The sequence below is a fragment of the Cydia strobilella genome, chromosome 8, assembly GCF_947568885.1.
Source record: "Cydia strobilella chromosome 8, ilCydStro3.1, whole genome shotgun sequence".
Lineage (NCBI taxonomy): Eukaryota > Metazoa > Arthropoda > Insecta > Lepidoptera > Tortricidae > Cydia > Cydia strobilella.
Window position 1 is genome coordinate 20422104 of NC_086048.1, and position 140890 is coordinate 20562993.

Here is a 140890-nt window from a genome sequence, read left to right on the forward strand (position 1 = left end):
CCGAATTGGCAAGATTGGAGGATATTGGTGGAAAAGCGGTGATACCACAATATTATTATATTTTTGTTTATGTCGATATGACTCACGAGAGTTTAAAAGTAATTTAATCACTCCGAAAACTGTCGGCCTCACGCGTAAACTGCCAAGCTTATAGTGGTAATATCCAATTATGGAGAGGTCAGGATGCAAAAAATGATTCAGGTGTTAATCATTTGATAAGAATCTTTTAAACTGGGCACTCGTGATATGTGGAGCACATCCCGACGGGCCGACGGTAAAGGGGGAGGTAATGGCGTAGGAGGGGAGTAATAAATGTGGTCCGGTAATTGAAGAGAAGGCTTCGCGGCGCGGGAGCAGTCAGGGTGGAGACGTTTGTCTCTAAAGGCAATAAAAATTAATCAAACGCCACTTAAATTATAATCTTATACGGAGTCTTTATATTAAAATATTTACAAATTAGAACAAATCTCGCACCAGCTCTTACTAGGCGATCTGTCGCAGCACTTGCAGCATTTGACCTTTACAAATTGATATTTATTTGGTTTGATTTTAACATTATTAACAGCGCATTAGTCAAAGTGAGATAAATCACTACATAGTATAAAACAAAGTCGCTTTCCGCTGTCTGTATGTCTGTCCTTATGTATGCTTAGATCTATAAAAGTACGCAACTGATTTTGATGCAGTTTATTTTAATAGATAGTGATTCAAGAGGAAGGTTTGTATGTGCAAAGCCGGGGCGAGTCGCTAGTTTTTGATAAAATTTGATTGCTGCTTCAATACCTTAGAAGTTCAAAATGTGTTTATTGGAAATCGTGTACACAATTTAATTTCATATAAATAGGAAGAGCCCAGGAGTCGTAGCACGGTACGCTTATCACCATACCTGTCACGTTCTAACAAGTAAGTGAGTGCGAAAGTGACGGACTTAGTGATAGGGGAAACCATGCTGCGCGGGCTGGTGTGTCGAAACCTTTGCACAGTCCCACACCCTATGAGGTACAGAACATTACGGCTCAAAGAATCTGGAATTTTCTGGACTCAACGGGCATTAGTAATGAACTTTAAGGGGCCGTCACAATAGATCACTGTTTGGTCGACGTGACACTCACAGGCCCATAACACCCCAACAATAACAGTCCCACATTCAGGAGACCCGTGGGGCCGGCGCTGCGGCTGACCAGCCCTTGAGGGCCAGGGTTAAGACTGTTAGAAGGGGTATTCTCTTTGTAATTGGTTTTGTTTTTGTAGGTAAGTATATTTTATAGTTTGTGTTTTTATTTTATTTCTAGGTTAAAGTTTAGTTTTAATATTGTAATATTATAATTTAATTTAATTTAATTTAATTTAATTTAATTTAATTAGTAAGGTTATTTCATAATGGTAATTACATAGAGTAACTTATACTAGAGCGGTACTGTCATAGTAAATTTTGTAACCCCAGTAAATTCACTGCCATCTGTCGACGCACTTTGAAACTAAAAATGAAGATTTATAAAAATACGATAGAATGTATTTAAATATAGATAAATGATTTTTTTTATTTGCATTAATTATTTTTATGATTTTGACCCATGTTCTTTCACTGATATGCGTTAAAATTGTTAAATAACAAACGAAACCGTCAACGCCATCTATACGACTGTAGGCCAAAACTAGTAGCGCCCTCTGAACGAGAATCAAATTTTCTTGATTTTCGAGGCACGTTTTTTCCTTAGACTGTATCCATCTATTACGGAGTTATATCTATCTTTGGTAATTATTAACGATTCAGTACTTCAAGGAAAACATCGTGAGGTTATTCCTAAATAGAAAGCACTTAAGTGAGGAAAGAACATTACTTTGAATATGATTTCAGAACGCGCTGTGAAGCTATAATCGACGCTACACGAGAGTATAATATCTACTGAAATCTCATCTCAAGTTAACAACCGATCACACAAGTAACGAGCCTCAAATCGAGTCGCATTACGATTGTTCTGCAATCGTAAAAGAATCGGCAATAACGCGAATATGAGCGGCTATAAAACACGCGGGATCCGTCAGCTCAGCGCGTGCCGTATCGGCGCCGTGAAACAACTAATGATGTGTCGTTCCTTGGAATATTACACTTAAATATATTGTACGTACAATCTATCAATCAATAATTTTATTGCAAGAACATGGTTACATTACATAAGGTGATAACAATTTAAAAAAGCGTGTCTTGTGTTCTACCAGAGAAGGCATGCAATATTTACAATACTACCTAGTGTAGTATTCAGTAATTGTGCTTGGGTCTTAAACAGTATAGAAATACGTAGCGTGTATTTTAATACAACCGCGAAACGAAACGAGAAAAACGATTTCGAAAGAAATTTTTAATAAGAATTTAATTAAAAAGCGGAGTAATTTTTGCTATATTTCAAGCGGAAATGTATTGCGTAGTCATCACTCGTGAGTCGTGACAGTTATGAGATCATGAGTATATATACCAGCAGCAGCAGTTACTAAAATTACTAACCATAAGTAGGCCTTATATGTATTTGAAATAAGGTTGACGAATTGTCAATCAGCTGTATGGACGATATGGTACTTACCGTCCTAGCTACTCGTGCGGTCCTCTAAGAGCAGAGGTCAGAGGCCATCTCGCACTTGATCAAGGCTACTAAAATTGTTTAAGTTACTTATAAATGCACCTTACAAAAATTTTTGGAAGTTACTTAAACCTTAATGAGTATTTACATAATTCCAAAGTCCTTAGTCCCGGATGTTCGTACAATGTTCTGCTATTTTGTTTAACTTTTACTGATGATAAAAAAAAGTTGCCTCCAGAGTCTCGTGAACTAAATTGACAAGTCAATGCGTATAAACGATACCACAGTTTGGCCAGTGATGTTCATATCGATATTTTCAAAAAAGTTTGAATTAAAGAATATCGCGATAATTCACCGCTAGGGGCGCTACTGTTGTGCGGTCAGTTCGAAACTAAGTAATTTTGTTGTTATTTTACAAATGTTACTTGGTATTTCGAAAATTGTGCATTTTTATAGCAATAGAGACAACGATATTGGATAAATATATTGTAATTAAATAAATATTTTATTTCGTTTTATTTGTTAGGAAAACTTACAGCTAGAGTAATAAGCTATGTGATAACATAGAAATAGTGATTTAGGTTCAAAATACAAATAAAACCAGCCCAGACAGGGAATCATTTCGTACAATCTGATTAATTTATCATTTACATTGTATGGTGTGGATCCCTATTGCTTCGATTGCTGCGATTGCGATTGCAAAGACCATGCAGTCCCCAAACTAAACATTCAAGTTGACAATTAGGTCAGAATTTAAATAATTATGAATCAATCCCATCTACCGGCCACATCACCAATTTTAGATTGATGGCTACAATCGAGCTCTTGAAATAATCAACTTGCCCCCAAAGCTACATACTAACATCGAAATTTGTCAATTTCGCATCCACACGATTTGATCGGTAACGTCACAATCTTACAATCGAATTAACCACTTTTCTCGTCACATTCATATAAATCAAAATCGTTTGTGACCCCTTTATAATTATCACATGGATAGTAAGTGCCATATCTTACTTATCGATATCATTTTATCGACATATACTCGTGACTATTTTTTCTTTGCTATTCCTGGTATCATTTTATTTGTCAATCTCATGTCAAGTTTAGTTCGCGAGATTCTGGAGGCGACCTTAGTTTCCTGGGAAAGAGCGGCAAATAAACATCACATAAAACGATACCGTATAGAATATTTTATTGGAAGCCTTTACGAGCTGTAAGGACTCGTCAGAGGTACCTACCTATTGTATATGTATTGGAGATGAGATAGCTCTAAATCGCTTTAGTGTGCACTTTAATATTCAGCGTGACATCGCGACAGCACCGATAAATTTTCGGTATTTTAGATTTAAGCCGAGCGGGAATTGGGTTACTACGAGTACTATAATAATCCCAGCTCCCTAGAAATTAGGTCAAAAACTATATAAGGCCGCATATGAGCTGTTCGTTTTTTACCAGCTGATTTAAAAAAACTGTTTGTTTCATATTAATGTTAGACGTACAGTTAAAACTTGGTTAGAACTCATGCAGTTACAATCTCTATATTTGGATAACATAACTCATAACTTAGTGGTCTAGTTATACTAACCACAAACCAATTGACTTTGTGTGTGTGTGTGTGTGTGTGTGTGTGTGTATTGTAATGCCTTTTATTAGGAAGCACTCCCATTAACTACTATAATGAACGTGATTTTGATTTCGGGCTTTCTTAAAATGCTACCACAATATCTAAAACATTTAGCCGCCGGCCATTTGAAAACCAGCCGCCCTTATTATCACCTCATTTTATAGTCTGAAGTTCCATCAGCAGATTGCGCGCCCTAAATGTCTGTCCACGGGGGCCTGGACTTCGTTGGCGTTGCCTAATCCGCTAATGTTTTTCAATTATAAACCACTCTCTAAATACGTATTTGTGTTTTGATAAACTAATTTTTTACTGCTAAGCTATGTTCCAACAAAAATATATTTACGTAAGAGCTTTCAAACATCTTAATCCCGATTAAACTAGATGTTTATTGAATGAGGTGTTTCATTCAATAAACATCTAGTTTAAACGGGATTAAGATCGTTTGAAAGCTCTTACGTAAATATATTTTTGATATGGTGTGAAGTGTATACATAAATGACAATTTATTTATTTATAAATACGTTTACACGACTTTACAGTAAACCAATACGTCATGAAACTAACACATAACAACATAGAATCATTACAATAAGTATTACATTACATTTCACGCACGGATAACAAACATTACGTTACACTTGGGGGCCTCGTATCCATCATCATCATATGACTATGTTATGTGTTACTGAATAAATGATATGATATTATGGTTTTGAACTGGTTCTGGCACGATCTTGACAATCGTCTTGACGCAAATCCCGCTGGACTTTCACTTAATTTCGCATGCACCAATCAGCGTGTGACTTTCACGGTCGTATTAAAACCAGTTCAAAAACATAACTAATGGCTAAATGTGAATCGGGCTCCTTCTCATATATTATAACCAGAAATAATCATATCAGATGCATAAAAATTACCGAAAGGAATATAAAATTTATGTAATGTTATAAATAAATATATCGAAAGAAAATGATAAATATTTTTTACGTAGATAAACATGTAGAGAAAATCCCAATTTATCATTTCATTTTAAATATATTAATAACGGGTCACTCACGTGTTTTAAGTCGAAAACGCACGTGGTTGGTCAGTGCCTCCGAGCTGGAAAACTGTTTTGGGTACTACGTCGGTGGACAGTGTGAACGAACCATTAGCGAATGACGTAGTGAGTGTTGTGTGCAACCCATCATTTGACAATAATGCCGTAAACGAGGGTAGTTTCTCGCCCCCCCTGCCGCCACCGGCGCCCGCGCCGAGTCATCGGGCGCGGAGGGCTGCGGCCCGCAGTCTGCGTCGGTCCGTCACCGTCGACGCAAGCTCCTGATGACGCTCCTCGGTACGGAGTGAAACATGTCGAGCGTTTTCGACTTAAAACACGTGAGTGACCCGTTATTAATATATTTAATATGTCTATGTCTCACGGAAGTTTTGTTATTATCATTTCATTCATTTATTTATTGTATTGTCATGTACATAATAGGTGTTATATTATATAAAGTCAGATCATGACACCCTGTAAGGGCACACAATAGTAATATTATTCTATTCTAGTCTAGGTTCTAGTCACGGGCTAACATTTACTTATTAGTAATCAATTTAAATTAAAATAAAATAAATGACGGCAATTTAAGTAAAGCAGTTTCAGGTATCATCATATCTTCTTATTTTTCTTTACGATCATTTACGTTGATAATATTTATTTAATTCTTTGCATTGCATATTGATGATTGTTTTTAATTTAAGATTCTACATAATAGATGTTTTATAATTTCTAACGGTGCCAAACTTTACAAACATCAGCATCACATCAGTGTTTTTGATATGCAACGCGTCGGCTAGTTCAGGTATTCCTCGTTTGTAGAGAGAATAGAGCGTCGTGTGAACCGGGACGTGAAAGTGAGCGAGACGTGACCGAGACGTGGGCGGGACGTGGCCGCTAATACTATGATAATGCCCCACGTGCCGACTCGTGGTGACGAGGTACTATCGTATTAGGTGCGAAGATTAGAAGAATAGTTTAAACGATGTGCTGAGGCTCAGAAACAGTTTTAATGTAGGACTACAATGAGCACGCAAAGGTAGGTGGCTCTGTAAGCTGTAGACCTCGCAAACATTACTGTATCAGTCTTTGATACAGGAATTCAAACAATTGAAAATTTGAAACTACCCATCCGGTACCTAAAACTAACAGTATGTTGAAACCCTCTATGTTATTGAAGTACACCCTCCATCAGTTGTTGACGCTTGCTTCATCTTGAACGCCGACACGGAGTAATATAACTGTGACGCGGGTAATGTCGTGTCACGGCACAGATCGCCTCCACTACTAGATACAGCATATCAAACTAACACTATCTCCAACCAAACCCTTTATATTATTGAAGCATTTTATTGATTGATTAAACATTAAAAATAGCATACCATCAGATCTACAGCGCAGGCTTCGTCACCTTATGTTTCGTCAAGTCGTCAGTTAGGTCGTTAGGTTTAGGGGTCGTTAGGTTTAGGGGTCGTTAGGGCTTGTTTTTGAAGTACTCCTCCATCAGTTGTTGACACTTGATTTATCTAGAACTCCGACACAGAGTAATATAACAGTGACGTGGGTAATGCCGTGTCGTGTCACAGCACAGATCGCCTCCACTACTACTAGATACAGCATATAAAACTAACACAACCCTCTATATTATTGAAGTACACCTCCATCAGTTGTTGACACTTGCTTCATCTAGAACGCCGACACGGAGTAATATAACAGTGACGCGGGTAATATCGTGTCGTGTCACGGCACAGATCGCCTCCACTACTACTAGATACAGCATATAAAACTAACACAACCCTCTATATTATTGAAGTATACCTCCATCAGCTGTTGACACTTACTTCATGTTGAACGCCGACACGGAGTAATACACGTTGGCTAAAAAATAAGTGTATTCCCGTTGCCAGGGAGATTTTTGGGATTATACTGAGCAACTTTTACTATAGGACCAACCCCAAAATCGCGAAAAAAAATTTGCCTGTTTCATACATTTTGGCTAGTCCATTTTCTATGGAGGATACATTTTTTTTCGCGATTTCGTGGTTGGTCCCATAGTAAAAGTTGCTCAGTATAATCCCAAAACCTCCCTGGCAATAGGAATGCACTTATTTTATATCCACCTGTATAACAGGGATGCAGGTAATGTCTTCTTACGGGCACACCTCACCTCTACTAATGGATACAGCATAATATAGGTTACATTCAGATTGCGGCCGGCGACGGAAACAATTTCTAATAATTCTATATAATTAGACTTTTTTTTTTGATAGCACTACTTAACACGTTGTTGTGGCAACCCATGATGACTGTTCAACTTCGTCTCGCTCATTTTGTCATTTAGATTGACAGTAATATCCCGTTGCTACAACTATGCAGTTCTACCGAAGCTGCAGTTGCAATCCGAATGTCACCCGTACAAATTTAGCTTAGAAGGCCGCTTATTTCAGTTGCATCCACGTTTGTGATATTTTCTAATGTAAATTAAAAATATCAACAGCAAACAGCAACTCGTACTTTACGGGTGAACATGGGTTGTTTCAGTATATAACGTTATAGCAAGCAGTTGCATTCTAAAGCATCATCCCACAACAACGTGAGTTCAGTAGTGCTACTCACGTTCGTGGCATTTTACGCGTACAATTGCCCCTACGTGCGGTGACCTGATGCTCTTCGTAAACGGTCCATAATGCTGTGTCTGTACAGCCTGTGTTGTGACTATCGTGGCACGATCAAACGCTTTGTTTGCGTCTCCGGGGGGGTAGGGGGAGGGTGTACAGCCTTCCAATAAAGGAGCGATTCGCTTTATCTTCACGTTTCGTCGCGCAGCACACATATGCTGCGTCTCAGGTAATGTAGCAGATGTTTGAAGTCATTACATAAGTACATACTAGCTTATTCTGTCCTCAAACAATCTCCAGACCAAATTTCATCTAAATTGTTTCAACAGATTAAAGAGGTAACATACAGAGTTACTCACAATATACAGCAGGATTATTTACGCCACACTCTTTTCCAACCGTTGTTCAAGCATGCTAGGTACAATAGTTATATTAACCCAGAGCTTGGTCTTGATATGCTCATAAATTTAAAACCACGGCATTATAGACACAAATGTTTTACAAAACCCTGATTCGAACAGACATTTGTATTATTATCACATCATTTATAGCAGTTTTAAGTTCGAATGCCCCTCCAAAACGAATTCCAAATGGTACTCCCGCTGAGCTAGAATCATTAATTTTGCATTAGGTACTATTTTTCAGTTACCGTGTATGTTGCAAGCGATAAGTGAATCGATTTCAACGTCAAAGATCTTTATTTTTCAATTCTAGCATATTACAATGCACTTATGTGAACAAACTGCATTCATTCCCCGCAGCTGGTCTTCGATTCACAATGATTTAAAGTAGCACGTGCTTGTCACTCGCAACTGTTCGCATTTCGAAGTTCGCAGCTCTGAATGGATCGTAACGACGCTCACGCTTCGAGCTTCGCAGTGATTTGGCAAAATCATCGCGCCGATTGACTCTAATAGCTCGAATCATCCTTAATTACTACTACCATACCTAGCAGAATTTCTACCCAATTTAACCTGTAAATAGTATGCAATAAGGTTCACAGTTGAGTGCATGTGCAGCGCACAGTGAATCAATTTGTAGTCGTTATCAGAGGCGTCCGAGGACGGGCGCCGGCAAAGTGGCGCATCACACACGCCGGCGAGCGGGAAATTTCGTTATCCTACAAAAGACAGAGAAAATCATAATGTAGCTACTCCCTTAGCTGTAGGAATAATTTGTTTGTGAGCAAAATAAAGTTAAGATTCTTGGAGAAGTTAGTTTCAGACAAAATGTTTTGTTGTAATATAAAGAGCTAGGGTACGATAAGTCGGGCGGGACCCGCGGTTATTATTGAGTTTGCGAGTGCGGCCTATCCGTGATCGATACAGATTTGCTAAAATTGGCTCCCATGCGAGCAAATTCACTTTGGTTTCTTCAAATAAATCTGTCATCTGCGCACTTTAGCAACAAACGTTGTTATTTACGAGTAATTATTAAGGTCCCGTTTAGAAAACGTTTGTTTTGTTATAATTGCGGCCCATTCACATGCGGTCTGTAGTCACTTGAAATAAATGTTTTTTTTTTTTTTTTATTAGCCGTAATAGCAAAACAATTTAAAAATTAGAGCTAGTATAAATGACGAAACCTATACTCCTTGTAATGTTACGAAACACTCCATTGTACATAACCCATTCTATTGAAGATGGGAAGAAAGTAATTTACTAAGAACCGATTACTGAGTAAATATGCAGTCATATTATATTAGGTATTAGGTACTTGCATGAAGTATCTGTTAATGTGTGTTCACAGTTAAACTCATACAAAACATTATTCCTTGATAATTGAAACATCACCCAGCGTTAACGGTCCCGGCAGAAGTCCTGAAGCACCGAGCATTTCATTTGCTAGTGTGTTACGAGGCGCCGAGGGCCGGCACCTGTTCGCTCTTCATAAATAGTTTAGTATTCGACAATAAGATCCTTAAATGTACCTAAACTCTTCTGAAACTTTTAAATCGAGAGTCCGAAAGTTCTGCGTTCTGCTGACCGCTGACCGCTTGATTTACAAAAAAAAGAGTTCTAATGCACCGCACACAGAGTGGCGGCTAAAATCTTGCGTTCTATTTTTTTATGCTGTCGTATGCTACGTCTTTAGAAAAATACGTGGTCTGTGGATATGCGCAACCGACCGATTACTGACCAGTGACCACCATTAGATTATAATGCAAAAGTTACAGGATTTCAATTTGAAAAAAAAATTAACGCGCGGGAACCCGTTTTAGAATAGTTGAGGTAAGAGTATACTAAAAACAGAATAAAATAAATATTAAAGTGGGGCTCACATACAACAAACGTGATTTTTTTGCCGTTTTTTTGCGTAATGGTACGAAACCCTTCGTGCGCGAGACCGACTCGCACTTGGCCGGTTTCTTTTATACTCTACTAATAATATAATGACTAATACCCACGCCTGTTCGCTCTCACCAACTAGTTCACTAAACTCATCGAACATCAGCTCGGAGCCTTAATGTTATTTATGTGTTATCATTAATCCTTAGTAATCCGATAAATACCTACGTAACTAACTCGCAAACATTGAAATAAGTGACTCTTGTATTTACATATAGTTTAATACAATACGAGCACAAGATAGTTAAAACTAAATGAACTACAGTGAAATAAAAAAACTCCGGAGCAATTTGGACCGTATTGAACCCAAATAACTAAGTATATTCTGCATGGAGACTATATAAAGGAGCCAAATCTCTATGTATGAAAAGTGTCCATCAAAAAACAGTAATTAGGCGGCGCCACCATACACCGAAATACTACCAAAAACAACCTACGTTAATTTGGTCGGGTTATTTGTTGCCTTATATGGCTTATGTCCCAGAGCCTAACTAGCGCCACCGGAGAGATTAGGAACTATTATTTAAAGCTGAAAGCGGTCACTTTTGCAACATTTCTGCCATAAGAGATGTGCATCCTTTCTATACCATCCATAATATTCTGCTTTTTTATTCCGTAGACTAAAATGACATTTCATGTGGTAGTATAAGAAATGTCATGTCTTACACATGAAACGTCATTTTAGTCTACGGAATAAAAAAACAGACTCAGATAGTTATTAAAACAATAACACTAAAGCGCGTAGGTAGGTATTAGTAGACTTCAGAATTGCTAGCACCAATTAAATAAATTGTTTGCAAAATGCTCATTGTATTTCTTGATTTATCAGAGAGCCGATGATGCGATGAAAATAAAACGAATGGTCATTTGATTTTCGATCGGAGCCGGAATTATAGACGCGGCCCGCGGGGCGTGGCGGGGCGGGGCGGGGCGGGGCGGGGACGGAAATAAACTGATCTCACAGATCTGCACCAGTGCATACATACATACATACATACATAAACTCACTAACAGCAACACTCTGAACTAACCATCGGTTTACCTTATGTGTTTGCAATAAGATTTACGAATTGTCATCGATACTTATAGTATATAGCAGTATAATATTAAAATTATAGTGAAATTATTTATTGTTAGTATGTCTCACAACAGTTTAAATTCGATTAGTATAATATAATTTTGCCTTATCTCTAGTTAAAACTACTTTTCCAAAACGTCTCGATGAAATCGGGTTTCACTAGTTAAAACTAGTTTTCCGTAAGGATTTGGTGAAAACTATTATAGTTATAGTATACGATATAACCGTGAAACGTGCAACCCTATATTGGTAAATATAGATAGAAGATAGAATAACTCTTTATGGGCATACCTCAGTTAAAGATACCACTTAAGAGTGCCCGGCAAGCTCGGTTCTCCATACAAACGTAGTTACGCTCTCATTTTAAAACGACTAGCTAGATTGCTCTGAAACTTAGTACTTACAATAGGATGAAGTATATCTAGGTCTGAAATTAGTTTAATGTATCTTCAGATACCATAGTAAAATAAAATACAGCGAATTTAAGTTTTTCATACAAAACTTGCTTTTGCTCTATTTCGATTGTTTTATATACTAGAGCTATATAAACTAATTTCAGACCCAGATATACCTCATATCATTGTATGTGCAAAGTTTTATTACAATCCAACTCGTAGTTTTAAAATGAGAACGGAACTCCGTTTGTATGGGAAGGTGAAATTCGGCCGAGCTTGCCGGGGACTTAAGAAAAAATATTTCATTAAAGATAGAGACAGACAACTGACGTTCTTATCGCTAAACAGCGATCTCTTGCAGGCAACTCTTGTGTAGCGGAGACAGAATTTAATCAAAAAGAGTAGGTGTTACCAAATAGAAGTATAGCATTCGTTAAAAACAAAAACTTTGTATTGCCTTGGTTTGGTTGGTTTGGTTTTTCTTAAATATGTACTTAAATTGAACTTCATTACTTTCTTATGAAAATATTTTAATATTTTTTTTTTCGTTTAAATTGAACTTTCCCAAACTACAATCAAAAGCAATGAATGCGGGTTGCTTTGTACAGAAATTATCTATGCATTTGTAGTGTAGTGTTTGGAATGTGGCAGTCTTCTTTAAATATGTAAAATAAATAAATTTTCTACATTAACATATTAAGATTAATTTTATTGTATTACTAACAAATACTATGGGTTTATTATGTCTGAAATAAATGATTGAAATTGAAATTGAAAAAAATCTGTCGGTGCTCTCTCTCGTTTATCATATAACATCATTATTCATTTGAAGTATTTGAACATAGTTGTAGGTATATAATTATATATGTATGCTCATAAGCGGCCTTAACATTCCCGGTAAAGGCGAGGTAGCCACAGGTGTCCGCTCGAGTAGATGCCCCGAACCTCACAAGTTCCGTAAACCGACCGACAAAGACTATACTTTTAGTATTTACTAAGTACTGGAGTCTTCGACACGTCCAGTACACTGGTAACGTATAGTACGTACTGAAGTGCTAGAGATTCAATGTTCAGACAGAAGAGGCATAAGCATCGTCCACGAGATATCGCGGGTTGGCACATGGCACTTTTATCGTTGAAGAGGATCTCGTAGAGTGCTACGCGAATCGTAGAGCTTGCTACGAACTTTATAGTGTGCGATGGGTTTCGCCAGCTTTTATAATGACACCAAAATATTATACGACATAAAAAAAATGATTTGTTAGATATAGGTACTTGTATTTTGTATGTTTAATTTTTTGCTAAATTATCGCATTGGGTTCATCCCGTAATGATAATTGTATGTGTGGAAATAAAAAAATAAAAATAAAATAAAAATAAATATTGTGTATATTGATGATGATGATGATACGCCAATGCCATTGAAATATGAGTCATGAGTTTTTTTTATACATATGTTGCGAACGCAACTGTTTATCAATCAAATATTGCAAATCACTTTCATCATCCTCCACACACACGATCAACAACCACTGCATTTCTGCATTTAACCGTTTTGGCAAGAACCCTTGTAAACCCTTGTAGTACCCTTTGGAAGATTATAATAGGTTACATACAAATCGAACTTTATTATTTGAGTCGTCGAGCTCCTGACCTGCACGGCGGCTACAACATATAATAATACACACACAACATACATTATAACACTCTATGATTATAACCAAAGATAAATATAACTCCGTAATAGATGGATACAGTAAGGAAAAAACGTGCCTTGAAAATCAAGAAAATTTGATTCTCGTTCAGAGGGCGCTACTAGTTTTGCCCTACAGTCGTATAGATGGCGTTGACGGTTTCGTTTGTTATTTAACAATTTTAACGCATATCAGTGAAAGAACATGGGTCAAAATCATAAAAATAATTAATGCAAATAAAAAAAGTCATTTATCTATATTTAAATACATTCTATCGTATTTTTATAAATCTTCATTTTTAGTTTTAAAGTGTGTCGACAGATGGCAGTGAATTTGCTGGGGTTACAAAATTTACTATGACAGTACCGCTCTAGTATAAGTTACTCTATGATTATAACATATATAATGTTTTAGAATTTTTATTTCAGATCTGAAACTTTTATTTCAGATCAGCACACAGCGAATCGCAATTGACATCGGAAGAACATTTCGCAATAAGCCCCGCGTCAATAATTTGGCAGGTGTGGTTATAAAAAGCTTGATCCCTCATGACGAGGGCACGCGTAATGAGGGCGTGAACTGCTTCAAATTCACGGGCCGCGCGGCTGAGCCCCGCGCGACGTGGAGTTTAATCATAGCCATCATAGCCATGTGCTCATGTATTTATGACAGGTCGCTGATATTAGCCCACCAAGGTTTTATTACTCAGAATCATAGAACTGAAAGTTTTGTTTTAATTTGAATGGTCGATTGCCTCTTGTCTTTTTTCTATTGCATAGAATTTAGGCAAACTTAATTAAGATTAAATTTAATCCTCTCAAAATCCAAGGTTTTGAAGAGTGACATCGTAAAGTCCGCCAAGACGGGCATAGTAATTAGTGGACCCATCCACACGGCACTTCCCATTGTTATTTTTATAATACACCTACTCGTACAATGTCAATCAGCAAACTAAGTACTTCGAAATTGTAACAATGCCTACATAGGTACATGTCACGAACACGTCTGAACAGCTCGTTGTGCTCAAACGTTTCTGGTTGAAGAAATATCACTTTTGACGCTGACAGATTATATTTATAACAAATCCAGATCAAATTCATAGCCTGAATTCGCACTTTCATGTCACGCCTAGATTGGACGAACGAAGGTCATGCCATAACGCCACTATATACCCACCTAATAAATAACATTTGCGGATATAAAATTATGGTCCCTGAATAAATAAGACTATATAAATAACATCACGTTTTAAATGTCGAATTGAGCTCCAGCCCAACGACGGACCACAGGGAGGCCGGGAATTAGGCGGCCGATTATGACGTCACCGCTGTTACGTTTTTATCCGCGGTCGCTAATTGGGAGTTATATTATTCAACGCCCGGGTCCCGAGTTTCGGGTATCACGTTACTGTTGTTTACGCGTTCTTTTCTGCGATATTTTCACGTTTCTCACGGCTTAACGCGATCGTACGCGAGATTCAAAGTAGGTACTCTTAACTTAAAAATACGTTAAGTTATTGTTGTTTTCCCAGATAAACTGTGTGTAATTAATTATCGAGAAACCACGTGTCGGTATTAAACATATACTTAAAATTCAAAAGCAAGTAAAATGGTACAACCAACAAATATGGAGCTAGAAGTTAATGAGTTATACCTAATTATATTTGGGGAAAAGAATATTATACCTACTATTAGGTTATAACTAATTGACTAATTGTTAATATTATACACTTACCTGAGCCGGACGAGTGTGTCCCGTCGCAGGCGCCGGAGTCGCGGCGCGCGGGGTGGTAGCGGGAGCGGGAGCGGGAGCGGGGGTGTACACGGGCGTGGCCGCGGGCGCGGAAGCGGGCGAGGACACTGGCGCTGGCGCTGAAGCGGAGGCGGAGACGCGAGCGCACGGCGTGCGGCTACGCCGCGGCGGCGTTGGCTCTGTGCACCAGACAGTCGCTCTTTGAATTGCATATTAAATTAGAAAGAAAGTATTAGTTAGATTAGATATTAATTTGGTATGGAATAGGCTGGCGGGTAAGTCCCAAGAGTCTGACCTCAGATTTGTAGCAGCAGAGAAATTCATTTGTCCTATTAGTTCATGGAATTTATTGTTTAGTATTTGGTCTGCGGTTGCTCCATAACGCTACAATGATCAGCGTAATGTAAAGACAGCAATATTTCTATATAGGACCTGACGCTTTACGCTTTACGTAGCATACGATGTCAACCGGAGACCAAAGTCTTATTACGGATTACCTACGACATAAAGGTATCAGGAAGTTACCTGGGCTCTTAGTGGGCCTGGGATCCGGCGTGCGCGCACGTCTCGGCTCAGCAGGCAGCGCCAGCAGCTGCCGATACAGTTCCAGCTCGTGGTAGAACTCCAGCGAGTCTGGCGACTGCCCCTCACCCCCCACCACCACGCCCACCCCCTCGCCCTCCACCTCCGCCGTGAGCCCGTTGAGCACGAGCCGGCGCGCCGCCATCGCCGCTTGCGCCGCATAAACTCACACACATAAACACTGCACCACACAGCACGATTCAAGACGTCCTTATAACGCTCATGGTGAATTTACCGGACTGTGGCCGGTCTAACACTGTCTGACAGTTTCCCAGTGGGATCACAGCTGGGGATTGTTGGCTAACAGTTAATCGTACCTTAATGTGTAATAAAATTTGTAATTAACTTACTTTCGCTATCTTACAATATCACTTTACTATAATGTGAGCTAAAAACTAGGCTTTGCCATTGCCACGTATTTCCTAATAAGATCCTAAGTCAATTCACTACCCTAAAGTGAAAAGGGTCGACCTTGTTTACTCTGCCTATTTTCAAAATGTTTACTCTTATGGCATACTGATCTGGGGAAAAGTGTATTTCTAAATCTAGTTACAATTTACGGCCTACGGTATACAATTAGTTTAGCTAACTCAGGCTTGATTGACGCGAGCTAATTATGCATGTTCATTAGTATGATTGTATATACATAGGTATCTCACTGTACTGTACTACACTGTAACTGCGTTATCTGTCACTGTCGTATTGTAAGTTAGACCCCACAAAGTCGTATAAATCCTATTGTTTAGCCGCCACCTAATCGACCATCAAAACAAACATATAAACCTTTAATCTTTCGTTCACTCCACTCGCGAACTTTACAAAAGTCGTCGTAACACCCTAGCCACGCTTCAACGCGGACCGGTATAGTCGTTGAGAAGTTTATGAAAGTTTAGCGACGAGTTAGCGTGTAGGGTATGGGCACTGGGCGGGCGTGAGGCGTGAGACGAGGAGACGACCGCCGCGCGACGCCGCGCCGACAGACTGGCGAGAGACGGGCCGGCGGCGGCGGCGGCGGCGGCGGCGGCTTCGGCGGCGGACCCGCTTCAGGATACTACTCCATCAAGCTTATTATTTTCATTTCTCTACAGATGCACTCGTGTAGGATCGGCATTAGAACTTTGGAGATCTGTTATATTATTGTTATTACTTGCATGTAGCTCGCACCGGTAGATATAATATGTGCCTGCGAGATCAAACATATAGAGCTATACTTAATTAACTTAAATTTGGTACGTAAGTGTCCCATTTTAAATATTGTTATTTAGTTTCACAGGAGTTTTATAGTTAAGAAACATTGAAACTTGGCAGTTAGATGAACCTAGGTAAAATAAATATAATAAATGTTTGGGGACAATCTTAATACACAAATCGACCTAGCCCCAAACTAAGCAAAGCTTGTACTATGGGTAATACGAGTAGGCGACGATATACCCGTACTACATACTTACTTATATAGACAAATACATACTTACATATTATACATAAAAAACATCCATGACTCGAGAACAAATATCCGTGCTCATTAATAAGTTTTTAAATAAAACACAACTTAGGGAAAATGCTTACTTTTACTCCATAATCATTCTAATGACAGATGACATAAAATCGAGCGGTGGTAACAGTGACAACCAGTATATTGCCATGTATATAATAGAATATATCACATTCGTCCCCTTTTTCAAAAGTTTACTTAATTACAAAAGAAGTTTATATGAAAACTTAATTACAAATTTAACCTGATCCTTTTGTTGTCTGTTTATTACCGTGTTTGCTTTTTGTACATAAGTGTACAAAGTGTGTATATAAATGCTTTCAAATAAAAAATTGGCCCAAAATCTGTGCCGTCCGGTAGGAAGGATGCCCAGAAGGCTGGATGCGTTGCCTCGCTGGACGGCGGACGGCATCGCCAATGCGCTGGGCGAGGTAATGGCCCAGCCTTCCGGTCACCCATCGCGTCTATATATTAGGCTCTTTAAAATTCCGTGCGCGCCTTGATCAAACGGCTCAAACATGCAGTCGGTGTCAATGGCGGTGGCAATTTGCGCCGCTTATGCTCGGCCGCATCGGCAGCAGCGCCAGCCCTAGCTAATGTCGTGGAAGATGGGACGGCGCGAGGTATTCACGCAGGTGGCGTGGCGTCCCAGACGAGGGGTCGACCCCGCCTCCAGGGAACCAGGGTCATGCCATCTTTCGGGCCTTTGCCCATCGTCACGCGCTAGACCCGTCTCGGTTACAGAACCGACGGCGCCCGGCGCGGCGGCGCGGCGGCGACGAGCGCCCGGCGCAGAATGTCATAAGACTGGCGCCGCGTGCAGGAAGCCGTGGATGACAAAATTCGTCATAACATAAACCACCAACTTCGCACCTTGCCTAATACATTGTATATTTGTTTTCTATTCCAGACTTTTTTTCGACGGCCGTCAAGGGCCATTTTGGGACAAGGGAAAATGTAAATAACATATACATACACTGAACATGTTTATTTATTAAAATTGGCATTACAAGATAATTACATATCAAATCGAATAGGTATAATACCGTAAACTCACTAAAATACTTTTCAGATCTTAGTTTTGTACATCTAACGATTTCACAGTGAATACACAGTTTCATTGTAATATTTAAAAACTGCAATTAATAAATAAACTACATACTAATGATACTAACAATTATATCTAAAACTTAGATTATATAATATACAAACTAATTGAAAGGGAAGGTGGCTCAGCTGATGTCTGTGCCAAAAAGGCTATACAATGACTTTAACACTTTAACTGTCCGTCTTTCCGGCGAATTCATGTCTAAAGTAAGGACGCTAACAACGAACAATTCCGTACATTGACCCACCATTTCCTATCCCTCTCGCACGCGCATTATTATTTCGCTGTCCCGCTAGAACCACCAATACGTATAATAGGGTATTCTAAATTTTTTTATGAATGGTATCAGTCGATCAGGTTTGTTTTGAGGATCAAATGTCTGTATGGGACCCATTGTCTTACAGTAATACAAAAGTCACAAATGATGGTCAAAGTCTGGCACCCGCTTTTTACTGACGAAACGTTTCAAACAAAATGACATTACACCGTGACGTCAGCATGTAACGTCGCTATCGCTTAGAAGAGTTAGAAGCCGTGGAAAACAAGGAAATTGCGATTTTGTCGGTGAAACATTGCGTTTATGTATATTGTTGCCATACAATTTTTTTTTATATAAAATGTAAGAAATCGAATGGTGGAATATATTTTTTTCCTATTTGGAAGTTAATATTGTTATTATTTTAAACTTTGATGTCTTATATTTATTTATTAAACCCATATATTTTTTTAAGTATCCAATTTATTGCGATAAATTGCTCATTTTCTATCTATTTAACTAGATTTAGTTAGAAAATTCAACATGTGGAAAATACCCTATTATGTGCGAGCGATAGATAGGAAATGGTGGGTCAATGTTTAAATAAATAAATATAAAATGTACGGAATTCTTCCTTACTTTACTTTATACAGGATTCTTTTGTTATCAACTTATCACTGACTAAACTCTGAGGAGTGAATATGTAGGTCATACTAAACAACTTTTACTATGGGGTCAACCCCGAAATCGCGAACAAAATTAGCTGTTCTATAGAAAACATTGACTCGGATTCACCGAAATATATGACGGCAGTTTTTTTTTCGACCCAGTTTGGTCAGTGATAACAAAAGCACCCTGTATATTGTGTCCTCAGGGTATTCGGCAGGAGGATCTTAAGTAACTAAAAAGAATTTAAGTTATACAATTCATTTAAAGGGGCTACTCACTTTTTTGAAGACGAAAATGGCTCAGCTGATGTTCGACGTAACTGAGCAATATTCCACTTGAAAATGACTAATTCACATTGAGCTATTCTCTACTTAAAAAACGTGACGTGAGTGACCCGTTTAAATAATATATTAAATACGTTTGAGTGTCACGGGTCACGGGGCTTACGGATAAAAAAGAGTCATACGCGCTTAATACTAGATACGTCATCAATGTTTATGTAAAGGCGATTAATTTATGAATAGGGCTTTATTTTCCCTTATTTTGTAGTAATGATTCTATGTGAATTTATACACAAATACAATTAAATAAACATATCCATGTCACACTTGATAAAATTATAATTAATCAGTAAAATAAAAATCAAACAGTATGCACAAATATAATATATACACTAGATACGGCAAATGCATTTACTACGCGTGTCCGAACCCCAACCAAGCGTCGTGGTTGGCCGTCGCTACTGACAGTCCACGCGCGTCACTTGTTGCAGCCGGACGTCAGTGAAAACTTGAGAAATGCCTCGTTATAAATAAATAATAGCCCATAATCAGTCCATAAATTGCGAGCACCCAAGGGCAAGAACATATTTCCTATCACAACTAAGTAATTTTAAATTATATTATGCGTAAATTCATTTTAAAACTATTTTTAAGTAGTCCAAGTTATGATTCCAATAATGTACTTAAGTAAATTTAGTTTAACGTTACAAAACTATATTTACATTACATGCCGCGTTTGCGTTTGATCTGACGTTAAGAGACGAGATTAAAAGAAGAATATCGGAACAAGCGATACTGTCGCGCATCGCTTCCACTTCGTGGTACAAGCCATTTATCATTCGTCTGTCAAATTTAGCGACTAGTGTTGTTCATTCTACCGATCTCTTCTAATAATCGATTTTAATCGATATCGAACAGATGAATGATAAAAAATATATAATTTAGTAGTTATTGATAAATACAAATTCATGTCCTAATTTTACAGTAATTTAAACATATACGACTATAATTATGTTTATACCTTTAGTATGTTTATAAATTTCTATTGTGTTAAAAAAAATAACATTATTTTAGCTTCCCACATGATCCAGTCGTAAAAAAAAGTCGATTGCAGCCACGGGACGGAAAGACTGGTTCCCGACTAAACACAGTACTATTTGTTCGATACATTTGGAAAATACCAGTTTCATTGAAGGGAAAAGTTGGGAAAAAGATCATTCGTCTGTCTTTATCATTCGTCTGTCAGAAAATCGATGTCATTCATGTTAATCTATTTGTCATTTTTGGTGTGGTTTGCGGGGAGTGAGCGAGCGAGACCGCAGATATAAAATCTATGAGTATGAGCAAGACGGTTGAATCGTAGCGGGGCGGAGGGACATCGCTGTCTTTGAATCTGTTTGGATTTCCCATCACTATAGTTCGTTTTTTGTTAGCATTAGAAAAAAGGTAAACAATCTTGACGTGTCTTTTTTTTTTGAAAAATATTTAAAAACGCTTTAAAAAAATTAGATAAGATTTTTTTCTTAAAAGTTATTTAATAAAAAGACACGTTAAGATTGCTTACCTTTTTTCTAATACTAAAAAACGAACTATAAATTTTTGCTTTGAAGTCACAGTAGGTGGTAAAAAGTCGGCACGCTGGGTTTTAACACAAATCGTGATATTTGCTTTATCTAGTGTATCAATATCTGTGAGAGTATGTATTTAATATGTTGGAAAGAGATCATAGCATTACAACAGTAGATTTATGAGTTACAGTAGGTACTTAATTTATTAAGATACTTTTGAATGTTAGCAGTAAATGCATTTTTTTTACTATTTGGTAGTTAAATTTAGTTTTCTAGTTAAACAGCACGTTGCAATAACTGCACTCATTTGTCAGATAAAAATAATATTTTCACTTCTCATGCTCGTAAAGTTCGGATTTTGAGTCGTGCGTAAACGACATAAAATCGCTTTGTAGATTCAGATTCAGATTATTTATTGGTAAAAATAATTCAATTTTTTACACGTCATATTTCCAAGTGCTTTAAGATTAGACTTAAATGTACGATAGATATAATTAAATACAATTTCAATATGTCAGTTATTGGTTCGAGTTAATAATCATAGAATAATGTTATAAATTAATAATTAAATTACAAAATGTCAGTGTCATCGATTCGATTAAATTACAAACAAAAGATGCATGCAACAAATATCCACTACTACTAATACTACTAAAATCATCTATTACGACCCTTATCGACATAGCAATCGTAGTTCCGCATCTGCCATACAAACTGCCAGCCCGGCCGGCTCCCGGCCGGCGCGGCCATATGTGTTTACACGTACCGAGTACAGTACAGGGGCGAGAGGGCAAATCGGTACTCGGTCGAGAGAGTAGGGTTGGTGAGCAGGTTTTTACACGCATTTTGCTTTTCCTGACGAGTCAGGTCACTTTCAAAAGACTCGCTAGGGCGTCAACATGAATAGCAAAAAGAAAAAAAATGTGGTCGCGGTCATCATACCTGTAGAGGGGCGAGCGAGGCGTCGCGGGGTGTGCCGAGACGAGGGGAGGGCGGGGCTCTTGCCGGGCCTCGTACTCGTCACAGTCGTCACAAAGTACAAGTGTACAACACGCGAACCTCGCACTCGGCCTCGGTATGTACTCGGGACGGGTGATCGCGGCGTCACGTACGGTGTACGGTGTACGGTGTACGGTGTATGGTGTACGGCGAGCGGAGGAGCGTATGGAAGCGATAGTGAGGCGCGCCCCGCTCCCGCCCCCGCTCCCGACGCATGCGAAGCCAACTGTACGGGCGTCGGAAGGGCGCGTACATATAACACCGGCCATGTGCGAGTCGGACTCGCGCACGCAAAAAACGGCAAAAAAATCACTTTTGTCGTATGGGACGATGGAAGCCCCACTTAATTATTTATTTTATTCTGTTTTTAGTATTCGTCGGTACGGCGGCAACAGAAATACATCATCCGTGAAAATTTCGACCGTCTAGCTGTCACGGTCGATGAGAATCAGCCCGATGACAGACGGAGAGACGGACGGACACACAGACGGCGGAGTCTCAGTAATAGGGTCCCGTTTTTACTCTTCGGGTACGGAACCCTAATAAATCGATGTTCAGACGTCGGTGTGAGGGTGCGCAACAGACGGTTCTCGGTTAGTGAACGGCAGGCGGGTGGTTCAGTCGGTGTGGTGATGGGGGGCGGGGGGTGGGGGAGGGGGGTCAGACGTTGTGCAGCAGGCGCAGCAGCCGGTCGGGCGCCAGCGCGGCGGCGGCGCGGGGCCAGCGCGCGGCCGCGAGCGCGAGCAGCGCCGCCGCCGCCGCGCACACCGCGCCCAGCAGCGGGACCAGGGGGGGGCGGCGACGCGCGGTGAGGGGGGAGGAGGGGGAGGGGGAGGGGGGAGCCGCGCCCCAGCCCGCGTGGTGCGCCGGCAGCAGCTCGCGGTCCAGGCACAGCGAGCACAACGGCGCCGGGGGACCTGACGTAGAGAGTAGCGACTTATCAACATCTATTGTAACAACGAAAGAGTGTGATATTGACGTTTTTAATAGTAACATCACAACTATAAGACGAATTCTGGCAAACAAATTACCTAAGTGAGCGAGTCGTATGCGATAGCATACTCATAATAATATCATTGTATCGATTGATGTATTTTATTAATAAGTTTTGTTTTTCTTAGCTCAGTATATTAAGAGTATTGAATTGTGGGTATTTAATAAGTAGGTATTCACATTTTGAAATTAGTATTAGTTGAATACGTTGTAAAAAGATTTAGTGCTAACCACCAATTATGTGTTAACTTGTTGCTATTGGTGGGAACCTATAATTGGCTTTTTGTTATTTACTTATATAACTATTGTATAATTGATAGCTGTTGGTTCTCCGAAAATAAATAAATAAATAAATTATGACCAAAACGAAACGACTACCTCCGACCCCGTCGAAAAGAATTAAACTCTCTGGGTGCCCGTATAGACCGCGGGCCAGGAATAGATTTCCATGGACGACCGCCTCCTGAGCGAAAACTCGTATAGTGTTTAGCGGCTATGTATGATGAACCCTCGTGAACGTCAGCTGCCGCTCCATTGGTGGGTTGAGGAGTAGCAGCAAATAAAGTCTATAAAAAAAATTTAGTCGTCGCCTCCCGTTTGATACTTAAGGTGGTTCGATTTTCATACAAAATTCAATCTGCTTTAATTAAGGCACTACACACTATTACTACACAAATATTTGCTCATTTATCTACTTTTGAATATTCGTTTGCGCTAAATTAATAGAAAAACTTTGTTTCATACAGAAATCATACATAAATCAACGTAATTTTTTCATCAATTTTACGTATGTGTGTGTCACAAATGTCCTGTACAAATACGTTGCGTGCGGCGTTGCCTCTCTATGACGTTGGCGACGTTGCCTGGCCGACCTGGCAGGATTTGCAGTGCCGTCATGTTTAGTGCATTTTTATTTGACAGTGTTGACACTGACACATAGGGTCATGTTTATTGTGACATCAATTTGTTTGTATAAACTGAAAATGATAGCAACGTCTAAATCAAGTTACAAAAATCATCGGTGTTCTGGTCCGCGAAAATCCAGAAAAATTCAGACTCAATTGAAGCGGAATTCATGATGGTAAAGTTTCGTAAGGTAGGTACAGTTTCATTCCTTCATTGTACATTGTAATTTTCTCGTGCCGATCTTTTTAGAAAATAATTCTCACTTCTTCCGTAATATAAGCAGTGAACAATACCTATATAATGTAATTATTACTGTTTTGGTTGCCGAATAGTCAATGTGTCACTAACTCTAGGTTTTTTTAGGTATTGTGCAAAATGAAGAGGCATTCTTGGAAATAAAATGTTTTCCTTCATTAGCCAGAAAAAATCAGGACATCCTCACTGCAATAAAGGAAAATAAAACATTTCCTGGGGATGAAAATTATGGAATTTTGTCTATGAATGAAAAACACAATTATTACTAGGTAAGTAAATGATAACTTTATTAGAATCCATATTGTTGCATCATCTTTCTTCCTATAACATTAGAGATTTTGTGCTATCATGATATTATTTTTCTTTCAGGTACAGGGACAACTACGGATAACAAATATGAAAAAATGTTATTTCATTTGTTGTGTGAATCCATCTACACCAACAAGACATCCACTGCTGGACATAGGCCTCCCCAGGGATCTCCACAACGACTGGTCTTGCAAGACCGGCCAAAATATCGAGAAATAAATAATATAAATAAACATGATAAATATCCCGTTTTCTACAATAGTTATAATTAGAAGGCCATGCAATGTTGTTACTCACTGTACCTACTTGAATCCAAAAAAAATATATAAAAAAAGTTTTAATTTTATTTTACAATTACTACTTTATTATTAGTACATTACGATACAAGTGCGAAAAGTAGGAAATTGGCAACGAGTGGCGATAAATTGAAACACGACCGAAGGAAGTGTTTTAATCGACACGAGTTGCGAATTACCTTTTCGCACGTGTATTGTACAACGTTTTACAGTACATAATTATGGCCCTTTACATTTTCGACATATGCACGTATTGTACTAATTACCGCACTAGGGCGGTAACGTATATGTAGCACCATATGTACTAAAAAGTATTTTACAGTACATATGGTGCAACTTTCTCGCCCTAGTGCGTAAAGAGCACTTTTCATGCATATGTCGAAAGTTTAAAGGGCCATATGTACTGTAAAACGTTGTACGATACACGTGCGAATAGGTAATTCGCAACTCGTGTCGATTTAAAACACTCTCTGCGGTCGTGTTTTAATCTGTCGCCACTCGTTTCGAATTTTCTCTTTTCCGCACTTGTATCGTAAATAACTATTTCAAACTGCAAGGGTACGATGATAGATCTCAATTCAATATAATTTTGCAACATTTGGCATTATTAGGTTATAAATTGTATGGAGATGAAATCTATCATCGTACCCTTCAATTTGAAAAATACTATAGAGGCTGGGCAGTAAGGGATTGCTTTACTTGTAGAACTATATTTAGCGCTTTAAAAAAAAACTGATACCTGACACTTACAAACCTGGACTTCCTTGGGCTAGTGCTACTAAGAATCGTCAGTATTCTCCATCCTTTCTGAGTTGGAAGAACCCAAAAAGGTGAGATTTGTGAAAGTCAGGTTTTCAATATATGTGGCGTTTTCAACCAAACGGGTACCTACTTATTGTTGTCATATTTCCATAAAGCTTCAAAATGAAATCAACCTAATCGACAACCGACAATGTGGTACCTTTTAGTTCAAAACGTCACATATTTTTATAAAACGTTATAAACTAATTTATGAATAATACTGAATATCTGGGAGAAAAAGAAAACATAAGTAAAAACTCAAAAATGCTCGTTTTCCCAGAGATAAGACCTAGCTAGATCGAACCCCTTACAGCAAATTTCATCGAAATCGTTAGAGCCGTTTCCGATATCACTGAAATATATTTCGGTTATATCGGAATCGGACAAGAATTCGAAGAATAAAAGGTATAAGATAACACAAAAAGGACAAAAAAAAGTACCCCTGACGTACCAGTCTCGAACCCGAATCCTCTTGCACGTATTTCCACGAACATACCGCAACGCCATTGCAGCATAGTTACACTGCATGAAATTGTCTACTACAAGCATCACGGAAACACTGTTTGCATGTGTGAGTAATAGTAGGAAATAGCATGACAGAAACACTCTGTCGACTTTAAAAGTGTTTTTTGCACTAATGAAGTATTCAATGTTTATAATAATAGTTCAATATTTATGTAAAGAGTGCGCTAAACATACTTTTAAGTATACAGATACCAACACTATTCCACAAAAAAATAAAACCTAAAAATTTGCGAAAGTGACGCCATCTAGCGGGGTTTAAGCTTTGGGTAACCTAGTCGAACCACCTTAAATCACTGCTAATTCAAAAATGTTATTATAGTGTTCAGCAGTTCTTGAACGATAATAATTTATAGCGTATTTTAATATTGACATTATTTAATTGTATTATGCCCTCTTTAAAATGTACGTTGTTGACATCATTTAATATTTATTGATTTTTAATTATTTGCATGCGTAATTAAGTAATTTATATGTAAAAATTCGTACGCCTACCGGCAAAACATAGTGATCGCAACGCTTTATTTTTTAAGACCAATATTATGTACCTATGTTAAACGAATAAATGATTCTGATTCTGATTCAGATTCGTCAGATGATAGTTTAGATGCTATTGTGAATAAACAAAACCGTCAACCGATTGTATCGCTGTGGAAAGACCGACAGCTGATTACATGAACATGTAAAAAAGAAAATTCTTTTCAGTCATCGGCGTCATCGCCTCTCGTTTCATACTTTATTTATTTATTATAAACTGATCGGCGATTGGCCCTAGTCACACCTGATGGAAAGTGAAGACAGGGCCTAAGATGGAGCTCACCGATTCAGTAACAGCCTATTCACTCTTGTTTTAAAGAGACCGAGGTCATATTGATCAGGGAATACAGAAGGCGGGAGCGCATTCCATTTCTTAGCCGTCCGTACCAAAAAGGAAGAGGCAAAACGTTTCGTCCGAACGAATGGAATGTGGACCACGAACGGGTGCATTCGCTCCACGCGCCTGGATGTCCGATGATGGAAAGGAGAAGGTGGGATCAGGTCGTGTAGTTCCTGTGCGCACTCCCCGAAATGTATCCGATAGAACACCGATAGGCAAGCGACTCGACGGCGATGCTCAAGGCTCTGTATCCTTGACTTGACAGATGGGTCATCGCCAAAGAGTCTATGAGCCCGGCGCTCTATCGAGTCCAGGGCCGCCGGCTGATATTTGGCAGAACCGTCCCATAGGTGGGAGCAGTATTCCATGCACGAGCGTACCTGTGCTTGGTATAGGGAGAGAAGCTGATTCGGCGTGAAATACCGCTTCACCTTAACTAGAACACCAAGTTTTTTGGCAGCAGTTTTAGCCCTAGACTCAATAGTCGACCCGAAGTTTAAGTTTGATTTTAAACTTAGACCGAGAAGCTCCAGGAAGGGACACATTTCGGAAAGTGGGAAATACTTTGTCAGATGATAGTTTAGATGCTATTGTTAATAAAACAAACGGTCGTATCGCGGTTGAAAGACCGCGTTACGCGTTTCGGTGGCTGCCATTCGTCCACGAGGGTTCATCATACATAGCCGTTAACCGTTATACGAGTTTTAGCCCGGAAGGCGATGACTGACGAAGTTTGCGCCCGGCTCGCGGTCCAGTAGAATAAGCCCCCCTAGGGGGGGGGAGGGGGAGGGGGAGGGGGAGGGGGAGGGGGAGGGTCGAGCTCTCCGTACCTGTAGAGTGCGCCCCGTGGAGGAGCTTGAGCGCGCCCTCGCAGTTCCGCCAGTGCCGGAGATGGCAGAAGGCGTAGGCGAGGGCCTCGCTGTCCCCCCTCCGGAGCACGTGCTCGGGGGGGAGGGTGAGCGGCCGCAGCTCGAGCAGGTAGGCGGGCACGTGCGGGTTGAACTCTATGGCGCGCCGGATCGCCTGCGACAAATTAACGAGGAGCGTGAGCGTCGTGATTAAACCTCGGCCCAATAGTATATCAGATGCAGTTACCTCGACAGCCTGCAGCTCCGCGTGGGGCCGCGGCGCTAGCATGGCGGCGCGCGCGCGCAGCAGCGCCGCCGTGTACAGATGCAGTTACCTCGACAGCCTGCAGCTCCGCGTGGGGCCGCGGCGCTAGCATGGCGGCGCGCGCGCGCAGCAGCGCCGCCGTGTACAGATGCAGTTACCTCGACAGCCTGCAGCTCCGCGTGGGGCCGCGGCGCTAGCATGGCGGCGCGCGCGCGCAGCAGCGCCGCCGTGTACAGATGCAGTTACCTCGACAGCCTGCAGCTCCGCGTGGGGCCGCGGCGCTAGCATGGCGGCGCGCGCGCGCAGCAGCGCCGCCGTGTACAGATGCAGTTACCTCGACAGCCTGCAGCTCCGCGTGGGGCCGCGGCGCTAGCATGGCGGCGCGCGCGCGCAGCAGCGCCGCCGTGTACAGATGCAGTTACCTCGACAGCCTGCAGCTCCGCGTGGGGCCGCGGCGCTAGCATGGCGGCGCGCGCGCGCAGCAGCGCCGCCGTGTACAGATGCAGTTACCTCGACAGCCTGCAGCTCCGCGTGGGGCCGCGGCGCTAGCATGGCGGCGCGCGCGCGCAGCAGCGCCGCCGTGTACAGATGCAGTTACCTCGACAGCCTGCAGCTCCGCGTGGGGCCGCGGCGCTAGCATGGCGGCGCGCGCGCGCAGCAGCGCCGCTGTGTACAGATGCAGTTACCTCGACAGCCTGCAGCTCCGCGTGGGGCCGCGGCGCTAGCATGGCGGCGCGCGCGCGCAGCAGCGCCGCCGTGTACAGATGCAGTTACCTCGACAGCCTGCAGCTCCGCGTGGGGCCGCGGCGCTAGCATGGCGGCGCGCGCGCGCAGCAGCGCCGCCGTGTACAGATGCAGTTACCTCGACAGCCTGCAGCTCCGCGTGGGGCCGCGGCGCTAGCATGGCGGCGCGCGCGCGCAGCAGCGCCGCCGTGTACAGATGCAGTTACCTCGACAGCCTGCAGCTCCGCGTGGGGCCGCGGCGCTAGCATGGCGGCGCGCGCGCGCAGCAGCGCCGCCGTGTACAGATGCAGTTACCTCGACAGCCTGCAGCTCCGCGTGGGGCCGCGGCGCTAGCATGGCGGCGCGCGCGCGCAGCAGCGCCGCCGTGTACAGATGCAGTTACCTCGACAGCCTGCAGCTCCGCGTGGGGCCGCGGCGCTAGCATGGCGGCGCGCGCGCGCAGCAGCGCCGCCGTGTACAGATGCAGTTACCTCGACAGCCTGCAGCTCCGCGTGGGGCCGCGGCGCTAGCATGGCGGCGCGCGCGCGCAGCAGCGCCGCGGTGTAGAGGACGGCGGCCGACGGCGGCAGCGAGGGGTCGTCGTAGCGCGCCACCACCGCCTGCAAATATTCATCATTACAAGTTTTCATTTAACTTGCGATGTACCTATGTCATCATCATCATCATCATCATCATCATCATCATAGCCTTTCAGTCTATTGCAGACTATATACAAACAGTGTCAGTTAGGGTGACAACGTTTCACATGGCCGTGTAAGCCGATACGGGAGCGGCAACCACGGTCGCAAGGTTAGGATGCCAAGGGCTTTGAAGTGCGGTTTCGCCGATTCGGTTTGAGCGATTTCGACTATAGCCCGTCCGTCGCGCTTTTGCGACCGAAACACACGCTCCAACCTGCGGCTCGGGCCCCCAGCTCGGCTCGGCAGCAAGAAATCTGGCGGCTCAGAGGGAAAACCCAGGGAAGAAGGGCAACAAGCAATGGACCACTGATGCCAGCACGTCCAACGCAATCTCACTGGGAGGTCCTACAGTGCAACATCAACCACTGTGTCCCCGCCCAGGACCTGCTCATGCAGAACCTGGCGGAATGGGGTGTTGCACTGGCTGCGGTAGCGGAGCCCTACGCTATCCCTCCTAGGCCCAACTGGGTAGGGTCTAGCGACGGCCGGGTGGCGCTCGTGGCCCCGGCGCTGGGGGAGGTCCTAATGGGCGTGGAGAGAGGGGAGGGATTCGTGGCGGCTAAATGGGGGGGAATCATAGTAGTCGCGGTGTACTTTTCCCCCAACCTGCCGCTGAATGCCTTCCAGGGCTTCCTTGGCGACCTGGAGGGGGTGGTGAGAAGGGCCGGCCACGCGCCCGTCCTGGTGTTGGGGGACTTTAACGCCAAGAGCCGAGCGTGGGGGTCCCCAAACACCGAACCGAGAGGGGCTGAGGTTGAGGTTTGGGCGGCGGCGGCGGGCTTGGTTCTTCTCAACCGCGGCGACGCGCAGACATGCGTCCGCTGGAATGGGGGGTCTATAGTTGACCTATCCTTCGCGACCCCAAATCTGGCAGCGCGCGTTGCCGAGTGGCGAGTTTTGGAGAACGAAGAGACCCTCTCGGATCATTTATATATCCGCATGAGGGTATCTCCACTGCAGAGGGCCGCGCCGACCAGTCCTTATGGCCGACGGGACGGGAGAGGGGGGTTCCAAAGATGGTCGTTGGCCCGCCTCGACAGGGAAATGGCGGAAGAGGCCGCCATCATCGAGGCGTGGAACGCTCCCCAGGCGGCCCCAAGAGCTGTAGAAGAGAGCGCCGTCCACCTCAGAAGGTCCCTGGAGACGGTTTGTGACGCCTCCATGCCCCGGGCCCGGCCTGCCCGGGGCAAAAAACAAGTCTACTGGTGGACCCCGGAGATCGCAGCTCTCCGCACGGCCTCCAATAACGCCCGGCGGGCCTACACGCGGTGCAGGAGGAGGAGGCACACCGCTGAGGAGGAGGAGCTTCTCCGCACCACATTGGTAGAAAAGAAACGGGCCCTCCAGCAGGCGATTAAGAAGGCGAAGAACGAGGGGTGGGAGGAGTTCTTGGCAACCCTCAATAGGGACCCATGGGGCCGCCCTTACAGAATGGTACGCAACAAACTGCAGAGCGCCCCCTCCATGGAGTCCATGGAGCCAGAACTCCTCCGGAGAGTGGTGGAGGGCCTGTTTCCGGAGGCACCGCCGGACTTCGTCCCGCCAGCGATGGCCCCCCCAGCAGCGGACCCGGAGGAACTTCTTCTCGCCTTCCCCCCCGTTACCGATGACGAGTTGGAGTGGGCCATGGAACGGCTCAGGGCCATGCGCAAAGCGCCGGGACCGGACGGAGTGCCAGGGAAAGTACTTTTCCTGGCACTCAAGCACCTCGGGAACCGTCTCAGATCCCTCCTGAACGACTGCCTCGAGGAGGGGCGCTTCCCGGGATGCTGGAAGGAAGGGCGACTGTGCCTACTGAGGAAGGAGGGGCGCCCACCAGACTCCCCCGCTGGCTACCGCCCCATCGTGCTGCTGGATGAGGTCGGGAAGCTCTTCGAGAGAATCCTGGCCTCCCGTATACAGCGGCACCTAGTGGAAACGGGCCCAAACTTGCATGACAGCCAGTTCGGGTTCCGTAGGGGGCGGTCTACTATAGACGCGGTGGGCGCGCTGAGGGATTTCGGGGTGCTTGCGGCAGGCCAGGGGGAGGGAGTGGTGGCAGTGTCACTGGACATCGCCAACGCGTTCGGGTCCCTCCCCTATACGGTCATTGGGGAGGCACTCCGTTACCATGGAGTGCCTCATTACCTGAGGCGCGTTGTAGAGCATTACCTGACGGGGCGGGTAGTGCTCTATGAGCGGAGGGGTGTCCGGGGCGCGAGGGCCATGGCGTGCGGGGTCCCGCAGGGGTCTGTCCTGGGCCCCCTTCTGTGGAACCTCGGTTACGACTGGGTGATCCGGGGGGTGCAACTTCCACGCACGGTCACCGTGTGTTATGCGGACGACACACTGGTGGCCGTGCGGGGAAAGGAGCTGGAAGAGGTGCTCAGGAGGGCAGCGGTGGCGACCGAGCTCACGGTGCACCGCATAGGACTCCTGGGGCTTCGGGTCGCACTGCCCAAGACCGAGGCCGTTGTCTTCGGGCGAACGAGGGCATGGGGGCAGCTGCCGGTGGGCACTGCAGTGAGGGTGGGGGGCGAAGATGTCCAGGTCAAGCCCCACATCAAGTACTTGGGACTTGTCCTGGACAGAAGATGGTCCTTTAAGGAGCACTTCACGAGAATGGCTCCTCGTCTCGTGGGTGCTGCCTCGGCTCTGGGCCGCCTACTACCCAACCTAGGGGGGCCGAATGCCCCATGCAGACGGCTGTATGCGGGGGTCGTCCGGAGTATGGCGCTCTACGGAGCCCCAATCTGGGCCGGACGACTCACGGAGGCCACGAAGGCGCTGCTCCGCCGGCCGCAGAGGGTGGTGGCCCAGAGGATGGTGAGGGCCTACCGCACCACCTCTCACGCAGCGACATGCCTCCTTGCCGGCACCCCGCCTTGGGAGCTGGACGCGGGGGTGCTGGCCGAAAGATACTGGCAGAGGGCTGAGGCCAGGAGGCGCGTGGCGCCCATGGATGCGGAGGAGGAGGAGAGGTTGGCCCGAGCAGCCGCAGAGCGCCTGAAAGAAAGGTGGAGGGATGCCTTGGAGGACGGCCGTTATGGAACCCGAACCATAGAGGCTATCCTCCCAGTAATGGATGAGTGGGTAGGGAGAAGGAAGGGGGCCCTGACATTTAGGGTGACGCAGGTGGTGTCCGGACACGGCTGTTTCGGACACTACCTGCACAAGATACAGAGAGAGCCGGGGCCTCAGTGCCATGAATGTGGCGCGGTGGACGACACGGCCCAGCACACTCTGGAGGTGTGCAGTCGCTGGGCCGTGGAAAGAGCTGCCCTCAGGGCAGCGACGGGGGTGGCGGACCTCTCGCTACACATCATAATAGCGGCGATGCTGTGTAGCGAGAGGAAATGGGAAGCGGTGGCCTCCTTCTGCGAGGAGGTCATGTCACAGAAGGAGGAGGCGGAGAGGGAGCGAGAAGCGGCTGCTGACGCGCTTCCTCTCCGACGCAGGCGGCAGGGTCGAAGGCTGAGAGCATATGCTCGCCTCGAGCCCTAGGAGGGCCAGCGGGTGTCGAACCCGCATTGTACGTCTGGGGGGGACCAAGCGTTTCTGATCCCCCCTCCATTGTGAGGGTACTCTGGCGACAAGCCGGGGATGCCGGAGGGCGCCGTGGTGGAATGTTATCGATCCCACTGCGCCCTCACGAACGGCCAAGAGGTTGAAACGCCGTAAAAAAAAAAAAAGGTGCGCGTGCACCTAAATGGTCGCGTACCGTGCGGTTTAAGAGGAATTTCCTCCCGCGTACGCTTCCGCTGTGGAATGAGCTCCCTGCCGCGGTTTTCCCGAGGGACTACAGTATGGGGTTCTTCAAAAAAAGGAGTGTACAGGTTTTTAAAGCGTCGGCAACGCTCATGTAATATCTCTGGTGTTGCAGGCGTCCATAGGCTACGGTGACTGCTTACCATCAAGCTGGCCCTATGCTTGTTTGCCACCGTCGTGGTATTAAAAAAAAAGGTGTGCATATATAGTGATACAATGATTATGTGAGACCTGTACCTATGTACCTTACCTATGTTGAACAAATAAATGCTTTTGACTTTTGTGCGTGCAAAATAACACGCTCTCGGCATATCGCGAGGCGATAACCGAGCCAGACGTTTTAGTGCGAAGCGGGCCGCTGACATTTTATTACGCACCTTATCAATATGGGCCGCCCACCATGCAAAAGGCATGCATTGCAATAAGGGCAGTCCTCTGTTCGGTTCGAAGCCCAGAAAAGTAGAGCGCGCGGCGCTCACGTGACACTCACCTGAGCATCAAGGTAGAGCCGCTGCTCTAACAACACCTCGAGCAGGTTCTCGTGCGCGTGTAAGGGGGCGGGGCCGTCTCGGGCTAGTTCCCGGAACACCCTGGCGGCGCTCACGTGACACTCACCTGAGCATCAAGGTAGAGCCGCTGCTCTAACAACACCTCGAGCAGGTTCTCGTGCGCGTGTAAGGGGGCGGGGCCGTCTCGGGCTAGTTCCCGGAACACCCTGGCGGCGCTCACGTGACACTCACCTGAGCATCAAGGTAGAGCCGCTGCTCTAACAACACCTCGAGCAGGTTCTCGTGCGCGTGTAAGGGGGCGGGGCCGTCTCGGGCTAGTTCCCGGAACACCCTGGCGGCGCTCACGTGACACTCACCTGAGCATCAAGGTAGAGCCGCTGCTCTAACAACACCTCGAGCAGGTTCTCGTGCGCGTGTAAGGGGGCGGGGCCGTCTCGGGCTAGTTCCCGGAACACCCTGGCGGCGCTCACGTGACACTCACCTGAGCATCAAGGTAGAGCCGCTGCTCTAACAACACCTCGAGCAGGTTCTCGTGCGCGTGTAAGGGGGCGGGGCCGTCTCGGGCTAGTTCCCGGAACACCCTGGCGGCGCTCACGTGACACTCACCTGAGCATCAAGGTAGAGCCGCTGCTCTAACAACACCTCGAGCAGGTTCTCGTGCGCGTGTAAGGGGGCGGGGCCGTCTCGGGCTAGTTCCCGGAACACCCTGGCGGCGCTCACGTGACACTCACCTGAGCATCAAGGTAGAGCCGCTGCTCTAACAACACCTCGAGCAGGTTCTCGTGCGCGTGTAAGGGGGCGGGGCCGTCTCGGGCTAGTTCCCGGAACACCCTGGCGGCGCTCACGTGACACTCACCTGAGCATCAAGGTAGAGCCGCTGCTCTAACAACACCTCGAGCAGGTTCTCGTGCGCGTGTAAGGGGGCGGGGCCGTCTCGGGCTAGTTCCCGGAACACCCTGGCGGCGCTCACGTGACACTCACCTGAGCATCAAGGTAGAGCCGCTGCTCTAACAACACCTCGAGCAGGTTCTCGTGCGCGTGTAAGGGGGCGGGGCCGTCTCGGGCTAGTTCCCGGAACACCCTGGCGGCGCTCACGTGACACTCACCTGAGCATCAAGGTAGAGCCGCTGCTCTAACAACACCTCGAGCAGGTTCTCGTGCGCGTGTAAGGGGGCGGGGCCGTCTCGGGCTAGTTCCCGGAACACCCTGGCGGCGCTCACGTGACACTCACCTGAGCATCAAGGTAGAGCCGCTGCTCTAACAACACCTCGAGCAGGTTCTCGTGCGCGTGTAAGGGGGCGGGGCCGTCTCGGGCTAGTTCCCGGAACACCCTGGCGGCGCTCACGTGACACTCACCTGAGCATCAAGGTAGAGCCGCTGCTCTAACAACACCTCGAGCAGGTTCTCGTGCGCGTGTAAGGGGGCGGGGCCGTCTCGGGCTAGTTCCCGGAACACCCTGGCGGCGCTCACGTGACACTCACCTGAGCATCAAGGTAGAGCCGCTGCTCTAACAACACCTCGAGCAGGTTCTCGTGCGCGTGTAAGGGGGCGGGGCCGTCTCGGGCTAGTTCCCGGAACACCCTGGCGGCGCTCACGTGACACTCACCTGAGCATCAAGGTAGAGCCGCTGCTCTAACAACACCTCGAGCAGGTTCTCGTGCGCGTGTAAGGGGGCGGGGCCGTCTCGGGCTAGTTCCCGGAACACCCTGGCGGCGCTCACGTGACACTCACCTGAGCATCAAGGTAGAGCCGCTGCTCTAACAACACCTCGAGCAGGTTCTCGTGCGCGTGTAAGGGGGCGGGGCCGTCTCGGGCTAGTTCCCGGAACACCCTGGCGGCGCTCACGTGACACTCACCTGAGCATCAAGGTAGAGCCGCTGCTCTAACAACACCTCGAGCAGGTTCTCGTGCGCGTGTAAGGGGGCGGGGCCGTCTCGGGCTAGTTCCCGGAACACCCTGGCGGCGCTCACGTGACACTCACCTGAGCATCAAGGTAGAGCCGCTGCTCTAACAACACCTCGAGCAGGTTCTCGTGCGCGTGTAAGGGGGCGGGGCCGTCTCGGGCTAGTTCCCGGAACACCCTGGCGGCGCTCACGTGACACTCACCTGAGCATCAAGGTAGAGCCGCTGCTCTAACAACACCTCGAGCAGGTTCTCGTGCGCGTGTAAGGGGGCGGGGCCGTCTCGGGCTAGTTCCCGGAACACCCTGGCGGCGCTCACGTGACACTCACCTGAGCATCAAGGTAGAGCCGCTGCTCTAACAACACCTCGAGCAGGTTCTCGTGCGCGTGTAAGGGGGCGGGGCCGTCTCGGGCTAGTTCCCGGAACACCCTGGCGGCGCTCACGTGACACTCACCTGAGCATCAAGGTAGAGCCGCTGCTCTAACAACACCTCGAGCAGGTTCTCGTGCGCGTGTAAGGGGGCGGGGCCGTCTCGGGCTAGTTCCCGGAACACCCTGGCGGCGCTCACGTGACACTCACCTGAGCATCAAGGTAGAGCCGCTGCTCTAACAACACCTCGAGCAGGTTCTCGTGCGCGTGTAAGGGGGCGGGGCCGTCTCGGGCTAGTTCCCGGAACACCCTGGCGGCGCTCACGTGACACTCACCTGAGCATCAAGGTAGAGCCGCTGCTCTAACAACACCTCGAGCAGGTTCTCGTGCGCGTGTAAGGGGGCGGGGCCGTCTCGGGCTAGTTCCCGGAACACCCTGGCGGCGCTCACGTGACACTCACCTGAGCATCAAGGTAGAGCCGCTGCTCTAACAACACCTCGAGCAGGTTCTCGTGCGCGTGTAAGGGGGCGGGGCCGTCTCGGGCTAGTTCCCGGAACACCCTGGCGGCGCTCACGTGACACTCACCTGAGCATCAAGGTAGAGCCGCTGCTCTAACAACACCTCGAGCAGGTTCTCGTGCGCGTGTAAGGGGGCGGGGCCGTCTCGGGCTAGTTCCCGGAACACCCTGGCGGCGCTCACGTGACACTCACCTGAGCATCAAGGTAGAGCCGCTGCTCTAACAACACCTCGAGCAGGTTCTCGTGCGCGTGTAAGGGGGCGGGGCCGTCTCGGGCTAGTTCCCGGAACACCCTGGCGGCGCTCACGTGACACTCACCTGAGCATCAAGGTAGAGCCGCTGCTCTAACAACACCTCGAGCAGGTTCTCGTGCGCGTGTAAGGGGGCGGGGCCGTCTCGGGCTAGTTCCCGGAACACCCTGGCGGCGCTCACGTGACACTCACCTGAGCATCAAGGTAGAGCCGCTGCTCTAACAACACCTCGAGCAGGTTCTCGTGCGCGTGTAAGGGGGCGGGGCCGTCTCGGGCTAGTTCCCGGAACACCCTGGCGGCGCTCACGTGACACTCACCTGAGCATCAAGGTAGAGCCGCTGCTCTAACAACACCTCGAGCAGGTTCTCGTGCGCGTGTAAGGGGGCGGGGCCGTCTCGGGCTAGTTCCCGGAACACCCTGGCGGCGCTCACGTGACACTCACCTGAGCATCAAGGTAGAGCCGCTGCTCTAACAACACCTCGAGCAGGTTCTCGTGCGCGTGTAAGGGGGCGGGGCCGTCTCGGGCTAGTTCCCGGAACACCCTGGCGGCGCTCACGTGACACTCACCTGAGCATCAAGGTAGAGCCGCTGCTCTAACAACACCTCGAGCAGGTTCTCGTGCGCGTGTAAGGGGGCGGGGCCGTCTCGGGCTAGTTCCCGGAACACCCTGGCGGCGCTCACGTGACACTCACCTGAGCATCAAGGTAGAGCCGCTGCTCTAACAACACCTCGAGCAGGTTCTCGTGCGCGTGTAAGGGGGCGGGGCCGTCTCGGGCTAGTTCCCGGAACACCCTGGCGGCGCTCACGTGACACTCACCTGAGCATCAAGGTAGAGCCGCTGCTCTAACAACACCTCGAGCAGGTTCTCGTGCGCGTGTAAGGGGGCGGGGCCGTCTCGGGCTAGTTCCCGGAACACCCTGGCGGCGCTCACGTGACACTCACCTGAGCATCAAGGTAGAGCCGCTGCTCTAACAACACCTCGAGCAGGTTCTCGTGCGCGTGTAAGGGGGCGGGGCCGTCTCGGGCTAGTTCCCGGAACACCCTGGCGGCGCTCACGTGACACTCACCTGAGCATCAAGGTAGAGCCGCTGCTCTAACAACACCTCGAGCAGGTTCTCGTGCGCGTGTAAGGGGGCGGGGCCGTCTCGGGCTAGTTCCCGGAACACCCTGGCGGCGCTCACGTGACACTCACCTGAGCATCAAGGTAGAGCCGCTGCTCTAACAACACCTCGAGCAGGTTCTCGTGCGCGTGTAAGGGGGCGGGGCCGTCTCGGGCTAGTTCCCGGAACACCCTGGCGGCGCTCACGTGACACTCACCTGAGCATCAAGGTAGAGCCGCTGCTCTAACAACACCTCGAGCAGGTTCTCGTGCGCGTGTAAGGGGGCGGGGCCGTCTCGGGCTAGTTCCCGGAACACCCTGGCGGCGCTCACGTGACACTCACCTGAGCATCAAGGTAGAGCCGCTGCTCTAACAACACCTCGAGCAGGTTCTCGTGCGCGTGTAAGGGGGCGGGGCCGTCTCGGGCTAGTTCCCGGAACACCCTGGCGGCGCTCACGTGACACTCACCTGAGCATCAAGGTAGAGCCGCTGCTCTAACAACACCTCGAGCAGGTTCTCGTGCGCGTGTAAGGGGGCGGGGCCGTCTCGGGCTAGTTCCCGGAACACCCTGGCGGCGCTCACGTGACACTCACCTGAGCATCAAGGTAGAGCCGCTGCTCTAACAACACCTCGAGCAGGTTCTCGTGCGCGTGTAAGGGGGCGGGGCCGTCTCGGGCTAGTTCCCGGAACACCCTGGCGGCGCTCACGTGACACTCACCTGAGCATCAAGGTAGAGCCGCTGCTCTAACAACACCTCGAGCAGGTTCTCGTGCGCGTGTAAGGGGGCGGGGCCGTCTCGGGCTAGTTCCCGGAACACCCTGGCGGCGCTCACGTGACACTCACCTGAGCATCAAGGTAGAGCCGCTGCTCTAACAACACCTCGAGCAGGTTCTCGTGCGCGTGTAAGGGGGCGGGGCCGTCTCGGGCTAGTTCCCGGAACACCCTGGCGGCGCTCACGTGACACTCACCTGAGCATCAAGGTAGAGCCGCTGCTCTAACAACACCTCGAGCAGGTTCTCGTGCGCGTGTAAGGGGGCGGGGCCGTCTCGGGCTAGTTCCCGGAACACCCTGGCGGCGCTCACGTGACACTCACCTGAGCATCAAGGTAGAGCCGCTGCTCTAACAACACCTCGAGCAGGTTCTCGTGCGCGTGTAAGGGGGCGGGGCCGTCTCGGGCTAGTTCCCGGAACACCCTGGCGGCGCTCACGTGACACTCACCTGAGCATCAAGGTAGAGCCGCTGCTCTAACAACACCTCGAGCAGGTTCTCGTGCGCGTGTAAGGGGGCGGGGCCGTCTCGGGCTAGTTCCCGGAACACCCTGGCGGCGCTCACGTGACACTCACCTGAGCATCAAGGTAGAGCCGCTGCTCTAACAACACCTCGAGCAGGTTCTCGTGCGCGTGTAAGGGGGCGGGGCCGTCTCGGGCTAGTTCCCGGAACACCCTGGCGGCGCTCACGTGACACTCACCTGAGCATCAAGGTAGAGCCGCTGCTCTAACAACACCTCGAGCAGGTTCTCGTGCGCGTGTAAGGGGGCGGGGCCGTCTCGGGCTAGTTCCCGGAACACCCTGGCGGCGCTCACGTGACACTCACCTGAGCATCAAGGTAGAGCCGCTGCTCTAACAACACCTCGAGCAGGTTCTCGTGCGCGTGTAAGGGGGCGGGGCCGTCTCGGGCTAGTTCCCGGAACACCCTGGCGGCGCTCACGTGACACTCACCTGAGCATCAAGGTAGAGCCGCTGCTCTAACAACACCTCGAGCAGGTTCTCGTGCGCGTGTAAGGGGGCGGGGCCGTCTCGGGCTAGTTCCCGGAACACCCTGGCGGCGCTCACGTGACACTCACCTGAGCATCAAGGTAGAGCCGCTGCTCTAACAACACCTCGAGCAGGTTCTCGTGCGCGTGTAAGGGGGCGGGGCCGTCTCGGGCTAGTTCCCGGAACACCCTGGCGGCGCTCACGTGACACTCACCTGAGCATCAAGGTAGAGCCGCTGCTCTAACAACACCTCGAGCAGGTTCTCGTGCGCGTGTAAGGGGGCGGGGCCGTCTCGGGCTAGTTCCCGGAACACCCTGGCGGCGCTCACGTGACACTCACCTGAGCATCAAGGTAGAGCCGCTGCTCTAACAACACCTCGAGCAGGTTCTCGTGCGCGTGTAAGGGGGCGGGGCCGTCTCGGGCTAGTTCCCGGAACACCCTGGCGGCGCTCACGTGACACTCACCTGAGCATCAAGGTAGAGCCGCTGCTCTAACAACACCTCGAGCAGGTTCTCGTGCGCGTGTAAGGGGGCGGGGCCGTCTCGGGCTAGTTCCCGGAACACCCTGGCGGCGCTCACGTGACACTCACCTGAGCATCAAGGTAGAGCCGCTGCTCTAACAACACCTCGAGCAGGTTCTCGTGCGCGTGTAAGGGGGCGGGGCCGTCTCGGGCTAGTTCCCGGAACACCCTGGCGGCGCTCACGTGACACTCACCTGAGCATCAAGGTAGAGCCGCTGCTCTAACAACACCTCGAGCAGGTTCTCGTGCGCGTGTAAGGGGGCGGGGCCGTCTCGGGCTAGTTCCCGGAACACCCTGGCGGCGCTCACGTGACACTCACCTGAGCATCAAGGTAGAGCCGCTGCTCTAACAACACCTCGAGCAGGTTCTCGTGCGCGTGTAAGGGGGCGGGGCCGTCTCGGGCTAGTTCCCGGAACACCCTGGCGGCGCTCACGTGACACTCACCTGAGCATCAAGGTAGAGCCGCTGCTCTAACAACACCTCGAGCAGGTTCTCGTGCGCGTGTAAGGGGGCGGGGCCGTCTCGGGCTAGTTCCCGGAACACCCTGGCGGCGCTCACGTGACACTCACCTGAGCATCAAGGTAGAGCCGCTGCTCTAACAACACCTCGAGCAGGTTCTCGTGCGCGTGTAAGGGGGCGGGGCCGTCTCGGGCTAGTTCCCGGAACACCCTGGCGGCGCTCACGTGACACTCACCTGAGCATCAAGGTAGAGCCGCTGCTCTAACAACACCTCGAGCAGGTTCTCGTGCGCGTGTAAGGGGGCGGGGCCGTCTCGGGCTAGTTCCCGGAACACCCTGGCGGCGCTCACGTGACACTCACCTGAGCATCAAGGTAGAGCCGCTGCTCTAACAACACCTCGAGCAGGTTCTCGTGCGCGTGTAAGGGGGCGGGGCCGTCTCGGGCTAGTTCCCGGAACACCCTGGCGGCGCTCACGTGACACTCACCTGAGCATCAAGGTAGAGCCGCTGCTCTAACAACACCTCGAGCAGGTTCTCGTGCGCGTGTAAGGGGGCGGGGCCGTCTCGGGCTAGTTCCCGGAACACCCTGGCGGCGCTCACGTGACACTCACCTGAGCATCAAGGTAGAGCCGCTGCTCTAACAACACCTCGAGCAGGTTCTCGTGCGCGTGTAAGGGGGCGGGGCCGTCTCGGGCTAGTTCCCGGAACACCCTGGCGGCGCTCACGTGACACTCACCTGAGCATCAAGGTAGAGCCGCTGCTCTAACAACACCTCGAGCAGGTTCTCGTGCGCGTGTAAGGGGGCGGGGCCGTCTCGGGCTAGTTCCCGGAACACCCTGGCGGCGCTCACGTGACACTCACCTGAGCATCAAGGTAGAGCCGCTGCTCTAACAACACCTCGAGCAGGTTCTCGTGCGCGTGTAAGGGGGCGGGGCCGTCTCGGGCTAGTTCCCGGAACACCCTGGCGGCGCTCACGTGACACTCACCTGAGCATCAAGGTAGAGCCGCTGCTCTAACAACACCTCGAGCAGGTTCTCGTGCGCGTGTAAGGGGGCGGGGCCGTCTCGGGCTAGTTCCCGGAACACCCTGGCGGCGCTCACGTGACACTCACCTGAGCATCAAGGTAGAGCCGCTGCTCTAACAACACCTCGAGCAGGTTCTCGTGCGCGTGTAAGGGGGCGGGGCCGTCTCGGGCTAGTTCCCGGAACACCCTGGCGGCGCTCACGTGACACTCACCTGAGCATCAAGGTAGAGCCGCTGCTCTAACAACACCTCGAGCAGGTTCTCGTGCGCGTGTAAGGGGGCGGGGCCGTCTCGGGCTAGTTCCCGGAACACCCTGGCGGCGCTCACGTGACACTCACCTGAGCATCAAGGTAGAGCCGCTGCTCTAACAACACCTCGAGCAGGTTCTCGTGCGCGTGTAAGGGGGCGGGGCCGTCTCGGGCTAGTTCCCGGAACACCCTGGCGGCGCTCACGTGACACTCACCTGAGCATCAAGGTAGAGCCGCTGCTCTAACAACACCTCGAGCAGGTTCTCGTGCGCGTGTAAGGGGGCGGGGCCGTCTCGGGCTAGTTCCCGGAACACCCTGGCGGCGCTCACGTGACACTCACCTGAGCATCAAGGTAGAGCCGCTGCTCTAACAACACCTCGAGCAGGTTCTCGTGCGCGTGTAAGGGGGCGGGGCCGTCTCGGGCTAGTTCCCGGAACACCCTGGCGGCGCTCACGTGACACTCACCTGAGCATCAAGGTAGAGCCGCTGCTCTAACAACACCTCGAGCAGGTTCTCGTGCGCGTGTAAGGGGGCGGGGCCGTCTCGGGCTAGTTCCCGGAACACCCTGGCGGCGCTCACGTGACACTCACCTGAGCATCAAGGTAGAGCCGCTGCTCTAACAACACCTCGAGCAGGTTCTCGTGCGCGTGTAAGGGGGCGGGGCCGTCTCGGGCTAGTTCCCGGAACACCCTGGCGGCGCTCACGTGACACTCACCTGAGCATCAAGGTAGAGCCGCTGCTCTAACAACACCTCGAGCAGGTTCTCGTGCGCGTGTAAGGGGGCGGGGCCGTCTCGGGCTAGTTCCCGGAACACCCTGGCGGCGCTCACGTGACACTCACCTGAGCATCAAGGTAGAGCCGCTGCTCTAACAACACCTCGAGCAGGTTCTCGTGCGCGTGTAAGGGGGCGGGGCCGTCTCGGGCTAGTTCCCGGAACACCCTGGCGGCGCTCACGTGACACTCACCTGAGCATCAAGGTAGAGCCGCTGCTCTAACAACACCTCGAGCAGGTTCTCGTGCGCGTGTAAGGGGGCGGGGCCGTCTCGGGCTAGTTCCCGGAACACCCTGGCGGCGCTCACGTGACACTCACCTGAGCATCAAGGTAGAGCCGCTGCTCTAACAACACCTCGAGCAGGTTCTCGTGCGCGTGTAAGGGGGCGGGGCCGTCTCGGGCTAGTTCCCGGAACACCCTGGCGGCGCTCACGTGACACTCACCTGAGCATCAAGGTAGAGCCGCTGCTCTAACAACACCTCGAGCAGGTTCTCGTGCGCGTGTAAGGGGGCGGGGCCGTCTCGGGCTAGTTCCCGGAACACCCTGGCGGCGCTCACGTGACACTCACCTGAGCATCAAGGTAGAGCCGCTGCTCTAACAACACCTCGAGCAGGTTCTCGTGCGCGTGTAAGGGGGCGGGGCCGTCTCGGGCTAGTTCCCGGAACACCCTGGCGGCGCTCACGTGACACTCACCTGAGCATCAAGGTAGAGCCGCTGCTCTAACAACACCTCGAGCAGGTTCTCGTGCGCGTGTAAGGGGGCGGGGCCGTCTCGGGCTAGTTCCCGGAACACCCTGGCGGCGCTCACGTGACACTCACCTGAGCATCAAGGTAGAGCCGCTGCTCTAACAACACCTCGAGCAGGTTCTCGTGCGCGTGTAAGGGGGCGGGGCCGTCTCGGGCTAGTTCCCGGAACACCCTGGCGGCGCTCACGTGACACTCACCTGAGCATCAAGGTAGAGCCGCTGCTCTAACAACACCTCGAGCAGGTTCTCGTGCGCGTGTAAGGGGGCGGGGCCGTCTCGGGCTAGTTCCCGGAACACCCTGGCGGCGCTCACGTGACACTCACCTGAGCATCAAGGTAGAGCCGCTGCTCTAACAACACCTCGAGCAGGTTCTCGTGCGCGTGTAAGGGGGCGGGGCCGTCTCGGGCTAGTTCCCGGAACACCCTGGCGGCGCTCACGTGACACTCACCTGAGCATCAAGGTAGAGCCGCTGCTCTAACAACACCTCGAGCAGGTTCTCGTGCGCGTGTAAGGGGGCGGGGCCGTCTCGGGCTAGTTCCCGGAACACCCTGGCGGCGCTCACGTGACACTCACCTGAGCATCAAGGTAGAGCCGCTGCTCTAACAACACCTCGAGCAGGTTCTCGTGCGCGTGTAAGGGGGCGGGGCCGTCTCGGGCTAGTTCCCGGAACACCCTGGCGGCGCTCACGTGACACTCACCTGAGCATCAAGGTAGAGCCGCTGCTCTAACAACACCTCGAGCAGGTTCTCGTGCGCGTGTAAGGGGGCGGGGCCGTCTCGGGCTAGTTCCCGGAACACCCTGGCGGCGCTCACGTGACACTCACCTGAGCATCAAGGTAGAGCCGCTGCTCTAACAACACCTCGAGCAGGTTCTCGTGCGCGTGTAAGGGGGCGGGGCCGTCTCGGGCTAGTTCCCGGAACACCCTGGCGGCGCTCACGTGACACTCACCTGAGCATCAAGGTAGAGCCGCTGCTCTAACAACACCTCGAGCAGGTTCTCGTGCGCGTGTAAGGGGGCGGGGCCGTCTCGGGCTAGTTCCCGGAACACCCTGGCGGCGCTCACGTGACACTCACCTGAGCATCAAGGTAGAGCCGCTGCTCTAACAACACCTCGAGCAGGTTCTCGTGCGCGTGTAAGGGGGCGGGGCCGTCTCGGGCTAGTTCCCGGAACACCCTGGCGGCGCTCACGTGACACTCACCTGAGCATCAAGGTAGAGCCGCTGCTCTAACAACACCTCGAGCAGGTTCTCGTGCGCGTGTAAGGGGGCGGGGCCGTCTCGGGCTAGTTCCCGGAACACCCTGGCGGCGCTCACGTGACACTCACCTGAGCATCAAGGTAGAGCCGCTGCTCTAACAACACCTCGAGCAGGTTCTCGTGCGCGTGTAAGGGGGCGGGGCCGTCTCGGGCTAGTTCCCGGAACACCCTGGCGGCGCTCACGTGACACTCACCTGAGCATCAAGGTAGAGCCGCTGCTCTAACAACACCTCGAGCAGGTTCTCGTGCGCGTGTAAGGGGGCGGGGCCGTCTCGGGCTAGTTCCCGGAACACCCTGGCGGCGCTCACGTGACACTCACCTGAGCATCAAGGTAGAGCCGCTGCTCTAACAACACCTCGAGCAGGTTCTCGTGCGCGTGTAAGGGGGCGGGGCCGTCTCGGGCTAGTTCCCGGAACACCCTGGCGGCGCTCACGTGACACTCACCTGAGCATCAAGGTAGAGCCGCTGCTCTAACAACACCTCGAGCAGGTTCTCGTGCGCGTGTAAGGGGGCGGGGCCGTCTCGGGCTAGTTCCCGGAACACCCTGGCGGCGCTCACGTGACACTCACCTGAGCATCAAGGTAGAGCCGCTGCTCTAACAACACCTCGAGCAGGTTCTCGTGCGCGTGTAAGGGGGCGGGGCCGTCTCGGGCTAGTTCCCGGAACACCCTGGCGGCGCTCACGTGACACTCACCTGAGCATCAAGGTAGAGCCGCTGCTCTAACAACACCTCGAGCAGGTTCTCGTGCGCGTGTAAGGGGGCGGGGCCGTCTCGGGCTAGTTCCCGGAACACCCTGGCGGCGCTCACGTGACACTCACCTGAGCATCAAGGTAGAGCCGCTGCTCTAACAACACCTCGAGCAGGTTCTCGTGCGCGTGTAAGGGGGCGGGGCCGTCTCGGGCTAGTTCCCGGAACACCCTGGCGGCGCTCACGTGACACTCACCTGAGCATCAAGGTAGAGCCGCTGCTCTAACAACACCTCGAGCAGGTTCTCGTGCGCGTGTAAGGGGGCGGGGCCGTCTCGGGCTAGTTCCCGGAACACCCTGGCGGCGCTCACGTGACACTCACCTGAGCATCAAGGTAGAGCCGCTGCTCTAACAACACCTCGAGCAGGTTCTCGTGCGCGTGTAAGGGGGCGGGGCCGTCTCGGGCTAGTTCCCGGAACACCCTGGCGGCGTCGCGCAGGCGGCCGAGGCGCCGCGCGCACATCCCCGCGCGGCGCTTCACGTGCGCCAGCACCGCCGCGTCCCTGCAACATTCACCAATTTCGATTTCAAAACTTCGTATGAATGTTCACCGATTTCTCAATGTCTGGGATGATTTAAAATTTTTATTTGAAAGGGTATAAATCACCATCGGTTCTAAATACTAATGTCATCAAACGGTGGAGGCATTTATCGACAGAATCTTCGACGAAAAAAGGCAATTTCTTAAGCTGTAGAATTAGATACCTACACTTTTAACCCCTCGTATACTTAAACACGGATCCGTGCGTGTAGTTGAAATCTATTGGATTATTTTCAACATCCGCATCCGCATAAAATCGATGCGGAGCTTAATGTGGAACAAGTAGGCAGGGTTTGCAATCCGGATATCTGAATTATCCGGATATTCGTCGAATCTAGGATCCGGATCCAACGTCTCATTGGATCCGGATAATCCGGATAATTCGGATCTCACGGATCCGTTAAATATTGGTCATCAAACTCATCTACCTATAGCACAAACAATTTTCGAATAAAATTAAAAAATGATTTCGTACATTTTCTTTTTTTTTATTGTACATTTATTTTATTTAAATTCAAATACCATCATTCTGGTCAAATACCATCGAGCGTGACGTCACGATGTAATTTTTCATATCAATTCCATATTAGCAAATCGTTGTGACAGTTCTAAAAAAAACATTGTAAAAAAATTTTGTCTATAAAGACTGATTGTTATTATTTAATTATTTTTTTGCGAATAAATGTTTAATTTTTGTCATACGATAGTACGTTAATTTCAAATAAACCCTACTATCTATGAAAATAGCCTTTTTTTTACCGAATCCTTACGTCACTTATTTTTATACAGATCTGTATTATCCGAAATATCCGGATCCGTCAAATTTTAATATCCTAGGGGCACCTAATATTCTTATACAGATACTGTTTCGTATTTTTTATAATAAAAATTACTAGTGTAATATTTGACGTTTTTAGGGTTCCTTAGCCAAATGGCAAAAACCGGAACCCTTATAGATTCGCCATGTAAGAAATAAGAATAAGAAAAGAATAAGAAATATTTGTTATGTCTGTCTATCTGTCTGTCTGTCTGTCCGTCCGTATGTCACAGCCACTTGTCTCTAAAACTATAAGAACTATACTGTTGAAACTTGGTAAGTAGATGTATTCTGTGACCCAACCGCATTAAGATTTTCACACAAAAATAGAAAAAAAAACAATAAATTTTGGGGGTTCCCCATACTTGGAATTGAAACTCAAAAACATTTTTTTCATCAAACCCATACGTGTGGGGTATCTATGGATAGGTCTTCATGATATTGAGGTTTCTAATATAATTTTTTTCTAAACTAAATAGTTTGCGCGAGAGACACTTCCAAAGTGGTAAAATGTGTGGGAGACACACATTTTACCAATACCCCCCCTGTAACTTCTAAAATAAGAGAATGTTTTTTTTTTCATCATTTTAAAGGACCTTTATACTATTGTACATATCGGCCCCATAAGAGAATGATAAAACTGAAAAACATATATGATGTACATTACCATGCAAACTTCCACCGAAAATTGGTTTGAACGAGATCTAGTAAGTAGTTTTTTTTTAATACGTCATAAATCGTAAACCGCAAATTACCTTTCATGCATGCTGATCCCCGATGATGACGTTCCGTTTTGTGACTTCCGATTATTTTTTTATTAAAAATTACAACAATTAATAAACTTCAATCAACAATCCGACGGCAACGAAAAAAAACTACGAGTGATGATCTGATGATATCGATACCGTTTGCCTCTTTTTCCTTAGTTAAACACTCGCCTGCGAGCCCTAGCCGCCGAGCCGGCCACGTTGGCCACGCCGGCCCCACTAGACACCCGCCACGCGGCCTCCGCGCAGCGTTAGTTAAGCACTCACCTGCGAGCCCTAGCCGCCGAGCCGGCCACGTTGGCCACGCCGGCCCCACTAGACACCCGCCACGCGGCCTCCGCGCAGCGTTAGTTAAGCACTCACCTGCGAGCCCTAGCCGCCGAGCCGGCCACGTTGGCCACGCCGGCCCCACTAGACACCCGCCACGCGGCCTCCGCGCAGCGTTAGTTAAGCACTCACCTGCGAGCCCTAGCCGCCGAGCCGGCCACGTTGGCCACGCCGGCCCCACTAGACACCCGCCACGCGGCCTCCGCGCAGCGTTAGTTAAGCACTCACCTGCGAGCCCTAGCCGCCGAGCCGGCCACGTTGGCCACGCCGGCCCCACTAGACACCCGCCACGCGGCCTCCGCGCAGCGCCACGCGCGCTTCAACACCCTCTCCGCCTCGGCGACCGTGGGCGCGTCCTCCTCGGCTAACAGCAGCAACGCCGCGGCGCAGTCGGGCCGGATGGCGAGCGCGGCGCGGGCGGCGGCGACTCGAGCTGCCGGTTCACGTTCTCGCCAGGCACGGGCTAGCGCCGCCTTTTAATCGGAACGAAACATTCTGGTCCAGATAAAATAGAATAGAATACAAAATCTTAGATATTAAAATGTATACAGTAATCTCAGAACTAAAATAAATCTAGTACAGTCTGCAGCCTAACCGGCAGAGCAGTTCAAATTATACCAGGTTTAACAGATTTCTTTAAAAACAGCATAGCTAATAACTAATGCCATGGAACATTTACGGCCTGGCCACAACTTTGCGCGACTGGCTTCGGTTAAAGCGACAACCATAGATGAGAACGAAAGGTCCGCTCGCTGTGTCTCGCTCCAACCAATGATTGTCGCCTTAGCCGAAGCCAGTCGCGCAATGTCGTGGCCAGCGCGTTAGCCAGCAGGGCTGGTCTGAACTCTGGGGTAGTCTTTGTAACTTGGTTTTTAATTTGTGATTAAGATAAACCTGTTGCGGATTTTATCTTTGTGCCATTTTCAACCAAAAGGGTACTTATTGTCGCTTGTCAGTAAGGCGCTATTTCCATATAGCTTCAATTAGAAATCAACCTTATCGACAAGCGACAATGTGGTACCTTTTGGTTGAAAATGTCACCTTCGGTTTTGTATGTTTGTATAAACTATTGTACAAAACGCAGAACACAAATATGGCACAGAATAGGCAGTACAAAGGCGAACTTATCCTCCCTTAACTTATCCCTTTAAGGGATTTCTTCCAGTTGACCTTTTTTGGGGGCTAATGTTTCTTTTATATATGGATCTAGTGGTAATAAAGTAAGCACTTAACAAATGGCATACATACATACCTCGCAGGGTGAGTCAGCCCCGGCCACACCAAACCAAGCCTGATGCTCTTGGGCGGACAGATTCATGTCGTAGTACGTGAGCGGGGCGCGCCGCGCGGCCGCCCACAGGCGCGCGTACTCCGCGCCGCGGAGCAATGCCATAGGGTTCCGCCACACCTACCACACATTCAATTATGGTTATGGTTACTAGATCATCCTGAACTGGGCTTTACCCATCAAACATATTTCATCAGCTAAAGTACCTACTCGACCTGCAGCTTACTGGATAAAGTGACTGTAGATTCTCAAGTTTCTGGGTTCTATCTGGATGGCAATGTCAACCGTAACTTCAAGTGATGTTTCTGCTACTCAATTAGTCGGGAAGCCTCCATTCTGAAGGTTACCATTGCACAGTGTTGGCCAAACAATAATTGCAATTAACCATTAACCAATACAAATTGAACTGTAAACTGTAACTGTCCGTTACTGTTTATGGTTCAATTTGTACTGGTTATTGGTTAATTGCAATTAACGTTCAGCCAACACTGCCATTGCATCCTGATTTCATCCCCAATACACTCAGCTCTTGCTCCACAGAACGACGCCAAGTAGATCTAGGGCGACCATGTTTCCGCTTGCCGGGCATCTTCCAGGTCAGGGCCACTTTGGATAGGTGGGTGTCAGGTTTCTTGAGGATATGCCCAAACACTTTTTATTTTATTTTCTTTATTGGGGAAAAAAAACAGATACAGGCCAATAAGATTTACAATCCAGGCAAAGTTAAAACAGTACATATAGCCTACATCCTAAGACAATTCCCACTAGGAGGTCCGACAATAGTTTTAGGATAGCATTGTGATCGGAACTAAATACACAGACATACACTATATACTTAAACTTAACAATAACGACATTTAACACTTCTAAAGTATATAAACACATGCATAGGTTTATCATAAAAATAAATCATTGCTAATGAACACTACAAGATATACAAAAGAAACAAAATTACACAATATATAGAGGCTTAAAATTAAACTTGCACTTGCAGTTTCGTCATTAGATCTTTGCGAACAAACCAGGTTTTGAATCCTACAGTAGCACGGCCTTTACATTGGAATTGAAGATACTCACTTTAGTTCTTCTCGTCAGGGTAGAGGAGTTCCCCACAGGTTTAAGCTGGTCGAATGCAGCTCAGGCTTTGTTTATTTGTGCTTCAATGTCAGCTACAACAATGTGCTACCCCATACTAAACTATTTTTTATCGAGCAGACATGTCTGCGAGCATTACTACAATTATGCTATACACCACCCAAAGGCGTTTAAGTATTGAGGGAAGGAAGGAAAAAATTCGCACACATCTAGTAGGCCTCCATAGCTCAGTTGGCAGTAGCGATTGGGCTGGTGTTCCAATGGTCGCAGATTCGAGTCCTGCCGAAGTTAATTTAAAAATTTGTAGTAACGCTCGCAGACGTTTCTGCTTGATAAAAAATAGCATACATAATATGGTAACAAAAATTCACTGCCTAATCTATATCTGTATTGGTAAACAAGCGTCCCAGCAACGAAAGTGACGTCTCTTTCTCATAGTAGATGTGGGCAGTGTACCTTGCACTCCTGCGGCATGGGCGGCGGCGCACCAGGCGGTTCTTCGGCCGCGAACCACGGGCCCAGGTGCGCCAGCGACACCTGCTCGATGAACGACGCGCCGTACTTGCGGTAGTACCACCACTCGAAGATCAGGATCAGTCCCGAGATCAGCGACGACGTGCCCGTCAGCGCTACGTAGAACTTCGGCGTCAGCGCCGACAGAAACGTCGACGAGTCCCACATCTTGATGTAACACAGACTCCGTCGGTCAGTGGAACACCACGAAACACCCGCGACACTTGGCCAATGATCACCCACTGATATATTAACTTGACACTAGCAACTTAATTTATCCGTCACATATTTTCATGAATTTCATGTTATTCATAAAAATCATTAAAAAAACAAATACACAACAAATACAATACACTCTTCAGAGCTTGTCAATTATTGAACTAGTATTTTCCTTGTTGCAGTCAGCCAGTCAATGTAACATCCTCAGGTAACATCCAACCGCAAGCGCGTATTCCTGAAGTGATTCAATTTGCTCGACGGCGATTGGTCAATGTTATAGTTTTTTCGATAGAGAAAAATACTCTTTTCAAATGTCAAATTTGACATTTTATTTCTAATTTTAAATGGTGCTAAGTTGGTGCTAAGACTATATTTATTCTTCCTATGATACCTTTGGGTTTTCTATTTCATTTAAGATTATTATTGTTTTTTCTTCTTATGCATTTAAATACGATATATTACCTAGCACCCATAGTACAATCATTATTTGTCTTGCCACATATGAGTCAAAATAGTGTGTAATGTGGAGTCTTGCCAGTTCGCGCTTCGCGCCTCCTTTGACGCGGGCTAATAAACCGGCAAAAAACGGGGAACTAGGCGCGAAGGCGTGAACAATCTGCGAAATCGACGCCACACTTACGTTCGCGGCTTCGCGCCGTGATTCGCGCATGAGTGTGGAGGGCCCTAACTATAAATAAATATTAGGGGACATCTTAAGCTCGCTCCAGACTACGCGGCGCGAAGCCGCAAACGCGAGTGTGGAGTCGATTTCGCTGATTAGCGAACTAGACTCCACACTCACGTTCGCGGCTTCGCGCCGCAATTCGCGCACGAGTGTGGAGGGCCCTTTACACAGATCAACCTAGCTCCAAACTAAACAAAGCTTGTACAGTTAGCTGCAGGAAAGGCACCCCCCCCCCCCCCTGCATACAAAGTTTTGTAAATTGGTATGGACGTGGGGTACCTTTTCTCTGCAGTTGACTGTACAAGCTTTGCTTAGTTTGGAGCTAGATTAAGGCCGCGAACGTGAGTGTGGAGTCTAGTTCGCTAATCAACCAAATCGACTCCACACTCGCGTTCGTGGCTTCGCGCCGCGTAGTCTGGAGCGCGCTTAAGATGTCCCCTAATATTTATTTATAGTTAGGGCCCTCCACACTCATGCGCGAATCACGGCGCGAAGCCGCGAACGTAAGTGTGGCGTCGATTTCGCAGATTGTTCACGCCTTCGCGCCTAGTTCCCCGTTTTTTGCCGGTTTATTAGCCCGCGTCAAAGGAGGCGCGAAGCGCGAACTGGCAAGACTCCACATTACACACTATTTTTATTAAAGTCAGAGACGCGTTATTATATTTTGGAAGCAATGGAGACTACCAGTATGGAAATTAATACGTATTATAAATTAAACGAATGCTCTAAAGAAAATGTACAACATATATATTGAATCGAAATAGTTAGGTAATCTGACACAACTGTTAGAAAAACATTGTTGCTTAGCAACCATCATTCTGTGTGAAGAATGAGGTTTTAATACTTTCCCTCAACAATGTGTGTAAGGCCGATTCTTTTTCTCAGCAGAACAAGCCTTGGTCTTGGCATTGGTTTTGTAAACATGTCTGCCAGTTGGTCCGTTGTGGATATCCTTTCCACAGTTAATTGTCCATCGAGAACCTTTTCTCTTACGAAGAAGTGTCTAATCCGTATGTGTTTGGTTCTTTTGTGGAACTCGGGATTATAGGCAAGGCGAACAGCAGCCTCGTTATCAACGAAGAGAGTCGGAATCTCCTTGATCTGTGTTAGTTGGCTGAATATTCTCTGGAGCCAAATTAATTCTTTTGTAGCTTCACTGGCTGCAACAACCTCAGCTTCAGTTGTAGAGATTGAGACTGATGGTTGTCTTTGACTCAGCCACGAAACAGCGCCTCTCGCGTATAAACAAGTCACACCAGTAGTCGATCGTCCTGTTGTCTGATCTCCTCCATGGTCAGCATCACTGTACCCAACAATAAAGTCTTCGGGATGGTTTGATTTGTACTTTATACCGAAACCGCTTGTTCCCTTTAAGTATCTAAAAATCTTTTTGACCATGAGCCAATCCGACTCCTCAGGGTTCTCAAGTTTTCTAGATGCGATCCCAACCGCATATGCTATATCTGGACGAGTTCCTACCATCAGGTACGTCAGAGCACCTACTGCTTCTCGATATGGAAAGTCCTTTTTCCGTTCTACTACTTTCCCTGTTTCAGTAGTCAGTGTCACTGATTCCTTTTGAATGGGAGTTGATAGGGGATTACAGTCAGCCATATGAAACCTCTCTAGAATTTTCTTAGTGTAAAATTCCTGTTTTATGCTGATAGATCCATCGTCATCTTGTATAATTTCTAAACCTAAGTAGTAGGATGCAGGTTTTGTAGTTATCTTCAACCTTTTTTGCAAGTCTTTTAGAAATTCGTTAGTAACTTCTGCATCTGTAGCAGCAGCTAGCCCATCATCCACATACAAAGTTATAAGAAGCTTCTTTCCATTAATCTTCTTAACAAATAGGCAACTGTCTGCATCACTCTGTGTGAAGCCTAAATCTAAAAGAATTTCAGCGAAGCATGAGTTCCAACAGCGTGGTGCTTGTTTCAGACCATATAAACTTCGTTTTAGCTTCCAGACTTTCTTTGAGCTATCATTGAAGCCATCTGGCTGATCCATGTATATGTCTTCTTGAAGTTTTCCATACAGGAATGCTGTTGAGACGTCGAATTGCGTGAGTACCAGTCTTTCCTTAGCCGCAACGCTTATGAGCGCTCTTATTGTTGCCATCCTTGCGACAGGACTGAAAGTTTGGTCATTATCAACACCTTTTCGCTGCTTAAAGCCTTTTACCACAAGGCGCGCTTTAAATTTATCTACAGAGCCATCAGGGTTTCTCTTGATTCTATACACCCATTTTGAAGAGAGCGCCTTTCTATTTGATGGTAGTTCACTGAGCGTCCACACATCGTTTTCTTTTAAAGATGCTAACTCCTTTTTCATGGCATCCTCCCATTTTTCTCTCAGAGGGCTCTTTATAGCCTCTCTGTAGGACTGAGGATCTGTAAAAGTGTCAATATTACATACATAGTCGTCGAATTTCTCTGGAGGTCGAAGGGTCGATCTTCGTCTTAAGTCGTATCTGGGCTGTACCGTATCAGAGTTTACGGAGTCAAAGAATGCTTCTCCCTCTGGTTCTTCTTCAACAGGAACAGACGCAGACGCGATTGGATTCATCTCCTCAGCTGATGCTTCGTCGTCAGCTGTCATGGATCCTTCTGGTCTTTCCTCATAAAGCTCTCGATGTTCACCAGCGCTTAGCGAATCTTCGACTTCTTGTCTTTCATCGTTTAGACATGGAATTTCACCGACGCTAATCGAATCTTCGACTTCATTTTCCTCCCTAAATTCGAACGGCGATATATTTTCTTGGCGATATATTGGTAAGTCGTTTGGTACTGGTACACCAAAGTTTAATGTTGGACGGTATTCTGGTGATACTATCTTTATCTCCAGTTCATTGGATTTCAAATCTCTAGATTTCTGTTGAACTTTAATCTCAGAGTTTTCTCTGTTGAGCGGCTTTTCCTCAAATATGACATCGCGAGATCGTATAAGCCTATATTTGTTGTTTTCTATTGCTGCCCATATACGATAACCGTCATCATTATCGTATCCGACGAGTCTTCCTTTAAGTGCTTTCTTCGAAAGTTTCTGTCTCTTTTGTTTTGGAATGTGAGCATAACACATGCTGCCAATTATCTTTAAGTGGGATATTTTTGGCTTCTTACCATTCCATATTTCAAACGGCGACTTATTTTCGACTTTGGAGGGGCCTGTTCTATTAATGACGTATGTCACCGTGTTCACGATCTCTGCCCAAAGCGCTTGAGGGAAACCTTCGCCGCTGTACATGATCGTTCTTGCTGCTTCGACTAAAGTACGATTGTCGCGTTCACAGCAAGCGTTTTGCTCCGGCGTGTATGGCATTGTCAGCCTCTGTTTGATTCCATTCTTAGCAAGAATCTCTCTGACATCTTTATTGTCATATTCACCGCCATTGTCACTTAAAAGCGTCTTTATTGCGTGACCAGCATTGCGTGCTTCTAAAATCATTTGTTCAAGTTTCTGTTTTACTTCAGACTTGGCTTTCATAAAGTATATCAGACGATATCCAGAGTAATCGTCACGAAACAGAACGAAATAACGTAAATTTGTGATAGAGTTGGGAAATGGTCCGCACACGTCGCTATGAATTAGCTCACCTGGCTGTGATGCTCTAGTTCTCGTACCAAATTTCTGTCTGTGCGATTTACCAAATATGCAGCTTTCACATAAAGTATCATCTATGGGAAGCTCTATCCCTAATTCTCGTTTCACAAACGTTCTAATATGCCGCTTATTCTGGTGGGCAAATCTCTCATGGTAAAGTTGAGTCTCTGTTGTTAGATAGGCCACCATCTTCTTTGGTATGATATTTTTGACATCTAATTTATAGAGACCACCACATTTTTGTCGTCTTCCGATAGCCTTGACATTTCCATTGATAGATATACTGCAATTTTGAGTTGTAGATATAAACTTGCTATCGGGATTCTTATCGTGAGCCGCTAGGACCGAGAATAGATTTTTCTGGATACCTGGAACATACCATACATCTTGTAATGTGACAGTAGAGACTTTATCATTGACATTTGCTTCTAAGTCTACCGATCCTTTTCCTTTGGCTTGTAAAACATGACCATTGGCTGTTGTAACGGTATGCGTGTCATCAAAGTTATGAAAAGTTGTGAACAAGTCACCTCTATTAGTAATATGGCTGGTGGCACCATTATCTACGTACCAATTGTCCTTATCGTGCTCAACGGCTGATACTTCTTCCTGCACCAGCATAACTGTCATATTTACTACTGACGCTTGGGAAGTAGATGGCGTACTTTCGCCCTTCTGTGCATTGCTGTTCTTCGGAGGTTTGCCATCTCGTATCCATTTTTGACAGTTCTTTACGCGATGACCGATTTTTGAACAGTAATTGCATTTAATCTTCTTATCTTTGTTCTTCTTATCAATTACTCGTACATTATTTGAGTGAGCAACTAATGCTTCTTGTTCAGGTACGGAATTACCTTTGATTGATCTTTCGTAAGCACAAAGATGATTTGTTAAACTCTCTATTGTTCTATCTGCTTTCGGAACCAAGAGCCAGCTACTTTTAAATGATGAATATTCCTCGCTTAGTGTGTCAAGAATTTTACAGATCAAGAGGAGTTCTGTTAACTCATTTTCATCTTTTTTCAAATCTTGATTAAGTTCGGACCAAATATTCTTTAATTTACTCATATGCGTCGCTATGTCATCTTTTGAGTTCCGTTTGAATCCGAAGAAGCTCATGCATAAATTATAGCTTTTATCTTCACTAGTCCCGTCAAACAATCTGTGGAGTTCTAACCAGACTTCTCGAGCAGTGTTGTACCGCATGACTTTTTGAAGAGTATCATCAGTCATGTTGCTTGTTAAGAGGAGCAAAGCACTACAGTCAGCCTTCGTATAGGTAGCAAGCTGGTCTCCTGCCCCCGCTGCCGCTGCTGCTTCCTCTACATGAGCGGGCTTCGTTAATTTACCTTCGACAACATCCAACGCATTTGGAATGCTCCTTAAGGTGGTTCGACTAGGTTACCCAAAGCTTAAACCCCGCTAGATGGCGTCACTTTCGCAAATTTTCAGGTTTAATTTTTTTGTGGAATAGTGTTGGTATCTGTATACTTAAAAGTATGTTTAGCGCACTCTTTACATAAATATTGAACTATTATAATAAACATTGAATACTTCATTAGTGCAAAAAACACTTTTAAAGTCGACAGAGTGTTTCTGTCATGCTATTTCCTACTATTACTCACACATGCAAACAGTGTTTCCGTGATGCTTGTAGTAGACAATTTCATGCAGTGTAAGTATGCTGCAATGGCGTTGCGGTATGTTCGTGGAAATACGTGCAAGAGGATTCGGGTTCGAGACTGGTACGTCAGGGGTACTTTTTTTGTCCATTTTGTGTTATCTTATGTTTCTTATACCTTTTATTCTTCGAATTCTTGTCCGATTCCGATATAACCGAAATATATTTCAGTGATATCGGAAACGGCTCTAACGATTTCGATGAAATTTGCTGTAAGGGGTTCGATCTAATCTAGCTAGGTCTTATCTCTGGGAAAACGAGCGTTTTTGAGTTTTTACTTATGTTTCCTTTTTCTCCCAGATATTCAGTATTATTAATAAATTAGTTTATAACGTTTTATAAAAATATGTGACGTTTTGAACTAAAAGGTACCACATTGTCGGTTGTCGATTAGGTTGATTTCATTTTGAAGCTTTATGGAAATATGACAACAATAAGTAGGTACCCGTTTGGTTGAAAACGCCACATATATTGAAAACCTGACTTTCACAAATCTCACCTTTTTGGGTTCTTCCAACTCAGAAAGGATGGAGAATACTGACGATTCTTAGTAGCACTAGCCCAAGGAAGTCCAGGTTTGTAAGTAGGTATCAGTTTTTTTTTAAAGCGCTAAATATAGTTCTCCAAGTAAAGCAATCCCTTACTGCCCAGCCTCTATAGTATTTTTCAAACTGGAAGGGTACGATGATAGATTTCATCTCCATACAATTTATAACCTAATAATGCCAAATGTTGCAAAATTATATTGAATTGAGATCTATCATCGTACCCTTGCAGTTTGAAATATTTATTTACGATACAAGTGCGGAAAAGAGAAAATTCGAAACGAGTGCGACAGATTAAAACACGACCGCAGAGAGTGTTTTAAATCGACACGAGTTGCGAATTACCTATTCGCACGTGTATCGTACAACGTTTTACAGTACATATGGCCCTTTAAACTTTCGACATATGCATGAAAAGTGCTCTTTACGCACTAGGGCGAGAAAGTTGCACCATATGTACTGTAAAATACTTTTTAGTACATATGGTGCTACATATACGTTACCGCCCTAGTGCGGTAATTAGTACAATACGTGCATATGTCGAAAATGTAAAGGGCCATAATTATGTACTGTAAAACGTTGTACAATACACGTGCGAAAAGGTAATTCGCAACTCGTGTCGATTAAAACACTTCCTTCGGTCGTGTTTCAATTTATCGCCACTCGTTGCCAATTTCCTACTTTTCGCACTTGTATCGTAATGTACTAATAATAAAGTAGTAATTGTAAAATAAAATTAAAACTTTTTTATATATTTTTTTTGGATTCAAGTAGGTACAGTGAGTAACAACATTGCATGGCCTTCTAATTATAACTATTATAGAAAACGGGATATTTATCATGTTTATTTATATTATTTATTTCTCGATATTTTGGCCGGTCTTGCAAGACCAGTCGTTGTGGAGATCCCTGGGGAGGCCTACGTCTTGTTGGTGTAGATGGATTCACACAACAAATGAAATAACATTTTTTCATATTTGTTATCCGTAGTTGTCCCTGTACCTGAAAGAAAAATAATATCATGATAGCACAAAATCTCTAATGTTATAGGAAGAAAGATGATGCAACAATATGGATTCTAATAAAGTTATCATTTACTTACCTAGTAATAATTGTGTTTTTCATTCATAGACAAAATTCCATAATTTTCATCCCCACGAAAAGTTTTATTTTCCTTTATTGCAGTGAGGATGTCCTGATTTTTTCTGGCTAATGAAGGAAAACATTTTATTTCCAAGAATGTCTTCATTTTGCACAATACCTAAAAAAACCTAGAGTTAGTGACACATTGACTATTCGGCAACCAAAACAGTAATAACTACATTATATAGGTATTGTTCACTGCTTATATCTACCATTACGGAAGAAGTGAGAATTATTTTCTAAAAAGATCGGCACGAGAAAATTACAATGTACAATGAAGGAATGAAACTGTACCTACCTTACGAAACTTCACCATCATGAATTCCGCTTCAATTGAGTCTGAATTTTTCTGGAAAACGAAAACGCAGACCAGAACACCGATGATTTTTGTAACTTGATTTAGACGTTGCTATCATTTTCAATTTATACAAACAAATTGATAAGCATAGATGTAGGTATCCATGTTGATAAGTCACAATAAACATGACCCGATGTGTCAGTGTCAACACTGTCAAATAAAAATGCACTAAACATGACGGCACTGCAAATCCTGCCAGGTCGGCCAGGCAACGTCGCCAACGTCATAGAGTGGCAACGCCGCACGCAACGTATTTGTACACGACATTTGTGACACACACATACGTAAAATTGATGAAAAAATTACGTTGATTTATGTATGATTTCTGTATGAAACAAAGTTTTTCTATTAATTTAGCGCAAACGAATATTCGAAAGTAGATAAATGAGCAAATATTTGTGTAGTAATAGTGTGTAGTGCCTTAATTAAAGCAGATTGAATTTTGTATGAAAATCGAACCACCTTAAGGCGATACATATTTTATATTTCCAAGTTGACCAATTACTTTTGCCTTCGAGACTTCCGATCAACAATTTTGTAGTCGTTAAATTATGATCCATTATGCTTGGCACATCACCTATTAAAGTCAGAGACGCGTTATTATATTTTGGAAGCAATGGAGACTACCAGTATGGAAATTAATACGTATTATAAATTAAACGAATGCTCTAAAGAAAATGTACAACATATATATTGAATCGAAATAGTTAGGTAATCTGACACAACTGTTAGAAAAACATTGTTGCTTAGCAACCATCATTCTGTGTGAAGAATGAGGTTTTAATAATTTTGACTCATATGTGGCAAGACAAATAATGATTATAATTATATTATATAAAGCGGCTATATTTTACGGTTTTACAACAAAACAAAATGGAAAAATAGCTAAATCACGTATGATGCCATAGATAGATAACTAGCAGTTAAACTCGATCAGCTGATGCTGTTCCGCCATCTTGACGCGAACCAAACTGTGAAATAGCTGTGAAGTTTGCGAGTGTGGAGTCATACGTCAACGTCAGTCAACGTCGCGACAGGTTCTCTCCGCGAAGTCGCGCCGCGATTCGCGCACATAGTCTGGAGGGGCCTGTTGGTTGGTCAAGCAAATCTTGTCAGTAGAAAAAAGCGGCAAATTTAAAAAATGTATGCGCGAAAATTTGTCGTGCCAATAAAAAATTGTAATTTCGTGCCTTTTTCTACTGACACGATTTAAATAAAATAAAAAAAAACTATATTTAAAAAAACTATATTTAAATAGATTTTCTTGACCAATTATATTGATTATTTATAAATATGTTTTACCAAGCCCTTAAATTCTGCCATAACTGACTAAAAAATACTAAAAATCATAAGCTCGCTCCAGACTACGCGGCGCGAATGCGAACGCGCCGCGGTTCGCGCACGAGTGTGGAGGGAGCTTTATAATGCAGTTGCTCAAAACACTAGCGTTCAGGGTAACATACAAATGCCATCTGATTTTTGAAAAAAAAAAAACAGTGACATTGACATTTGACGTTTACGTAACACACTTCTCAATCTTCTCATCCCTCGTATCGAGGTCTCCCTAAATCCTTTGGAAAAAAGCAAAAAGATGCTGGGACGGCTGGGCAAGAGGCACGCCGAGATGGCGGCGTCGTTCGCAACGTCGGGCGCGGGCTTCGGCGGCGCAGCGTTCCTCGGGCTGCTCTACATGACGGATTGGCGCGTGTTCGTCACCTACATCCCCTTCTACGGCGGCAAGTTCGCGAACGAGAAGCAGGAGTAACCTTAACCTTACGATCCTAATTTATTGTCTAGTGTCCTGTAACTTGTAATTATAAGAATTAGCAGTCGCTTACTCCTTTGTTTCATTTACAGACCTTATGTAAGTAGTAGCTTTAATTGAACTTGAAGGTAGCGCAAGGCGCAGTTTTACAATATCGAACTTTGCGTATAAGACACTGCTGCTACATTTTGTTCTACTATTGTGTAAGTACTTTTCTTTCACCAGCCTTAGCTGTTAGCTGTAATTAGGATTTGCATTCCGAATCCGAAATTATGAAATTATCCGGATCCGCGGATCTTCCCAATCTTCCCATACATTTTGGTTTTTGAGGAGTAGCGCGTTAAGTGAGTGGTTCGTTTTTATATATTCCCATAAATAAAACAACTTTCCTTATTTACTAATCAGGTGGTGGTATATTTAAATATAATATTTACTTACTGCCGTGGCGCGACAACCCGAAGTGGATCTTGGCCTCCGACACCAAAGACCGCCATGCTACTCTGTCCAAATATAATACAATATGTTATAATCCTATAGCCATTTAGATGGACGGTAACAAGAAGAAGCCTCCAGATGAGGCTGATGATAATGACATGAACTGGGAGACAGTCTCACGTAAACATAACTTGGATTTATCACCCACCAAGCTGGACCCTTCCCCTAAAAAAATTGTAATTGACCCGACAGAGGCAGACAAGCAGTCGGGTAATACAAATAATACAGTCAGGCCTAATAATAGTCATGTGGTCCAGGGTCCTGAAAATAAAAATAATTAAATCAATAGGCCAAGCAATAAGAAGGTATAGAGGGAAATGCTAGGAACACAATTTTAAACTTTGTAGCTTTGTTTGAACTAGTTAGGAGATGAACATATAAAAAGTCCCCGGCCGTAACCCTGGTGCTGGGGGGGAGGGGGGTTTGAAGGTTCCATTTTTCGGTTTTTCGATTATATCTCGGAAACTATGCGTCTGAGCGACTTGGCCACTTATACCAAATGAAAAGAGATTTAATTTGTTACAAGTTTCTTAAGTTTTTCGATATCATCACCATACCATACCATAAATGAATTCAGCACCCCCGATTTATACGAAAACGATCCCAAACCCGGCCTAGCAGCTTCACTGATGTAGATAATAATATAATCAAGATAAAAATGAAAGCCCTAAATAAACCTTCAAGAGCGGATATCTCAAAAACTATACAAGATATCGAAAAACTTGACTGACTAAAACTTGTAACAAATTAAATCTCTTTTCACAATCACTTTTCCTGGCCTACAAGGTAAGTCAAAATAATACAGTCAATTTAAACAAAAATAATTCATATTAAAATTATTTTAAAACGGGTCACTCACGATTATTATGTCAAATAGCTCGTCATGTTTGATCCAATGAGGGCTATCGTTTTTTTGCTCACCAGTTGGCGCCTCTGTTGATGGTGGTCCAAAAGACTAAAGAACAGCTGTCAGTCATTAAAGTGACAAGTGACATTTGACATTTCGAACTATGGAAAAGACCACCATCTACACTAGCGCCGCTAGCGGCGAATTCATACGCGTTAGCCCTCATTTACGAGGATCCTCTTCACGGAGCAACGACACGTCTTCACTGGTCGAGGGCGCCGTGCACTGCGGGCCAAAGCCCGACTCGCACGGCCGCTCGAAACATGTCGAGCTATTCGACTTAATAATACGTGTAACCCGTTTAAAAATAATTTTAAAATGTTTGAGTCTCACGGAGTTATAGTCAACTATAACTTAAGGTTACCTACTTGCTAACCTTAATTAAGGTGCTGACCAAGTATATATATATATATACATTTTGGCTGACCAAATATATATCTTTGTTCATCACCATAAGAATATTTTGCAGATCGTTTAAATTATATCGTTTTCTACTCTTCCATCCACTTCCTTCATGTTGGCGCTTTTTTGCTAATTTTTGTATTTGTCATGTCATGTGTTTGCTTAGAGGATATAACCAAATGGAGACGCCTTGCCTGTACTTTTCTGTACAAAAAAGTCTGCCGATTTTTGCGGGGGAGGGGAAAGTCAAATGTATACGTAACGTAAAAATAGCCATGTCAGATAAACGTCAGTCCATACATGGTGTATGACCATTGGCCGACTATTTTCGACAGAGGGTAACACCCGTTAATAGCTACTCCATTTGGTTATATCCTCTAAGTGTGTTTGTCTGTGATTTGTTTTTAGATTTTCCCAACCACATCCTCCCAAAAATACAAAAGTACTATACCAAACATTCTCCTCACGTGTGAAAGTCAACACCGACATTGGCAAATTCATCCTGTGCCAAATTGCAGAGAGTAAAAGCCAGAGGAAAAAAAAAAAAAAAAAACACCTCATCCCTCGTACTGAGACTATTGAGATCTCCCTAAATCCTTCGAAAAAAAGCAAAAAGATGCTGGGACGGCTGGGCAAGAGGCACGCCGAGATGGCGGCGTCGTTCGCAAGGTCAGGAGCCGGCTTCGGCGGTGCGGCGTTCCTCGGGCTACTCTACATGACTGATTGGCGCGTGTTCGTCACATACATCCCCTTCTACGGCAGCAAGTTCGCGAACGAATCACAGGAACGAGAACCACAAGCGACCACCACACGATCCTAAGTTGTCTAGTGTCCTGTAAATTATAATTATAAGAATTAGCAGTCGCTAACTGCTTTGTTTCATTTATGACCTTGAACTTGAAGGCAGCGTAATGCGCAGTTTTACAATATCGAACTGCGTATTAGACAACTGCTGCTACATTTTGTCCTACTATTGTGGAAGTAGGTACTTTTCTTTCACCAGCCTCAGCTGTAATTTAAGGTAAAGGTGAGCCTCAGTCATACAGGGTGGATTTTCTTACTACCAGATTCCGTGCTGCTACGCGAAAATGGTCTTAGTAGACCTTCCCTCAATTTCAAATTAATGAAGATTGGCCTTTACAGATTTTGGAAAAAACATACAGGATGCGCGGAAAAGGTCATTTTTGGCAAGCTTTTTTTTTATGCGAATCGATCCCATTCCTATCAAGGATCAAAAGATTGTATTGGACCAAAAAAAAGTTTACGGCTAGAAAAGCCACAAATCGAGGAAAACTTCCCATACAATTTGTATGAAAATTAAAACTTTTAATTATCACATGCTTTTTTATGCCAATTGATTCCATTCCTATCCAGTATCAATAGTTTCCTTCCTATATTTACGGTAATGTACTAAAAAGCCACAAATAAAAAAAAACTTTCCATACATTTACTATGTTGAAAACGTGAAATTTTATTCACATTTTTCTATCTCGCTGATAATGATGATGATATTTCAAAAATTATTTGTTCATCATTGTTCAATCTTTCTTTTTTATGTAAGCAATATTTAGTACTTTTGTCAAAATACTGTGTATAATATACAATTATACATAGTCCACTTCTAAAGTTGAAATAATAATTATGATGTTGCATAATAGGGTATTACACACTATTTAAAATTAATTACCTATTTCGCACCATGCATGAAATAAAGCCCCAGATCATTATTAGAAAATAGTTATTTGTTATACAAGGGTGCAAAGTTGTATTTTACCCGCGAGTGTTTCTAACACGAACAAGCGACGAAGTGTGTTTGAACCACGAGCGAAGCGAGTGGTTCTAAAATAGAATCCTGAGCGTAGCGAGTGTTTCAACACACGAGACGTAAAATATATTTGCGCCCGTGTATAACATAAAACTTTTCACCTCACTATAGCGAGAAAAATGCAACATCCACAGGCGTTAATAACACAAATTTAATAACTGATTAATGTGTATAGATAAGTTGAGTAAGTATCACAAATTATACAAGTCTTTTGCCCTAACCGATTCAGGGTTGTTAAATGCAGGTATGTCCATACTAATGAAACAATTTTTTTGTAAATAGTGTATTTTTGTACTATTTTTAGCACATAGACCGAGCTTATAGGATGTCTCGCGGTCACCGCCCGTATGGTGTATAGGTCTTATATAAGATTGCTCGCGCGCCGCTCCGATCAGTCGCGCCCAAGAATACGACAGAGTATATTGAAATGATATCGCATAATTTTAGTCAGATAATTTATAACTTATAAGACATTAAGTTTTATCCAAAATCCTGGTTTTGATTCCGTAAACAACCGAAGAAAATAATATTTTAGCAAATGAATGCTTGTTTGTGGGACGACCAAAATCGGGTACCACAGATGCGCAAAAGTGGCCATGTTCATTCTGCGATGAGAGCAAGAGGTTATTAGGGTTGACAGTTGACACTGTGTGAACTTGACATCCCTTTGCGTGTACGACCACAGATAAGATAATGACTTGAATTTTAAATACAAATGAATTTATTTCATTACTTTTTAGCATTAATTTTGACAATCCATAGTGCCATACTTTAGAAAGGGACAGCATCATTCGTCCCTGAATCACTGTCAAACTTCAGTTTTGTAGGAAGTGTCCTTTCTGTAAGTGTTACTAGTAAGTACTATTATTTATTCTGTGGCTATACAAAGTTTATTATGGGGAGATGGAATATGGGAAAAGCAAACAAGCATTTTGTTATTAAGTACCATACACATTAAATTTTATTTATATTGTTACATTACATACAGTGAGATTTAAAAAAGTGCAAATAATTGTCTACCTAATGTGACTTGTTACCGACTTTACCGAGGTCCTTCTCGTCCCGGCCTCGGAGCACGGAGCAGGGCTTCACTATAGTAATATCAAACATTTATAGGCTTATTCTATCTTTATTACTATTACCTACAAGTTTACACAGACCCTCTAGTCTGACACTTCACACTCCAAAACATTTAATGGTTCAACATTAACATATCCTATAAATATATTTTATTAAGTACATAGCCCGTTACGTAGCTTGAATCAGCCTGTTAATACAACATTTAAATTTGACACTATTCTATGAAAGCTTCCTACACGGAAACGAAAGAGATACTTTAGCTAAATGAAACAAAAATTAACAATACCTATCTCAGAAGAGTAGCTAAGTACTTAACAACCTTTTGCTAATTTATATTGATCCATTGTGTTTGTTCTTTGGACGGTAAATATTTCAAAAGAGCAAACGGTTTAGGCCAGATACAGGTCCCTTTAGACTTTGGACCTGCTATCATTTTAGTTGACAAGGTCATTCATTCAACCGGACCGGAGTCATATCCTCGACTAATCTGAACCTAATTAGAATATCTAGTGTTTACGTAATCTATCCGCTGAGGCTACTCATGGTCCGCTTTGTCAGGTAGCATGCGGCGAAATCCTACATAGTTTAAGTAAGTTTTAGTAAGTATAAATAGTAAATTGAAATGACATTCGTCGAAAACATATTAAGCATTTCAAAGACAGTTTCATCGTATTGTACCGTTTCATGAAATTTTTTTTGTCGCGAGCTGAAGATTGTTCATGTACTTTTGCCGCCGACCGTACATCGTCTCAAAGGCATCAGTCGGACTCATCAGGAACAGTGCCCATATTTCCAAACAGAGAAAGAACAAATCAAGAGGACGTATATACATGTAGATTTTTTACAGCTTTAGTAAATTGTTAAAATTGTATTTTGTTTTCCCAGTATAAACTGCATCTACCGTCGCCATCAAAAATATCCGGGCCTAGAAATGTACGTCGTCCACCATGTCGTTCGGTAACACCCGAACATGACACCTAACTATTAACCTACTTCTACACCCTTATTTAAGCACGTCGATACATGTGGGGGCGACGTCGCTCATCTGTCGGCTCCTTATCATATTATAATCGTATCCTCAAATAGGAAGAGCAATAATATAACAACGGTCCTGGTGTGGTGGGTGGGGTAGTGTGTACGGTGTCGGTCGCGCTTGGTGTTGAGTGTTCAGAAGCGCAGCTCGGCGTCGCCGCTGCCGGCGCCGAGCGCGAGCGCGTCCTCGTCCTCGTCGTCGGCGGGCGCGAGGCGGGGGCGAGGGGGGCGGGGGCAATAATATAACAACGGTCCCGGTGTGGTGGGGTAGTGTGTACGGGTCGGTCGCGCTTGGTGTTGAGTGTTCAGAAGCGCAGCTCGGCGTCGCCGCTGCCGGCGCCGAGCGCGAGCGCGTCCTCGTCCTCGTCGTCGGCGGGCGCGAGGCGGGGGCGAGGGGGCGGGGGCAATAATATAACAACGGTCCCGGTGTGGTGGGGTAGTGTGTGGTGTCGGTCGCGCTTGGTGTTGAGTGTTCAGAAGCGCAGCTCGGCGTCGCCGCTGCCGGCGCCGAGCGCGAGCGCGTCCTCGTCCTCGTCGTCGGCGGGCGCGAGGCGGGGGCGAGGGGGCGGGGGCAATAATATAACAACGGTCCCGGTGTGGTGGGGTAGTGTGTGGTGTCGGTCGCGCTTGGTGTTGAGTGTTCAGAAGCGCAGCTCGGCGTCGCCGCTGCCGGCGCCGAGCGCGAGCGCGTCCTCGTCCTCGTCGTCGGCGGGCGCGAGGCGGGGGCGAGGGGGCGGGGGCAATAATATAACAACGGTCCCGGTGTGGTGGGGTAGTGTGTGGTGTCGGTCGCGCTTGGTGTTGAGTGTTCAGAAGCGCAGCTCGGCGTCGCCGCTGCCGGCGCCGAGCGCGAGCGCGTCCTCGTCCTCGTCGTCGGCGGGCGCGAGGCGGGGGCGAGGGGGCGGGGGCAATAATATAACAACGGTCCCGGTGTGGTGGGGTAGTGTGTGGTGTCGGTCGCGCTTGGTGTTGAGTGTTCAGAAGCGCAGCTCGGCGTCGCCGCTGCCGGCGCCGAGCGCGAGCGCGTCCTCGTCCTCGTCGTCGGCGGGCGCGAGGCGGGGGCGAGGGGGGCGGGGGCAATAATATAATAATAATAATAATATCCCGTAATGATAATTGTATGTGTGGAAATAAAATAAAATAAAAAAAAAAAAAATATAACAACGGTCCCGGTGTGGTGGGGTAGTGTGTACGGTGTCGGTCGCGCTTGGTGTTGAGTGTTCACGTTCAGAAGCGCAGCTCGGCGTCGCCGCTGCCGGCGCCAAGCGCGAGCGCGTCCTCGTCCTCGTCGTCGGCGGGCGCGAGGCGGGGGCGAGGGGGGCGGGGGCAATAATATAACAACGGTCCCGGTGTGGTGGGGTAGTGTGTACGGTGTCGGTCGCGCTTGGTGTTGAGTGTTCACGTTCAGAAGCGCAGCTCGGCGTCGCCGCTGCCGGCGCCAAGCGCGAGCGCGTCCTCGTCCTCGTCGTCGGCGGGCGCGCCGCGCGAGGCGGGGGCGGGGGCGGGGGCCGCGTCGAGGGGGGCGGGGTCCAGCGCTCGCTCCTGCGCTTCTTGCGCGTCTTCGCCCGTCTCGTTGCTCAAGCTGATAGCGTTCGCTGACAGCTTTTCGCCTGCAATTATTATTGTTTATTATACTAAAACGTTGTAATTACAGCGTTCGCCGATACGTTACAATCTTTAATACTACGGAAGTGAGAATAATTAATGACGTAAGGTTTTATTTATCGTGTGATACGGGAAGTTGGTAGAGCAATGAAACAACGTGAATTTATTAGGAAGCGCGGGTATTATAAAAGCTAGTGAATCGTTGACTGACCGGGACACTGCGGCGCGCCCTTGCCCCTCGAGCCGGACAGCTCCTGCCCGTGCGCGTCCACGCACCAGCACACGCCCAGCGCGGCGTGGCACTGCCTGCAATATATACATATAAAAATAGGTATTACTAATATATTTATTGCTATAGGTACGGTACATAACAGTCGCCATAAGATATATCGGAGCGGCCGAGGTGCTCACGACTATCTGAAAACGCCACACGAGTTCGACATTTACAGCTCAAAGACGATAGTGTTACCTGACAGTAGTGGCGCAGACAGCCGCACCAGCCTGTATAGTATGTTACCTGGGCCGGTAGTAGCCGCCCGCGTCGCAGGCGGGCACGTATCCCCCCGCCGCCCTGGCCGCGTGTGCTCTAGCCAGGGCGAGGCAGGGTCGCGTGGCTCGGCGCAGACAGCCGCACCAGCCTGTATAGTATGTTACCTGGGCCGGTAGTAGCCGGCCGCGTCGCAGGCGGGCACGTATCCCCCCGCCGCCCTGGCCGCGTGTGCTCTAGCCAGGGCGAGGCAGGGTCGCGTGGCTCGGCGCAGACAGCCGCACCAGCCTGTATAGTATGTTACCTGGGCCGGTAGTAGCCGGCCGCGTCGCAGGCGGGCACGTATCCCCCCGCCGCCCTGGCCGCGTGTGCTCTAGCCAGGGCGAGGCAGGGTCGCGTGGCTCGGCGCAGACAGCCGCACCAGCCTGTATAGTATGTTACCTGGGCCGGTAGTAGCCGGCCGCGTCGCAGGCGGGCACGTATCCCCCCGCCGCCCTGGCCGCGTGTGCTCTAGCCAGGGCGAGGCAGGGTCGCGTGGCTCGGCGCAGACAGCCGCACCAGCCTGTATAGTATGTTACCTGGGCCGGTAGTAGCCGGCCGCGTCGCAGGCGGGCACGTATCCCCCCGCCGCCCTGGCCGCGTGTGCTCTAGCCAGGGCGAGGCAGGGTCGCGTGGCTCGGCGCAGACAGCCGCACCAGCCTGTATAGTATGTTACCTGGGCCGGTAGTAGCCGGCCGCGTCGCAGGCGGGCACGTATCCCCCCGCCGCCCTGGCCGCGTGTGCTCTAGCCAGGGCGAGGCAGGGTCGCGTGGCTCGGCGCAGACAGCCGCACCAGCCTGTATAGTATGTTACCTGGGCCGGTAGTAGCCGGCCGCGTCGCAGGCGGGCACGTATCCCCCCGCCGCCCTGGCCGCGTGTGCTCTAGCCAGGGCGAGGCAGGGTCGCGTGGCTCGGCGCAGACAGCCGCACCAGCCTGTATAGTATGTTACCTGGGCCGGTAGTAGCCGGCCGCGTCGCAGGCGGGCACGTATCCCCCCGCCGCCCTGGCCGCGTGTGCTCTAGCCAGGGCGAGGCAGGGTCGCGTGGCTCGGCGCAGACAGCCGCACCAGCCTGTATAGTATGTTACCTGGGCCGGTAGTAGCCGGCCGCGTCGCAGGCGGGCACGTATCCCCCCGCCGCCCTGGCCGCGTGTGCTCTAGCCAGGGCGAGGCAGGGTCGCGTGGCTCGGCGCAGACAGCCGCACCAGCCTGTATAGTATGTTACCTGGGCCGGTAGTAGCCGGCCGCGTCGCAGGCGGGCACGTATCCCCCCGCCGCCCTGGCCGCGTGTGCTCTAGCCAGGGCGAGGCAGGGTCGCGTGGCTCGGCGCAGACAGCCGCACCAGCCTGTATAGTATGTTACCTGGGCCGGTAGTAGCCGGCCGCGTCGCAGGCGGGCACGTATCCCCCCGCCGCCCTGGCCGCGTGTGCTCTAGCCAGGGCGAGGCAGGGTCGCGTGGCTCGGCGCAGACAGCCGCACCAGCCTGTATAGTATGTTACCTGGGCCGGTAGTAGCCGGCCGCGTCGCAGGCGGGCACGTATCCCCCCGCCGCCCTGGCCGCGTGTGCTCTAGCCAGGGCGAGGCAGGGTCGCGTGGCTCGGCGCAGACAGCCGCACCAGCCTGTATAGTATGTTACCTGGGCCGGTAGTAGCCGGCCGCGTCGCAGGCGGGCACGTATCCCCCCGCCGCCCTGGCCGCGTGTGCTCTAGCCAGGGCGAGGCAGGGTCGCGTGGCTCGGCGCAGACAGCCGCACCAGCCTGTATAGTATGTTACCTGGGCCGGTAGTAGCCGGCCGCGTCGCAGGCGGGCACGTATCCCCCCGCCGCCCTGGCCGCGTGTGCTCTAGCCAGGGCGAGGCAGGGTCGCGTGGCTCGGCGCAGACAGCCGCACCAGCCTGTATAGTATGTTACCTGGGCCGGTAGTAGCCGGCCGCGTCGCAGGCGGGCACGTATCCCCCCGCCGCCCTGGCCGCGTGTGCTCTAGCCAGGGCGAGGCAGGGTCGCGTGGCTCGGCGCAGACAGCCGCACCAGCCCGCCCGGCCGGCGCCGCAGCCCGACAGGAACGGCCGCAGGCAGCGCTCGCGCGAGTCGTGCCCTGGAAACATTGGTACCAGATTTCGTCGAGATTTTACCTACAAATACCCGCAACAACCCGCTAATAAAGAGCCGCCGAAACCCTATGATTCTATGCGCCAAAGCAAAATGGCGTCAGGCCGCGAGCGATTTTAAGTGAAATTTCTAAATAATCTAAACAGTTTTTTTAGTGCAATGTTATTATATTGCTTTTATTCGGTTTATTTATAGGTATTATTAGAAATTATCATTACGCACAAAGGCATTTTTAATTTTTAATATTTATTTTAAATTTCCGTCGGATGTGTGGCTTCTCGCCACTAGTCAGTGACCAGTGACGTACTAAACGCAATGAAGTGCATGCACTTCATTGAGGTGCGAAAACATTTTCTTCGAGACGCCGCCTCTAGGTCGGACTCGCTCACCGAGGGTTCCGTACATTACATAATTTTAACAATGTATTTTTTATGTGAAACGTGAGTGAAAGGTAAATTGCGGTTTACGATTTATGACGTATTAAAAAAAACTACTTACTAGATCTCGTTCAAACCAATTTTCGGTGGAAGTTTACATGGTAATGTACATCATATATTTGTTTTCAGTTTTATCATTCTCTTATTTTAGAATTTACAGGGGGGGGGACACACATTTTACCACTTTGGAAATGGCTCTCGCTCTCTCAGTTTAGAAAAAAATTATATTAGAAACCTCAATATCATTTTTGAAGACCTATCCACGTATGGGTTTGATGAAAAAAAATTTTTGAGTTTTAGTTCCAAGTATGGGGAGCCCCCAAAATTTATTGTTTTTTTTTCTATTTTTGTGTGAAAATCTTTAATGCCGTTCACAGAATACATCTACTTACCAAGTTTCAACAGTATAGTTCCTATAGTTTCAGAGAAAAGTGGTTGTGACATATATACGGACGGACGGACAAACAGACATGACGAATCTATAAGGGTTCCGTTTTTTGCCATTTGACTACGGAACCCTAAAAAATCACGTTTGTTGTATGGGACACTTAAATATTTATTTTATTTTGTTTTTAGTATTTGTTGTTATAGCAGCAACAGAAATACATCATCTGTGAAAATTTAACCCCCTTTAAGGGGGTAGAAGTAGAACCAAAATAAAACAAGTGATTTTGGCCAACTTTTGGGGCCAAATACTTAGCAGTTCGCGCGCCATCGGTGTCGAGGTGCGTGAACATCCAGCGCGGCTACGGCTCGTAGTCACGAGGGAACCCTGTGAATAACGTTCTAACTGGTAAAGTTTGAATTTGATACTCACTAAGCGCGTACAGTTCGGTGGACGACAACATCCCGTCACCGTCGGTGTCGAGGTGCGCGAACATCCAGCGCGTCTCCGGCTTGCAGTCACGAGGGAACCCTGCAGGTAGTATAACGTTTTAGTTAGTTATTCGAACAACATACAAGTCCTACGTAAGTAATACGTACCGTGGCGGTCCGGCGGCGATTCCCCAGCCTCGTCCATCAGCACGGAGAACCAGTCGAGCAGCCGGTCGGCCATCTTGTCGGGCGCGCAGCCCTCGGCGGCGGGCTCGGCGGGGGCGGGGGCGGGGGCGGTGGCGCCGGCGGGGCGCTCGCGGCGCCGCTCGGGGCCGGCGCCGGCGCGCGAGGCCGGCCGGCGACCGCGGCGGCGGCCGCGGCGGTGCCACTCCTGCATATAACATTCATAAATTAATATTATAGGGAAATTCTTACACTAATTGGCTGAGTCCCACGGTAACCTCAATAAGGCTTGTGTTGTAGGTACTCAGACAACGAAAAAAATATACATAATGTTAATTGTCATTGCTGCATGTCCCAATGTCGCGTCCTTGGGACTCGAGGGACTAGCAGCTCGAGCATTCAGGGTTTTAACGTTTTAACGCGTTACAATGAGGCAGAGAATGTTCAGCTTGTTTGATAACTTTAGATAATGTACGTTTCCCACCGACCGGCTGGAGTCAGCGCGGAGGAGCGCATTTTCAATGTCTCAATGTGCCTATACATTATGTATAATATGTATGGCAGAAATAAATAAAAATAAATGAATAAATATTCTTTATTTGCTTAAAATATGGTACAATGAGATGGTATAGATAACATATTTCTGCACTAAGACATATTTTGCTAGTTAGCATGCAAATGTACACTTAACCTAAACTTAAACCTATCTAAATTCTACTTAATACTATTACATGCAAACAAGTCATCTATAGTGTAAAACATCTTAGTTACCAGCCAACGATAAAGTTGAGTTTTAAATAAATTAAGAGGGAGATCCTTAACATTATCTGGAAGAGCATTAAATATTTGTATACATATATAATAACTGTTTTTCATAAAAAGGGAACTACTGGGAACAAAATCAATTACAAGTCTGTTTGGGTTTCTTGTGCATCTATGGTATACCTCTTTAGCCTTTTTGAACAGATAAGGGCATTTCTTTACAAAAACAGCAGCTTCAAAAACGTACATACATGGTAATGTCAAAATTTCGTGCTTCGCGAATAATGGCCTACAAGATTCTCGTTGATGTACCCCACACATTGCCCTTAAACATTTTTTTTGTGCTATAAAAGCCCTACTCGTGTCAGTGGAATTACCCCATACAAGGAGTCCATATCTTAACTGAGACGCTACATATCCGTGATATGCCATTAGTACTGTGTTCCAGCTAGATATGTTGCGAAGTCGTTTCAGGACATATACAAATTTTAACAGTTTATCACACTCAGTTTATCACTGTGTCTATATGGTTCTTCCAACTACAGTTCATGTCTAAGGTGATTCCTAAGAATTTTACAGTTTCAACTTCCTTAATTTGTGTATTGTTGTATCGGACATCTAATGACTTTCCGTTGTTTCTTACACTACGGAATTGGATATATTGAGTTTTATTAAGATTAATAGATAAATTATTGAGTTCAAGCCATTCGATTATAGATTGTATAGTATTATTAATGTCATTATTATATTGAATTTCATCATTACATGTCACTAGAATTGATATGTCGTCAGCAAACAGCGTACATTGATGTGTAGTTATATCTGGTAGGTCATTGACATATATCAAAAAAAGTAGGGGTCCTAGTACACTACCTTGTGGCACTCCTTGGCAAATTTCCATGTACGAAGATCTATGATTAACTATAGTTGAGTGTACAGAGTTAGCAGAGAGAAGCGATGGAGTCCGACCGGGGCGACCGGAGCCGTCCGCGTGCGCGAGCAGCCAACTTTGCTATACCCCAACCGAATGCGCTCCGACGCCGCCCGTTCGGTGGAAATCGTACTTATATAAGGCCGCGGACTAAACGCACCCACGCGGCAAACCAAGGCCGTGCATACATTTGGTCGAAACTGTCGAGAGCAATGTATGAATGGCCACGATCTGCCGGTCGAATACGTTTAGTCCGGAGCCTAATGATTCAATATTTTTTGCATTATCACCTCATGTTCAGAGGAGTCCGGTGTGCGGTGGCGACAGGGACAGAACCCGCGGCACGCGAGCGCCACGGGTGGCGCGGGGCGACGCACGCAGTTGTGCAGGTCGAGCCGGCACAGAGATGAGTATGTGCGGTTGTCGGAGCCGCATAGGAACTGCACAGAAAATTGTCTTTATATTCTTCTAAACCGTGATTCTGCAACCGTAAGTTGCAGTAGGTACGTATATGCATAATCGGATGAAATAGGGCTAAAATAGGGCATGTTTATTTGCTCCAACTGCAGTCGGCTGTTGTGATTATGGTATACCTATTAGATGTAATGCTAGGTGCATTCGGCAGCAGAAAATTACCAAAATGATCGTCGTCACATTTTCCTAAAACAAAACTATAGCCAGGATCATTTTCTAACACTTCGGTTGCTTAGCAAATTTTGATCCTGACAAAATAGTCGGCACCGAAAATAACCAAGCGGGTGGGATTTTCGAAACAACCTGAACACTTTAAAAGCGTGTGCAGATCATTTTGAGCACCTGACCCGCTTACTTCTTGCTTCTGTAGGTACCTGTGCCCTTGGCACGGAGCCGCAGCCGACGCAGCGCTCGTCGCCGCCGCTCCCGCTCCCGCTCCCGCCCGCGGGTGCGGGTGCGGACGACTCGTAGAACACGTCGTCCTCGCGGGCCGCTTCCGAGTCCGCGTTCACCACCACGTCTCTGCAACATTCCGAGACAGCAGCTAGCAGTGACCTCGCCAGTAAACAAAGGAAGAACAGTACTCGCCAGTGCTGCATGTCAAACTATACATATGTATCTAACTTATTTACGCTAAGTTTTTCAGTGTGCGTACCCAAGTACTTGAGTACGCACACTGACTTGACTTGACTTGGCACTTGACTTGGGTCCACTGGGTCATACTCATACAACAAGAGGCTGATATTCCTTGAATTCCAATGTATATAAAGTGAACGAATATATGTATATGTTTGTCAATTATACAACGTAACAATGCAGGTAATAGTCGACGCAATTAACTGAACAATCGTAAATCTTATTGCAAGCGAAATAAGGTTTATTCTATTAGTGGCCAGTCATGTATGTTGATGTTAGTAGAGTCACACCAAGATAGCGCAGCACAGACTTGGTAAGCGACAGTTTACCAAGTCTGTGCTGTGGTATCTAGCTTGGTGGTGTGAAGGTGCGTAAATATGATGTTTATAATACCACCGCACTTTTGTAGCAAAATCTGTGCAAGGGTTATACTAGGCTCCAAAGATGACATAATTATTTTATTTACATGTGATTTGCGATACATAGCAGACTACTGAGGTTCAACGAATTCGGGTACAATCAATCGATCAAATGCTGACATGTAACAAAAACCGCATGCGACGGAGTCTGTTATTTGATTAGGCTTGTTACTACCTAGTTGTTATTATACATACCCGTTACGCAGGAGACGCGCGCGGTCTGCGCAGAGCGCGGTGCGCTCGTCGCGCAGCACGCACTGCTCGCGGCGCGCGCACACCAGCGCGCGGCACAGCGGGCCTGCAACCACACACAACACAACATGACAACACACAAGAGGTACCTAATATGCTCGCTTGGATTTCAATTTTTTGACTATAATGTTTACACAGCAAAGTGCAATTTGCCGTGGCATGTATTTAACAGATCACCAGATTTAGTAAAATTTAACACAAAAAAAATCGTTTTTACCACCAGAAATAATGAATGATCACCAAAATAAGAACTCCTAGTTAATGAGAAATGATTACCAAATTTGTACCATTTTTTTATCCTTTTAAAACAAATAACACCAAAATAATCATTATTAATCCAAAAATAGGAAATCATCACCAAACATAGAACTCCATTTTAATGTGAAATTATAACCTAATTTTTTAATCTTGTTATCCTATTAAAGCAAATGACTCCAAACGAATCATTGTAAACCCAAAAATACTTAATGATTACCAAAATTAGAACTCCATTTTTATAGTAGCATTTTGTTTCTGTAAGGGTCGCAGTTCTAACCTAACTTAACCCACTTTTCTTCTAGCATTTTGTTTCTGTAAGGGTCGCAGTTCTAAGCTAACCCACTTTTCTGGTAGCATTTCGTTTCTGTAAGGGTCGCAGTTCTAACCTAATCCAACCCACTTTTATAGTAGCATTTCGTGTCTGTAAGGGTCGCAGTTCTAACGTACGGTGCGGGGTACGGGGGGTTGAGCGGGAGGGGCTAGTAAAATTTTGCATCATTTTACTTTATTTGGTAATATGTATACATTTTTTGGTAATCATAGCGGTTTATTTAGGTAAAAATATCGCATTAATTTGCTCTTCAAGATTTGGTGGTTATTCATTATATTTGGTGATCATTCATGATTTTTGGTGTTTGTATACAATTTGAAGTGCAGTCGTGATTTAAGCAGGTGGTAGTTTTGTAATTTTAGACCTTATTTTTTTGGTGTTTAGTTTTTTTTTTTGTGGTCATTATATTTGGTGCCATTTGCCGTGGCATAATAAAGAACTTTTCAATCGAATGGCTTAATTAAGTTACGAAATTTGAAAAGCTAATTTAAGTCACTATTGTACACAATGCATTTCTACGAGTCAATACACTCGAGTCAATACTGAACACTAAAACTAGGTATCTATTGAAAATCTAAGTTCTACCGAAACGAAGTGCACCGGTGTCGTGGCGGTTCGTTGATATCTTTACTTCTCTTTGTTTTTAATTAATACGATTTTCTTTCAATTGTATCTTAAGTATAAACCAAAATAGACAGCTTAGTAGATCCACTATCTACTTGTATATAATAGTATACGTACTGTTCGGGTCGAACAGGTACCGCCGCGGGCGCCGCGCCGTGCCCTCCTGCAACACATCACACAACCTCCGTCAACTCAACATCACCTGCTTCATTTAAATTGTTACCTATGAGTTTATTTATATTATTTTTCACCACACCAGCTGGTAAAAGTTCTTTTGATTCTTCAAAAACTGATGAGAAAGTTGCATTTTATCCACTAGTGTGGCAAACAAAGTACGAGTATAATCAAATGCAAATGTTGAGTTGTTTCCTCAGCTTATGTTGGCTGGTAGAATTAACTTTTAAATGGTTAATTTGAATGATAAACATTTACCTCATAACATTCATTTTGAATTGATTTTGTTTGATATTTTACAGTCAATATTTTCCTTGCGTTGGTGTGGTGAAAAATTTTGTGTTTCACTGGCTGGCAAAATTTGTTTAACCCTCGTGCCTTGAAACCCTCGCAACGCTCAAGATTCCACTTTTCGAACCACTATTGCTACGCTCGTGGTTCAATTCAGTTTTGGAATCTTTCGCTTGCTGTGGTATCAATAGTAGCACGAGAGGAAGAAAACAACAACTCAGCCCCCTTTATAAAACAAATAAGTAATTGCATAAGTGTTTTGTGAGTGTTTTGGTGTAATCGACCTGTCAGTTGTTCGGAACTGTCAAATAAAAAAAACTATTTACTTAATCATAGAATCTGGTCACAAAATTTATGAGAATCGGTTGAGAATTGCGACCTGTAGAGGAAAACATCCGGACATACTCGTACGAAAGCAAAATGCCAGAGTCAAAGCGTAAACCTTCGCTACGCTTCGGTCAATAATAGAGTCGATAGTCGATAATCAGTTGAATTATTAAGATAGTTGTAACGAGTGTAACGACGTATTTACAACTTATTGCATTGGTTTTTTTAAGTGAGATTTAACCTATGCCCAGAATTACTTAGTCTTTGGTCTAGACTCCTTGAGAGGTTACGAGCTCTTTTTCCTACTAATTTTAGTGAGTAAGAGTGTTTTTGCCAGCGGGTCGAAAACGACTCAATCGAGAATATATGGGTTAAGTAACTGCATTACACAAAACAATACTACATATACCTACATATACATAGGTACCTAATATCTACAAAAAAGCCCAAGGGACGCATTGATGGCCTCGCAGAACTCACGCTCCATCAACTAAACTAGGCTCTAGGCCCCGTGCATACAGAAGGAACGTGGAACGAACATCTCGCGTTCATAATTGACGAGCGAGCGAAGCGCTCCCGCATTTATTCTCTTTGGCGAAAATACGAAGGCTGAGCCCTTAATCCTCCGGGTCACGTACAAAGGCGCGCTAATTAGCGCCCGTATTTACCACAGTCCACAAACACTTCAACATACATAATAGGTATAGCTCACAATAGACGTATCGTAAAAGCCGTGAAACATTTTTTCCCTGGAGGGTTCTGGCCCTGGAGGTACAGGAGGGATAAAAAGTACAGTTCTAGGATTTAATTCGTGGATTAATTATTATTTATTTACTCTAGGTTTACAGCCCACTTTGCTTTTGATAGATGTTTATCCGGTATCATTTACTATCCTACATTCTCCAGGGCAAAGATTAATTGTTAATTTCACGGTTTTCCTCTTAACTATTTTTGCCTTTAACCGGTTACGATCCCAATTCACAGAGCATTATTGAAGCACAGAGGCGCCCCCGGGCCGCCATTAGCTGTAATTGCTCCGACCCTGAACTAGAGGTAAGGTTGCTACCACATCATCGTCGAACTCGAAGTCCTGGTCGGAACGGCGCGCGGCGGCGGGCAGGCTCAGCGCGACGGCGCCCAGCAGCGCGAGTAGCACTCCGCGCATGGCTGCTGTGTCGAGACGGTCGGTCGGCGTGGAGGCGCGCCGCACACTGCGGCTCGCGCACCCACCACCCACCCCACCGCCAATCTAAGGAAGGTTGTAAGGAACACCCACCGTAAACTGACCGCGGGATCGCTGGCGAGTAAGCGTGGGCGAGGCTGAGTTAAGCTGGCCAGGTTACAGCGCAGCGCAGCCTTTGGTGAATAGCAATGAAGGCTGCATGCGCACCTCTTGTGCGTTGCCTTCATGAACGCCGCCTCTTAGAGACTGTTTCCGCAACTACTCCACTCTAAACACATTTATACATTTTATTTGTATTTGTACCTTAGACTAGCGTGTGATGACGATGAAGTGAATGTTTTTGAAAAAAATATATGTTATAGAGTATTAGTTTAAATATAAATACATAAAATACCCAAAACTAATCACCCGTCCCTATCTCGGAAATATAATAAAAAATTAAAGCGAAAATTTTACTACTTATAAGGATATTTGGAACTCCATTTTTTTTATAATACATCTAGAGTCTAGATTACTTACATAATACGTATAGTTACAAAAAATGGGTTCAGTAGTTTAGATAAAAAAATGAAAACCAATTTTGTTCTTTTTTTTATTTTCTCAAAAACCTGCAGCGTTTTAGGGTTAATATTTTGTGAAATAGCATCTTACATCTGACCTAATAAATTGGCAAAACGGCAATCAATTGGCTTCTGGGGCCGATGCCCCATACCACCATACTAACAATACTACGGCTATACCCATTGGCATGTAGATAGTTTTTGTTATGGGGAAGGATATAGAATAGTTTTCAACACCAAAATCACCCATTAAGGGTGAAAAGGGTGTGGAAAAGGGTGTTAGGGGGAAAGGGGGGTTGAAGTTGTATAGGGAATCAGTAAAAGGATTTCACAATCGTATAAAAGATGCCCACCACCCCCAACCCTTTAAATTAGGGGATGGAAGATTGTCATAAGCAACTTACCAAAAGAAGTGAAATCCCACTAAAAACAGCATTTTCACGTAAAATTTAATGTTGCCAAAACGAAACCATAAGACTCGCACTGTCATAAAGTTATCAGATCTCTTGTAGAGCCAAGCTTCTAACTCTACAAGCCCTAAGCCCTTTAGTCAAAATAACAAAATATGTGGCTTGGCCGTTTCGTTAGGTACTACAAGAACTATTGTATAATAAAAAAAATTAATACCTAGTAAATAAATTTTTCACCTTACGCCCGTGTGAAGGTAGCGAAACGGCCAATAGAAAATAATAAAATAGGTAATATAAAAAAAAATACAGCAATACATTAATGACACGAATTATTTTATTATTTACGTCTTTCCTGAATGTTTTATGGCTAATCGATAAAAAGCAGATTGGATAAAAATAAACTTCCCAAATTACTCACTCCACGCAGACGAAGTCGCGGGCAAAAGCTAGTATTGTAATAAAGTTCCCCCTATCCTAAGCGTTCGTCTACGACAGAGTCGCAATCGAACCCATAATTAAATAGTACGGTACCCCACTAAACTAAAGTTATACATAAAGTGTCTTATCTACGCGCTCTCTTCTCTACTCCCGCTCGTCCCAAGGCATCCAGTTTTCCCTCCCTCCTCCCACACTCCCCCCTCGCGAGCCTCCATCCCGCTGCACCGCGAGCGCGGACTCGGTCACGTCTCCGCCAGGAGCCGGGGCCGGGACCGTGTAGAAAACAATCAATGTCTGATGCCGCAGAGGATTTAAACCGGATTAACTTGCAGATGCGTGTGTGAACGACCACAAATCTTACAGACCACTACATTGGTAGTCTTTGAATATGCGTATGTTACGATTGCTGAGGTCAGGTTACGCTGGTTGGTCCGTATTTGCGAATGCGGGCGGCGAGCCGCCGCGGCGCCGCGCGATCGATCGGCGGCACGCAGCCGCCGCCGTATACATCACTCATACATCGCTGCGTACTGATTGCAATCTATTTTGTATTGGATCCGGGTTGTTTTGAACCTGGATTCGGGCCCTCCCAATAAATCCCGAATCTAATCCGTCTGTAAGTGTCGATTACAACAAAATGGATGACCAAACATGAGTTTAGCACGGTTTATTTAGCTTTTAGGTAGTATAGGTACAGTCGAGCTCATAAATATGTATACTTTTCTACACCTTAGTCCATTGCAATAAGGTGAAAAAGTTTATACACATTTATGAACTCGACTGTACCTATACCTACTGCCACTGTCAGTGAAAACTTTTTTTTCCCCTCACTAGCTCGGAAAGCCGTCTTTTATCCTTTAAAACAAGCGGGGAAAAACGCATTTTATCCACTAGTGGGGAAAGTAATTTGACCTTGAATGGAGCGTGTTTAAGTAGCTTGACAGATAACAAAACGTAAAACGCTCATAATAATGGTTCGTTCGATATTAATTATCATTTAAGTCATAAACCTTAAAATTCCATAATAAACGTTTGTTTTTTAATAATTATGTTAAATATAATTCTGAACGCACAAGTTAAGTCGATGCAATTTCAAAACGCATCATTGACATTTCATACGTCAGAAATGTCAACATTGACAACAAAAATTTTGCTTTAAAACTTCTCACGTAAAAGTACAGAATTTCGAGAGTTTTTTGTTATAATATCGTAAAAAAATGAGTGATTCCAGTTGATGAAGATGATCTAACGCCTGTGGATATTGCACTTTCCTCGCTATAGTGAGGGGAAAAGTTTTGTGTTACACACGGGTGCAAATGTATTTTACTTCTCGTGTGTTTAATTCCACACTCGCGGGTAAAATACAACTTTGCACCCTTGTATAACAAATAACTATAGCAGCGCTGTGCATTTTTTGTGATGGGGAAATAGTACATTTCGATGCTAGTGCGGAAAGTATGTCATTACTTCATAAGTACCGAGATATCTTGCCACGAGCCGTAGGCGAGTAACAAGACTCGGGCCGAGTGAAGAATGACATATCCGCACGTGTATCGAACGACGTTTTTTAATACAGTTGCGAAAAAATAAGAAAAACAACAAGTAAGGAATGGAATTCGAAACTTTTATATTATTAATTCTGTGACATCATTGACATTGACATTATGAAGAGGTGTTTTTCTAGCTTTTATTCGACTAGAATAGATTTTGTTATTATTATTGAACCCACTTCAATGAAAGTTTTTTTTTCAAATGCATGTTCTACAAGACAGAAACAATTGTAAATATTAAAACATTGTACTATTATTACCTAAATATCGTTATTTACGATTATTTGTGTATCGTATATTTATAAAAACAATATCGAATGTTTCCTTTGGAAACTTAAAACATTCTTGCAGTAAGAAAATACGCCTCTTCTTTGACAGGCGTTCCGTTCCATTCAGACAACTTACTTGTATTAAGAACAGTTTTTCAACATTAAAAAATAAACGTGTTATAATACTTATAATGATGAAGAGGTAAGTAATAAAATATGAAATATGCATATTTTTCGTATTCTTACATTAACAGTAGGTTTTTATGTTGATTACAATGGTTAAAGGAAACTAATATTAACACTCATCAATAAGTAGTCATGAATTGGAACAAGTAAAAATTTAAAAAAATTGGAAAAGTAAAAAGCACTAGTTCGCGAAAACCAACTTTCCGCACGCTAGACAGCCACGAAAAGTAGTACTTTTTGAGCAACTGTATTAAAAAAAATGTTAAACTCGCGACAGATTTCGCGACAGGTCACGTGACCGACAGATTGAAAATTCGTAAGACGGACACGTGACCTGATCGAAATTATCGATAAAAGTTGATTTTTCTGAGATAAACTTTTTAATGTTAAATAATTGTAATAGTTCTGAAGTGTTAAATTTTTAATGTAATACAAATTGTTATATTTGTGTACGATAGCGCAATAAATGAGTATTGTTGAAGGTTTAAATATATTAATAACGGGTCACTCACGTATTTTAAGGTGGTTCGACTAGGTTACCCAAAGCTTAAACCCCGCTAGATGGCGTCACTTTCGCAAATTTTCAGGTTTTATTTTTTTGTGGAATAGTGTTGGTATCTGTATACTTAAAAGTATGTTTAGCGCACTCTTTACATAAATATTGAACTATTATAATAAACATTGAATACTTCATTAGTGCAAAAAACACTTTTAAAGTCGACAGAGTGTTTCTGTCATGCTATTTCCTACTATTACTCACACATGCAAACAGTGTTTCCGTGATTGCTTGTAGTAGACAATTTCATGCAGTGTAAGTATGCTGCAATGGCGTTGCGGTATGTTCGTGGAAATACGTGCAAGAGGATTCGGGTTTGAGACTGGTACGTCAGGGGTACTTTTTTTTGTCCTTTTTGTGTTATCTTATGTTTCTTATACCTTTTATTCTTCGAATTCTTGTCCGATTCCGATATAACCGAAATATATTTCAGTGATATCGGAAACGGCTCTAACGATTTCGATGAAATTTGCTGTAAGGGGTTCGATGTAGCTAGGTCTTATCTCTGGGAAAACGAGCATTTTTGAGTTTTTACTTATGTTTTCTTTTTCTCCCAGATATTCAGTATTATTAATAAATTAGTTTATAACGTTTTATAAAAATATGTGACGTTTTGAACAGGTTAAAGGTACCACATTGTCGGTTGTCGATTAGGTTGATTTCATTTTGAAGCTTTATGGAAATATGACAACAATAAGTAGGTACCCGTTTGGTTGAAAACGCCACATATATTGAAAACCTGACTTTCACAAATCTCACCTTTTTGGGTTCTTCCAACTTAGAAAGGATGGAGAATACTGACGATTCTTAGTAGCACTAGCCAGTCAAGTCCAGGTTTGTAAGTGTCAGGTATCAGTTTTTTTTTAAGCGCTAAATATAGTTCTACAAGTAAAGCAATCCCTTACTGCCCAGCCTCTATAGTATTTTTCAAACTGGAAGGGTACGATGATAGATTTCATCTCCATACAATTTATAACCTAATAATGCCAAATGTTGCAAAATTATATTGAATTGAGATCTATCATCGTACCCTTGCAGTTTGAAATAGTTATTTACGATACAAGTGCGGAAAAGAGAAAATTCGAAACGAGTGGCGACAGATTAAAACACGACCGCAGAGTGTTTTAAATCGACACGAGTTGCGAATTACCTATTCGCACGTGTATCGTACAACGTTTTACAGTACATATGGCCCTTTAAACTTTCGACATATGCATGAAAAGTGCTCTTTACGCACTAGGGCGAGAAAGTTGCACCATATGTACTGTAAAATACTTTTTAGTACATATGGTGCTACACATACGTTACCGCCCTAGTGCGGTAATTAGTACAATACGTGCATATGTCGAAAATGTAAAGGGCCATAATTATGTACTGTAAAACGTTGTACAATACACGTGCGAAAAGGTAATTCGCAACTCGTGTCGATTAAAACGCTTCCTTCAGTCGTGTTTCAATTTATCGCCACTCGTTGCCAATTTCCTACTTTTCGCACTTGTATCGTAATGTACTAATAATAAAGTAGTAATTGTAAAATAAAATTAAAACTTTTTTTATATATTTTTTTTGGATTCAAGTAGGTACAGTGAGTAACAGTAGAACAACATTGCATGGCCTTCTAATTATAACTATTATAGAAAACGGGATATTTATCATGTTTATTTATATTATTTATTTCTTGATATTTTGGCCGGTCTTGCAAGACCAGTCGTTGTGGAGATCCCTGGGGAGGCCTATGTCCAGCAGTGGATGTCTTGTTGGTGTAGATGGATTCACACAACAAATGAAATAACATTTTTTCATATTTGTTATCCGTAGTTGTCCCTGTACCTGAAAGAAAAATAATATCATGATAGCACAAAATCTCTAATGTTATCGGAAGAAAGATGAAGCAACAATATGGATTCTAATAAAGTTATCATTTACTTACCTAGTAATAATTGTGTTTTTCATTCATAGACAAAATTCCATAATTTTCATCCCCAGGAAATGTTTTATTTTACTTTATTGCAGTGAGGATGTCCTGATTTTTTCTGGCTAATGAAGGAAAACATTTTATTTCCAAGAATGCCTCTTCATTTTGCACAATACCTAAAAAAACCTAGAGTTAGTGACACATTGACTATTCGGCAACCAAAACAGTAATAATTACATTATATAGGTATTGTTCACTGGTTATATCTACCATTACGGAAGAAGTGAGAATTATTTTCTAAAAAGATCGGCACGAGAAAATTACAATGTACAATGAAGGAATGAAACTGTACTTACCTACCTTACGAAACTTCACCATCATGAATTCCGCTTCAATTGAGTCTGAATTTTTCTGGATTTTCGCGGACCAGAACACCGATGATTTTTGTAACTTGATTTAGACGTTGCTACATATATTATTATACTCTTTGCGTTGCTATCATTTTCAATTTATACAAACAAATTGATGTCACAATAAACATGACCCTATGTGTCAGTGTCAACACTGTCAAATAAAAATGCACTAAACATGACGGCACTGCAAATCCAGCCAGGTCGGCCAGGCAACGTCGCCAACGTCATAGAGTGGCAACGCCGCACGCAACGTATTTGTACACGACATTTGTGACACACACATACGTAAAATTGATGAAAAAATTACGTTGATTTATGTATGATTTCTGTATGAAACAAAGTTTTTCTATTAATTTAGCGCAAACGAATATTCGAAAGTAGATAAATGAGCAAATATTTGTGTAGTAATAGTGTGTAGTGCCTTAATTAAAGCAGATTGAATTTTGTATGAGAATCGAACCACCTTAAGTTGAAAAACGCTCGACATGTTTCACTCCGTACCGAGAAGCGTTGTCCGTGTCATCAGGAGCTTGCGTTGCGTTGCGTTGTTGTTGTTGCGTTGCCGGTACGGAGTGAAACATGTCGAGCGTTTTTCGACTTAAAATACGTGAGTGACCCGTTATTAGTATATTTAATATGTCTGTGTCTCACGGAAGTTTTGTTATTAAAATTGTTGAAGTGATTGATATTTTGGAATGGTTAGGGAATAATTTTGCACGAATTGCTTTAATTATCAGTATAAAAGTATAATACTATCATTTATGTGGTAAAATACAATATTCAAGTTTTCACTTCTGCCGGCACTCCCGGAGTGCAACCCGTTGTTTTTTTATTACAAATTCGTTAGGCGCTTAGTGTGTAAATAAAAACTGTTTTTTGGAAAATAATACAGATAGCAAAAGAATCACTTTTTATTTATCTCAGTTTACTTTGATTAATTTAATAGCCGTTTAAAATATTTTTAGAGAATTTTCAATCTTGGCCGAATGCCGGATAGATGTGTATTAATTGTGTGCCTTATATAGACATAGTATATACGAGTAGTTATAGACATGAAACCGAGCGACCAGGGGTAAGAGAAAGACATATTTATGTATTGACAGTTTCATGTATGGCAGCATAATCCTTTTTTTTTTTTTTTTAATTTATTTAGAAACAAACAGTCTCTTATATTAATAACTTGTTATAATCCTTTTTTTCTTTCACTCTTGTACATTTTGACTATCTTTCTCTATCAAAGAGTGTCAGGCCCTTGGTGTCTTCGATGCCTAACCTGTCAAAGAATGACAATAAGGCGGACGAATGTTTGAAATGTCACCGTATTTACAGCTCGCTCCAGACTACGCGGCGCGAAGCCGCGAACGCGAGTGTGGAGTCGATTTCGCTGATTAGAATAGAATAGAATAGAAATAATTTATTCGTTCGATTAGCGAACTAGACTCCACACTCGCGTTCGCAGCTTCGCGCCGCGATTCGCGCACGAGTGTGGAGGGCCCTTAAGAATTTTCTTCGCAAGTGTGATGAAAAACATTGTGTGTAACTCCGGGAGTGGACATAGATGTCCATAAAAATGATTATAATATAACCCACCCACCCAAACCTATGCGACTGGCGCACCCTTGTTTTTAACCTGGGTAGTAGAGCCTAATCAAAATACCAATTCGTGAATAGACGTAATTGCGTTGAGGTTTGCTAACGACTGTACCTCTTTATGACGATGTTTAGGATATTCATAACTAAATAAGTACATTTAGCTGCAGACACGTTTGACTGAAGCTGAGCCGATCGTCTTATTTATAGCTCTACTATAAATAAGATTGTCAGATTTTTTGCGCATTTTTGTTGTTCTAATTACTTTGTTTTTGCAGGTGATTTATATTTGTTATAACTTGATAAATAGACGCAAACGTACTAGATAGTGGCGTCTCCACGCCGTCTACAAAATAATCCCATTACAATAATTGACCACTACTCTACTGTGTATTAGTAAGTTAGTGCCGCCGCCGCGTCGCCGCCCCGCCGGCGCCACGCCCGGGAGTCCCGGGAGCGACGACCGGGGACAGGCGACCGGCGACAAACACGCGCCACATAAACAAACAGGGATGCCCGAACTAGTCCCTATGTCTACATTATTGTGGCAGAATAAATACAGTTGTTATATTATAATATACTTAGTAAGTTAACCTTGTGTGTGGCACATCGTCAACCCCCTCTGCTTAGGTTTCTTTGATAATGGTTTTGTTAAACGATTTTTTTTATCAGATTTTTTTAGGTGTTTAGTAGAAATGTGTCATGGCTTTTAATTTTAAATAGACTGAAATGATCGGGGTTTTAAATTGATTGAAAACGTATCACTTTTGTATGTTTTCCATAAGAAAACGAATTTAAAATCACACTCGCATCGGTCACCTCGCAAAGCTTAAACTTAGTATTGGAGCATCGTTAAAAAGTTACACATGTCGCACGCAGCAAAGTACAAACGCTGCCTCTCTGTACAAGTTCGACATGATAAAGGCAAGGTAAATATGTTCCTATCATAATTTAGATCTTTATTCCAAAGTGATAGGGTTCAATTTTGTGTAATTTTTGGCACCGTTGTACCTACCCGTTCCCGTTAACATTTCGTACCGCGACATTTCTAGTCAAATGACTAATAATTAGTATTTGTATTGGACCTAGAGAACACACATTTGATTTTGTTCTAAAATCAAAAAGGAAACACAAGATACAAAATACTGTGTTTAATATCATTATAATAAATATGCATTAACAACACCCTACCATTTGCACTTAAACAATAAGATAATCACAACTCGACGGTTCCGTCACCGGGCTCTCGCGGCCCCATAGCATACTACGAGCTCCTGTAGGCTCCTACGGGATTCTACAGGGTCCCACAGACCCCACAGGCTGCTACAGGTTGGCGAGGAAGTGCCACTTGTCCACTGCAACAAATAAATACAGATAACTAGCTGAAAATCATAAGTTCAGAAGGTCTACCGCGAAAATCGAAATTTCGTTATCTACCTCCATCTCTGGAATATATATGCAGGAGTGATAGACAGGAGAGGATTTTCGCGGTAGGCCCTCAGGACTGTAGGTACTATGAACTTTCGGTATTAAAAAACTTACTTTATTTTATTAACATGAATTTTAATAAAAATTATAATGTTTCAAAATGTTGTGATTTGTTGCCCGACACCGATTACGTTACTAAAATATACAGAATAAAACAGATTTTGAGCTACCACTAGTTTGCAAGACCGGAAACATAGACGGGAGTGCTCGACAAAATGTCAACGGGTCTCCGAGACGAGTCGACAGCAAAAAAGATCAAAATGGCGACCAAATTTGATAATGGTCCGAGCGCGGCGAAGTTAGACTTGCGGGGACTCGAGATCTCCAAGAATAAAACGTATTCAGCTCAAGATGGCGGCGGTTTGAGCCTTATCATGGTGGCGATTTTTGGGAAAGCTGAAAACTAGGCGAGCGCGCATCAATCCCCCGCAAACTGCCAGTATTATAAGGCTCTTATGTGTAAATCACGAATTCAAGTAATTCACGCTTATTAGAAGTGTACAGGCAATCGAGGCGAGTTCAGCGTCGGACTAAAAGTCCCGTAGCGGCCGAGCGCTGCGCGTTATTCGCTTGAGACCTAAAATCGAGCTGCAGTATGGCTCTCCCTCTCTCCCGGTGTTTCTCTGCCCCGGGGGTCCGACTGGCGCGCTGTACTCACCGCCGGGCGGCACGGACTGTGGCAGGGAACGCGGCGGCGCCTTGGCCAGCACGGCGGCCGCCTCCGACCGCTCCACCTGCCCCGGGGGTCCGACTGGCGCGCTGTACTCACCGCCGGGCGGCACGGACTGTGGCAGGGAACGCGGCGGCGCCTTGGCCAGCACGGCGGCCGCCTCCGACCGCTCCACCTGCCCCGGGGGTCCGACTGGCGCGCTGTACTCACCGCCGGGCGGCACGGACTGTGGCAGGGAACGCGGCGGCGCCTTGGCCAGCACGGCGGCCGCCTCCGACCGCTCCACCTGCCCCGGGGGTCCGACTGGCGCGCTGTACTCACCGCCGGGCGGCACGGACTGTGGCAGGGAACGCGGCGGCGCCTTGGCCAGCACGGCGGCCGCCTCCGACCGCTCCACCTGCCCCGGGGGTCCAACTGGCGCGCTGTACTCACCGCCGGGCGGCACGGACTGTGGCAGGGAACGCGGCGGCGCCTTGGCCAGCACGGCGGCCGCCTCCGACCGCTCCACCTGCCCCGGGGGTCCAACTGGCGCGCTGTACTCACCGCCGGGCGGCACGGACTGTGGCAGGGAACGCGGCGGCGCCTTGGCCAGCACGGCGGCCGCCTCCGACCGCTCCACCTGCCCCGGGGGTCCGACTGGCGCGCTGTACTCACCGCCGGGCGGCACGGACTGTGGCAGGGAACGCGGCGGCGCCTTGGCCAGCACGGCGGCCGCCTCCGACCGCTCCACCTGCCCCGGGGGTCCGACTGGCGCGCTGTACTCACCGCCGGGCGGCACGGACTGTGGCAGGGAACGCGGCGGCGCCTTGGCCAGCACGGCGGCCGCCTCCGACCGCTCCACCTGCCCCGGGGGTCCGACTGGCGCGCTGTACTCACCGCCGGGCGGCACGGACTGTGGCAGGGAACGCGGCGGCGCCTTGGCCAGCACGGCGGCCGCCTCCGACCGCTCCACCTGCCCCGGGGGTCCGACTGGCGCGCTGTACTCACCGCCGGGCGGCACGGACTGTGGCAGGGAACGCGGCGGCGCCTTGGCCAGCACGGCGGCCGCCTCCGACCGCTCCACCTGCCCCGGGGGTCCGACTGGCGCGCTGTACTCACCGCCGGGCGGCACGGACTGTGGCAGGGAACGCGGCGGCGCCTTGGCCAGCACGGCGGCCGCCTCCGACCGCTCCACCTGCCCCGGGGGTCCGACTGGCGCGCTGTACTCACCGCCGGGCGGCACGGACTGTGGCAGGGAACGCGGCGGCGCCTTGGCCAGCACGGCGGCCGCCTCCGACCGCTCCACCTGCCCCGGGGGTCCAACTGGCGCGCTGTACTCACCGCCGGGCGGCACGGACTGTGGCAGGGAACGCGGCGGCGCCTTGGCCAGCACGGCGGCCGCCTCCGACCGCTCCACCCGCCCCGGGCTTCCCGCAACTGATACGTTCATCCTGCACATACAACAAAACTTTTATCAAATGTTTATTTTACCTCCACAAATCATATAAAATATTCTTTCTTATTTTTTTAAATGACCTCCACAGAACAATTCTCGTAACCCCCCGGACCCTGGAACGCCACGCCACGTCTATTATAGTTAAGTATATGCGGCGCGTCATCATAAACTATGGCGGAATGCACACAAGTTGATAGGTCTCTTCTCGGTCCTGTCCTATTGGGCTGCAGCTGCGCGCGTCACTTAACGTCTTTGGCGGTCAAAAGGTTAAGTCTTTCTAATTTAAAATGTTCCCGTAAGTATGTCCCCAATCAGGTGAAACATCCTGTATACATTACGTAAGATGAGTGAAGGACAACTCACTTGTTGATGTCGGCGGCGTCGCTCACGTCGCCGGCCACCAGCGCGCGCCAGAACTCGTGCACCTGCGCGCAACACAACACGGCTATAAGAAGATTCGATATGTTACTCCTGTGCGTGTGCGTGTGCGTGTGCACAGGAGTAACATATCGAATCTTCTCATTATCACATGTCACTAATGGACAGAAAAAGCTAAAAATGACAACGTTAACCAACATTGTTTCTTAATAATAAATGTGAAAAAAATAACATGCGCAATAAAATACCGTGTCGGGCCACAAAGCGTACCTAATTAAGTTTCTGACAGAATATAGATATCCTTTTAATGTGTTATTAAGTTTTCCAAAATGACAGCATTCAGCAGAGGAGCATTTTTTCATCAACAAAATTTTTTTCTTTACTTTCAGCTCAAATTGGCACGAGCAAACTGAAAACTGGGCCTCATGTCACGAGATGATATCGATCGCTCGCGAACGTCCAGTGGGTTTACCGCGAAAACCACAATTTCGTTATCCGCTTCTCTATCGCTAAAATATGCAATATTGGATACGGAGGCGGTCGACGAAATTTCGAGTTTCCAGGTAGACCTCTTCAGTAGCAGTACGAGTGAAACGTACCTCGTCGATGACCTTGTAGGCGAACTCCTTGTCCTTGGGCTCGGCGTCGAAGGCGAACTGGTTCTGCGGCTTGCCGTCGGGCACCTTGTACAGACGGAACCACTCCACCGTGGCCTTCAGCAGCCCGGGGAACACCTTCTCCACGTCGCCCACGTCGCTCAGGGATGAGGCCAGCGGGTCGCGAGAGTCTGCAACGATCATCTCATTTAATATCTTGGAACTAGCTCACGCTCGTGCCGAACTGTCCGGGGAAAAGTTGAAGACGCAATAGCGCAGGGCGGTAACCCATATGTTGGGCCGACCGAATTAAAATTCCACTCTACAAACGATCGAGAAGAGTATACGAGAAATGGCGGTGGAATGTGAAGCGTGAAACGGCCCCGACCACTCTGCCAATAGTGTGACGATAACTTCTTTGTTAAGTCTGCTGAGCTAACACGATCATGGTTTTTGGAATAAAAGAAAAATATAATTCACACTGAGCTCCCGAGCGACATAAACTTCCTCAGTTGGTGAAGATCCCAGAGTCGCGAGTTTTAGTCTCATCTGAAGTAATTTTTATTTTGCATTTTTACATTATTTTATTTTACAAAAATTAATTATAGGTACTTATTCACATTTTAGAAAGTATTGTTCCATCGACAGTCAACACTTTGTTTTCCACTTTTGGTAGTAATATAACAAAGTAACGATGTCGAAATGCAACAATAGGACTTAATGCAGCGTCGGCCGGTACCACGAGTTTTCGCTGACGGTGTCCCTTTTCTTTACGACGAACACGAACACAGGTTAAAGAATAGAACGGGCCGATATACCGATAGCGATCAGCTTCCAGTCGGTCTCGCCTTCGTCGATGAGCGCCAGCGTGCCGAGGATCTTGACGGACACGACGTCCCCTCGACTCGCCACGCGGGTGCCGATCTCGATCACATCGATGGGGTCGTTGTCTCCGCGCGCCTGCGTCGCGGGGTCCACGTGCGACGGGTTCTCCCAAGTCTATCGGAAAACACAATATATTATTATTCATTAAGATTTTATTGACAAATAATGAAAAAATGTTACTAGAGCCGAGATGCTTACACATCAATGAGAGATGCTCACAAAAATCAACTTAACAGCTGTACATGAGTCGTGTTGAAACATGTCACTAATATCATTGACTGAATGCTGTTTTGTGTTGCGACTGATATTTATTGCTGTAACTTCCTAATCAGTTCACCCCCACCCCTAGTCGCCATACCTATATAAAAGTATGAAATAATGAAATATCATGACAAAAGTCTGGACAGCACAGCACCATAAAAATCCAGACATAAGCAAAGTATAAACGGCAAGTATATGTGAAAAAGATGGACTGCAGTAACTCGGCCGTGGCAGAGCAGCACGCTCTCGAGACAGGCACGTCGCACTATCTCCGATTCGACAAGGCGAGGTTACTGGTACGTGAAAAATGTTACATACCGCGTAAAATACGTGAAGCGATCGAGATTGGGCGGCGCCCTAATTTCAACCGAGACAGCGGCTGGGCTGTGGCGCCAGCATGGAATCCTGTAATCCAGGGACGAAAATCCGGTGCGTGTTGTGACAGTGCAGTGGACATAGTGAGGTCGTGTTGTTCATCGCTACAAGTGTTGGGTGACCCAAACCCGCCATCGCGCCCGCCTACAACAACAGCGCAAGACTCCCCTCAACCGGTTATATCAGCGCCGCAGTACGTGACGCCCATCCGTCGTGACCGCTACTCACTCAGGCACTGTTAGTGCTTGAAAATGGAGAACTAGGCTCTCCGAAACATGTCGCGCGAGTGACTAAAAACACGTGAGTGAAACCGCTATGTTAGTTAAGTTAATATGTTTCACGATAGTTTAAATTCAAGTATATGTATACCTGCGGTAGGGCTCCGTAGTTCCAGATGTAGCCGTGGTGCGGGAACACGTTGGCCACGAAGCGCAGCGCGCCCTTCTTCACGTCCTGCTTGATGGGGTTGAGCGCCTCGCCCAGCGACAACTCCATCTTGGCGTTGCTCCAGCGGGGGACCTGAAAATTAAACATATTTTAAACTCTGCCTAGTCTACCTACACTAAACAACTAATGATCAACAAGCTGTTGATAATGAATTGTTTGTCAACATTTTGATCGGCTAAGCTAGAATAAAACGCTTACAGTACCTATGTGAGTCGCTACTATGTATATGAAATGACTTCAAGGTTCAAATAAATTCAAGTGTCTGTCTAATACATTGAAAATACATTGAATATGGCCAAACTACATTGACAAATGACAACTATATATAGTACATATTTCTAAAACCCAAAAAACATTCTACTCTGACATTCAAAATTAATAAATATGCCGGCCAGCATCCAGTATAGTGCCAGTCGGCCTCGCGCAGGACGGGTTGCACTCCGGGACGGGAGTGCCGGCAGAAGTGAAAACTTGAATATTGTATTTTACCACATAAATGATAGTACTTTTATACCGATAATTAAAGCAATTCGTGCAAAATTATTCCCTAACCATTCCAAAATATCAATCACTTCAACAATTTTAATAACAAAACTTCCGTGAGACACAGACATATTTAATATACTAATAACGGGTCACTCACGTATTTTAAGTCGAAAAACGCTCGACATGTTTCACTCCGCACCGACAACGCAGCAACAACAACAACGCAACGCAACGCAAGCTCCTGATGACACGGACAACGCTTCTCGGTACGGAGTGAAACATGTCGAGCGATTTTCGAATACGTGAGTGACCTGTTATTAATGTATTTAACACTTCAACAATATTCATTTATTGCGCTATCGTACACAAACATAACAATTTATATTACATTAAAAATTTAACACTTCATAACTATTACAATTATTTAACATTAAAAGGTTTATTTGCAAATGCAAAAGGAAATGAGGTGCGGAGCGACGAGCTCGTTGCCGTTGCTCATCGGCACAGAGGGAGTGGAGAAGGTCCACAAGTTTACGTACCTCGGTAGTGTAGTGTCGGAAACAGGAGGGACCGAAGAGGACATCGCTTCGAGAATCGCCAAGGGGAAAGCAACCTTCGCACAGCTCCGTCCGGTATGGCAATCGCGGAAACTGACTAGGAGAGTTAAGCTCAAGATATTCCGGTCCAACGTGAGAACCGTATTGCTGTACGGATGTGAGACGTGGAAGGTCACTAACAACATCTCGCGTCAGCTCCAAGTCTTCATCAACCGCTGTCTTCGCCGTATCCTCGGTGTATACTGGCCCGAGAGAATATCCAACGTAGATCTGTGGGAACGTTGCGGTGAGACTCCGATCGACCAGCAGATCAAACGCCGCAAGTGGAACTGGATCGGCCACACGCTCCGAAGGGACCCGGATCACATCCCGAGGCAAGCCCTAGACTGGAATCCCCAAGGAAAGCGGAAACGTGGTCGCCCTAAGCAATCCTGGCGGCGGACGATCATCGCAGAGGCGGCGACCATTGGCAAGACGTGGAGCGAAATGAAGCGCGAAGCTCAAGACCGAACGGGATGGCGGAGCACTGTGGATGCCCTCTGCCCCATCTAGGGGATATAGGACCATAAGTCAAAGTAAGTCAAAAGGTTTATTTCTCAGAAAAATCAACTTCCATCCATAATTTCGATCAGGTCACGTGTCCGTCTTACGAATATTCAATCTGTCGGTCACGTGACCTGTCGCGAATTTAACATTTTTTCCCCATCACAAAAAGTACACAGCGCCGCTAAAGAAGTTTTCACTTTAAAAAATCACGTTTGTTGTATGGGAGCCCCATTATTTTATTTTGTTTTTAATATTTGTTGTTATAGCGGCAACAGAAATACATCATCTGTGGAAATTTCAACTGTCTAGCTATTACGGTTCATGAGATACAGCCTGGTGACAGACAGACGAACGGACAGGGGAGTCTTAGTAATAGGGTCCCGTTTTTACCCTTTGGGTATACGGAACCCTAAAAATCATCTATAGTTTAATTCCTTACACAAGTTCACCTCAAATGAAAGGAATAACTTCTTCATTTTACTTGGATTTGTTAAGATAAGATGTTTATTTGTAAAGTCATGTACATGAGATGTTATTAGTTATACAGGAAGCTTCCATGACACCCTCATTACCTCGTTGTCGTGCACAAATTGTCTTATATTTAGCTTAATACTAACTTACATTACGGGCCATGTATGCTATTATGTATAATAATATTAAGATTAATGTATAATTAATAACTGGTCAGAGCAAGTTTCATATATGTTGTCCCTTGTTACAACTCGTGTTGTCGCTTTCTTCCCTGTCTCCGCCAATAAATTAAATTAAAATTAAGATAAAGGCACAGCTTAATATAAACGGACTGAATAGAAGGACTCACCTCCACAACCATGTTTACAAGGCGCTCAGCCTTGTTGGCCCACAGCGGGATGTCGTGCAGTGGGGAGATGGGGCCACTTTCATCACCTGCCAAACATTATAGCAACATGTTTAATTATTTTGTGCTAAGCTTTCCTACTGTATGTGACTAGAAACAGTAGCAACCTTCAGCAAATTTCGGTGGAAGGGTATCAAGTGCCAGTGGTTCATGTGGTGGTGATAATGCATATCAACTTTAATATGTGTTCTTAGATTTAAGTAACATTTTATATTGAGTATGCTAGTGCGTCACATGGGCGTAAGGTGAAAAACTTATTCACTATTCATTATTTTTTTATTATGAAATAGTTCTTATACGGTTTCATATAAATATTTTGGAAAAAATAAAAAATAAAAAATTGATTAATTTTTTTTCTAAATGCCTAAATTTTTCTTATTTTAATATACACACAAAAAATAAAATAAAACGTAAAAAAGCCCTATTATTCCTAAAGGTGTAGAGTTTGTGAAGTTAGGCCTTGTAGAGTTAGAAGCTTGGCTCTGCAAGAGATCTGATAACTTTTTTTGACAGTGCAAGCCTTATGGTTTCGTCTTGGCAACATTTTATGATTTTACGGAAAATGTTTTTGGTGGGATATTTATTTCGTCATAAACTGATCAATTGACTTTCGAAAATGAAACAAATAAAAAAATATTTCTATTGAGATCAGCTTGAAAAATGTTTCAAAAATAATTTACAATTGGCCATCTCTCCCGAGGTATCCTAGAGTGATGACCATATCATTACAGGAGAGATGGCCATAACTTAACTCTTCATTTTAGTATCTGTTTAGTTTGCATTTTTATTACCCAAGTCCCCTTTCTTCTCAAGACCTAGTGAAGGCCACCTAATACCAGCAAACAGCGCATTTAAAGCAATCATGGAGAAGAGGCACGTGATATTTTTTCCACGCCCGCAATAGTTATATTTCTCAATTAACTAATTTTTCCTTTTTTTATTCGTTATCATGCATATAGGGACATCCTCACTGCTATCTGATAACTTTTGGCATACCTAATCTGTGATAGATATATCTTCATCACTGTGTACCTTCACGGCCATAATACCCCAACTTATACTGGCCATCTCTCCTTTTTGTCTGGGAGAGAAGACCATGCCTAAAATCAAAACAAGTTGAGACTCGAGCTTCATTCTTTTTTAGGTTAGAACAAAACTACAACTGTATACTTTGCAGCAAAAGCAAATAACACCATTAGAATAAGACCAGCATCACCACCATGTAAAATATGAACCCTCTAGCATGACGTGAAGCGTACTAAACAAGAACTAGCGCCACCTAGCCATCAGAACCATGACATATTTCGATGGGCCATCTCGCCCTTGTGGCCATCTACCCCGGAATTACCCTATATTAAAATATAAATCCAATCTGCTTTTTATCAATTCCCCATACAAACTTCCACCCCCCTTTTCACCCTTTTCATTTAAAGGATGATTACTGGGATAAAAACTACCCTATGTCCTTCCCCGGGACTCAAACTATCTCTATATTCAATTTCAACTAAATTGGTTCATTCCAAATGGGTCTGAAATATACTTCCAACTACAAAGCAAATTATGAACACAAAAAGTGTTGCTATCTCGCAAGCTGACTTTTGTCTCATCGTGTCCCTATTTACGTGGAATTACCCGGGACGGAATTAATATAATAAGACAACCTATACTACTATCATAGCCAGGAAATAAACTATGCTGAAATATACATAAGTTATTGCAAATAGTCGCATATCAACATAAGTAAATAGCAGATTATAATCAGATAACTGATAAATACTTTAGTTAATCAGAGTTATAATTTCATCATAAAAAAGTTTTTCAAGGTAAACATGATAACAGAAGGTAGCACATTATCTAATCTAATTCAATCCCTAAAAGATATGTTTTTGAAGATTTTCTTCCTAACAACTGTTACGGAGAAATAGTCCTATGGAGTTTAATAGGCTATACTGCAAAGCCCCACAGGTAGCCAAAGGAGATTCATGGATCAATAGTAATGCGCTAAAATAGCTCTAGCATAGCCTATTCATTAGTAAACCATTAACTGACGTCAGCACTGTTGTCCCACCGTAAATATTTAACCCTGTCAACTATCGCTCAAGGTCGAGCACGGGCTGGAGCAGGTCATATTCTGCAGCACTTCCTCATATGCAATCATTCTCAATTCATTTAGAAAGTGAAGAGTTAAAGTCAATGTCACGACGACCCGGAACAAGGAACCACTTCCACGCGGGCACTCGAGATAAGTATCGTTATCGGACATCGCCGGCGCGTGTGACGGGCACAGTGGATACACTCACGGAAGAAGACCCGGTAGTCGGGCGAGTACGCGGAGCCGCGCTCCTCGGCGGTGAACATGTTGATGTCGGGGAGCGCGCACGGGGCCGCGGCGCTGCAGAACTGAGCGGGAACGGACGCACTGACGCGGCGGAGAGACGCGACGCCGACCCCCGGCGCGAGCAGCTGGGCTACAAGTGACAGCAGCCGCGGCCCGCGAGCCACCGCGCAACGTGCCAGTGACATCTTGCCGATACTGGCTAATCCTACGTAGCGCGCGTTCCGTTACACTCACGTCACGCGATATGTTATGTAATCTTATTCATTTGTAGATAACTAGCAAAAATCAGATCTTTTTAAAGGCTCGCGGAGTTTTTTTACCACTTCATGATATATTCAAGAGTTACACTTGTCGGTGGAGCGATTTCCATGAATGTCGGTTTGATGTCGGTCCTCTTGGCGCAGTCAGAAACAGAATATACATATATTATACTACTCTTTGATACATACTACCCAAACATTAAGCCCGCTTCAGACTACGCGGCACGAAGCCGCCAACGCGAGCGTGGAGTCGATTCCGCTGATTAGCGAACTAGACTCCACACTTGCGTTCGCGGCATCGCGTATGTAAATATGTAAAGCCTTACATATTCAAGTGAAGTAAAAGAAAACCAACAATAGGAGTTAGATGCCAATTGCCAAGAAAATTAATTGTATGAAATTCGAGTAAGAAGAACCCACGAAGAACCACCTTAAGGCTTAATATATACTTTCAAACATGCATTTTTGAGACAAAGCAAACCGCTTGGAACAGATGTTCCTGAGGGTTATCTGAGCTGATTTAGCCCGGTTGCCACGAGGTTCCCCCAGCAGGTGGGCAGGGGGGGGGGGAGTGCCTCCGGCGCGCCCCACTAAGCTTTATATCTGCATACATCTAGCAAATATATCAAGTTTGGTGTCTTTTTCGTATAAATCGAGGATGGAGAATTCATTTTTGTGACTAAATTTTAACTCACCCATACAAAAAATTCGAGAAATACAAAATTTAAAAAAATTTTTTACACTTTTTTTTAGAAAATCCTCAATAGAATTAAAACTATGAGAATTTGCTCTAGAAAAAAAAATACCCGTGAATAGCCCAGTTATCCTACTATTATAGAATAGTAAACTTGTCAAACATTTTTCTTTTATAACTCTGTTAAAAAAATGTTTTGTGTCGCGCGGCGTACCCGCGTTGTAAGAGCGGTATGCAGCTTTTAGGATTTTTAAGTATGTTTAGATGATTTCTGATAAGTTGTTATTCTTCTGGTTGTAGATTACATTAATAAGTTACTTCTGGACGTGATATATAGTTGGTCAAGCAAATCATGTCAGCAGAAAAAGGCGCGAAATTCAAGTTTTATATGGGACGATATCCGTTCACGCCTACATTTTATAAATTTGCCGCCTTTTTCTACTAAAAAGATTTGCTTGACTAACTATATATATATATTTGTCGGAGCGTGACTCCAGAAGGACACATTGCAGCGTTACATTTCAGTTTTAGTCGCCTGTATACAATCGATTAGCAAAGTTTTGCTATGTATTCTTGGTTGATAATGTAATTTATCGAGTTATGTAGAGAGTAACGCCATCTATTGGCATTATTGTTGATATAAGATTAGGTACAGGCTTCGGAACCACAAGTGGTTTAGCTTGCGTGAAGTTTGGTACGATTTGGCAGTTTTGTTGGTAACTGGTCAAGCAAGTTGGCCTACATTCACTTTGGTGGGCATTCATTCGGGGATTCTCGATCGGACCTTGCTAGATATCGGACGTTAGCCAACCTCGTGCCTAAACTCACCGCGTTCCTGAAGGCTTATATCTGAAGGATTATTCTGAAAGCTTATAGATTCCAACGTTCTTTAATCATTTAGCTAAGTGTTTTATTCCAAGTGTTAATTTGATTTCTTATGAGTCATTAGAGGTTTACTATTGTAAAAATTAGAAAATAAGTGTTGTTTTGAAAAGATATGTCCCGCCGAGTTTGTTGCCGGTCCCATATAGGGTTAAATCTTCTCGGGTCAAGAGGTGTACGGTTGTAACCGGAATAGCTTTGTTTGACGTTCATATAATCGCATTGTAATATGCCTACCTACTTGAATAAAGATTTGAACGTTACAAGTGATTTTGTTATTTCAAATTAAATTGTCTTTCATTGCAAGCGTGACTAGTTATTTTTATTATTTAGTACGAAAGTATAGTAGACACTAGGTTGATGAGTCCGTAGTATTATTTCATACACTGGTAGCAGTGGTAGTATACTATTTAGCTGTGTAGGCATACATCGATGTACTGCGCCCACTACCGCCACCGCTATAGGCCACCCCACGCCCCATATCCACGACATATATAAGAACTATATATACAAATATAAATTAAATATATAAATAAAGATGTTGCGAAAATTTTCGCCAGTAGTTATTATAAATGTGATAAAATTAACATAGATGTTTGACAAAAAATGCGGGTTAAAATTAGATATTTATTGTTCGCAATTGCCACCACATGCACATAGGTCCGTACATTTTAGTTTTTTTAACGCAGTTGCACCTCCTTGCTCATTTGTTTTGCAGCGGCAACGAATAATCTCCAAACAAGCAGCAGCCGCCGCAGGTCGGCTTGTCCATATGGGCTCCCAATAACCATTTTATTTGGACCAGCCCCAGTCAGCAGAGCATGGTAGCTGTTGCTGAGAGGATATAATCTGTCCCCAAACCTCCTCCCCAAACTCCTCCTTGGTAAACTGCACGGAGAATATGTTTACGTAGGGCATCTTCTGTTGGAGGCAGATTCTCTAACTGGAGATGTTTTATTGTGTGTTTGTGTATTGTTGTCTCTTCGGCACTAAACAGTTTAGAAGTCATTCAAGTAAATTAGCAAAAAATGACCATTCCTCCCCTTTATCTCCGAATCTACTGGGTCAAAAATTTAAAAAAAAATACACAAAATAGATCTTTGCCTATAGATTACCGGAAAACCTGTTAGAAATGCGCAGTCAAGCGTGAGTCGGACTTAATTACTTAGGTTTTGATCCGACTCCTACGGGTTTTTTAAAGACATTTCACTCACGTTTCACATAAAAAATACATTGTTTAAATTGTGTAATGTACGGAACCCTTGAAAACGCGAGTACGAATCGCACTTGGCCGGTTTTTTTTTTGAAGGCGGTTAAAAACGTGACCATTTTAAAGTTCGACAGGGGTCGCCAACGGCTGACATTTATTTAAGATCTTGGCCAAACTATATATTCCAACTTATCCTAATATCCCACATACTACTTACTTACTTACATACTTATGGTCACCCGAATTCGAACGAGATGCAAGGCTTCTCATGTGGACACACTTTTTGGCCAGTGTACTGGATCCGTGGACAAAATACGATACTACTAACGGCATCTAGTGACGAGTAGTGGAACTACTTTTTGCAACTCCATTAAAAGAGGTCGCTAGTAGTATTATACCAAGTGTTTCATAGCAGTGTAGAGTATGTGCGGAAAGACAAAAGTCGTAGAATGTATTGGGCCCCATACATTTCACGACTCTTCTTTCCGCACAGACTTATATTACTACAACCCCGTCCCGTGACCACAATATGCAAGCAAATTGTTTCTGACATATGGCGTGCCGCCCTGTGGATATTAGTTATGTAACGGCATCCAGTGAAAACACGATACTACTAACGGCATCCAGTGACGAGCACCGGAACTAAAGAATACGATTCGATGGACTACAGGGGTCGCTAGTAGTAGTACTAGTAGTTTAAAGGTCCCTTTTTATAGTTTTTCGTAAATAACTCGTAAACGGTGGCCCGTACGACATCCAGTGGAAACACGATACTACCAAAGAGGATATAATAGGGTATAGAGGTACTGTCATAGTAAATTTTGTAACCAGTTTATTCACTGCCATCATGGCTTAAAGATTTTTTGGAAGATGAAATGTAATTCTTTTGTAGTTTAGTGTATTTATTGGACATGTCTCATTTTACAATTTTTAATTTAAGCTTGAAATTGACATTATATAGGTATCGATATTTTTGACATAAACTTACAATCGTTTTAAGCATGTATATTATTATTGTATATTTAATTTTATAAATTTTGGTAAAATAAAATCAGTTATTGACTAGAAATAAATATATATTATATAATACAACTATGAAATTATTAAAAGTTAAATAAGACACTGTCAAATATATTGTACATATATAAATTAATCTTTAGATTTAAGATAACTAAGATTTTACTCGTTAAACGAATTCTTCTGATAGGAATAGAATGTCACATGAGTCCTGCATATTTAAAACATTATAATATTATATATAATAAACATTTGGTTAACAATTGTGTACCGAATTTATAATAATGCATTGTAATTTTAATAATTTAATGTATGTGAATAATAATGTAATTTAGAATAGCATTGTAAATTACTGTGTAAAATTTTAATTTTATTAATAAATGATTGTATTGTATTGTATTGTATTGTATTGTATTGTATTGTATTGTATTGTATAATTGCCTTGCCCTACCAGGGCCCATGTGAAACTATTATATATGTAACACCTGTGTACCATGGATGCAATAAATAAATATGAAATATGGAAATATGAAATATGAAACCTATCGACACACTTTAATACTAAAAAAGAAGATTTAAAAAATACGATAAAATTATTCTTTTTATTTGCATTAATTTTTTCATATGATTTTGACCCATGTTCTTTCACTGATATGCGTTAAAATCGTTAAAAATGTTTACAGAAACGTTGCCTACGCCTTGTAAAATGTTGTACGAGTACGTGTCGTCTTGTCGTTTGCGGTTATATCAAAAATACACAGTATAATTTTTTTAAATTAAGCAATGATTCGGTGTTCCCGGTAGATGGCACCACTCAATAAATGCAATAACTAAATAATAAATGGCGCTGTTAAAATTTTCCTCAGAATCATGTGGCGATTTCGCAATTACAGTGGTTAGGTAAGGTTCGGAGTTAGGTTAGGTTTTGAGTTAGGTTAGGTTTTGAGTTAGGTTAGGTTTTGAGTTAGGTTAGGTTTTGAGTTAGGTTAGGTTTTGAGTTAGGTTAGGTTTTGAGTTAGGTTAGGTTTTGAGTTAGGTTAGGTTTTGAGTTAGGTTAGGTTTTGAGTTAGGTTAGGTTTTGAGTTAGGTTAGGTTTTGAGTTAGGTTAGGTTTTGAGTTAGGTTAGGTTTTGAGTTAGGTTAGGTTTTGAGTTAGGTTAGGTTTTGAGTTAGGTTAGGTTTTGAGTTAGGTTAGGTTTTGAGTTAGGTTAGGTTTTGAGTTAGGTTAGGTTTTGAGTTAGGTTAGGTTTTGAGTTAGGTTAGGTTTTGAGTTAGGTTAGGTTTTGAGTTAGGTTATAGGGTCTATTCTCGGTCGATTTCGTTGAAATTTGGCATAGGGGCTTTTTTTTACCTGATCTATCTATGGTCTTTCGCTTTTGGTATTGAATCGCCCTGCGTCTGGTACCTCCCATACATTTTTTTTGAAAATTTGCGGTTTTTAATTTTTTATTAAAAACTTATAATAATTAGGTGTTTGGTTTCTACCCTACCCCAAAATTTCAATAATTGCGCATCGAATGACGTTTTTTACATTAAAATCGGATAATAAATAAAGATTTTAGACCCGGGTTAGATTATTTTTGCATTTTTTTTAATTTTTTTTTAGCGTCCAAAAATTTTGAAAAAAATATATAAGGTAGGCATGCCGTACCTCGTGCACCTACTACGTGGTGCCGATAGCTCGAATTTCAAGTCCATTTTTTTTTATCTCTTACCGTTTTTGAGATATTAATTTTTTAGAGATAAAAATATAGAGAAACATTGCTATTACCTTCATCAGGCGCCTCGACCGATTTTGTATGGGAAAAGCTAATTCCGACTCGAACTTGACCGAAATTCAGTTTGAGGAAAAATTCTGTATCTTCTAAACGGCTGGTCCGATTTTGATAGGACTTTCACCATTGGTCATGGGATGGAAAATGTAGTTTGACGCATCTGTCAAAACTGTCAAAATTGACAGTTTGACAGTTTTTGTCATTTTTACTGAAAATTAACTTGTTTTGTTATTGTTTGGTACTAAGTGACATAGTTTATGTACTTAGTGTTGTTTGACATATCTGTCAAATTTGACAGTTTGTCAGTTTTTGCCATTTTCAGTGAAAATTCTCATTTTGGGATATAATTTAGCACCAAGTGACATTGTTAAGTGTAGATTTATACTATCTGTCAAATCTGTCAAAATTGACATTTTGTGAAATTTTGACAGTTTTGGGTCCAAAATCGAAACGGCTGGTCCGATTTTGATAGGAACTTCAACAGTAGGCATGGGATGGAAAATGTAGTTTGACACATCTGTCAAAAATGTCAAAATTGACAGTTTGACAGTTTTTGTCATTTTTAGTGAAAATTAACATGTTTTGATAAAGTTTGGTACTAAGTGACATAGTATAGAGTTGTTTGACATATCAGTCAAATTTGACAGATTGACAGTTTTGGTCATTTTCAGTAAAAATTATCTTTTTGGGATATAATTTAGCACCGAGTGACATGGTTAATACTATCTGTCAAAATTGACAGTTTGTGACATTTTGTCTGTTTGGTTCCCAAATCGAAACGGCTTGTCCGATTTTGATAGGACCTTCAACATTAGTCATGGGATGGAAAATGGAAAATGGAAAACCTATTAGATTAGGTTAGGTTAGGTTAGGTTAGGTTAGGTTAGGTTAGGTTAGGTTAGGTTAGGTTAGGTTAGGTTAGGTTAGGTTAGGTTAGGTTAGGTTAGGTTAGGTTAGGTTAGGTTAGGTTAGGTTAGGTTAGGTTAGGTTAGGTTAGGTTAGGTTAGGTTAGGTTAGGTTAGGTTAGGTTAGGTTAGGTTAGGTTAGGTTAGGTTAGGTTAGGTTAGGTTAGGTTAGGTTAGGTTAGGTTAGGTTAGGTTAGGTTAGGTTAGGTTAGGTTAGGTTAGGTTAGGTTAGGTTAGGTTAGGTTAGGTTAGGTTAGGTTAGGTTAGGTTAGGTTAGGTTAGGTTAGGTTAGGTTAGGTTAGGTTAGGTTAGGTTAGGTTAGGTTAGGTTAGGTTAGGTTAGGTTAGGTTAGGTTAGGTTAGGTTAGGTTAGGTTAGGTTAGGTTAGGTTAGGTTAGGTTAGGTTAGGTTAGGTTAGGTTAGGTTAGGTTAGGTTAGGTTAGGTTAGGTTAGGTTAGGTTAGGTTAGGTTAGGTTAGGTTAGGTTAGGTTAGGTTAGGTTAGGTTAGGTTAGGTTAGGTTAGGTTAGGTTAGGTTAGGTTAGGTTAGGTTAGGTTAGGTTAGGTTAGGTTAGGTTAGGTTAGGTTAGGTTAGGTTAGGTTAGGTTAGGTTAGGTTAGGTTAGGTTAGGTTAGGTTAGGTTAGGTTAGGTTATAGGGTCTATTCTCGGTCGATTTCGTTGAAATTTGGCATAGGGGCTTTTTTTTACCTGATCTATCTATGGTCTTTCGCTTTTGGTATTGAATCGCCCTGCGTCTGGTACCTCCCATACATTTTTTTTGAAAATTTGCGGTTTTTAATTTTTTATTAAAAACTTATAATAATTAGGTGTTTGGTTTCTACCCTACCCCAAAATTTCAATAATTGCGCATCGAATGACGTTTTTTACATTAAAATCGGATAATAAATAAAGATTTTAGACCCGGGTTAGATTATTTTTGCATTTTTTTTAATTTTTTTTTAGCGTCCAAAAATTTTGAAAAAAATATATAAGGTAGGCATGCCGTACCTCGTGCACCTACTACGTGGTGCCGATAGCTCGAATTTCAAGTCCATTTTTTTTTATCTCTTACCGTTTTTGAGATATTAATTTTTTAGAGATAAAAATATAGAGAAACATTGCTATTACCTTCATCAGGCGCCTCGACCGATTTTGTATGGGAAAAGCTAATTCCGACTCGAACTTGACCGAAATTCAGTTTGAGGAAAAATTCTGTATCTTCTAAACGGCTGGTCCGATTTTGATAGGACTTTCACCATTGGTCATGGGATGGAAAATGTAGTTTGACGCATCTGTCAAAACTGTCAAAATTGACAGTTTGACAGTTTTTGTCATTTTTACTGAAAATTAACTTGTTTTGTTATTGTTTGGTACTAAGTGACATAGTTTATGTACTTAGTGTTGTTTGACATATCTGTCAAATTTGACAGTTTGTCAGTTTTTGCCATTTTCAGTGAAAATTCTCATTTTGGGATATAATTTAGCACCAAGTGACATTGTTAAGTGTAGATTTATACTATCTGTCAAATCTGTCAAAATTGACATTTTGTGAAATTTTGACAGTTTTGGGTCCAAAATCGAAACGGCTGGTCCGATTTTGATAGGAACTTCAACAGTAGGCATGGGATGGAAAATGTAGTTTGACACATCTGTCAAAAATGTCAAAATTGACAGTTTGACAGTTTTTGTCATTTTTAGTGAAAATTAACATGTTTTGATAAAGTTTGGTACTAAGTGACATAGTATAGAGTTGTTTGACATATCAGTCAAATTTGACAGATTGACAGTTTTGGTCATTTTCAGTAAAAATTATCTTTTTGGGATATAATTTAGCACCGAGTGACATGGTTAATACTATCTGTCAAAATTGACAGTTTGTGACATTTTGTCTGTTTGGTTCCCAAATCGAAACGGCTTGTCCGATTTTGATAGGACCTTCAACATTAGTCATGGGATGGAAAATGGAAAATGGAAAACCTATTAGATTAGGTTAGGTTAGGTTAGGTTAGGTTAGGTTAGGTTAGGTTAGGTTAGGTTAGGTTAGGTTAGGTTAGGTTAGGTTAGGTTAGGTTAGGTTAGGTTAGGTTAGGTTAGGTTAGGTTAGGTTAGGTTAGGTTAGGTTAGGTTAGGTTAGGTTAGGTTAGGTTAGGTTAGGTTAGGTTAGGTTAGGTTAGGTTAGGTTAGGTTAGGTTAGGTTAGGTTAGGTTAGGTTAGGTTAGGTTAGGTTAGGTTAGGTTAGGTTAGGTTAGGTTAGGTTAGGTTAGGTTAGGTTAGGTTAGGTTAGGTTAGGTTAGGTTAGGTTAGGTTAGGTTAGGTTAGGTTAGGTTAGGTTAGGTTAGGTTAGGTTAGGTTAGGTTAGGTTAGGTTAGGTTAGGTTAGGTTAGGTTAGGTTAGGTTAGGTTAGGTTAGGTTAGGTTAGGTTAGGTTAGGTTAGGTTAGGTTAGGTTAGGTTAGGTTAGGTTAGGTTAGGTTAGGTTAGGTTAGGTTAGGTTAGGTTAGGTTAGGTTAGGTTAGGTTAGGTTAGGTTAGGTTAGGTTAGGTTAGGTTAGGTTAGGTTAGGTTAGGTTAGGTTAGGTTAGGTTAGGTTAGGTTAGGTTAGGTTAGGTTAGGTTAGGTTAGGTTAGGTTAGGTTAGGTTAGGTTAGGTTAGGTTAGGTTAGGTTAGGTTAGGTTAGGTTAGGTTAGGTTAGGTTAGGTTAGGTTAGGTTAGGTTAGGTTAGGTTAGGTTAGGTTAGGTTAGGTTAGGTTAGGTTAGGTTAGGTTAGGTTAGGTTAGGTTAGGTTAGGTTAGGTTAGGTTAGGTTAGGTTAGGTTAGGTTAGGTTAGGTTAGGTTAGGTTAGGTTAGGTTAGGTTAGGTTAGGTTAGGTTAGGTTAGGTTAGGTTAGGTTAGGTTAGGTTAGGTTAGGTTAGGTTAGGTTAGGTTAGGTTAGGTTAGGTTAGGTTAGGTTAGGTTAGGTTAGGTTAGGTTAGGTTAGGTTAGGTTAGGTTAGGTTAGGTTAGGTTAGGTTAGGTTAGGTTAGGTTAGGTTAGGTTAGGTTAGGTTAGGTTAGGTTAGGTTAGGTTAGGTTAGGTTAGGTTAGGTTAGGTTAGGTTAGGTTAGGTTAGGTTAGGTTAGGTTAGGTTAGGTTAGGTTAGGTTAGGTTAGGTTAGGTTAGGTTAGGTTAGGTTAGGTTAGGTTAGGTTAGGTTAGGTTAGGTTAGGTTAGGTTAGGTTAGGTTAGGTTAGGTTAGGTTAGGTTAGGTTAGGTTAGGTTAGGTTAGGTTAGGTTAGGTTAGGTTAGGTTAGGTTAGGTTAGGTTAGGTTAGGTTAGGTTAGGTTAGGTTAGGTTAGGTTAGGTTAGGTTAGGTTAGGTTAGGTTAGGTTAGGTTAGGTTAGGTTAGGTTAGGTTAGGTTAGGTTAGGTTAGGTTAGGTTAGGTTAGGTTAGGTTAGGTTAGGTTAGGTTAGGTTAGGTTAGGTTAGGTTAGGTTAGGTTAGGTTAGGTTAGGTTAGGTTAGGTTAGGTTAGGTTAGGTTAGGTTAGGTTAGGTTAGGTTAGGTTAGGTTAGGTTAGGTTAGGTTAGGTTAGGTTAGGTTAGGTTAGGTTAGGTTAGGTTAGGTTAGGTTAGGTTAGGTTAGGTTAGGTTAGGTTAGGTTAGGTTAGGTTAGGTTAGGTTAGGTTAGGTTAGGTTAGGTTAGGTTAGGTTAGGTTAGGTTAGGTTAGGTTAGGTTAGGTTAGGTTAGGTTAGGTTAGGTTAGGTTAGGTTAGGTTAGGTTAGGTTAGGTTAGGTTAGGTTAGGTTAGGTTAGGTTAGGTTAGGTTAGGTTAGGTTAGGTTAGGTTAGGTTAGGTTAGGTTAGGTTAGGTTAGGTTAGGTTAGGTTAGGTTAGGTTAGGTTAGGTTAGGTTAGGTTAGGTTAGGTTAGGTTAGGTTAGGTTAGGTTAGGTTAGGTTAGGTTAGGTTAGGTTAGGTTAGGTTAGGTTAGGTTAGGTTAGGTTAGGTTAGGTTAGGTTAGGTTAGGTTAGGTTAGGTTAGGTTAGGTTAGGTTAGGTTAGGTTAGGTTAGGTTAGGTTAGGTTAGGTTAGGTTAGGTTAGGTTAGGTTAGGTTAGGTTAGGTTAGGTTAGGTTAGGTTAGGTTAGGTTAGGTTAGGTTAGGTTAGGTTAGGTTAGGTTAGGTTAGGTTAGGTTAGGTTAGGTTAGGTTAGGTTAGGTTAGGTTAGGTTAGGTTAGGTTAGGTTAGGTTAGGTTAGGTTAGGTTAGGTTAGGTTAGGTTAGGTTAGGTTAGGTTAGGTTAGGTTAGGTTAGGTTAGGTTAGGTTAGGTTAGGTTAGGTTAGGTTAGGTTAGGTTAGGTTAGGTTAGGTTAGGTTAGGTTAGGTTAGGTTAGGTTAGGTTAGGTTAGGTTAGGTTAGGTTAGGTTAGGTTAGGTTAGGTTAGGTTAGGTTAGGTTAGGTTAGGTTAGGTTAGGTTAGGTTAGGTTAGGTTAGGTTAGGTTAGGTTAGGTTAGGTTAGGTTAGGTTAGGTTAGGTTAGGTTAGGTTAGGTTAGGTTAGGTTAGGTTAGGTTAGGTTAGGTTAGGTTAGGTTAGGTTAGGTTAGGTTAGGTTAGGTTAGGTTAGGTTAGGTTAGGTTAGGTTAGGTTAGGTTAGGTTAGGTTAGGTTAGGTTAGGTTAGGTTAGGTTAGGTTAGGTTAGGTTAGGTTAGGTTAGGTTAGGTTAGGTTAGGTTAGGTTAGGTTAGGTTAGGTTAGGTTAGGTTAGGTTAGGTTAGGTTAGGTTAGGTTAGGTTAGGTTAGGTTAGGTTAGGTTAGGTTAGGTTAGGTTAGGTTAGGTTAGGTTAGGTTAGGTTAGGTTAGGTTAGGTTAGGTTAGGTTAGGTTAGGTTAGGTTAGGTTAGGTTAGGTTAGGTTAGGTTAGGTTAGGTTAGGTTAGGTTAGGTTAGGTTAGGTTAGGTTAGGTTAGGTTAGGTTAGGTTAGGTTAGGTTAGGTTAGGTTAGGTTAGGTTAGGTTAGGTTAGGTTAGGTTAGGTTAGGTTAGGTTAGGTTAGGTTAGGTTAGGTTAGGTTAGGTTAGGTTAGGTTAGGTTAGGTTAGGTTAGGTTAGGTTAGGTTAGGTTAGGTTAGGTTAGGTTAGGTTAGGTTAGGTTAGGTTAGGTTAGGTTAGGTTAGGTTAGGTTAGGTTAGGTTAGGTTAGGTTAGGTTAGGTTAGGTTAGGTTAGGTTAGGTTAGGTTAGGTTAGGTTAGGTTAGGTTAGGTTAGGTTAGGTTAGGTTAGGTTAGGTTAGGTTAGGTTAGGTTAGGTTAGGTTAGGTTAGGTTAGGTTAGGTTAGGTTAGGTTAGGTTAGGTTAGGTTAGGTTAGGTTAGGTTAGGTTAGGTTAGGTTAGGTTAGGTTAGGTTAGGTTAGGTTAGGTTAGGTTAGGTTAGGTTAGGTTAGGTTAGGTTAGGTTAGGTTAGGTTAGGTTAGGTTAGGTTAGGTTAGGTTAGGTTAGGTTAGGTTAGGTTAGGTTAGGTTAGGTTAGGTTAGGTTAGGTTAGGTTAGGTTAGGTTAGGTTAGGTTAGGTTAGGTTAGGTTAGGTTAGGTTAGGTTAGGTTAGGTTAGGTTAGGTTAGGTTAGGTTAGGTTAGGTTAGGTTAGGTTAGGTTAGGTTAGGTTAGGTTAGGTTAGGTTAGGTTAGGTTAGGTTAGGTTAGGTTAGGTTAGGTTAGGTTAGGTTAGGTTAGGTTAGGTTAGGTTAGGTTAGGTTAGGTTAGGTTAGGTTAGGTTAGGTTAGGTTAGGTTAGGTTAGGTTAGGTTAGGTTAGGTTAGGTTAGGTTAGGTTAGGTTAGGTTAGGTTAGGTTAGGTTAGGTTAGGTTAGGTTAGGTTAGGTTAGGTTAGGTTAGGTTAGGTTATAGGGTCTATTCTCGGTCGATTTCGTTGAAATTTGGCATAGGGGCTTTTTTTTACCTGATCTATCTATGGTCTTTCGCTTTTGGTATTGAATCGCCCTGCGTCTGGTACCTCCCATACATTTTTTTTGAAAATTTGCGGTTTTTAATTTTTTATTAAAAACTTATAATAATTAGGTGTTTGGTTTCTACCCTACCCCAAAATTTCAATAATTGCGCATCGAATGACGTTTTTTACATTAAAATCGGATAATAAATAAAGATTTTAGACCCGGGTTAGATTATTTTTGCATTTTTTTTAATTTTTTTTTAGCGTCCAAAAATTTTGAAAAAAATATATAAGGTAGGCATGCCGTACCTCGTGCACCTACTACGTGGTGCCGATAGCTCGAATTTCAAGTCCATTTTTTTTTATCTCTTACCGTTTTTGAGATATTAATTTTTTAGAGATAAAAATATAGAGAAACATTGCTATTACCTTCATCAGGCGCCTCGACCGATTTTGTATGGGAAAAGCTAATTCCGACTCGAACTTGACCGAAATTCAGTTTGAGGAAAAATTCTGTATCTTCTAAACGGCTGGTCCGATTTTGATAGGACTTTCACCATTGGTCATGGGATGGAAAATGTAGTTTGACGCATCTGTCAAAACTGTCAAAATTGACAGTTTGACAGTTTTTGTCATTTTTACTGAAAATTAACTTGTTTTGTTATTGTTTGGTACTAAGTGACATAGTTTATGTACTTAGTGTTGTTTGACATATCTGTCAAATTTGACAGTTTGTCAGTTTTTGCCATTTTCAGTGAAAATTCTCATTTTGGGATATAATTTAGCACCAAGTGACATTGTTAAGTGTAGATTTATACTATCTGTCAAATCTGTCAAAATTGACATTTTGTGAAATTTTGACAGTTTTGGGTCCAAAATCGAAACGGCTGGTCCGATTTTGATAGGAACTTCAACAGTAGGCATGGGATGGAAAATGTAGTTTGACACATCTGTCAAAAATGTCAAAATTGACAGTTTGACAGTTTTTGTCATTTTTAGTGAAAATTAACATGTTTTGATAAAGTTTGGTACTAAGTGACATAGTATAGAGTTGTTTGACATATCAGTCAAATTTGACAGATTGACAGTTTTGGTCATTTTCAGTAAAAATTATCTTTTTGGGATATAATTTAGCACCGAGTGACATGGTTAATACTATCTGTCAAAATTGACAGTTTGTGACATTTTGTCTGTTTGGTTCCCAAATCGAAACGGCTTGTCCGATTTTGATAGGACCTTCAACATTAGTCATGGGATGGAAAATGGAAAATGGAAAACCTATTAGATTAGGTTAGGTTAGGTTAGGTTAGGTTAGGTTAGGTTAGGTTAGGTTAGGTTAGGTTAGGTTAGGTTAGGTTAGGTTAGGTTAGGTTAGGTTAGGTTAGGTTAGGTTAGGTTAGGTTAGGTTAGGTTAGGTTAGGTTAGGTTAGGTTAGGTTAGGTTAGGTTAGGTTAGGTTAGGTTAGGTTAGGTTAGGTTAGGTTAGGTTAGGTTAGGTTAGGTTAGGTTAGGTTAGGTTAGGTTAGGTTAGGTTAGGTTAGGTTAGGTTAGGTTAGGTTAGGTTAGGTTAGGTTAGGTTAGGTTAGGTTAGGTTAGGTTAGGTTAGGTTAGGTTAGGTTAGGTTAGGTTAGGTTAGGTTAGGTTAGGTTAGGTTAGGTTAGGTTAGGTTAGGTTAGGTTAGGTTAGGTTAGGTTAGGTTAGGTTAGGTTAGGTTAGGTTAGGTTAGGTTAGGTTAGGTTAGGTTAGGTTAGGTTAGGTTAGGTTAGGTTAGGTTAGGTTAGGTTAGGTTAGGTTAGGTTAGGTTAGGTTAGGTTAGGTTAGGTTAGGTTAGGTTAGGTTAGGTTAGGTTAGGTTAGGTTAGGTTAGGTTAGGTTAGGTTAGGTTAGGTTAGGTTAGGTTAGGTTAGGTTAGGTTAGGTTAGGTTAGGTTAGGTTAGGTTAGGTTAGGTTAGGTTAGGTTAGGTTAGGTTAGGTTAGGTTAGGTTAGGTTAGGTTAGGTTAGGTTAGGTTAGGTTAGGTTAGGTTAGGTTAGGTTAGGTTAGGTTAGGTTAGGTTAGGTTAGGTTAGGTTAGGTTAGGTTAGGTTAGGTTAGGTTAGGTTAGGTTAGGTTAGGTTAGGTTAGGTTAGGTTAGGTTAGGTTAGGTTAGGTTAGGTTAGGTTAGGTTAGGTTAGGTTAGGTTAGGTTAGGTTAGGTTAGGTTAGGTTAGGTTAGGTTAGGTTAGGTTAGGTTAGGTTAGGTTAGGTTAGGTTAGGTTAGGTTAGGTTAGGTTAGGTTAGGTTAGGTTAGGTTAGGTTAGGTTAGGTTAGGTTAGGTTAGGTTAGGTTAGGTTAGGTTAGGTTAGGTTAGGTTAGGTTAGGTTAGGTTAGGTTAGGTTAGGTTAGGTTAGGTTAGGTTAGGTTAGGTTAGGTTAGGTTAGGTTAGGTTAGGTTAGGTTAGGTTAGGTTAGGTTAGGTTAGGTTAGGTTAGGTTAGGTTAGGTTAGGTTAGGTTAGGTTAGGTTAGGTTAGGTTAGGTTAGGTTAGGTTAGGTTAGGTTAGGTTAGGTTAGGTTAGGTTAGGTTAGGTTAGGTTAGGTTAGGTTAGGTTAGGTTAGGTTAGGTTAGGTTAGGTTAGGTTAGGTTAGGTTAGGTTAGGTTAGGTTAGGTTAGGTTAGGTTAGGTTAGGTTAGGTTAGGTTAGGTTAGGTTAGGTTAGGTTAGGTTAGGTTAGGTTAGGTTAGGTTAGGTTAGGTTAGGTTAGGTTAGGTTAGGTTAGGTTAGGTTAGGTTAGGTTAGGTTAGGTTAGGTTAGGTTAGGTTAGGTTAGGTTAGGTTAGGTTAGGTTAGGTTAGGTTAGGTTAGGTTAGGTTAGGTTAGGTTAGGTTAGGTTAGGTTAGGTTAGGTTAGGTTAGGTTAGGTTAGGTTAGGTTAGGTTAGGTTAGGTTAGGTTAGGTTAGGTTAGGTTAGGTTAGGTTAGGTTAGGTTAGGTTAGGTTAGGTTAGGTTAGGTTAGGTTAGGTTAGGTTAGGTTAGGTTAGGTTAGGTTAGGTTAGGTTAGGTTAGGTTAGGTTAGGTTAGGTTAGGTTAGGTTAGGTTAGGTTAGGTTAGGTTAGGTTAGGTTAGGTTAGGTTAGGTTAGGTTAGGTTAGGTTAGGTTAGGTTAGGTTAGGTTAGGTTAGGTTAGGTTAGGTTAGGTTAGGTTAGGTTAGGTTAGGTTAGGTTAGGTTAGGTTAGGTTAGGTTAGGTTAGGTTAGGTTAGGTTAGGTTAGGTTAGGTTAGGTTAGGTTAGGTTAGGTTAGGTTAGGTTAGGTTAGGTTAGGTTAGGTTAGGTTAGGTTAGGTTAGGTTAGGTTAGGTTAGGTTAGGTTAGGTTAGGTTAGGTTAGGTTAGGTTAGGTTAGGTTAGGTTAGGTTAGGTTAGGTTAGGTTAGGTTAGGTTAGGTTAGGTTAGGTTAGGTTAGGTTAGGTTAGGTTAGGTTAGGTTAGGTTAGGTTAGGTTAGGTTAGGTTAGGTTAGGTTAGGTTAGGTTAGGTTAGGTTAGGTTAGGTTAGGTTAGGTTAGGTTAGGTTAGGTTAGGTTAGGTTAGGTTAGGTTAGGTTAGGTTAGGTTAGGTTAGGTTAGGTTAGGTTAGGTTAGGTTAGGTTAGGTTAGGTTAGGTTAGGTTAGGTTAGGTTAGGTTAGGTTAGGTTAGGTTAGGTTAGGTTAGGTTAGGTTAGGTTAGGTTAGGTTAGGTTAGGTTAGGTTAGGTTAGGTTAGGTTAGGTTAGGTTAGGTTAGGTTAGGTTAGGTTAGGTTAGGTTAGGTTAGGTTAGGTTAGGTTAGGTTAGGTTAGGTTAGGTTAGGTTAGGTTAGGTTAGGTTAGGTTAGGTTAGGTTAGGTTAGGTTAGGTTAGGTTAGGTTAGGTTAGGTTAGGTTAGGTTAGGTTAGGTTAGGTTAGGTTAGGTTAGGTTAGGTTAGGTTAGGTTAGGTTAGGTTAGGTTAGGTTAGGTTAGGTTAGGTTAGGTTAGGTTAGGTTAGGTTAGGTTAGGTTAGGTTAGGTTAGGTTAGGTTAGGTTAGGTTAGGTTAGGTTAGGTTAGGTTAGGTTAGGTTAGGTTAGGTTAGGTTAGGTTAGGTTAGGTTAGGTTAGGTTAGGTTAGGTTAGGTTAGGTTAGGTTAGGTTAGGTTAGGTTAGGTTAGGTTAGGTTAGGTTAGGTTAGGTTAGGTTAGGTTAGGTTAGGTTAGGTTAGGTTAGGTTAGGTTAGGTTAGGTTAGGTTAGGTTAGGTTAGGTTAGGTTAGGTTAGGTTAGGTTAGGTTAGGTTAGGTTAGGTTAGGTTAGGTTAGGTTAGGTTAGGTTAGGTTAGGTTAGGTTAGGTTAGGTTAGGTTAGGTTAGGTTAGGTTAGGTTAGGTTAGGTTAGGTTAGGTTAGGTTAGGTTAGGTTAGGTTAGGTTAGGTTAGGTTAGGTTAGGTTAGGTTAGGTTAGGTTAGGTTAGGTTAGGTTAGGTTAGGTTAGGTTAGGTTAGGTTAGGTTAGGTTAGGTTAGGTTAGGTTAGGTTAGGTTAGGTTAGGTTAGGTTAGGTTAGGTTAGGTTAGGTTAGGTTAGGTTAGGTTAGGTTAGGTTAGGTTAGGTTAGGTTAGGTTAGGTTAGGTTAGGTTAGGTTAGGTTAGGTTAGGTTAGGTTAGGTTAGGTTAGGTTAGGTTAGGTTAGGTTAGGTTAGGTTAGGTTAGGTTAGGTTAGGTTAGGTTAGGTTAGGTTAGGTTAGGTTAGGTTAGGTTAGGTTAGGTTAGGTTAGGTTAGGTTAGGTTAGGTTAGGTTAGGTTAGGTTAGGTTAGGTTAGGTTAGGTTAGGTTAGGTTAGGTTAGGTTAGGTTAGGTTAGGTTAGGTTAGGTTAGGTTAGGTTAGGTTAGGTTAGGTTAGGTTAGGTTAGGTTAGGTTAGGTTAGGTTAGGTTAGGTTAGGTTAGGTTAGGTTAGGTTAGGTTAGGTTAGGTTAGGTTAGGTTAGGTTAGGTTAGGTTAGGTTAGGTTAGGTTAGGTTAGGTTAGGTTAGGTTAGGTTAGGTTAGGTTAGGTTAGGTTAGGTTAGGTTAGGTTAGGTTAGGTTAGGTTAGGTTAGGTTAGGTTAGGTTAGGTTAGGTTAGGTTAGGTTAGGTTAGGTTAGGTTAGGTTAGGTTAGGTTAGGTTAGGTTAGGTTAGGTTAGGTTAGGTTAGGTTAGGTTAGGTTAGGTTAGGTTAGGTTAGGTTAGGTTAGGTTAGGTTAGGTTAGGTTAGGTTAGGTTAGGTTAGGTTAGGTTAGGTTAGGTTAGGTTAGGTTAGGTTAGGTTAGGTTAGGTTAGGTTAGGTTAGGTTAGGTTAGGTTAGGTTAGGTTAGGTTAGGTTAGGTTAGGTTAGGTTAGGTTAGGTTAGGTTAGGTTAGGTTAGGTTAGGTTAGGTTAGGTTAGGTTAGGTTAGGTTAGGTTAGGTTAGGTTAGGTTAGGTTAGGTTAGGTTAGGTTAGGTTAGGTTAGGTTAGGTTAGGTTAGGTTAGGTTAGGTTAGGTTAGGTTAGGTTAGGTTAGGTTAGGTTAGGTTAGGTTAGGTTAGGTTAGGTTAGGTTAGGTTAGGTTAGGTTAGGTTAGGTTAGGTTAGGTTAGGTTAGGTTAGGTTAGGTTAGGTTAGGTTAGGTTAGGTTAGGTTAGGTTAGGTTAGGTTAGGTTAGGTTAGGTTAGGTTAGGTTAGGTTAGGTTAGGTTAGGTTAGGTTAGGTTAGGTTAGGTTAGGTTAGGTTAGGTTAGGTTAGGTTAGGTTAGGTTAGGTTAGGTTAGGTTAGGTTAGGTTAGGTTAGGTTAGGTTAGGTTAGGTTAGGTTAGGTTAGGTTAGGTTAGGTTAGGTTAGGTTAGGTTAGGTTAGGTTAGGTTAGGTTAGGTTAGGTTAGGTTAGGTTAGGTTAGGTTAGGTTAGGTTAGGTTAGGTTAGGTTAGGTTAGGTTAGGTTAGGTTAGGTTAGGTTAGGTTAGGTTAGGTTAGGTTAGGTTAGGTTAGGTTAGGTTAGGTTAGGTTAGGTTAGGTTAGGTTAGGTTAGGTTAGGTTAGGTTAGGTTAGGTTAGGTTAGGTTAGGTTAGGTTAGGTTAGGTTAGGTTAGGTTAGGTTAGGTTAGGTTAGGTTAGGTTAGGTTAGGTTAGGTTAGGTTAGGTTAGGTTAGGTTAGGTTAGGTTAGGTTAGGTTAGGTTAGGTTAGGTTAGGTTAGGTTAGGTTAGGTTAGGTTAGGTTAGGTTAGGTTAGGTTAGGTTAGGTTAGGTTAGGTTAGGTTAGGTTAGGTTAGGTTAGGTTAGGTTAGGTTAGGTTAGGTTAGGTTAGGTTAGGTTAGGTTAGGTTAGGTTAGGTTAGGTTAGGTTAGGTTAGGTTAGGTTAGGTTAGGTTAGGTTAGGTTAGGTTAGGTTAGGTTAGGTTAGGTTAGGTTAGGTTAGGTTAGGTTAGGTTAGGTTAGGTTAGGTTAGGTTAGGTTAGGTTAGGTTAGGTTAGGTTAGGTTAGGTTAGGTTAGGTTAGGTTAGGTTAGGTTAGGTTAGGTTAGGTTAGGTTAGGTTAGGTTAGGTTAGGTTAGGTTAGGTTAGGTTAGGTTAGGTTAGGTTAGGTTAGGTTAGGTTAGGTTAGGTTAGGTTAGGTTAGGTTAGGTTAGGTTAGGTTAGGTTAGGTTAGGTTAGGTTAGGTTAGGTTAGGTTAGGTTAGGTTAGGTTAGGTTAGGTTAGGTTAGGTTAGGTTAGGTTAGGTTAGGTTAGGTTAGGTTAGGTTAGGTTAGGTTAGGTTAGGTTAGGTTAGGTTAGGTTAGGTTAGGTTAGGTTAGGTTAGGTTAGGTTAGGTTAGGTTAGGTTAGGTTAGGTTAGGTTAGGTTAGGTTAGGTTAGGTTAGGTTAGGTTAGGTTAGGTTAGGTTAGGTTAGGTTAGGTTAGGTTAGGTTAGGTTAGGTTAGGTTAGGTTAGGTTAGGTTAGGTTAGGTTAGGTTAGGTTAGGTTAGGTTAGGTTAGGTTAGGTTAGGTTAGGTTAGGTTAGGTTAGGTTAGGTTAGGTTAGGTTAGGTTAGGTTAGGTTAGGTTAGGTTAGGTTAGGTTAGGTTAGGTTAGGTTAGGTTAGGTTAGGTTAGGTTAGGTTAGGTTAGGTTAGGTTAGGTTAGGTTAGGTTAGGTTAGGTTAGGTTAGGTTAGGTTAGGTTAGGTTAGGTTAGGTTAGGTTAGGTTAGGTTAGGTTAGGTTAGGTTAGGTTAGGTTAGGTTAGGTTAGGTTAGGTTAGGTTAGGTTAGGTTAGGTTAGGTTAGGTTAGGTTAGGTTAGGTTAGGTTAGGTTAGGTTAGGTTAGGTTAGGTTAGGTTAGGTTAGGTTAGGTTAGGTTAGGTTAGGTTAGGTTAGGTTAGGTTAGGTTAGGTTAGGTTAGGTTAGGTTAGGTTAGGTTAGGTTAGGTTAGGTTAGGTTAGGTTAGGTTAGGTTAGGTTAGGTTAGGTTAGGTTAGGTTAGGTTAGGTTAGGTTAGGTTAGGTTAGGTTAGGTTAGGTTAGGTTAGGTTAGGTTAGGTTAGGTTAGGTTAGGTTAGGTTAGGTTAGGTTAGGTTAGGTTAGGTTAGGTTAGGTTAGGTTAGGTTAGGTTAGGTTAGGTTAGGTTAGGTTAGGTTAGGTTAGGTTAGGTTAGGTTAGGTTAGGTTAGGTTAGGTTAGGTTAGGTTAGGTTAGGTTAGGTTAGGTTAGGTTAGGTTAGGTTAGGTTAGGTTAGGTTAGGTTAGGTTAGGTTAGGTTAGGTTAGGTTAGGTTAGGTTAGGTTAGGTTAGGTTAGGTTAGGTTAGGTTAGGTTAGGTTAGGTTAGGTTAGGTTAGGTTAGGTTAGGTTAGGTTAGGTTAGGTTAGGTTAGGTTAGGTTAGGTTAGGTTAGGTTAGGTTAGGTTAGGTTAGGTTAGGTTAGGTTAGGTTAGGTTAGGTTAGGTTAGGTTAGGTTAGGTTAGGTTAGGTTAGGTTAGGTTAGGTTAGGTTAGGTTAGGTTAGGTTAGGTTAGGTTAGGTTAGGTTAGGTTAGGTTAGGTTAGGTTAGGTTAGGTTAGGTTAGGTTAGGTTAGGTTAGGTTAGGTTAGGTTAGGTTAGGTTAGGTTAGGTTAGGTTAGGTTAGGTTAGGTTAGGTTAGGTTAGGTTAGGTTAGGTTAGGTTAGGTTAGGTTAGGTTAGGTTAGGTTAGGTTAGGTTAGGTTAGGTTAGGTTAGGTTAGGTTAGGTTAGGTTAGGTTAGGTTAGGTTAGGTTAGGTTAGGTTAGGTTAGGTTAGGTTAGGTTAGGTTAGGTTAGGTTAGGTTAGGTTAGGTTAGGTTAGGTTAGGTTAGGTTAGGTTAGGTTAGGTTAGGTTAGGTTAGGTTAGGTTAGGTTAGGTTAGGTTAGGTTAGGTTAGGTTAGGTTAGGTTAGGTTAGGTTAGGTTAGGTTAGGTTAGGTTAGGTTATAGGGTCTATTCTCGGTCGATTTCGTTGAAATTTGGCATAGGGGCTTTTTTTTACCTGATCTATCTATGGTCTTTCGCTTTTGGTATTGAATCGCCCTGCGTCTGGTACCTCCCATACATTTTTTTTGAAAATTTGCGGTTTTTAATTTTTTATTAAAAACTTATAATAATTAGGTGTTTGGTTTCTACCCTACCCCAAAATTTCAATAATTGCGCATCGAATGACGTTTTTTACATTAAAATCGGATAATAAATAAAGATTTTAGACCCGGGTTAGATTATTTTTGCATTTTTTTTAATTTTTTTTTAGCGTCCAAAAATTTTGAAAAAAATATATAAGGTAGGCATGCCGTACCTCGTGCACCTACTACGTGGTGCCGATAGCTCGAATTTCAAGTCCATTTTTTTTTATCTCTTACCGTTTTTGAGATATTAATTTTTTAGAGATAAAAATATAGAGAAACATTGCTATTACCTTCATCAGGCGCCTCGACCGATTTTGTATGGGAAAAGCTAATTCCGACTCGAACTTGACCGAAATTCAGTTTGAGGAAAAATTCTGTATCTTCTAAACGGCTGGTCCGATTTTGATAGGACTTTCACCATTGGTCATGGGATGGAAAATGTAGTTTGACGCATCTGTCAAACTGAAAATTAACTTGTTTTGTTATTGTTTGGTACTAAGTGACATAGTTTATGTACTTAGTGTTGTTTGACATATCTGTCAAATTTGACAGTTTGTCAGTTTTTGCCATTTTCAGTGAAAATTCTCATTTTGGGATATAATTTAGCACCAAGTGACATTGTTAAGTGTAGATTTATACTATCTGTCAAATCTGTCAAAATTGACATTTTGTGAAATTTTGACAGTTTTGGGTCCAAAATCGAAACGGCTGGTCCGATTTTGATAGGAACTTCAACAGTAGGCATGGGATGGAAAATGTAGTTTGACACATCTGTCAAAAATGTCAAAATTGACAGTTTGACAGTTTTTGTCATTTTTAGTGAAAATTAACATGTTTTGATAAAGTTTGGTACTAAGTGACATAGTATAGAGTTGTTTGACATATCAGTCAAATTTGACAGATTGACAGTTTTGGTCATTTTCAGTAAAAATTATCTTTTTGGGATATAATTTAGCACCGAGTGACATGGTTAATACTATCTGTCAAAATTGACAGTTTGTGACATTTTGTCTGTTTGGTTCCCAAATCGAAACGGCTTGTCCGATTTTGATAGGACCTTCAACATTAGTCATGGGATGGAAAATGGAAAATGGAAAACCTATTAGATTAGGTTAGGTTAGGTTAGGTTAGGTTAGGTTAGGTTAGGTTAGGTTAGGTTAGGTTAGGTTAGGTTAGGTTAGGTTAGGTTAGGTTAGGTTAGGTTAGGTTAGGTTAGGTTAGGTTAGGTTAGGTTAGGTTAGGTTAGGTTAGGTTAGGTTAGGTTAGGTTAGGTTAGGTTAGGTTAGGTTAGGTTAGGTTAGGTTAGGTTAGGTTAGGTTAGGTTAGGTTAGGTTAGGTTAGGTTAGGTTAGGTTAGGTTAGGTTAGGTTAGGTTAGGTTAGGTTAGGTTAGGTTAGGTTAGGTTAGGTTAGGTTAGGTTAGGTTAGGTTAGGTTAGGTTAGGTTAGGTTAGGTTAGGTTAGGTTAGGTTAGGTTAGGTTAGGTTAGGTTAGGTTAGGTTAGGTTAGGTTAGGTTAGGTTAGGTTAGGTTAGGTTAGGTTAGGTTAGGTTAGGTTAGGTTAGGTTAGGTTAGGTTAGGTTAGGTTAGGTTAGGTTAGGTTAGGTTAGGTTAGGTTAGGTTAGGTTAGGTTAGGTTAGGTTAGGTTAGGTTAGGTTAGGTTAGGTTAGGTTAGGTTAGGTTAGGTTAGGTTAGGTTAGGTTAGGTTAGGTTAGGTTAGGTTAGGTTAGGTTAGGTTAGGTTAGGTTAGGTTAGGTTAGGTTAGGTTAGGTTAGGTTAGGTTAGGTTAGGTTAGGTTAGGTTAGGTTAGGTTATAGGGTCTATTCTCGGTCGATTTCGTTGAAATTTGGCATAGGGGCTTTTTTTTACCTGATCTATCTATGGTCTTTCGCTTTTGGTATTGAATCGCCCTGCGTCTGGTACCTCCCATACATTTTTTTTGAAAATTTGCGGTTTTTAATTTTTTATTAAAAACTTATAATAATTAGGTGTTTGGTTTCTACCCTACCCCAAAATTTCAATAATTGCGCATCGAATGACGTTTTTTACATTAAAATCGGATAATAAATAAAGATTTTAGACCCGGGTTAGATTATTTTTGCATTTTTTTTAATTTTTTTTTAGCGTCCAAAAATTTTGAAAAAAATATATAAGGTAGGCATGCCGTACCTCGTGCACCTACTACGTGGTGCCGATAGCTCGAATTTCAAGTCCATTTTTTTTTATCTCTTACCGTTTTTGAGATATTAATTTTTTAGAGATAAAAATATAGAGAAACATTGCTATTACCTTCATCAGGCGCCTCGACCGATTTTGTATGGGAAAAGCTAATTCCGACTCGAACTTGACCGAAATTCAGTTTGAGGAAAAATTCTGTATCTTCTAAACGGCTGGTCCGATTTTGATAGGACTTTCACCATTGGTCATGGGATGGAAAATGTAGTTTGACGCATCTGTCAAAACTGTCAAAATTGACAGTTTGACAGTTTTTGTCATTTTTACTGAAAATTAACTTGTTTTGTTATTGTTTGGTACTAAGTGACATAGTTTATGTACTTAGTGTTGTTTGACATATCTGTCAAATTTGACAGTTTGTCAGTTTTTGCCATTTTCAGTGAAAATTCTCATTTTGGGATATAATTTAGCACCAAGTGACATTGTTAAGTGTAGATTTATACTATCTGTCAAATCTGTCAAAATTGACATTTTGTGAAATTTTGACAGTTTTGGGTCCAAAATCGAAACGGCTGGTCCGATTTTGATAGGAACTTCAACAGTAGGCATGGGATGGAAAATGTAGTTTGACACATCTGTCAAAAATGTCAAAATTGACAGTTTGACAGTTTTTGTCATTTTTAGTGAAAATTAACATGTTTTGATAAAGTTTGGTACTAAGTGACATAGTATAGAGTTGTTTGACATATCAGTCAAATTTGACAGATTGACAGTTTTGGTCATTTTCAGTAAAAATTATCTTTTTGGGATATAATTTAGCACCGAGTGACATGGTTAATACTATCTGTCAAAATTGACAGTTTGTGACATTTTGTCTGTTTGGTTCCCAAATCGAAACGGCTTGTCCGATTTTGATAGGACCTTCAACATTAGTCATGGGATGGAAAATGGAAAATGGAAAACCTATTAGATTAGGTTAGGTTAGGTTAGGTTAGGTTAGGTTAGGTTAGGTTAGGTTAGGTTAGGTTAGGTTAGGTTAGGTTAGGTTAGGTTAGGTTAGGTTAGGTTAGGTTAGGTTAGGTTAGGTTAGGTTAGGTTAGGTTAGGTTAGGTTAGGTTAGGTTAGGTTAGGTTAGGTTAGGTTAGGTTAGGTTAGGTTAGGTTAGGTTAGGTTAGGTTAGGTTAGGTTAGGTTAGGTTAGGTTAGGTTAGGTTAGGTTAGGTTAGGTTAGGTTAGGTTAGGTTAGGTTAGGTTAGGTTAGGTTAGGTTAGGTTAGGTTAGGTTAGGTTAGGTTAGGTTAGGTTAGGTTAGGTTAGGTTAGGTTAGGTTAGGTTAGGTTAGGTTAGGTTAGGTTAGGTTAGGTTAGGTTAGGTTAGGTTAGGTTAGGTTAGGTTAGGTTAGGTTAGGTTAGGTTAGGTTAGGTTAGGTTAGGTTAGGTTAGGTTAGGTTAGGTTAGGTTAGGTTAGGTTAGGTTAGGTTAGGTTAGGTTAGGTTAGGTTAGGTTAGGTTAGGTTAGGTTAGGTTAGGTTAGGTTAGGTTAGGTTAGGTTAGGTTAGGTTAGGTTAGGTTAGGTTAGGTTAGGTTAGGTTAGGTTAGGTTAGGTTAGGTTAGGTTAGGTTAGGTTAGGTTAGGTTAGGTTAGGTTAGGTTAGGTTAGGTTAGGTTAGGTTAGGTTAGGTTAGGTTAGGTTAGGTTAGGTTAGGTTAGGTTAGGTTAGGTTAGGTTAGGTTAGGTTAGGTTAGGTTAGGTTAGGTTAGGTTAGGTTAGGTTAGGTTAGGTTAGGTTAGGTTAGGTTAGGTTAGGTTAGGTTAGGTTAGGTTAGGTTAGGTTAGGTTAGGTTAGGTTAGGTTAGGTTAGGTTAGGTTAGGTTAGGTTAGGTTAGGTTAGGTTAGGTTAGGTTAGGTTAGGTTAGGTTAGGTTAGGTTAGGTTAGGTTAGGTTAGGTTAGGTTAGGTTAGGTTAGGTTAGGTTAGGTTAGGTTAGGTTAGGTTAGGTTAGGTTAGGTTAGGTTAGGTTAGGTTAGGTTAGGTTAGGTTAGGTTAGGTTAGGTTAGGTTAGGTTAGGTTAGGTTAGGTTAGGTTAGGTTAGGTTAGGTTAGGTTAGGTTAGGTTAGGTTAGGTTAGGTTAGGTTAGGTTAGGTTAGGTTAGGTTAGGTTAGGTTAGGTTAGGTTAGGTTAGGTTAGGTTAGGTTAGGTTAGGTTAGGTTAGGTTAGGTTAGGTTAGGTTAGGTTAGGTTAGGTTAGGTTAGGTTAGGTTAGGTTAGGTTAGGTTAGGTTAGGTTAGGTTAGGTTAGGTTAGGTTAGGTTAGGTTAGGTTAGGTTAGGTTAGGTTAGGTTAGGTTAGGTTAGGTTAGGTTAGGTTAGGTTAGGTTAGGTTAGGTTAGGTTAGGTTAGGTTAGGTTAGGTTAGGTTAGGTTAGGTTAGGTTAGGTTAGGTTAGGTTAGGTTAGGTTAGGTTAGGTTAGGTTAGGTTAGGTTAGGTTAGGTTAGGTTAGGTTAGGTTAGGTTAGGTTAGGTTAGGTTAGGTTAGGTTAGGTTAGGTTAGGTTAGGTTAGGTTAGGTTAGGTTAGGTTAGGTTAGGTTAGGTTAGGTTAGGTTAGGTTAGGTTAGGTTAGGTTAGGTTAGGTTAGGTTAGGTTAGGTTAGGTTAGGTTAGGTTAGGTTAGGTTAGGTTAGGTTAGGTTAGGTTAGGTTAGGTTAGGTTAGGTTAGGTTAGGTTAGGTTAGGTTAGGTTAGGTTAGGTTAGGTTAGGTTAGGTTAGGTTAGGTTAGGTTAGGTTAGGTTAGGTTAGGTTAGGTTAGGTTAGGTTAGGTTAGGTTAGGTTAGGTTAGGTTAGGTTAGGTTAGGTTAGGTTAGGTTAGGTTAGGTTAGGTTAGGTTAGGTTAGGTTAGGTTAGGTTAGGTTAGGTTAGGTTAGGTTAGGTTAGGTTAGGTTAGGTTAGGTTAGGTTAGGTTAGGTTAGGTTAGGTTAGGTTAGGTTAGGTTAGGTTAGGTTAGGTTAGGTTAGGTTAGGTTAGGTTAGGTTAGGTTAGGTTAGGTTAGGTTAGGTTAGGTTAGGTTAGGTTAGGTTAGGTTAGGTTAGGTTAGGTTAGGTTAGGTTAGGTTAGGTTAGGTTAGGTTAGGTTAGGTTAGGTTAGGTTAGGTTAGGTTAGGTTAGGTTAGGTTAGGTTAGGTTAGGTTAGGTTAGGTTAGGTTAGGTTAGGTTAGGTTAGGTTAGGTTAGGTTAGGTTAGGTTAGGTTAGGTTAGGTTAGGTTAGGTTAGGTTAGGTTAGGTTAGGTTAGGTTAGGTTAGGTTAGGTTAGGTTAGGTTAGGTTAGGTTAGGTTAGGTTAGGTTAGGTTAGGTTAGGTTAGGTTAGGTTAGGTTAGGTTAGGTTAGGTTAGGTTAGGTTAGGTTAGGTTAGGTTAGGTTAGGTTAGGTTAGGTTAGGTTAGGTTAGGTTAGGTTAGGTTAGGTTAGGTTAGGTTAGGTTAGGTTAGGTTAGGTTAGGTTAGGTTAGGTTAGGTTAGGTTAGGTTAGGTTAGGTTAGGTTAGGTTAGGTTAGGTTAGGTTAGGTTAGGTTAGGTTAGGTTAGGTTAGGTTAGGTTAGGTTAGGTTAGGTTAGGTTAGGTTAGGTTAGGTTAGGTTAGGTTAGGTTAGGTTATAGGGTCTATTCTCGGTCGATTTCGTTGAAATTTGGCATAGGGGCTTTTTTTTACCTGATCTATCTATGGTCTTTCGCTTTTGGTATTGAATCGCCCTGCGTCTGGTACCTCCCATACATTTTTTTTGAAAATTTGCGGTTTTTAATTTTTTATTAAAAACTTATAATAATTAGGTGTTTGGTTTCTACCCTACCCCAAAATTTCAATAATTGCGCATCGAATGACGTTTTTTACATTAAAATCGGATAATAAATAAAGATTTTAGACCCGGGTTAGATTATTTTTGCATTTTTTTTAATTTTTTTTTAGCGTCCAAAAATTTTGAAAAAAATATATAAGGTAGGCATGCCGTACCTCGTGCACCTACTACGTGGTGCCGATAGCTCGAATTTCAAGTCCATTTTTTTTTATCTCTTACCGTTTTTGAGATATTAATTTTTTAGAGATAAAAATATAGAGAAACATTGCTATTACCTTCATCAGGCGCCTCGACCGATTTTGTATGGGAAAAGCTAATTCCGACTCGAACTTGACCGAAATTCAGTTTGAGGAAAAATTCTGTATCTTCTAAACGGCTGGTCCGATTTTGATAGGACTTTCACCATTGGTCATGGGATGGAAAATGTAGTTTGACGCATCTGTCAAAACTGTCAAAATTGACAGTTTGACAGTTTTTGTCATTTTTACTGAAAATTAACTTGTTTTGTTATTGTTTGGTACTAAGTGACATAGTTTATGTACTTAGTGTTGTTTGACATATCTGTCAAATTTGACAGTTTGTCAGTTTTTGCCATTTTCAGTGAAAATTCTCATTTTGGGATATAATTTAGCACCAAGTGACATTGTTAAGTGTAGATTTATACTATCTGTCAAATCTGTCAAAATTGACATTTTGTGAAATTTTGACAGTTTTGGGTCCAAAATCGAAACGGCTGGTCCGATTTTGATAGGAACTTCAACAGTAGGCATGGGATGGAAAATGTAGTTTGACACATCTGTCAAAAATGTCAAAATTGACAGTTTGACAGTTTTTGTCATTTTTAGTGAAAATTAACATGTTTTGATAAAGTTTGGTACTAAGTGACATAGTATAGAGTTGTTTGACATATCAGTCAAATTTGACAGATTGACAGTTTTGGTCATTTTCAGTAAAAATTATCTTTTTGGGATATAATTTAGCACCGAGTGACATGGTTAATACTATCTGTCAAAATTGACAGTTTGTGACATTTTGTCTGTTTGGTTCCCAAATCGAAACGGCTTGTCCGATTTTGATAGGACCTTCAACATTAGTCATGGGATGGAAAATGGAAAATGGAAAACCTATTAGATTAGGTTAGGTTAGGTTAGGTTAGGTTAGGTTAGGTTAGGTTAGGTTAGGTTAGGTTAGGTTAGGTTAGGTTAGGTTAGGTTAGGTTAGGTTAGGTTAGGTTAGGTTAGGTTAGGTTAGGTTAGGTTAGGTTAGGTTAGGTTAGGTTAGGTTAGGTTAGGTTAGGTTAGGTTAGGTTAGGTTAGGTTAGGTTAGGTTAGGTTAGGTTAGGTTAGGTTAGGTTAGGTTAGGTTAGGTTAGGTTAGGTTAGGTTAGGTTAGGTTAGGTTAGGTTAGGTTAGGTTAGGTTAGGTTAGGTTAGGTTAGGTTAGGTTAGGTTAGGTTAGGTTAGGTTAGGTTAGGTTAGGTTAGGTTAGGTTAGGTTAGGTTAGGTTAGGTTAGGTTAGGTTAGGTTAGGTTAGGTTAGGTTAGGTTAGGTTAGGTTAGGTTAGGTTAGGTTAGGTTAGGTTAGGTTAGGTTAGGTTAGGTTAGGTTAGGTTAGGTTAGGTTAGGTTAGGTTAGGTTAGGTTAGGTTAGGTTAGGTTAGGTTAGGTTAGGTTAGGTTAGGTTAGGTTAGGTTAGGTTAGGTTAGGTTAGGTTAGGTTAGGTTAGGTTAGGTTAGGTTAGGTTAGGTTAGGTTAGGTTAGGTTAGGTTAGGTTAGGTTAGGTTAGGTTAGGTTAGGTTAGGTTAGGTTAGGTTAGGTTAGGTTAGGTTAGGTTAGGTTAGGTTAGGTTAGGTTAGGTTAGGTTAGGTTAGGTTAGGTTAGGTTAGGTTAGGTTAGGTTAGGTTAGGTTAGGTTAGGTTAGGTTAGGTTAGGTTAGGTTAGGTTAGGTTAGGTTAGGTTAGGTTAGGTTAGGTTAGGTTAGGTTAGGTTAGGTTAGGTTAGGTTAGGTTAGGTTAGGTTAGGTTAGGTTAGGTTAGGTTAGGTTAGGTTAGGTTAGGTTAGGTTAGGTTAGGTTAGGTTAGGTTAGGTTAGGTTAGGTTAGGTTAGGTTAGGTTAGGTTAGGTTAGGTTAGGTTAGGTTAGGTTAGGTTAGGTTAGGTTAGGTTAGGTTAGGTTAGGTTAGGTTAGGTTAGGTTAGGTTAGGTTAGGTTAGGTTAGGTTAGGTTAGGTTAGGTTAGGTTAGGTTAGGTTAGGTTAGGTTAGGTTAGGTTAGGTTAGGTTAGGTTAGGTTAGGTTAGGTTAGGTTAGGTTAGGTTAGGTTAGGTTAGGTTAGGTTAGGTTAGGTTAGGTTAGGTTAGGTTAGGTTAGGTTAGGTTAGGTTAGGTTAGGTTAGGTTAGGTTAGGTTAGGTTAGGTTAGGTTAGGTTAGGTTAGGTTAGGTTAGGTTAGGTTAGGTTAGGTTAGGTTAGGTTAGGTTAGGTTAGGTTAGGTTAGGTTAGGTTAGGTTAGGTTAGGTTAGGTTAGGTTAGGTTAGGTTAGGTTAGGTTAGGTTAGGTTAGGTTAGGTTAGGTTAGGTTAGGTTAGGTTAGGTTAGGTTAGGTTAGGTTAGGTTAGGTTAGGTTAGGTTAGGTTAGGTTAGGTTAGGTTAGGTTAGGTTAGGTTAGGTTAGGTTAGGTTAGGTTAGGTTAGGTTAGGTTAGGTTAGGTTAGGTTAGGTTAGGTTAGGTTAGGTTAGGTTAGGTTAGGTTAGGTTAGGTTAGGTTAGGTTAGGTTAGGTTAGGTTAGGTTAGGTTAGGTTAGGTTAGGTTAGGTTAGGTTAGGTTAGGTTAGGTTAGGTTAGGTTAGGTTAGGTTAGGTTAGGTTAGGTTAGGTTAGGTTAGGTTAGGTTAGGTTAGGTTAGGTTAGGTTAGGTTAGGTTAGGTTAGGTTAGGTTAGGTTAGGTTAGGTTAGGTTAGGTTAGGTTAGGTTAGGTTAGGTTAGGTTAGGTTAGGTTAGGTTAGGTTAGGTTAGGTTAGGTTAGGTTAGGTTAGGTTAGGTTAGGTTAGGTTAGGTTAGGTTAGGTTAGGTTAGGTTAGGTTAGGTTAGGTTAGGTTAGGTTAGGTTAGGTTAGGTTAGGTTAGGTTAGGTTAGGTTAGGTTAGGTTAGGTTAGGTTAGGTTAGGTTAGGTTAGGTTAGGTTAGGTTAGGTTAGGTTAGGTTAGGTTAGGTTAGGTTAGGTTAGGTTAGGTTAGGTTAGGTTAGGTTAGGTTAGGTTAGGTTAGGTTAGGTTAGGTTAGGTTAGGTTAGGTTAGGTTAGGTTAGGTTAGGTTAGGTTAGGTTAGGTTAGGTTAGGTTAGGTTAGGTTAGGTTAGGTTAGGTTAGGTTAGGTTAGGTTAGGTTAGGTTAGGTTAGGTTAGGTTAGGTTAGGTTAGGTTAGGTTAGGTTAGGTTAGGTTAGGTTAGGTTAGGTTAGGTTAGGTTAGGTTAGGTTAGGTTAGGTTAGGTTAGGTTAGGTTAGGTTAGGTTAGGTTAGGTTAGGTTAGGTTAGGTTAGGTTAGGTTAGGTTAGGTTAGGTTAGGTTAGGTTAGGTTAGGTTAGGTTAGGTTAGGTTAGGTTAGGTTAGGTTAGGTTAGGTTAGGTTAGGTTAGGTTAGGTTAGGTTAGGTTAGGTTAGGTTAGGTTAGGTTAGGTTAGGTTAGGTTAGGTTAGGTTAGGTTAGGTTAGGTTAGGTTAGGTTAGGTTAGGTTAGGTTAGGTTAGGTTAGGTTAGGTTAGGTTAGGTTAGGTTAGGTTAGGTTAGGTTAGGTTAGGTTAGGTTAGGTTAGGTTAGGTTAGGTTAGGTTAGGTTAGGTTAGGTTAGGTTAGGTTAGGTTAGGTTAGGTTAGGTTAGGTTAGGTTAGGTTAGGTTAGGTTAGGTTAGGTTAGGTTAGGTTAGGTTAGGTTAGGTTAGGTTAGGTTAGGTTAGGTTAGGTTAGGTTAGGTTAGGTTAGGTTAGGTTAGGTTAGGTTAGGTTAGGTTAGGTTAGGTTAGGTTAGGTTAGGTTAGGTTAGGTTAGGTTAGGTTAGGTTAGGTTAGGTTAGGTTAGGTTAGGTTAGGTTAGGTTAGGTTAGGTTAGGTTAGGTTAGGTTAGGTTAGGTTAGGTTAGGTTAGGTTAGGTTAGGTTAGGTTAGGTTAGGTTAGGTTAGGTTAGGTTAGGTTAGGTTAGGTTAGGTTAGGTTAGGTTAGGTTAGGTTAGGTTAGGTTAGGTTAGGTTAGGTTAGGTTAGGTTAGGTTAGGTTAGGTTAGGTTAGGTTAGGTTAGGTTAGGTTAGGTTAGGTTAGGTTAGGTTAGGTTAGGTTAGGTTAGGTTAGGTTAGGTTAGGTTAGGTTAGGTTAGGTTAGGTTAGGTTAGGTTAGGTTAGGTTAGGTTAGGTTAGGTTAGGTTAGGTTAGGTTAGGTTAGGTTAGGTTAGGTTAGGTTAGGTTAGGTTAGGTTAGGTTAGGTTAGGTTAGGTTAGGTTAGGTTAGGTTAGGTTAGGTTAGGTTAGGTTAGGTTAGGTTAGGTTAGGTTAGGTTAGGTTAGGTTAGGTTAGGTTAGGTTAGGTTAGGTTAGGTTAGGTTAGGTTAGGTTAGGTTAGGTTAGGTTAGGTTAGGTTAGGTTAGGTTAGGTTAGGTTAGGTTAGGTTAGGTTAGGTTAGGTTAGGTTAGGTTAGGTTAGGTTAGGTTAGGTTAGGTTAGGTTAGGTTAGGTTAGGTTAGGTTAGGTTAGGTTAGGTTAGGTTAGGTTAGGTTAGGTTAGGTTAGGTTAGGTTAGGTTAGGTTAGGTTAGGTTAGGTTAGGTTAGGTTAGGTTAGGTTAGGTTAGGTTAGGTTAGGTTAGGTTAGGTTAGGTTAGGTTAGGTTAGGTTAGGTTAGGTTAGGTTAGGTTAGGTTAGGTTAGGTTAGGTTAGGTTAGGTTAGGTTAGGTTAGGTTAGGTTAGGTTAGGTTAGGTTAGGTTAGGTTAGGTTAGGTTAGGTTAGGTTAGGTTAGGTTAGGTTAGGTTAGGTTAGGTTAGGTTAGGTTAGGTTAGGTTAGGTTAGGTTAGGTTAGGTTAGGTTAGGTTAGGTTAGGTTAGGTTAGGTTAGGTTAGGTTAGGTTAGGTTAGGTTAGGTTAGGTTAGGTTAGGTTAGGTTAGGTTAGGTTAGGTTAGGTTAGGTTAGGTTAGGTTAGGTTAGGTTAGGTTAGGTTAGGTTAGGTTAGGTTAGGTTAGGTTAGGTTAGGTTAGGTTAGGTTAGGTTAGGTTAGGTTAGGTTAGGTTAGGTTAGGTTAGGTTAGGTTAGGTTAGGTTAGGTTAGGTTAGGTTAGGTTAGGTTAGGTTAGGTTAGGTTAGGTTAGGTTAGGTTAGGTTAGGTTAGGTTAGGTTAGGTTAGGTTAGGTTAGGTTAGGTTAGGTTAGGTTAGGTTAGGTTAGGTTAGGTTAGGTTAGGTTAGGTTAGGTTAGGTTAGGTTAGGTTAGGTTAGGTTAGGTTAGGTTAGGTTAGGTTAGGTTAGGTTAGGTTAGGTTAGGTTAGGTTAGGTTAGGTTAGGTTAGGTTAGGTTAGGTTAGGTTAGGTTAGGTTAGGTTAGGTTAGGTTAGGTTAGGTTAGGTTAGGTTAGGTTAGGTTAGGTTAGGTTAGGTTAGGTTAGGTTAGGTTAGGTTAGGTTAGGTTAGGTTAGGTTAGGTTAGGTTAGGTTAGGTTAGGTTAGGTTAGGTTAGGTTAGGTTAGGTTAGGTTAGGTTAGGTTAGGTTAGGTTAGGTTAGGTTAGGTTAGGTTAGGTTAGGTTAGGTTAGGTTAGGTTAGGTTAGGTTAGGTTAGGTTAGGTTAGGTTAGGTTAGGTTAGGTTAGGTTAGGTTAGGTTAGGTTAGGTTAGGTTAGGTTAGGTTAGGTTAGGTTAGGTTAGGTTAGGTTAGGTTAGGTTAGGTTAGGTTAGGTTAGGTTAGGTTAGGTTAGGTTAGGTTAGGTTAGGTTAGGTTAGGTTAGGTTAGGTTAGGTTAGGTTAGGTTAGGTTAGGTTAGGTTAGGTTAGGTTAGGTTAGGTTAGGTTAGGTTAGGTTAGGTTAGGTTAGGTTAGGTTAGGTTAGGTTAGGTTAGGTTAGGTTAGGTTAGGTTAGGTTAGGTTAGGTTAGGTTAGGTTAGGTTAGGTTAGGTTAGGTTAGGTTAGGTTAGGTTAGGTTAGGTTAGGTTAGGTTAGGTTAGGTTAGGTTAGGTTAGGTTAGGTTAGGTTAGGTTAGGTTAGGTTAGGTTAGGTTAGGTTAGGTTAGGTTAGGTTAGGTTAGGTTAGGTTAGGTTAGGTTAGGTTAGGTTAGGTTAGGTTAGGTTAGGTTAGGTTAGGTTAGGTTAGGTTAGGTTAGGTTAGGTTAGGTTAGGTTAGGTTAGGTTAGGTTAGGTTAGGTTAGGTTAGGTTAGGTTAGGTTAGGTTAGGTTAGGTTAGGTTAGGTTAGGTTAGGTTAGGTTAGGTTAGGTTAGGTTAGGTTAGGTTAGGTTAGGTTAGGTTAGGTTAGGTTAGGTTAGGTTAGGTTAGGTTAGGTTAGGTTAGGTTAGGTTAGGTTAGGTTAGGTTAGGTTAGGTTAGGTTAGGTTAGGTTAGGTTAGGTTAGGTTAGGTTAGGTTAGGTTAGGTTAGGTTAGGTTAGGTTAGGTTAGGTTAGGTTAGGTTAGGTTAGGTTAGGTTAGGTTAGGTTAGGTTAGGTTAGGTTAGGTTAGGTTAGGTTAGGTTAGGTTAGGTTAGGTTAGGTTAGGTTAGGTTAGGTTAGGTTAGGTTAGGTTAGGTTAGGTTAGGTTAGGTTAGGTTAGGTTAGGTTAGGTTAGGTTAGGTTAGGTTAGGTTAGGTTAGGTTAGGTTAGGTTAGGTTAGGTTAGGTTAGGTTAGGTTAGGTTAGGTTAGGTTAGGTTAGGTTAGGTTAGGTTAGGTTAGGTTAGGTTAGGTTAGGTTAGGTTAGGTTAGGTTAGGTTAGGTTAGGTTAGGTTAGGTTAGGTTAGGTTAGGTTAGGTTAGGTTAGGTTAGGTTAGGTTAGGTTAGGTTAGGTTAGGTTAGGTTAGGTTAGGTTAGGTTAGGTTAGGTTAGGTTAGGTTAGGTTAGGTTAGGTTAGGTTAGGTTAGGTTAGGTTAGGTTAGGTTAGGTTAGGTTAGGTTAGGTTAGGTTAGGTTAGGTTAGGTTAGGTTAGGTTAGGTTAGGTTAGGTTAGGTTAGGTTAGGTTAGGTTAGGTTAGGTTAGGTTAGGTTAGGTTAGGTTAGGTTAGGTTAGGTTAGGTTAGGTTAGGTTAGGTTAGGTTAGGTTAGGTTAGGTTAGGTTAGGTTAGGTTAGGTTAGGTTAGGTTAGGTTAGGTTAGGTTAGGTTAGGTTAGGTTAGGTTAGGTTAGGTTAGGTTAGGTTAGGTTAGGTTAGGTTAGGTTAGGTTAGGTTAGGTTAGGTTAGGTTAGGTTAGGTTAGGTTAGGTTAGGTTAGGTTAGGTTAGGTTAGGTTAGGTTAGGTTAGGTTAGGTTAGGTTAGGTTAGGTTAGGTTAGGTTAGGTTAGGTTAGGTTAGGTTAGGTTAGGTTAGGTTAGGTTAGGTTAGGTTAGGTTAGGTTAGGTTAGGTTAGGTTAGGTTAGGTTAGGTTAGGTTAGGTTAGGTTAGGTTAGGTTAGGTTAGGTTAGGTTAGGTTAGGTTAGGTTAGGTTAGGTTAGGTTAGGTTAGGTTAGGTTAGGTTAGGTTAGGTTAGGTTAGGTTAGGTTAGGTTAGGTTAGGTTAGGTTAGGTTAGGTTAGGTTAGGTTAGGTTAGGTTAGGTTAGGTTAGGTTAGGTTAGGTTAGGTTAGGTTAGGTTAGGTTAGGTTAGGTTAGGTTAGGTTAGGTTAGGTTAGGTTAGGTTAGGTTAGGTTAGGTTAGGTTAGGTTAGGTTAGGTTAGGTTAGGTTAGGTTAGGTTAGGTTAGGTTAGGTTAGGTTAGGTTAGGTTAGGTTAGGTTAGGTTAGGTTAGGTTAGGTTAGGTTAGGTTAGGTTAGGTTAGGTTAGGTTAGGTTAGGTTAGGTTAGGTTAGGTTAGGTTAGGTTAGGTTAGGTTAGGTTAGGTTAGGTTAGGTTAGGTTAGGTTAGGTTAGGTTAGGTTAGGTTAGGTTAGGTTATAGGGTCTATTCTCGGTCGATTTCGTTGAAATTTGGCATAGGGGCTTTTTTTTACCTGATCTATCTATGGTCTTTCGCTTTTGGTATTGAATCGCCCTGCGTCTGGTACCTCCCATACATTTTTTTTGAAAATTTGCGGTTTTTAATTTTTTATTAAAAACTTATAATAATTAGGTGTTTGGTTTCTACCCTACCCCAAAATTTCAATAATTGCGCATCGAATGACGTTTTTTACATTAAAATCGGATAATAAATAAAGATTTTAGACCCGGGTTAGATTATTTTTGCATTTTTTTTAATTTTTTTTTAGCGTCCAAAAATTTTGAAAAAAATATATAAGGTAGGCATGCCGTACCTCGTGCACCTACTACGTGGTGCCGATAGCTCGAATTTCAAGTCCATTTTTTTTTATCTCTTACCGTTTTTGAGATATTAATTTTTTAGAGATAAAAATATAGAGAAACATTGCTATTACCTTCATCAGGCGCCTCGACCGATTTTGTATGGGAAAAGCTAATTCCGACTCGAACTTGACCGAAATTCAGTTTGAGGAAAAATTCTGTATCTTCTAAACGGCTGGTCCGATTTTGATAGGACTTTCACCATTGGTCATGGGATGGAAAATGTAGTTTGACGCATCTGTCAAAACTGTCAAAATTGACAGTTTGACAGTTTTTGTCATTTTTACTGAAAATTAACTTGTTTTGTTATTGTTTGGTACTAAGTGACATAGTTTATGTACTTAGTGTTGTTTGACATATCTGTCAAATTTGACAGTTTGTCAGTTTTTGCCATTTTCAGTGAAAATTCTCATTTTGGGATATAATTTAGCACCAAGTGACATTGTTAAGTGTAGATTTATACTATCTGTCAAATCTGTCAAAATTGACATTTTGTGAAATTTTGACAGTTTTGGGTCCAAAATCGAAACGGCTGGTCCGATTTTGATAGGAACTTCAACAGTAGGCATGGGATGGAAAATGTAGTTTGACACATCTGTCAAAAATGTCAAAATTGACAGTTTGACAGTTTTTGTCATTTTTAGTGAAAATTAACATGTTTTGATAAAGTTTGGTACTAAGTGACATAGTATAGAGTTGTTTGACATATCAGTCAAATTTGACAGATTGACAGTTTTGGTCATTTTCAGTAAAAATTATCTTTTTGGGATATAATTTAGCACCGAGTGACATGGTTAATACTATCTGTCAAAATTGACAGTTTGTGACATTTTGTCTGTTTGGTTCCCAAATCGAAACGGCTTGTCCGATTTTGATAGGACCTTCAACATTAGTCATGGGATGGAAAATGGAAAATGGAAAACCTATTAGATTAGGTTAGGTTAGGTTAGGTTAGGTTAGGTTAGGTTAGGTTAGGTTAGGTTAGGTTAGGTTAGGTTAGGTTAGGTTAGGTTAGGTTAGGTTAGGTTAGGTTAGGTTAGGTTAGGTTAGGTTAGGTTAGGTTAGGTTAGGTTAGGTTAGGTTAGGTTAGGTTAGGTTAGGTTAGGTTAGGTTAGGTTAGGTTAGGTTAGGTTAGGTTAGGTTAGGTTAGGTTAGGTTAGGTTAGGTTAGGTTAGGTTAGGTTAGGTTAGGTTAGGTTAGGTTAGGTTAGGTTAGGTTAGGTTAGGTTAGGTTAGGTTAGGTTAGGTTAGGTTAGGTTAGGTTAGGTTAGGTTAGGTTAGGTTAGGTTAGGTTAGGTTAGGTTAGGTTAGGTTAGGTTAGGTTAGGTTAGGTTAGGTTAGGTTAGGTTAGGTTAGGTTAGGTTAGGTTAGGTTAGGTTAGGTTAGGTTAGGTTAGGTTAGGTTAGGTTAGGTTAGGTTAGGTTAGGTTAGGTTAGGTTAGGTTAGGTTAGGTTAGGTTAGGTTAGGTTAGGTTAGGTTAGGTTAGGTTAGGTTAGGTTAGGTTAGGTTAGGTTAGGTTAGGTTAGGTTAGGTTAGGTTAGGTTAGGTTAGGTTAGGTTAGGTTAGGTTAGGTTAGGTTAGGTTAGGTTAGGTTAGGTTAGGTTAGGTTAGGTTAGGTTAGGTTAGGTTAGGTTAGGTTAGGTTATAGGGTCTATTCTCGGTCGATTTCGTTGAAATTTGGCATAGGGGCTTTTTTTTACCTGATCTATCTATGGTCTTTCGCTTTTGGTATTGAATCGCCCTGCGTCTGGTACCTCCCATACATTTTTTTTGAAAATTTGCGGTTTTTAATTTTTTATTAAAAACTTATAATAATTAGGTGTTTGGTTTCTACCCTACCCCAAAATTTCAATAATTGCGCATCGAATGACGTTTTTTACATTAAAATCGGATAATAAATAAAGATTTTAGACCCGGGTTAGATTATTTTTGCATTTTTTTTAATTTTTTTTTAGCGTCCAAAAATTTTGAAAAAAATATATAAGGTAGGCATGCCGTACCTCGTGCACCTACTACGTGGTGCCGATGAATTTCAAGTCCATTTTTTTTTATCTCTTACCGTTTTTGAGATATTAATTTTTTAGAGATAAAAATATAGAGAAACATTGCTATTACCTTCATCAGGCGCCTCGACCGATTTTGTATGGGAAAAGCTAATTCCGACTCGAACTTGACCGAAATTCAGTTTGAGGAAAAATTCTGTATCTTCTAAACGGCTGGTCCGATTTTGATAGGACTTTCACCATTGGTCATGGGATGGAAAATGTAGTTTGACGCATCTGTCAAAACTGTCAAAATTGACAGTTTGACAGTTTTTGTCATTTTTACTGAAAATTAACTTGTTTTGTTATTGTTTGGTACTAAGTGACATAGTTTATGTACTTAGTGTTGTTTGACATATCTGTCAAATTTGACAGTTTGTCAGTTTTTGCCATTTTCAGTGAAAATTCTCATTTTGGGATATAATTTAGCACCAAGTGACATTGTTAAGTGTAGATTTATACTATCTGTCAAATCTGTCAAAATTGACATTTTGTGAAATTTTGACAGTTTTGGGTCCAAAATCGAAACGGCTGGTCCGATTTTGATAGGAACTTCAACAGTAGGCATGGGATGGAAAATGTAGTTTGACACATCTGTCAAAAATGTCAAAATTGACAGTTTGACAGTTTTTGTCATTTTTAGTGAAAATTAACATGTTTTGATAAAGTTTGGTACTAAGTGACATAGTATAGAGTTGTTTGACATATCAGTCAAATTTGACAGATTGACAGTTTTGGTCATTTTCAGTAAAAATTATCTTTTTGGGATATAATTTAGCACCGAGTGACATGGTTAATACTATCTGTCAAAATTGACAGTTTGTGACATTTTGTCTGTTTGGTTCCCAAATCGAAACGGCTTGTCCGATTTTGATAGGACCTTCAACATTAGTCATGGGATGGAAAATGGAAAATGGAAAACCTATTAGATTAGGTTAGGTTAGGTTAGGTTAGGTTAGGTTAGGTTAGGTTAGGTTAGGTTAGGTTAGGTTAGGTTAGGTTAGGTTAGGTTAGGTTAGGTTAGGTTAGGTTAGGTTAGGTTAGGTTAGGTTAGGTTAGGTTAGGTTAGGTTAGGTTAGGTTAGGTTAGGTTAGGTTAGGTTAGGTTAGGTTAGGTTAGGTTAGGTTAGGTTAGGTTAGGTTAGGTTAGGTTAGGTTAGGTTAGGTTAGGTTAGGTTAGGTTAGGTTAGGTTAGGTTAGGTTAGGTTAGGTTAGGTTAGGTTAGGTTAGGTTAGGTTAGGTTAGGTTAGGTTAGGTTAGGTTAGGTTAGGTTAGGTTAGGTTAGGTTAGGTTAGGTTAGGTTAGGTTAGGTTAGGTTAGGTTAGGTTAGGTTAGGTTAGGTTAGGTTAGGTTAGGTTAGGTTAGGTTAGGTTAGGTTAGGTTAGGTTAGGTTAGGTTAGGTTAGGTTAGGTTAGGTTAGGTTAGGTTAGGTTAGGTTAGGTTAGGTTAGGTTAGGTTAGGTTAGGTTAGGTTAGGTTAGGTTAGGTTAGGTTAGGTTAGGTTAGGTTAGGTTAGGTTAGGTTAGGTTAGGTTAGGTTAGGTTAGGTTAGGTTAGGTTAGGTTAGGTTAGGTTAGGTTAGGTTAGGTTAGGTTAGGTTAGGTTAGGTTAGGTTAGGTTAGGTTAGGTTAGGTTAGGTTAGGTTAGGTTAGGTTAGGTTAGGTTAGGTTAGGTTAGGTTAGGTTAGGTTAGGTTAGGTTAGGTTAGGTTAGGTTAGGTTAGGTTAGGTTAGGTTAGGTTAGGTTAGGTTAGGTTAGGTTAGGTTAGGTTAGGTTAGGTTAGGTTAGGTTAGGTTAGGTTAGGTTAGGTTAGGTTAGGTTAGGTTAGGTTAGGTTAGGTTAGGTTAGGTTAGGTTAGGTTAGGTTAGGTTAGGTTAGGTTAGGTTAGGTTAGGTTAGGTTAGGTTAGGTTAGGTTAGGTTAGGTTAGGTTAGGTTAGGTTAGGTTAGGTTAGGTTAGGTTAGGTTAGGTTAGGTTAGGTTAGGTTAGGTTAGGTTAGGTTAGGTTAGGTTAGGTTAGGTTAGGTTAGGTTAGGTTAGGTTAGGTTAGGTTAGGTTAGGTTAGGTTAGGTTAGGTTAGGTTAGGTTAGGTTAGGTTAGGTTAGGTTAGGTTAGGTTAGGTTAGGTTAGGTTAGGTTAGGTTAGGTTAGGTTAGGTTAGGTTAGGTTAGGTTAGGTTAGGTTAGGTTAGGTTAGGTTAGGTTAGGTTAGGTTAGGTTAGGTTAGGTTAGGTTAGGTTAGGTTAGGTTAGGTTAGGTTAGGTTAGGTTAGGTTAGGTTAGGTTAGGTTAGGTTAGGTTAGGTTAGGTTAGGTTAGGTTAGGTTAGGTTAGGTTAGGTTAGGTTAGGTTAGGTTAGGTTAGGTTAGGTTAGGTTAGGTTAGGTTAGGTTAGGTTAGGTTAGGTTAGGTTAGGTTAGGTTAGGTTAGGTTAGGTTAGGTTAGGTTAGGTTAGGTTAGGTTAGGTTAGGTTAGGTTAGGTTAGGTTAGGTTAGGTTAGGTTAGGTTAGGTTAGGTTAGGTTAGGTTAGGTTAGGTTAGGTTAGGTTAGGTTAGGTTAGGTTAGGTTAGGTTAGGTTAGGTTAGGTTAGGTTAGGTTAGGTTAGGTTAGGTTAGGTTAGGTTAGGTTAGGTTAGGTTAGGTTAGGTTAGGTTAGGTTAGGTTAGGTTAGGTTAGGTTAGGTTAGGTTAGGTTAGGTTAGGTTAGGTTAGGTTAGGTTAGGTTAGGTTAGGTTAGGTTAGGTTAGGTTAGGTTAGGTTAGGTTAGGTTAGGTTAGGTTAGGTTAGGTTAGGTTAGGTTAGGTTAGGTTAGGTTAGGTTAGGTTAGGTTAGGTTAGGTTAGGTTAGGTTAGGTTAGGTTAGGTTAGGTTAGGTTAGGTTAGGTTAGGTTAGGTTAGGTTAGGTTAGGTTAGGTTAGGTTAGGTTAGGTTAGGTTAGGTTAGGTTAGGTTAGGTTAGGTTAGGTTAGGTTAGGTTAGGTTAGGTTAGGTTAGGTTAGGTTAGGTTAGGTTAGGTTAGGTTAGGTTAGGTTAGGTTAGGTTAGGTTAGGTTAGGTTAGGTTAGGTTAGGTTAGGTTAGGTTAGGTTAGGTTAGGTTAGGTTAGGTTAGGTTAGGTTAGGTTAGGTTAGGTTAGGTTAGGTTAGGTTAGGTTAGGTTAGGTTAGGTTAGGTTAGGTTAGGTTAGGTTAGGTTAGGTTAGGTTAGGTTAGGTTAGGTTAGGTTAGGTTAGGTTAGGTTAGGTTAGGTTAGGTTAGGTTAGGTTAGGTTAGGTTAGGTTAGGTTAGGTTAGGTTAGGTTAGGTTAGGTTAGGTTAGGTTAGGTTAGGTTAGGTTAGGTTAGGTTAGGTTAGGTTAGGTTAGGTTAGGTTAGGTTAGGTTAGGTTAGGTTAGGTTAGGTTAGGTTAGGTTAGGTTAGGTTAGGTTAGGTTAGGTTAGGTTAGGTTAGGTTAGGTTAGGTTAGGTTAGGTTAGGTTAGGTTAGGTTAGGTTAGGTTAGGTTAGGTTAGGTTAGGTTAGGTTAGGTTAGGTTAGGTTAGGTTAGGTTAGGTTAGGTTAGGTTAGGTTAGGTTAGGTTAGGTTAGGTTAGGTTAGGTTAGGTTAGGTTAGGTTAGGTTAGGTTAGGTTAGGTTAGGTTAGGTTAGGTTAGGTTAGGTTAGGTTAGGTTAGGTTAGGTTAGGTTAGGTTAGGTTAGGTTAGGTTAGGTTAGGTTAGGTTAGGTTAGGTTAGGTTAGGTTAGGTTAGGTTAGGTTAGGTTAGGTTAGGTTAGGTTAGGTTAGGTTAGGTTAGGTTAGGTTAGGTTAGGTTAGGTTAGGTTAGGTTAGGTTAGGTTAGGTTAGGTTAGGTTAGGTTAGGTTAGGTTAGGTTAGGTTAGGTTAGGTTAGGTTAGGTTAGGTTAGGTTAGGTTAGGTTAGGTTAGGTTAGGTTAGGTTAGGTTAGGTTAGGTTAGGTTAGGTTAGGTTAGGTTAGGTTAGGTTAGGTTAGGTTAGGTTAGGTTAGGTTAGGTTAGGTTAGGTTAGGTTAGGTTAGGTTAGGTTAGGTTAGGTTAGGTTAGGTTAGGTTAGGTTAGGTTAGGTTAGGTTAGGTTAGGTTAGGTTAGGTTAGGTTAGGTTAGGTTAGGTTAGGTTAGGTTAGGTTAGGTTAGGTTAGGTTAGGTTAGGTTAGGTTAGGTTAGGTTAGGTTAGGTTAGGTTAGGTTAGGTTAGGTTAGGTTAGGTTAGGTTAGGTTAGGTTAGGTTAGGTTAGGTTAGGTTAGGTTAGGTTAGGTTAGGTTAGGTTAGGTTAGGTTAGGTTAGGTTAGGTTAGGTTAGGTTAGGTTAGGTTAGGTTAGGTTAGGTTAGGTTAGGTTAGGTTAGGTTAGGTTAGGTTAGGTTAGGTTAGGTTAGGTTAGGTTAGGTTAGGTTAGGTTAGGTTAGGTTAGGTTAGGTTAGGTTAGGTTAGGTTAGGTTAGGTTAGGTTAGGTTAGGTTAGGTTAGGTTAGGTTAGGTTAGGTTAGGTTAGGTTAGGTTAGGTTAGGTTAGGTTAGGTTAGGTTAGGTTAGGTTAGGTTAGGTTAGGTTAGGTTAGGTTAGGTTAGGTTAGGTTAGGTTAGGTTAGGTTAGGTTAGGTTAGGTTAGGTTAGGTTAGGTTAGGTTAGGTTAGGTTAGGTTAGGTTAGGTTAGGTTAGGTTAGGTTAGGTTAGGTTAGGTTAGGTTAGGTTAGGTTAGGTTAGGTTAGGTTAGGTTAGGTTAGGTTAGGTTAGGTTAGGTTAGGTTAGGTTAGGTTAGGTTAGGTTAGGTTAGGTTAGGTTAGGTTAGGTTAGGTTAGGTTAGGTTAGGTTAGGTTATAGGGTCTATTCTCGGTCGATTTCGTTGAAATTTGGCATAGGGGCTTTTTTTTACCTGATCTATCTATGGTCTTTCGCTTTTGGTATTGAATCGCCCTGCGTCTGGTACCTCCCATACATTTTTTTTGAAAATTTGCGGTTTTTAATTTTTTATTAAAAACTTATAATAATTAGGTGTTTGGTTTCTACCCTACCCCAAAATTTCAATAATTGCGCATCGAATGACGTTTTTTACATTAAAATC

At 43.5% G+C, this 140890-nt stretch overlaps 7 protein-coding genes across 7 annotated transcripts; 3 read left to right on the top strand and 4 right to left on the bottom strand.

Annotated features, from left to right (window-relative positions):
• Positions 1–14579: 14579 nt before the first annotated feature.
• Positions 14580–15893, bottom strand: LOC134743422 (cyclin-dependent kinase inhibitor 1C-like). The gene is made up of 3 exons (XM_063676813.1): positions 15653–15893; positions 15110–15306; positions 14580–14588 (listed from the first exon to the last, which is right to left on the bottom strand). The coding sequence occupies exons 1-3, from the start codon at positions 15852–15854 to the stop codon at positions 14580–14582; spliced, it is 408 nt and encodes a 135-aa protein (XP_063532883.1). The 5' UTR covers positions 15855–15893.
• A 6834-nt stretch (positions 15894–22727) lies between these two features.
• Positions 22728–51208, bottom strand: LOC134743721 (protein ST7 homolog). The gene is made up of 7 exons (XM_063677326.1): positions 50785–51208; positions 49198–49353; positions 48174–48418; positions 45816–45996; positions 29369–29497; positions 27872–28064; positions 22728–22999 (listed from the first exon to the last, which is right to left on the bottom strand). The coding sequence occupies exons 1-7, from the start codon at positions 51007–51009 to the stop codon at positions 22743–22745; spliced, it is 1386 nt and encodes a 461-aa protein (XP_063533396.1). The 5' UTR covers positions 51010–51208; the 3' UTR covers positions 22728–22742.
• Positions 51209–60596: 9388 nt separating this feature from the next.
• Positions 60597–60910, top strand: LOC134743419 (uncharacterized). Its single transcript, XM_063676809.1, has one exon. It carries the CDS (start codon positions 60667–60669, stop codon positions 60838–60840), a length of 174 nt encoding a protein of 57 aa, XP_063532879.1. The 5' UTR covers positions 60597–60666; the 3' UTR covers positions 60841–60910.
• A 2155-nt stretch (positions 60911–63065) lies between these two features.
• On the top strand, positions 63066–63513 carry LOC134743420 (uncharacterized). The gene has a single exon (XM_063676810.1). The coding sequence runs from the start codon at positions 63261–63263 to the stop codon at positions 63462–63464; it is 204 nt and encodes a 67-aa protein (XP_063532880.1). The 5' UTR covers positions 63066–63260; the 3' UTR covers positions 63465–63513.
• Positions 63514–66496: 2983 nt separating this feature from the next.
• On the top strand, positions 66497–67664 carry LOC134743423 (putative lysozyme-like protein). The gene is made up of 2 exons (XM_063676814.1): positions 66497–66506; positions 66853–67664. The coding sequence occupies exons 1-2, from the start codon at positions 66497–66499 to the stop codon at positions 67662–67664; spliced, it is 822 nt and encodes a 273-aa protein (XP_063532884.1).
• A 192-nt stretch (positions 67665–67856) lies between these two features.
• On the bottom strand, positions 67857–80842 carry LOC134743424 (proteoglycan Cow). The gene is made up of 12 exons (XM_063676815.1): positions 80747–80842; positions 78801–78983; positions 77060–77105; positions 75673–75775; positions 74797–74944; positions 74239–74388; positions 72241–72463; positions 72074–72172; positions 70622–70805; positions 68841–69044; positions 68398–68492; positions 67857–68191 (listed from the first exon to the last, which is right to left on the bottom strand). The coding sequence occupies exons 1-12, from the start codon at positions 80840–80842 to the stop codon at positions 67986–67988; spliced, it is 1737 nt and encodes a 578-aa protein (XP_063532885.1). The 3' UTR covers positions 67857–67985.
• Positions 80843–87940: 7098 nt separating this feature from the next.
• Positions 87941–98359, bottom strand: LOC134743768 (uncharacterized). The gene is made up of 8 exons (XM_063677419.1): positions 98106–98359; positions 95749–95834; positions 93262–93411; positions 92190–92370; positions 91375–91562; positions 90761–90822; positions 90283–90392; positions 87941–88159 (listed from the first exon to the last, which is right to left on the bottom strand). The coding sequence occupies exons 1-8, from the start codon at positions 98326–98328 to the stop codon at positions 88128–88130; spliced, it is 1032 nt and encodes a 343-aa protein (XP_063533489.1). The 5' UTR covers positions 98329–98359; the 3' UTR covers positions 87941–88127.
• Between the last annotated feature and the right edge of the window lie 42531 nt (positions 98360–140890).

Excerpts from the sequence above, each read along its gene's own strand:
- LOC134743422 (XM_063676813.1), bottom strand. The coding sequence starts at position 15,854 with ATGGCGGCGCGCCGGCTCGTGCTCAACGGGCTCACGGCGGAGGTGGAG. Across the intron at positions 15,307-15,652 it reads CAGGCCCACTAAGAGCCCAG|AGCCAACGCCGCCGCGGCGT; the intron begins GTAACTTCCTGA and ends TCTGGTGCACAG.
- LOC134743721 (XM_063677326.1), bottom strand. The coding sequence starts at position 51,009 with ATGTGGGACTCGTCGACGTTTCTGTCGGCGCTGACGCCGAAGTTCTAC. Across the intron at positions 49,354-50,784 it reads CCATGCCGCAGGAGTGCAAG|GTGTGGCGGAACCCTATGGC; the intron begins GTACACTGCCCA and ends AATGTGTGGTAG. Across the intron at positions 48,419-49,197 it reads GGGCTGACTCACCCTGCGAG|GCGGCGCTAGCCCGTGCCTG; the intron begins GTATGTATGTAT and ends TCCGATTAAAAG.
- LOC134743419 (XM_063676809.1), top strand. The coding sequence starts at position 60,667 with ATGCTGGGACGGCTGGGCAAGAGGCACGCCGAGATGGCGGCGTCGTTC.
- LOC134743420 (XM_063676810.1), top strand. The coding sequence starts at position 63,261 with ATGCTGGGACGGCTGGGCAAGAGGCACGCCGAGATGGCGGCGTCGTTC.
- LOC134743424 (XM_063676815.1), bottom strand. The coding sequence starts at position 80,842 with ATGAGTGATGTATACGGCGGCGGCTGCGTGCCGCCGATCGATCGCGCG. Across the intron at positions 78,984-80,746 it reads GCAAATACGGACCAACCAGC|ATTGGCGGTGGGGTGGGTGG; the intron begins GTAACCTGACCT and ends AACCTTCCTTAG. Across the intron at positions 74,945-75,672 it reads GCGCGTCTCCTGCGTAACGG|AGACGTGGTGGTGAACGCGG; the intron begins GTATGTATAATA and ends GGAATGTTGCAG.
- LOC134743768 (XM_063677419.1), bottom strand. The coding sequence starts at position 98,328 with ATGTCACTGGCACGTTGCGCGGTGGCTCGCGGGCCGCGGCTGCTGTCA. Across the intron at positions 95,835-98,105 it reads CGACTACCGGGTCTTCTTCC|GTGATGAAAGTGGCCCCATC; the intron begins GTGAGTGTATCC and ends AATGTTTGGCAG. Across the intron at positions 91,563-92,189 it reads CTGGAAGCTGATCGCTATCG|ACTCTCGCGACCCGCTGGCC; the intron begins GTATATCGGCCC and ends TGATCGTTGCAG.